Source organism: Rhineura floridana, chromosome 1 (genome assembly GCF_030035675.1).
Source record: "Rhineura floridana isolate rRhiFlo1 chromosome 1, rRhiFlo1.hap2, whole genome shotgun sequence".
Classification (NCBI taxonomy): Eukaryota; Metazoa; Chordata; class Lepidosauria; order Squamata; family Rhineuridae; genus Rhineura; species Rhineura floridana.
The window spans coordinates 183,081,566-183,225,744 of record NC_084480.1 but is presented as its reverse complement, the minus strand read 5'-3'; the positions used below and the strand labels follow the sequence as shown (position 1 = coordinate 183,225,744).

The window sequence follows — 144,179 nt, the reverse complement described above, 5'->3', positions numbered from 1 at the left end:
ATCTCTGTCCAAGGAGGGCGTCACAGTCCTAAAAACAGCTGAATGGCCATCTGCCACAACTGCAGCACAGCTTTGTTCAACAATGATACAATCACGACTCCAACTTCTGTATGGCTTTGCATCCACTGGAGGACATAAATAATTATTAAATATACCTGGAATGTTTCTGCTTTTAAAAGTCCTTGGACCCCATAGCTCAAAATGCAAGTGCAGCACAGTGGAAAATGCCTCAGCAACACACTGATTCTTATTTATCCCTTATGTTGGAGCAGAGGCAACGTCATGCTAGCAGATGAGTCTGGGAAATAATTTTGCAAATATGAAAAGTTTGACTTCGCTTACTAAATCCTAAACTTATGTGTTCTTATCCTTAAAATTCCTAATGATGAAACTATATATCTATATTGGCAGCACACCACATTTTGCTAAGTTCAAAATATGATTTATCTTAACAGTCCTAATATGAGTCAAAAACTGTCTTTATGCAGGCACATTGAGAGTGTAGACTGATTTGTGCTGGGCTGGTTGAAGTCATTATGGCAGGGTGGCTAACGTGTCCCTTCAGATGTTTGACTCCAACTCCATCAGCTCTGGCTAGCATGGCCAATAGGCAGGGATTATAGAAGTTGCCATCCAACAACATCTGATGGGCCACCCCTGCTTTAATGCAGATTGAGATGGAAAATTCAAGTGATACTTTCACATTTTAGTTATTAATATAGCAACATAATCCACTGGAAAGTTCTCCTATACGAGCCTTGTTGAAATGCATGAGAGTTGCATAAGACATAAGACATTTGTCCAGCTTTCCTTTATTTCAAATAAGGACTGTGCAGAAGAACTTCCTGGTAAGCTGTTGCCCTCAGGCAGAGGAGGCAAGTACTTCTCTTGCCCATCCCCTGGAATTGGCAATGCTGCCCTGGGCTCCTTCTGGGAGGAGGGCCAGGATATAAACGTAATAATAAATAAAATAAAAATAATAAAGAAATGGGTCAACCTGAGATGCTCTAGCTTTGGTAGGTGCCTGACAAGTGTGGTGCAGGAAGCATGCATGGATGGGAAACTGTGATACAAAATATTTTGCAAAACTTAACAGCCAGACTGGAGAAAGATTTGGAGATCTGAGCTCACCAGTGAAAAGAGGGATCCTTTAGTTGGTGTATTTGAATCTGCTTTCCTTCCTCCACCATAAGGAACAATTCCTCAGTGGAGGAGCAGTTGGTGAGTGGGCTTTTGCTTGTGCTACTAGTGCATCTCCAAGCTGAGCACTGTAAATTAAGCTTTGATGAAAATGTGGAGGAGCTGAGAAAGCTAACTGAACTTGGAAAGGAGTAACAGAGAGTGCTTTCACACATGGGGCTAATAGCGCTAGTTTTCCAGATTAAAAAGGTAGCGCTTCGTCCCATATTTAAAAAATCCCTTTCACACTACAGTACCTGCTATACCGGCATTTTGTGCAACAGTCGTTCACACAGAGCACAGTTTTTCTCCCCCCCCCAATTCGGCCTCACGTGACACTGGATGAGCTGGTTTGAGGCCTGTTCTTTCAGTGCGTGGGGGGGTTGAAAGAGGCGCGATCATGAACGCAATCAGCTGACAGGCGCAGCTGGGATCGGCTGGAAGGCACGAGGAGGGCCCTTGGTAAGGGCAGGAATGCACTGTATGCTGGGATGGCTGTCGTGAGCAGCGGCAGCTAGCGCAAAGCTCCCGCGATCTTCCGTGTCCCCGGCCTTGCTATCGGAATTTTCCCAGTATCATTTATTGTGGAATTTAGTGCAAAACTTCCACTACATTCCACCAGAATTCCGGAGCTACCCGTTATGACGTGTGAAAGCTCAAATTTTTATGTGCAAATTAACAGGAATAAATCGTCAGAATAACGGAATAAAGTGCAGTGTGAAAGCACCCAGAAGACAGACAAAGGGAATATGAGGAGGCAATGGCCAGGTCCCATGGACAACAGCACACACATAATGGGAAAGATGCATTAATCACAGGTTCTTCAACAGCTTAGATGATGATTGCTCAGCCCCATAATTTTGGCACCAATGGCTACTGGGATATGGGGGTTTGCACGCCTGCCAATTAGCATATAGAAGAAGAGAAGTGAAAAAAATTGGGGATGTGGCGAAAGAGAGAAATTAATAATACTACATTGGGAAAACATTGACAGGTGACACTGAGTATGAACAACTGCAAACTCCCTGGGATAACATGTTTGAATAGATGAGTTCTCATGGTGGAAGAAATTACTTCCACCAAGAAAACTGCATCTAGGGTAGGAAGTCTCTGAGCCTCTCAAACTTTACATGATGGAACTAACCAAGCAAAGAGCTTATTCCATTGAGGAGGTGGTGTCTGTTCATGAAAACTACTGTGAACCTATGACAAAGTGATGTGATTGCTGTCTGGTGCACTTGGACGTCCATCATTCACCACTGAACTTGCTTGCTTGTACTTTTCATTCTGTTGTATTTTATTAATCATATTAATCATATATGATTTGATTTTATTAATCACAGATGATTTGATATGATATATGATTTGATTTGATATATATACACACATGTAACTGTGATTAACAAAACAGAGGTTTTTATTGTTCTACCAAAACGTTTCGGCTTCTGCCTTCATCAGCTGCTAACATACAAATGCTGTTACCAAGGTGGCAGTTATAGAGCTTTGAGGATGGAATGCTCAGAGGGGCTTCATTTGCAGAAGCTAAGTAGTGGTGGTACTGTCCTCCACATTAAGGCCATGTGGTGCCAATGTGTCCAGAGAATATATCCAAAAGTTCTTCCTTTCAGTCAGTGCTGCTGGATCTGTTGGCATCTCTATAGCTGTTACAGAAAAGTCCAACAGACTGTGGCCCTCAGTATTGAAATGTTTTGCAACTGGTTGCTCCACTTTTTTATCAAGACTGCTGATTGGTGGTTTCTGAAGTGTGTGCATAGGTCAGTTGTACTTTTTCCTACGTACTAGATATGACATCCTGGTCTTTTGCATTCAATGACACAAATTATACTGCAGGACCTGCAGGTGATGTTCTGTTTGATGTATTATGTTCTGCCTGTCCTAGTGCTTGTAAAAGTGGCTGTCTCCCTGAGGTACACACAGGTGATACAGCGTTTGGTGTGACAAGGATGAGACCCAGGATTGCTGATAGGTGGCTTAAGCACAGCTCTCACCAACAGTCTGCGCAAATGAGGAGTCTGGTGAATGCTACAAGAGGAAGCTTGTTGATGGCTCTAGTAAGATGTTCAGAGTTTGCTAGCAATGGGTAGCTCTCCCTGATTGCTCGGTGATAGGAGATGCTGGATGGAACACCACAAATGGAATCCATTGTTCTTTGTTCTTTGACACCTCATTATGATGGAGGAGGTTTTCTCTGGACAGAATGGAGGCTTGGTGGATGTTGCAATCAATAATATGGGCAGGATATCCTCTCAGAAGAAGGTGTTCTTTAAGTTCACTGATCCTTCTCTGGTATTTATCCTCATTAATAAGTTTGATTCTCAGAGCTAAGTGATACACAATGTTTTTCTTTATATGCTTTTGACATATACATACACACACACACACACCAGACTTAATGTTTAGAATTAATATTTCTGACTTGCAAGATAATCACTAAATGATGGGAATGTGCATGGAAATGTGGCTGTGGAGATGGATTGTACAGTAACTGGTGAAGTACCACACCCAGCTCCCCTTCCCAGCTGTCTTTGTTCTATTTTTCTTTCCATTGGTTAGGGAACATTTCCCCCTCCTGAGGGCCACATTCCTTTGGGGGTAATCTGTTGGGGACTGCATGCCAATGGTGTGTGGGGCTACAGCTGACAGTGGGCATGGCCAAAACCATCACACCTCTCTTATACATATGTGCATGTGTGCATGCACACACCCATCCATCCATCCATCCATCCATCCATCCATCCATCCATCCATCCATCCATCCATCCATCCTCTCTCTCTCTCTCTGTCTCCCTGTCTCACTCACTCACTCACTCATGTCTCATCCAACCCTCCATTCACACCACACCCATACACCATCCTCTTTTGCACACACCATCCATCTAGAGTAGACACAAGCATGCACCTTCCCTCTGTTTCCTGCTTCCTTTTCTCAGCCCTTTGGGACCATTCCCTGTGCCTTCTACCTGCACCTTCATCTCAGCATCCTCCTGATGCATCTCCTCCTCCTTCCATTCAGTCCTATCCAGCTATAGCCCATCCCTGTGGTCATTTTACTGAGATGCCCACTAAATTTCTCCAAACCTTGGGAAACGCTGTTGCTTCTCGGCATGTGTGCCCTTATTCAGTGATGCTTCCAGTGAGGAGCTGGGCTGGTTCTTGCTCACCCTATTCTTGACCCTTTGCTTCTAGGAAATTGTTAGTGGGAAAAATGGATGTTGATTTGTTCTCTTACATCCTTAATGTGGATGTGATATTAGATGCATCTTAAACTAGTCCTTTTTCCTTCTGCTAATGTATTTACCCTGTTTTTGCACTCGGGTCCTGCTTGTGGGCTTCCCCCAGGCACCTGGTTGGCCAGTGTGAGAACAGGATGCTGGACTAGATGGGCCACTGGCCTGATCCAGCAGGCTCTTCTTATGTACTTAAGAGAGGCATATAGCTCATTGAAGCTCCCCCTCCCTCATGTTTTAAAAGCCTTTTAGGCTTTGCCTCCCACCCCTTAAGCTGTCCTACAAGAAAGGACAGGACAGGTGGTCCTAGAGATGTGAAGGTCCAGGGGGAAAAAATAGAAAAATTGGGGGGGAAATAGTTCCCCTCACACAAATGTTCATTTTTTTTCTGGACCTTCACATTTCTAGGTAGTCCCCACCATGGGTCCATCTCCTTGGCAGCCCACTGGCCCATCTGACAAGGATTGCCAGTCTTAGAGTTTCACCCAGTGTTTCAAAGATGTAGCCATCTCCTTAGGGGAGGGGTAGCCAATATGGTGCCCTCCCGATGCTACTGGACTACAGATCCCATCATCCCTAGCCACTGACTCTGCCGATTAAGGCTGCCAGGAGTTGGAGTCCAATAATATTATTTATTATTATTTATTTCATTTATACTTCACCTTTCTTTTCATGATAGAAACCCAAGGTGGCTTACATATGGTTTCCAGGCAGTCTCCCATCCAGGCACTGACCAGACCTGACCCTGCTTAGCTTCAGCAGGGTGCTGGTCTCATCTGCCTTCAGACACGCGCCTAGGTACAGTAGTTAGATCTCTGAATTCAGCTGAAGTGTCAAGGTTTGGGCTTAATGATGACAGTTCTCCAGCAGGAGTAAAACCAAAGGAGGTCCAGCTATCTTCTTCTAGCCTTGATGAGAGGTTTTGCTAGTAGGTCCACAATCATGACTATCAAGTTTTACCCATGAGCTGCCAGGTATAGCCACAATCTGTCCCCTGATAAAACACGAGAAGAACCTTGCTGGGGCAGGCCAGTGGCCCATCTAGTCCAGCTTCCTGTTCTTACAGTGGCTAACCCGATGCTGAGGGGAAGCCCACAAGCAGGACATGAGTGCAAGAGCCCTCTCCCCACCTGCAACTGGCATTCAGAGGCATACTATCTCCAACAGTGGAGGTAGAATATAGCCATTCTGTCTAGTAGTCATTGAGAGCCTTATCCTTCAAGTGATCCTGTTAGTTGTCCTCTGCTTCGACAAAGGGTGCTAAGTTCCCCTAGCTTTCTAGGCTTCACCCCTAGTCAACTAGGCACAACCCTTATCTCCCCCCCCCCATCATCATACATCTCAGGATCTGAGGCTCTGGAAATATGGTAAACCTGTGCCCACAGCTCAGTGCTGAAAACCTGCTTTTTTCACCAGTATTATTAAAACAATGCTTCTTAGTTAGTACTTACAATTCGATATCACATGATTTCCTTTGTGGCAAAGCTGGGGGAAGTCTCATTTTAAACCTTTTGTTTATGTAAGGGATGGGGACCTTGTGGCCCTCCAAAGGTTGTTGGGCTCCAATTCCCGTCAGCTCCAGCCAGTATGGCCAATGGTCAGGGATGATGGGAACTGTAGTCCAATAGCATCTGGAGAGCCACACGTGCCCCACCTCTAGTTTATGTGAACTGATAATTGCAGCTATATTTATCCACCCTTTCATTTGTATTCTGTTTTGCTTCTTGTGTGTAAGCCACCGTAATGAGTTTCTTATTACCTGTAGATAGGCAAACATTCTTCTTTGTCTGGGTTGCAGGTCTTTTGGTTTGTTACTAGCAGGCCTCTTAGCTTCCTGATCCCCACTCATTAAAGTGGTAGCTTATCCTCCTTCAAATGTCTCTGCACTTTGTCACCGACACTTATTTGTTCTCCAGCCATCAAAGCGTATTAAAATTAACCGCAGTCATCACATGTGAAGACAATAGCCATACTTAGACACAGAGATAGTTATACACCCTCAGCAGGAAACTTGCAATCAAATTCAAACGAAAGGTCACATTTGCAATAAGTAAAGGAGAATGTGGGTAATTGGTTATAGAATCGGCTAATACCTTGAAAGGCAGTCTGATGGGCCTGAAACCTTTTAGTTCAGGTAATTAAATGAAATTCCGTTATGGCCATCAAAAAAGTAAAGGAACAGTATGTATATTGTAAAATACTAATCTAAAAGGGAATGCAATCCAGGAGCTTCTATTGTTTTAATTTTCTCTGGAATAAATTTATAAATGAAATAAGTACAGCTTTACATTTAAGAAAGCAGAAAGCACTTTAATTCAGTTAATTAAGGACTAGTTTTAAGAAGAAAGCAAAAAAAAATGTTCAGGTTGTATACATTGATTATAAGGATTTGCTTGCCAAGCTTCTGTTTTAAGATCTTTGGAGCAAAAAATTAATTGCAAGGATGTCTAAATTTAATTTTCAGTTTTTCTTGTTTCAAGATACACAGGCACAAATATGAAAACATTTTACTCACTGGGCAAAATAAATTAGGAAGTTCTCCTGCGCAAGCCTGTTTGTGCAGCTCCCTTTTATTTCAGTGGTGCTTGCACAGGATAATTCCAAGTGGGTTATGCTTGTTAGCTGCCACATTTAACTGTGGCATAATATATATATATATATATATATATATATATATATATATATATATATATATAAAACCTAAAATATAAGTAACTCTTTTCTCCATGAACAGCAAGGACTCTTGTAGCACCTTAAAGACATAACAAATTTATTATGGCATAAGCTTTCATGGACTAGAGTTCACTTTATCGGAAGCATGGAATGTTATCCTGGGTTAGTAGGGATAAATCTATTTTTGATGGGTAATTAATGACCATATACAACAAAACTAATTAAAACTGTAACATATCTGAATGTAAATTTTGGCTGTATCTTATATCCCAGAAATCCAGAAACTGCTCCTGTTTTGTTTTTAAAAGAATCTGTTTTGTCTTTCTTTTATCTACACAGTTGTATCAGTTTTATTAAGAATATTTCATACTTTTCTAGTTTCAATTATTTCATGTGCATTGGCCTAAAACCTGGGTGCCACTTGTCTTAATCTTCCTTTACATAAAATGTAGTGTGGCTGGGCAAGCACTTTCAGATTTAGGTGACAAGGTCTGAGCTTTTTTATTACATTTGTACCCTCCCTTTCCTTCAAGGAACTTGGGATTGAATATACACGATTCCCCTCATTTTATTAGCACTGTGAGTAGGTTAGAGACAGGCTTGACATTGCCCAGGAAATGTCATGGATGAGTGGGAATTTGAACTCAGGTCTTCCCAGTCAAAGTAAACACTAGCCGCATTATCATAGAGAATTGTTACATGAGTTGGAGAGTTGTCCAGACCTAGGGGCCTACTACCCTATAGAAACTACCGGGGCCAGTACCACCATTATGGATCTCTCTTGACACAGGGGCTGGTATCATGCCAGAGACAGTGCATCTAGTCTCTGTCACGTTTAATAGCATACTTAATTTTCTGTATGAGGCATCCTCACCTTCTTTTGCCTCATGGTAAATCCACCTCTGAGTTCTACTCTAAGCTTTTGGCCTGTGTTCCTTTCTAAAAAAAGAAGTTGTCAGGAGGGCTAAGGGCCAACTTAGGAGTGCGATTGCCCATTCTGGAAGAAAGCCAACTCCATTCTGAGTGTGTGAAGTCAGTTGGTCAGTGCTGAAAGGGACTGTATATATGCTCTATTATGTTGCCTGTTTCTTTAAAAATGTTTTAGTATAGATGGTATTAAATGAGTGTGGCTAAAGGAGAAAGGTCAGTGCTATCAACAGCACCCACTCTACACCACTGCATGGACCTCATTATTAGAGTTATTTTGTTCTCAGGACAGGATTACCACCTCTTACTTTTGGGATGCTGATGCTGCAAGCTAAGGAACAGGAGCTGTATGGTTTTACATGTAACCCATTACATATTTTATGTGGAGAAGTCTCAGCAGTTTACCACAAATACAATTAAATTACACTATCAGTTGTGTGAAGGTCCTATCATATGAAAAATGTGAGGGAGACATGAAACTCAGCTGCAGTCTTGTGTGCTCTTGTGTTCAGGTCCTGCTTGCGGACTTCCCATTGGTATTTGGCCACTGTGAGAACAGGATGCTGGACTAATGGGCCATTGGCTCTTTTTATGTAGTTACATTGTTATGTTCTTAATCTGAAATCCCCCCATGTGTAGAATAGTTTCTTCTTTGTCTAGCACTGCAATCCTAATCAGCCATCCTATTGAATTCAATAGATAGGTGGGGGAGAAATTCGATTTGGTTCACATTTTATTTATTTATTTATTTATTAAACTTTTATACCGCCCCATAGCCGAAGCTCTCTGGGCTCTTTACAATAACTAAAAACAAATACAATTTAAAATACATCTTTTAAAAACAATTTAAAACACAATTTAAAATTTTTAAACAATATAGAACACTTGCTAAAATGCCTGGGAGAAGAGGAAAGTCTTGACCTGGCGCTGAAAAGATAACAGTGTTGGTGCCAGGCGCACCTCGTCAGAACAATCATTCCATAATTTGGGAGCCACCGCTGAGAAGGCCTTCTCCCTTGTTGCCATTCTCCGAGCTTCTTTCAGATTTGCACTTTCCAAAACAATATGAGAACCAAAATACAGCTATCCTTTGAAAGTCACACTTACCCAAATTTTGTGATGCAATGCTCCAACCAACCAGCCAACCAACCAACCAGCCAACCAACCAACCAACCAACCAACCAACCAACCAACCAACCAACCAACCAACCAACCAACCAAATGTTTACAAAACATTGCATATATTAGGGGACAATGTGCAGAAATATGAATATATTAGTGAAAATTATATATGAAATATATTAGGAGAAACTGTTTGCAGAAATGTGTACATTAATCAAAACTGCATACAAAAATGTGTTTAGTAGAAGAAATTCATACTAAAATGCTGAAGAATTTTCATGTGGATTTTTTTAAAATCAAAGTTTGCCACAGAAATGTGGAGAACTAAGCTGAAGATTGGAAAAATGAGAAACTGAGACAACCAAAATCGACAGATCCTTCCATCCCTACTCCCAGATAAGCAAAGTTAGGACTGCGGCCTTAAGCAGTGCATCGAACAAATATATAAATTGGAAATTAGGATCTAAAGAACAACTAATTCTGGGCAACTAATTCTGTTGACTTATTTCCCATCTCCCCATGCTTTTTGGGGGGAAATACTTTTGAAACTTTTTGAAAAGGAGAGTTTCAAAAACACTTTGTAATTTACCCTTCAAACAAATAAAAAGGCCAGAATTTCTACTGAGCATGCCCAAGATGTTGGACAGGAAGCTGCTCTTTGGATCTCTATCATAGTTTTAGAAAGTTTATTGTCCTTCTTTCTTATGTATAAATTAGATGAAAGTCTGAAATGAATTAAAATCTTAAATTACAATAGCCTATTTTGTTGGTTTAATAATGAGATTAAGCTTCTTTTGCTTTCATAATAAGTTTTGCTACTCTTTTTCTTTCACATCTTTGTTTTTATATATATGCAGTAATTTTCAGTCTTGAATCTTACTTCAGGGGCGGGGGCGTTGTATGCCCTGAGGCAGCTATAGAGGGAATTGCTGGAGATATTGGAAAGTGAACAACGCACACACACAAATGCAAACATACTTTTTCCATATTAAAAAGTACATTTTATCATAATAACTAATTATTCTTATTGCATTACTGCATATTATTACTTGCATTGGACCATAAAACCTAGACTAATAACACTAATTTGTCTTACATTATAGATTGCTCTATTAACTTTAACAAATCAGTTCACCACAGGCACTGATTGATAGGTACATTGTTCCTAGACTCGTTTCCTTCCTTATAAACAATTATCCACAGAGAATATTCTCTCTCTCTCTCTTTGTTTTACATTGGTGAAGCAGGGCTCTGCACCTAATTCCTAAAAATTTACACCGACATACATGCTTGCAATGCCTGTGTTAACATCATGTTGTTTGATGATGTGCTGTTGTAGCTGTTAGAATCCCCTCAGTGCCGCGACAAGATGGCTTAGAATGAAGCTATTTGTTTCAGTCTAGAGCTTGTTTACATATTCACCAGATCCAAGGGGGTCAAGATTTTCTGGACTGTAACATTTTAGACAGGGTGTGTGTATGTAACAGAGTTGGGGTTGGCATTGTGTGTGTATGAAGGACAAGGAAGGGGCTGGCTTGTGCAGCTGTGGCAAGCTGAGCAGGCCCTAGCCAGCTGGGGAGGACTAGCCTCAGAGGGAGGCAATGGTAAACCCCCTCTGAATACTGCTTACCATGAAAACTCTATTCATAGGGTAGCCATAAGTCGGGATCGACTTGAAGGCAGTCCATGGATTGGATGGATGTATTGGAATGGTCACTTACACATTGACAAAAAAGGGGGGGAAGAGGAAATGCATAATTAAAAAAGGATATAAGCTTGCATAGACACTGCACATATAACTCACATGTGCAGACACAAATTTAGAAATAATTACTATAATTGGAATGCATCTCACCATAGTGCTAACTGTTGATGGGCAACTTCACTGTTCTCCCTTCTAAGGTTTTTTCCCTTTAAACTGTACTTGGACCGGGCAGCCCTTCAAATAGAGGATTCCTACAAACAGAAGACTGTTCTTCAGGGGCAGCATCAAAGGGGGGGGGTCAAGGGGGCAAGTGCCCCCAACAAGGAGCTCACCCCCTACCTAGTAGATTTTGCCCACCTAAAAACATACTTTGCCCCTTTTCTGCCCCCCTTTTTTCTGGTGTCTGTCCCTCTCCCACCTGATTTTTTTCTGGTGCCATTGCTGCTGTCCTTTGACAGCCCTTCAAATATATGACTGTCCTCTGTAAAGTTGGAGCACCCCTAACCATCCTAACAGAATAAATTATCCCGATGGTCAAATCACCCACTTCCCTTGCTTCAAAAATATTTGTGGTTTCTCCCTTCACTTACAGATATTCTGCCTCTATAATTTATGTTTCAGCAAAGGAAAACAAAATCTGTGAATGTGCCATTTTCATGAAAAAAATGAGGGGAGGCTTCATTGCACAGTGAGAGCCTGTAGCATCCATCTCTATCCTCAGAATGCACAGCTATCCCCTTGAAATGAGCTGCAGAGCTGGTGTGAGAAGTACCTTTTCTCTGGCAGGTGGTAAGTTCCAGTGTAAGGAGAGAGCTTCTATTGTGCTTCTTCTCTATTTTGCCTCTGGTACTTGATGAAGCACCTTTTTTTTTGGTAAAAAAGGTAAAGGTAAAGGTGTCCCCACACTTGTAGTGCAAGTCGTTTCTGACTCTTAGGGTTTACCCCCCAGCATATGCCAGGTACTCACCACGGATGGAAGGCTGAGTGGACCTCGACCCCTTTTACCGGAGATTCGACTTCCTCCTTCCCTTGGAATCGAACTCCGGCCGTGAACAGAGCTTTGGCTGCGTTACCGCCGCTTACCACTCTGCGCCACGGAGGGTCTTTTTTGGAGGGGGGTAGAATGACACAGATTTGTCATGCTCAGTTAACATGCCTCGTGTGCATACTAACACAGCTGATAAGCATACACTGCTAATTGTGTTGCCAGGCCTGGGGAGATGGGGAGATGTTTTCTGGCTTCACAAATGTCTGTTTTTCTTTTTGCTGTAAGCTAAAGAGTATTTTATTAAACCAGCGTTAAAGGCCCTCTAGTTTAGCCATATGTGGACATAGGAAACACATGCCATGAAATTCCAGGCATGCAGATCTCCATTGTAAAAATAATGTCTAATCTAGCCTTCCCAATCCTGGGGCCTGCAGATTTCTTAGCTTATAGCTCCCATCAGCCCCAGCCACCCCTAGCTAGGGATGATGGTAGGGTTACCAACCGTACTCGTTTATGAGTACATGTATTCTTTTTGAGATGGTGCAACAGCATACTCTTACTTTTCACTTATAGAAGCCAAATGTACTCTTTTTGAAATGACAAAATAACGGTAACCCTAGATGATGGGAGTTGTAGGTCAAAATATCTGAGGGCACCAGGTTGGGGAATGCTGACCTAGCCTTTTTTTGCCATGCGTATCTGCATCCACAAATCTTCATGGCAAAATATTTCTCATCTTCCAAATGTCTTATGAAGTAGAACTCACCATGTGAGTTGGGGCCATTATACATTATGCAGTGAGTTTCTTTTGGTCCTCCCCCAACCCATCTAGCAGCTGCCATGGATGTAGGACAGGGGTGGGGAACCTGTAACCCTTCCAATGTTATTGGACACCTACCATCATCCTTGACCATTGACTATGCTGGCTAGGGCTGATGGGAGTTGGAGTCCAACAACATCCAGAAGGTCACAGGTTCCCCACCTCTGATGTAGGATGAGGAAGGAGAAACCCATTGCATGATGGCTCTTCTTAGGCAGTGAGTTCTGCATCACAATATGGCCAGATGTAGGAAACTGAGCATAAGATGCAAATCCCCATGGTGAAAACAACTGTCTCTAAGCCAGGTCTGAATTTTGACAGTGGGGAAAGATGGAAAAGACCAGGATAGCAAAGGATGCATACGAACAAGTGTAGCTACACATATTTAGGCTTCATTCTTGTTTGGGATGAGCATTAAGGATTTATGTAAAGTCATCCTAGAAGAAGAAGGTTTTGAGGAGCGATTTGAAGGAACAAAGGGTAATGCTGGGAACGAGTTTCAGCCATATAAGGAGAAATCAAGGGGGAATAAGATGATAGGCAATATTAATCTGAAATGCACCCAATTTCTTCTGTTAGACCTTGATATAAAGCAGAGGAATAAAACTGATCAAGTTTTACAGAAGGGAAAGGGAACAATGTTGATATTAAAAGACCATTGCTATATTTTAACAGGGCCCAACCCCATTGTGGAGGAAACATTTTTATTTTTCAGCATTCATTTTGTGGTTTCAGAATTGAGCTGTCAAATTATTCATTTAAATGCCAAAACCAGAGACTGCTGAGTTTTCCACATGCAATTTGTGATTCTGAGTGGAAGCCTCCTTGAACCAGAGGCTTTTGCATCTATAATTAAAAGGGAAGCGGGTTTGTCGAAAAGACCTATTTTCCGAGGATATAAACATCTTACATTATTTTTCTGGACACACGCATTCTTTCCGTTAGAAAAACTGTGCGGCTTATGAAGTTGTTGTTTTTGCTGTGATTTTATACACAATGGAAGGGTGAGGAAAAGGTCAGTAATAACTCTGCTGTTGCATTTTCGCAGGGAAGAAAAAACCCAGCGTCCTATTGATCAATAATAAAATGGGAAAAGCACAACTATTAGCTTTTAACTTGATCTTCTCTGACCTTTACCCTGCCATGTTGGTTTTGTTCTTAAATGTTATGTCCGCTGTTTCAAAGGTTTGTCCCATTTAGTCTTTTATTTAATTAACACATGATCTTCTTTACCAGCTCTAATGTTAAAACAAGAAATTCACTTTTATCCCCTTGTTGAACCATTGTCTGGTTCACACCTTACACTTCATAACAACTGTTACAAATTGTAAGTGTTATGAATGGATCACTGTGCTTCAAATGACAATGGCGGGTGGGCTGCTGCATGCCATTTATGGAAGGCAGGATGTGTATTGGAAGCCCAAACCGTTGTTTCAGACTATCTGTGGTTGTACATCAAGAGCAGCCTCTATATATCTGGTTATTATGCTCATAATATATCATTCCTTCCATAATATATCCTTCCTTCCAGTGGTGGCTGGTACCCTTTCAGCAGGGCAGAGGGGAGGGATACAAACAGTAGGCAAAGCCAGAGCCAATAGAGGTCTCCATCCTCTTCCCTGCTGAGTTCTATAAGGGCAACACTAAGGAAGGGGAAGCTGACATAGAGTTCCATCCTCTGGACTGGTTGCAAGTAAGATGACAAGCAGGGGGCTGGCTGAAGTAAGACTGAGGTTGGTGGGCAGTACTTCATTTGCCCTAATGGACCAACCTCCACTTCTTCTTTCCCAGTCTTGAATATATCCAAGATGAGGCTTGTGAATCTTGCCCTCCACTGAATTTTCTGTGTTCCCATCATTGAACCCTGAAATGGCACCCTTGTAAAAGAAGTCATTCAAAAAGTGGGGTGAATAAAATACATTGGGGGTCTTTGTAGGACTGGTTCACCACATGCAATTTTGCATCTGACTTGGGCCACCTAGCTACCATTATCATAGCAATGAAAAAGACAATTGCTTCCCCTCTCAGTGTGTCAGGTGAGTGCGATTAATATCTGTAGGACTCAGAAGGGAGGGAATTAAATGTTTTCCCTTCTGGGAATTTGTATCTACTGAGCCTTCCACGCATCATCAAAGACAGACAGTTTTATCACTGCTGAGCAAAGTTAGGCCTGGAGGAGTTATCCAAGCAATGGGATCCATGATTTGTGTGTAGAGGTGAAATTAAACAAAACAATAATTGAAATTCAGCAAATTTAAATCTTGCCATTCAGATTTTGATGTTAACCTTGAAATCTTGTAAACTGTTGCTTCTTTGATTCCTCTCTCATGAATGAAGCTACTGGAACATGTACTAAATGCTGTTTCTCATCAATTCACTATGAAATTGTTGGATGTCGAATAATCTCCAACAAATATTGAACATTTGTGGAATATCCACACATCCACAAGTGTGGATGAACCCAAATGCTTTCAACTTGGGTAGCAGAATTCTTTCCTCATCTGCAACACCCAAACCCTTGAAAACTGGTTCAAAAAGGTAGAGGGAACAGAGCACCTACAGAGGCTGCTAATGGGAGGAGGGATGGGCAACACTGCCCTTGAGGCACAAAGAAATATCTCTGCTCATAATGTGGGCATTTTGGACGCATGCCAGTATTTTAGGAACAACTTCATTTCAGCTCAATAACTGTGTATTGCCCTCACGACTGAGGTCTCTACACCTCAACTCCTGTGGCCTATTTGAGGTGGCCAGCTCTGTTACATAGCATTTCATAGAATCATAGAATAGTAGAGTTGGAAGGGGCCTATAAGGCCATCAAGTCCAACCCCTGCTCAATGCAGGAATCCAAATCAAAGCATTCCCAACAGATGGCTGTCCAGCTGCCTCTGGAATGCCTCCAGTGTTGCAGAGCCTACTACCTCTCTAGGTAATTGGTTCCATTGTCGTATGGGTCTAACAGTTAGGAAGTTTTTCCTGATGTCCAGTCGAAATCTGGCTTCCTGCAACTTGAGCCCATTATTCCATGTCCTGCACTCTGGGACGATCGAGAAGAGATCCCGGCCCAACTCTATGTGACAACCTTACATGTACTTGAAGAGTGCTATTATATCTCCCCTCAGTCTTCTCTTCTCCAGGCTAAACATGCCCAGTTCTTTCAGTCTCTCCTCATAGGGCTTTGTTTCCGGTCCCCTGATCATCCTTGTTGCCCTCCTCTGAACCTGTTCCAGTTTGTCTGCATCCTTCTTGAAGTGCGGAGACCAGAACTGGACTCAGTATTCAAGATGAGTTTGATTTGTAAGAGTTGTGTATTCTTTGAACAGCTGTGTACATGTATACTGATGGAACAACAACAATCACCAGCACAATAGTAGCTGGCTGGATTTGAGACCATAGGAAAAAAGATGAGACTTTTTTGATATTATTTGGAACACAGATATATCAGAATAGCTGTTGAAGATGCATGATTAGATAATAGTTAAGAGGTCTTTAGTGAAAGGACATTGCTAATACTGGAAGCTATATAGATCTAAACAAGATTTTTGTTGGAAAATATATAAGAGAATATTGGCTGCATATTAATAACAAATAATAGAAGTGTTGATTGCTCCTCTTTTCTGTTATGCCTTTCCAAACCTCAACAGGTCTGGTGACTGTGGGCTGCAGGATGCTGGCTTAGTCAAGCATTCTACTGGTTTGTCCTGGTAGGGCCATTTTTAGAAAAGAGGATAAAGCTCAGAGAGAGAGAGAGGCCTGAAAAATACTGCCATCAGCACACCCATTGAATGATAAGCAGGAAGAGAACAAGGGCAAAATATGGAATCCTCAAGAGGAAATAAATGAGAGTGTCAAATGTACCAGAAATCATTTTCTAAAAGAATGGATCCAAACTCAGACTATACTGGGGAAAAGAGGGTGAATTGGTACCATAGTAAGAGAGAGCAATTATTTCAAACTTTATTCAGTTGCATATCTGTCATCTGACACAAATAATATAATTAGAGCATTGCATTTAAATGTCTAGTTGGGTGATATGTGGCAGTAAACCAGCCACCATTTATGGAAGGTTCATAATATTTAACACTAACATCGAAGTAATGATCCTTATAGCTGTGGCCATTGATGTTGTTTTGTAACCCATTCTTATGCTCAGCTCAGAACAAATAGATGCTCACTAAAACTTGAATATACATTTTCTGACTCGGCTGTCACAAACTCAGCCCTCATTTCATTTCTTTAATTCATGCATACATTTTTCCTCCTCATTTTTACTGAGCCTAAAGTAACCAGTCATAAAGGATTGCATGGAGTTTCCCTTTCCTGCCATCCCACATTCATTGGTGGCTGGTTCCCATTGGGACTGGTAGGGCGGAAGGCAGAGATGCCAACAGTAGATGGAGCCAGAGCCAATGACAGGCAGAGCCAACTAATTCTAATTTTGTCCCCACACTCTTTCCTGCTGAGTTCCACATTGGCAACACATACCTTCCATATCTCCATATCTCACAAGGAGATGGAAAAGGATAATCCATCCACCAAAGAAATCCCATTTCAAAGGAATCCTTTTAAGTCATCCCGACACCTCCACTTCCCCCCCTTTCTGGTTCACATTGGATTCAATGGGATTTCAAACCCATTTAAGGCAAGCTATGAACAGGTTCAGTAACAAGCTTTGCTCCAATGAACCTCTTCCACCTTCACTCTCACGCTCCTCTGGACCCAGGATCACAAGGACAGGTGTGAGTCCTATTGCCTGATTCCCAAAGGGAGGGCTTAACCCTTGCAAGGCAACAGTCTCAGCCCTGACTTGGTGATTTCTCCCAGCTACAAAAAAGGTACCAACCCCCTTTCCCCCTCTTTGTCTCTCTTCCCCTTTTCTAGTGTGAATTTGTGTTCTGGGTAGATAGGGGCTCTCTGTTCTCTATAGGATCAGGTATGTGTTGAAAGTACCAACTGCTACCTGCATATCAGTTTTGATTCTGTAGAATATAATTCTATGCTCTCTGTTCTATTTTCCATGCAATAAACTCATCCTTTTTGTGCAACTTCTGGCATGAATTCTTTCTTGGGGTGCAGGAGGGTAAGCACTCATTTAAGATTGGCACAGGTTAAACTTCAGTACAAGATCTAATTCCTTTCACATAGTATATTGGAGGACTAATTGTAGGGTTGGCACTAGGGATGGGGTTCGCTATCTGATTCCATTCTGTTTTTCAGTTTGTCAAATGGGCTGCCAGTTCCTGTTTGCTATAAAATTGTGTTCCGCTCGTTATCACGATTCCCGTTCTCTTTTTCCCTGTTTTTTTCTGAAAAATTACATAATATTCTCTGCTATTCCTTATGCTGCTGTATATTTATATCATGTATACAGCAGCAGCAGATTACAAAAATAATTACGTAAATAATTACATAATCCTCGCCACAGTTTTTTTTAAAAAAATTACGGTGTCACTAATAGCTGCAAATGCACGGAAAGAGTGGGAGCCTGTTCGATGATGAGACAAATTGCAGATTATCCCAGAATTCGATACCAAATCTAATTTTGCGAATATTCTTTACCATCTCTAGTTGACACGCAATTTAGACCTGTGCATATCACTTAACAGTTCTGGTGGCAGAATGCAGGGCAGCAGAAGGCAGGCTTGAGACTCTTTAAAACACTACACGTATCTAATAATGTGCAGATTGGTCTTGGAGAGTCCTCTGCATCTGAACAATTTGTTCTGTTGTATTGCAGTCATTATTTTATTGAATATAAATAGAAAATGGAGCCAATCAATAGGGTGGGCTCCAGAATGAGTCGTGCTTAGAGTGGACCCACTGAAATCTTATTTAAGACTAACTTAAATACCTGAAAGACTGCCTCCTTCCCTAAAGGCCCTCTCTCAGGTGTTAACACTGGAAGAAGGGGTTCTCTTGGTAGTTCCACTATCCTCAGAGTTATTTTCTGGGGAATGTCCAGGAGAGGGCATTCTCTGTGGCAGCCCTCAAGCTGAGGAAGCCCCTGTCTACAGAGGTGCATTCGGCACCTTCACTAACTAGTTGCCATTGTATGCTGAAGACACAGCTCTTTACCCTGGTCTTTGACAGCTGAGAGAGTATCTTTAGAACCCACTCTATTCTTTTGACTGTAATTTGTTTTACAATGATTTTAATATTGCATTTTTAAATTGTTGTACCCTCATAGTGAAGGGTAGTTAAGATAATGATAATTAAGATAATGATAATTCTCATTTATTTCCATGGTCTTTTCTAATGACTGAGTCTGGGACCAACCCATTATCAGCAAATGCAGCTAATGACATAACCAGGCTAAAAGATAAGTGGAAACAATGATTATATACTCTTTTCCAATACCAAACTGTCCAATTTTTAAAGTTGAGATATATTACAAGTTTTATGTGCTGATTTTATCATATTTATTAAAACATTTATAGACCACTTACAGTAAATAGCAAGGTAGTGTCCAGGATCAAATCAATACCATAAAACACTACAAATCACAAATGCCACAGATTTCCAGAATTGCCATTCCTTAGGAATGCCCTCATATGTCTTAACCAAACGATTTGGAACTTCTTGTGCAGTCTGCATCCATCAGACTAGATGCATGCATAAAAAAGGTTAACTTTTGGTGCATGCTTAGAAACAAATTATTGTAACCCTTTGCTCTCAAACAACCCTTTCCTGGCTTTGCTTGCTGCAGCTGACTTGAACTTTTAGAAATGGGAATGTAATGTAGGGGGGGGAATCCTTTGTGCTTGGCTCTGGAACCATCAACTGGACTGGGAACCTCTGAGTTTGAAAAAGTCAGCTATGCCCAGAGCATGCAACATGTCAATGTAACCTTCAAAGAAATTCAAGATGTGTGTTAGAACATGGGTTGCCATGGCATTTATTGGGGGTCAGGAGCCAAATGCTACTCTTCAAGCCTCTCTGTTTGCCCTTGGGACTCTCCCAGATCACCCCCTTCCCTAGACACACACTCTCCTGGCCTTGCTTTGCACCCTCCTTGACGGTGGTGGGTTTTGGTTTTGGTTTTTTTGCATGGCTGGGATGGGTCCTTGAACTTTGATAATGCCCCTTGCTTCCCTGGATGAAAGACAGAAAGGAGAGCCTTTACCTGTACAAAAGTAAAAATTACATTTGTTACTCTGCCTGCTTTTGCCTCTGCTCCACCCATGACTAACATATGGCCCCGGAAGATTGCCAAGAAGGGAATGTAGACCTGAAACTGGAAAAGTTTCCCTATCCCTGATATAAGATGAGTGGTGTGGGTCAGTTCAAAGTGGAGAAGCGGGAAGCAGATTCTGAAGCCTTTCCCTGCCTGCTACTTTTTACTTTTAACTACCCAGCCATTTTTCTCTGGTGGGGCCCCAAGAGAGAAAAGAAACTGGGGGAGGGTAGGCATTTGGGGGGGGGAGTGAGAAGCATGGGGATGAGAGGAATTCAGTGCCCCTCTCCTGCTTGTCCCTTCTTTTTAGACTGCCTTCCCCCAGGGTCAGCTTCATTTTGAAGGAGGACTCAGTAAAGTGCCCTCTGGAGGACTCCTTCTGCATTTTCATTTCCCACAAAGAGCGAAGTTGTAGTTGGGAAATTAAAATGGCTACCTCCACTGCTGCCACTCAGTAAACCAACAGGTAGGGAAGGACACAGATTGTTGGGGCCCTGTCTGCTGTTGTAGGGTGCCAGGTGCTGATGTTAGGTCTGGCTTCATCCTCTGTTTTATATTAATTTGGCATGGTCTACAATCTAATATGCGGGCTGTGCAGCTGTCATACATACAGTATGTGAGACGTGCACATTTCAACAGAAGGGGAAATCCCACAAGCAAAGGATGTGAACGGGACCTGTTCCCTGTATTGAGAGTTGCTTTGTGCATTGCATTTTTGAGCTTGCACCTGAATTGTGCACACTAAAGACATAATAGCCGAGATTGAAAGATGCTTCCATTTGCTCATGAAAGGGTTGCTGATTTCTCCTTCTGACTGCAGTCACTCATGCTGCTCCAGTGGATTCCCCAACCTTCAGGAGAGGGTTTGCAACAGAGCACAAGAACCTGCAGTGAAATGGAAAGACAAACCCTTTGTGTAGGACATCATACAAAACCCTGTGTGGATTTAGGCCCAAAAGGGTTGTACTCACAGGTGGTTTTAAAACAATGACAATGTCATACTACCTTTGTTTGATTCAGATATGCACCACAGCAGGGGTGGGGAACCTCTGGCCCATGGGGCAACTCGGCTCATCAGGCCTTTCTATAAAGGCCATCGGGCCATTTTGGGGGACCTACATCCACCCACCCTACACTTGGCATCATGCATAACATCAGGTGTGGAGCAGGTAAGGGCACAGCTTCAAAGGAACAAATAGGAGCTTAAAGTGAGCAGGGCAGGCATCCAGCTGCACATTAGCTGATGTGCAGTGGAAGCATGCCTTGCTCAAGGAGGGAGCAGTGGTTTCCATTCAATGGAAACCATTTCTCCCTCCCAGTGCTGTTCTTGAGCAGGAAACTTTTAGTTCATTGTGGCTATTTTGGCATTCATCCATATGTGTCTTCAAGTCACACATGGCTTGAAGTGAGGAAGAGCACACTGCAGGAGAATTGTATGTGTACTGCAGCATCACAGGGGTCTGGATCAAGGTGAAGGAACCTTGAATCAAGGTGAAGGGGGGAGAGATGCTCTGGCTGCCATCAAGGGCTTGGTTACTGCCACCAGGAAATTGTTTTCGGAAAGTCTTGCAGGAGGAGACACACATTCTGGTTGCATAAAACAGATCATGAAGGTACCATCTCAGTTCTGGGAAGCCTGGGGGAGTGTTAATTGGTTTATACCTTGGTGTGAGGAGTAGGCCATGATTTTAAAAATCACACCAGGTGATAGATGGGGTTTTGACAGCTTCCATTACTAGGCTGATTGTTGATGGTGCATATGAATTGTAAGATTTATATGCAGAGATTTTGTTTGGATTTTTTAAGACCAATGTTTTTTTATGACTTGTGATTGAGATATCATGGAATACTGATATTACGTTAGAAATTTATTCTTATTGCTATTGAAATGCTTGTTTATTATTTGCATGTATTACTGTTTTGAGTGACATAAAACACAATTTCCTTTGTGGAAAGGCAGCATATAAATTAAATCTAACTTAAGTCTATTGTAATTCTAAAACTGACCATGCACAAAATGTATGTGAAAGTCAGTATTATGCTGACATGATCCCCCATTTTATGCAAATATATTAGTTTAGTGATGTATATTAATATTTTTGTCTTTTATTGGTTGCATCGATTTGTTTGTTCCTATTTTGATATGTTTGTCTGCATATTTAACTATTATTGATTGTTTATGGATTTTCTTAGATTCCCATTTTAATAGGCACCATTTGTGTTCTTATACAGGGCTCATCTACACAGGGTTTTACTTTGTGTCTGGTGCTACTTGCATCCCCTTTTAATTTGCATGGTTCACATGATGTTACTGGCAAATAGAGGCTATCACACAGTTTCCCCCCTGTAAATCCGTACTAACCCAATCCTCTGAGAATCCAAAAAGGGAAGGAAAAAACATCTTCACTCTATATCTCTAGGGCTTGCAGACATTTTCCTCTGATGCTTTTAGGTGGGTGTGTCAATCATTCCCTTTTCCACACCCACTCCCTCCTCCTCCCTTGGTTCATTTTATTTCCTGCAACTTACAGTTGCTCTCTCCCATTCTGCAATGCTTTTTTATGTTGCTGCCTTTATTTTCTTTCTCCCCCTAACTTGTGCACAAAGCATAACACTGATCAAACAAAGATTTGTATTTCAGCCATATTGTACCAGTGAAAATACAAATAATCGCACTTCCGGTTGTTGTTTTTTAAAATAAAACTTACTGGTAGAACACACTGAGCATGCTCGATTGCCAGGTGACGAGAGGGAGTGGGAATGTTAAATTAGAGGACGTGGCCTTTAGGAAACTGCATGGTTTAATCTTCCCCCCAAGTGTGACTAGAAAACACCATGTTTACAGCTGGGATTGAACCCTTACTTTGGAATGAATGAATGAATCTTTATTTTTGCCCCACCCTTTTTCCAAAACTGGAACTCAGGCGGCTTACAAATCAAAACTACACATAGGTAAAAAACATACAAAAATATACAATTAAAATAGAATTAAACTATTTGTAACATTAAAACCATAAAACATACACTTAAGATACTAAGACAATTTAAAACATTAAGAACAGGACCATAGAACAATACAACAGACCTTATGAGGCCCTATCTTAAACATCTTCTAGTCCAAAAGCCTGTCTGAATAAAAAAGTATTTGCCTGCCGACGGAAGGATAGCAAGGAAGAGGCCATTCGTGCTTCCCTAGGAAGAGAGTTCCAGAACCTGGGGGCAGCCACCGAGAAGGCCCTATCTCGCGTCCCCACCAATCATGCTTGCGAAGGTGTTGGGACTGAGAGAAGGGCCTCTCCTGAGGATCTCAACACCTGGGCAGGCTCATATGGGGAGATACGGTCTGACAAATAGCCTGGACCTATGCCGTATAGAGCTTTATAGGTCAAAACCAGCACTTTGAATTGTGACCAGAAACAAACTGGCAGCCAGTGGAGCTTTCGTAACACGGGGGTTGTAACCAGCCCCAGTTAGCACTCTGGCTGCAGCTCTTTGTACCAGTTTAAGTTTCCAAACAGTCTTCAAAGGCAGCCCCACGTACAGCGCGTTACAGTAATCTAAACGGGATGTAACTAAGGCATTCATCACTGTAGTCAAATCAGGTGTCTCCAGGAACGGGTGCAGCTGGCGCACCAGTCTTAGCTGGGCAAAAGCACTCCTGGCCACTGCAGAGACCTGGGCCTCCAAGTTCAAAGCTGAGTCCAGGAGCACACCCAAACTGCGAACCTGTGTCTTCAGGGGGAGTGTAACCCCATCCAGCACAGGCTGAATCCCTATTCCCTGATTTGCCTTTCAACTAACCAGGAGCACCTCTGTCTTGTCTGGATTTAATTTCAATTTGTTCGCTCTCATCCAGTCCATCACTGATGCCAGGCACTGGTTCAGGACCAGGACAGCTTCCTTGGCTTTAGGTGGAAAGGAAAAATAGAGTTGGGTGTCATCCGCATACTGATGACACCAAACCCCAAACCCCCGGACAACCTCACCCAGCGGTTTCATGTAGATGTTAAATAACATGGGGGACAAAACTGAGCCCTGAGAGACCCCATATGTCAACGGCCAAGGAGTCGAACAGGAATCCCCCAGCACCACCTTCTGGGTTCGTCCCTCCAGGAAGGAGCCGAGCCACTGCAACACAGTGCCCCCAAGTCCCATCCCGGCAAGGCAGCCCAGAAGGATACCATGGTTGATGGTATCGAAAGCCGCTGAGAGGTCCAGTAGAAGCAACAGGGACACACTCCCCCTGTCCAGCTCTCTGCGTAGGTCATCCACCAAGGTGACCAAAGCCATCTCTGTCCCGTAGCCGGGCCTGAAACCAGACTGAAATGGGTCAAGATAATCCGTTTCATCCAAGAATCTCTGGAGCTGGGCAGCCACCACACGCTCTATTACCTTACCCAGAAATGGAATGTTGGAGACTGGCCGGTGCAAACAGAAAATAAGAGGTAAAAACAGTGTCTTTAGCGTGAAGTTATGCTCCCATGTGGATAAGCCCATAGTGTCTTTCCACCCTTTTTCTTTTGCCAGCCTTGATTTCCCTGAATGATGCTATATCTGGGGAATTGTGGAAGATTAAGATGACCACCTACCACGGCTGTCACTAGATAAACTTACAGCTGGGGACACAAGCTGCTAGGGGGCCCTGCCTTTGATTGTCTTGATAATCCAACATCATATTTGAAGCTTATGGTGTGACTGTAGACCAAATAAGCCAATATAGGCTGAGAAGGTAGATTATAAATTAAGAACAGGATCCAGCTGAAATGAAGTATTTTTAAATGTGCTTTCCTTTGGTTGGAGAATATCCAAAGTAAATGAATAACTGTAATTCTTCACACAAGTATAAATTAAAGGTATGAATGTTAATTTAAAGGAGAAAACATATTCTTATTAATATGAATCATTCTTATGAGTTTACAATTATGTGATCCAGGCAAAGTTCAGCATTTTTAAAGATCTGTAGAGTTATGTACATACGCAGCTCTCTCCCATTGAAAGCAATGTACTTTAGCTCTGACTTAATCATTACTGTTGTTTCTATGCATGCAATAAATAAATGATTAAGAAATTAGCCTGGCATCATTGTGTTTGTAAAGAAAATATTGAACTGTGTGTGTGCGCGCTCTTGATTTTTTAAATGGCATGAATAATTGTATATTTATTAAATATTACAGATATGTCTAGTATCCTTTATATGTATCCTTTATACATTCTCTTATTTTAGCCATAATTAAATTTGTAAAGCATATCATCTGGCTATGGGTTTGGCTGAATTATTCCCATTTTTCTTTGTTTTTGTTTTCAAACTGAGAGACGTGGTCAAGGTTTCATAATGCCTTGAATATCAACAGCATAAAATCCCTTTATCAATCGTAAATGCATAAATGCAATCATGCATACCTTTTTGAGTTATGAGGTGGTTGCACAGTTGGCAGGCTGGCTTGATGCTTTCTTGACAGGTTAGGTTAAAGGATTAAGTCTAGTCTGTCTTCACTTTGCCCTGGTTCTGACACACTCTAAAAAAAGTTACTGACTGGCCGCGCGCTTAGCATGACCTCTACATCTCCCTGGAGTGACAACACTTTCCTTTTGGCTCTCCAAAGGTCAAAGCAGATATCTTGTTGAGCCTCCCAGATACTTTGTTATCAGTGGCTTTTCCCTTCTGGCATCTCATATTGAAATAAATGCAAAAAATTCTGGGAGAAAAATGGGCAAGATCCAGCCAAAGTTAAGCACTTTTAAATACCACTTATTTCAGTGGTTAAGAACGGAGCATGTGCTTAATGCTCCCTGTGATGCATGTCATCTGCTGAGTCCAAGACAAGTGTACAAAGAAGTTCTCTGCCAAAGCCTCCATTCCTATTTACTCGTGGCAGAAAGGATTAAAGAGTCCTTTGCCTGTGTCTTGGCTTGCGTGGGAATGTCCTCAGTGTTGCTGACGAATGAAAATTTAGATCTTGCCAGATTCAGTATATGTCTCCTGTTGAAAGTATTTGCAGAGCAGGTCTCTAGAGCAAGGATGGAGAATTGGATTCAGCTGGAGAGCTGGATCCAGAACTTGCTCACCTTCTGTGGACCATTTTGATAGGTAAGCATGGTTGCTCACCTGTTAATCACCTGACGTCATGTCTCTGATATTAGCTTGTCTCTCATCTTAGTGCTGTGGTGCTTAGCACTAATATTGGAAATAAGACATCCCTTAGCACTTAGATCAGAGGTAACAGATCTCCATGCCTGACATCATATAATGTGACTGACAGATGGGCATTGTTCCCCCAAAATTGAGAAGTCTGAAAACACACACACACACACAAACACCCCACTTGTTTTTCTCTCACACACAGTGTATCTCATTGCAGGGTACCTGGGTTTTGTTATGAGACAATTTACAGTCAAGTGAAGGCACTTCTCTGAATGAAATGCAAGTACCCTTATGGCAGCCAAGAGTGCAGATGGAGCTGGAAGTGGTGACAAGTTGGAATTCTACATTCCATCCATGACTAAAGGCAAAGCTGACCTACAGGCTTTTGAGACTGAGCATTCTGGCCTGTGTGACATTAGCCTAAACATAGATCTTACTGATCAGACATTAGCAAAGAGAGGTCATGTGCGGAACTTTGAAAATGACACAAGGTTTCAGGAGGAACTGAAGACCAACCAGTCATTTGGTTCATTGCATGCGTGTGATTAATGTGCATTTTTTTTGTTATTTATACAGCAGCCTTGTGACCTTTGGATAATTACCTTAAATTATTATTGCACAAAAGGAACTATTGAGAAGGAGGTTCCTGTCCTTGGCTAAAGTACAATATACAAGATCTCTAAAAATGGATAAAACAAGGTAGCCAAATCAAACACTTCATTAATTTCAGAGCAAGAATTAAAGAGGTGCTTCCCGTGCCTTTAATTTAATTCAGTGTAAAAATAAAAACTTTCCTTAGAAATAATAATGTATGGTCTGAAATGCAGCTATAGGGAGGGGCAACCTGCTCCCTTATTGCCATCTCCAAATGGTGCCCTTGTGACAAGAGAACTGACCAGGGAAAATCCTGAAGCTAATCTGAAGGTATTTTGATATACTGGATAGATATGAGACTAGGAAAAAAGCTAATATAGTGCCAACATATTGGTGTAATGCGGTGGAAATGTTGGGTAATAATGAAAATTGTATGCTAATTTAGGTTGGATACAGATCACATCTCCCTCCTCACCAATGGAAAATCTGATATGAGGCTCAATCAAGTTTTAAATAAAGGAAAATTAATTACAGTTACTATTTTTTAATGGGTGTAAATTAAGTCTTGCTGAACAGGTTTGATTTTGTTATAACTCCTATAAGATATACTGCTTATGTAAAGCATACGATTCTGTGCCACAAGCTGTTTTATTTTTTTAAAAAAACAGCACTTGGGAATATTAGTTCAATTTGAATACATTTCAGTTAAAAATACATTTTTTTCAGCCATTGACTACAACTTGCAAACAGAATAAAACCAACACAACCCCATGCGAAACATAACATTGACAAGTGTTGGCTGTGGCTAGCTATCTTGTTATGTTAGATATATCACAATAGATCTGGGGAGATTGCAGTGAACTGGAAGGGGAGGATTGTTGGAAGTGGGGCAAGAGCAACTCCTGTTTTGTTCTTTTGTTTGTGCTCCAGAAGGAAGATAGAGCTAGGGGCCTCCATATGGGTAGGTTTGTTTACCTTTTACCTGTGATGCTCTGACTGACTTCCTTTTGTGGCTAGACTGTGACGCCTTTAGGGAAGCTTACCTGCCCCTCCTCCTTCCTCCCTTTCCATTCCTTTGCCCTCCGGCTGTCCAGGAGAGAGGAGACTCCCTTTGTCTCTGCTCTCTCTCCGAGCATGGGGCTGACTCCTACACCTGGGAGTTATGCCTCCAACTTAGCTAGTTAGTTAGAACTAGGTTTGCCTTTTCTATCTACTATGTATTTCTCTAAATAAAGTAGCTTTTCTTATTTTACTAAGTCTCCAGTCTCAGTGATGCTGTTGCAGGGTAAAAGCCTGCTTTCTTAGGCAAACGCACGCACACGCTGGCACACTCGCATTTCAACATCTGCTGTTACTCTCTGCTGCTGTGGTGCTGCTTTTAAACAAAATTAAGCAACGCAACTACACACAGTGCAACAAGGATTAACTTCTTCGTCCCCAGCTATGAATCCCCCTGAAAATGCCCTCCCATGTCACAGTTAAGCTTGACTGCCAGGTGGAAGGGAAGGGGGTGAGGGGGGGAGGCTGTGGGCCAGTTAGAGAGGCTGTATGGGTTGCAAATGGGCTTTGGACCTGCGGTTTCCTACTCCTGTGCCACGTGATCCTTTTTGTTGCTTTGGAAACAACATGGGTTAGGATAAATTTGGTTGGGTGAGATATAACACGGCTGAGTGTATAAAATGGGTGGCTTTTAGTTGTGAATGTCTTACCTGTGGCAACAGGAAGCAAATGTTTTGTGTTATATCTGAACAGGAACAGGAAGGTGTGTTGTTCTGACTATGGCAATACCTGTTGGAACGCCTCTCCTGATACGAACCCACCCGTACACTACGGTCAAGATCAAAGGCCCTCCTCTGGGTGCCTACTCCGAGGGAAGCTCGGAGGATGGCAACAAGGGAGAGGGCCTTCTCAGTGGTGGCCTCCAAATTATGGAATTATTTCTCTGATGAGGTGCACCTGGCGCCAACACTGTTATCTTTTCGGCGCCAGGTCAAGACTTTCCTCTTCTCCCAGGCATTTTAGCATGTGTTTTAAATTGTTTTAAATTTTTAAATTGTGTTTTAAATTGTTTTTATAAGATCTGTTTTAAATTGTATTTGTTTTAATGTTTTTAGTTACTGTAAACCGCCCAGAGAGCTTCGGCTATGGGGCGGTATACAAGTATAATAAAATAAATAAATAAAATAAATGGTATTGTGAGGCTGAACCTGCCTCTTGGCTTCCTAGCTCAATAGGCTAGAATGAAGCCAGCGCCAGAGATTCTAGGGTTTTCTGAAAGCTTACCAGGAGTTCTTTCATGTAAGTATCAGTAATGGTAGACAAGCCTCCCTGGAAGACAGGTTGCCTACTTCTATCAATCTTTCATTGCAATATGTGGCTAGGAGGGGATATTGGGCTTATTCTCAATTCATGTGTACCAGCAGTAAAGCCCAAGAGGCCTGTTCACATTCTCAGTATATGGAGGGAAGGGCCATAGCTTAGTGGTAGAGCATATGTTTTGCATGCAAAAGATTCCAGTTTTAGATTTCTGGTATCTGGTTAAAAGGATTAGGTGGCAGGTATGGGGAAGGTCTGTCTGAGACTCTGGAGAGCTGGTACCAGTGAGAGTAGACCATAATAGGCCATATCAGAGGTGGGGAACCTGTAGCTCTCCAGATATTGCTGGGCTACAACTCCCATCATCCCTGACCATTGGCCATGCTAGCTGGGGCTGATGGGAGTTGGAGTCCAGCAATACTTGGGGAGCCACAGGTTTCCCGTTCCTAAGCTAGATGGACCAGTGGTCTGGCTCAGCATAAGGCAGCTTTCTATGCCCAATGTATACTCTAAAATATCCCCCAGAATCCTCTGGAATCTGCAAGGGCACCTTGACAGACAAATCAATATGGAAGGGCTTTCCTTACGGTTGAAAGCTTGAAAACCACTGAGCACTAGAAGCAAAACCACCCTGAGACATAGCAGTACATGGGCACCACAGCTGACACTGAGGGCCGAACTGACATGATGTTTGTCACATGATATGTGTGGTTTATTTTATTTAACAAATAGCCATCATGGAGGAGGGGGGCTCTGAGCTGGATCAGGACCATGGCAGGGAGGAAAGGGTTTACTACCTTCCTTCATGCCGTGGTTGCCATCTGGCTTTCCCCTGCATTGTATATTTGTTAATAAGACCATGCAAGGCCAAAGCACGTACCAAGCATCACTTCTTGCTTGAGTTTGAACTAGCGGTGCCATTTCTTATTTGTGGCAAACTTATCAGAAAGGCTGGCTACCATTGCTTTAGGAGTTTATAGAATATATCAGAGCCTGAACTTGTAACATGAGGCATGCTGTTAAAACAAGGTCAAAAACAGTATTTAATTTAAAATAATAATCAGACCCCTTTGGATTCCTACATCTTTATCAGACAATACAATTCACACTTCTTTAGGAGTAAGTCCTATTGAATCCAATGGGTTTTACTTCTGAGTAAATATACACAGGGGCTCACACTGCAGATATAGTTTACTGCAGTAGCATATGCTAACCTTAGTTATTGAAAGTTTCTATCCTTTTTTGCAAATTATATTAGTGACTGGACTATAAACAGGTCTATAAACAGAAGGATTCTGCCACCAGAAACATAAGGCACATGTTACACGGACAGCTATCTCTACACAAGTACAAATGTTTGTGTGGAAAAAAAATATACGCTTGTCTGTTGTCACAGCTCAGCTATTGTGGACTCAGGTGCACAGATTGTAAAGTCATTGAATGTAACATGTCAACAGCCCTATAGAAAAACCGGAGCCTTAGTCCGAATAAGAGTCTCCATCTCTGCCAAATAGGATCTAAATTTGTTTTCTCTTCAGCAAGACTAGGGGAGATGACTAGACTGCTCTGAGGTAAGCCTTCTTACCCTGGGTTAGCTTGGTTAACATTTTTATCATCCCTTCCTGTCAAATAGTAGGAGAATTCTGTAACACATCAGATGCACATATGTGGTTCCCAGGAACATAGGAAGCTGCCGTAGACCAAGTCAGAGCTTTGATTCACCCACCTCATTATTGTCGGCAGGGTTTGCAGGCTCAAATTTTCCCAGATGCCAAAGACTGAACCCAGGACCTTCTTCAGAACAACATGTGCTCTACCATTGAACTATGACTCTTTCCTATTATTGTGATTGTCTGTATCCACCCTTCTTTGCTGAAAAAGGCATCTTCTGTCTGTATCACAGCTGTTGTAATCTTTCTATCTCCTTTGGATTACTCTCCTGATCTGAGCTTGGAAAAGTTACTTTTTTGAACTACATCTCCCATCAGACCCAGCCAGCACCATGCTAGCTGGGGCTGATGGGAGTTGTAGTTCAAAAAAGTAACTTTTCCAAGCTCTGCTCCTGATATGGTTTACAGACAGAAAGAGTTTCAGACAGTCTGGGACAGGTAGGCAGACAAAACTGCGAGAGAATGGGGTAGTTTCCTTTCTATGATGTTGTCCAGACTGAGGGAGAGCAGCAGATCTGCGAGCTGTTCATGTTACAAGATTGGCCCTGCAGTGTTATCTGGTTCCCCAGGAGGATTATGGGTTGGTGTGCAACTGTCTTAGCACCAAGCTGTTCTATAATCAATGTTTGCCATTGGTGCTTATTTGTTCATCTAAGCTTGTTTCAGTATCCATATTTCATTCAGATTATTTAAATATGTGTGTGTGTGTGTTAACAAATGATAAGGCAACATCAGACACCTAAGTAGCACATTCTGGACTGGACTAAATTCAGAAGGATCCATGCATTTTTAATGGATTTAAATGTGACATAAAACAGAGCACAGCTGTATACTTTAATATATAGACACAGGTGCCTACATTTACAAAGCTTGCTTAGGTAGTCTGCTCATAAGGACTAAGATGACGTGACAAAGGATCTGTTAAGGTAATCACACAAGGCAAACGAAACCAGCAGAAATACATTAGTTGTTGACCGTCAGGTCTATATTCCTCAGAAGCGTGGCTAAAGTTGTCAAGAGATTCCCAAATAAAATAGGTTTGGAATCCAGTCCTAACCTCTTTTTCCATTTATTTTGAGCAAAAGAGTTAATCATTTATACTGTATATGCAGAAATTGTTAGATGTATCTGAAAACATAATGTCACTTTTTTAAAAACAGCATTTTTTTGGGAGGGAGTACAGTTTATTTTGAGCAGGGTGGCACAGTCTGCGTCTGTGTTGGAATTGCTTTTTAATATGTTTTTAAACCTTTTTTTAAAAACAATATGTTGTTAGTGCTTTTGTTTGCCGCCCTGGGCTCCTGCTGGGAGGAAGGGCGGGATATAAATCAAATAATAAATAAATAAGAAAGAAAGAAAGAAATTGAGTCCAAAATAGGGATAGATCTGTCCATTTCATTCTCTCATCTTCTCCTTTTTTCAGCCATAAATTCAGTTTTTCACATCTGCCCTATTTGTGATTTTTTTGGGGGAAAACTCCATGAAAATTATTCAATACTTTAGTGCACATTTCTTCTAATAAACATATTTTTGTATGCAATTTTGACTAATGTATGCATTTCTGCAAAGAATCTATCCTAATATAATGCATTTTCAGATGTTATTTCCACTAATGTATTCATTTTTATGCACTCCTTCCCCTAATATATGCATTTTTGTAAACATTCTTTAGTTGGAGACCTGCACTGGAAAATCTGGATATGTGCCAATTCAAAGGATGGTTGTATTTTGGTTTTCATATTGTTTCAGAAAGAGCGCATTTGATAGATTTCGCTTTAAATGTAAACTGAATCAAATTCTTTCCTGTCCCTGATCCAGAGTGAGTAGTCTGGTCAGTGAGTGCGGAAGGAGGGTAAAGGGAGATGGGCTGTCTGAAGAAGAGTCACATGCTAGATCAGGGGCTCCCAAACTGTGGTCCACAATCTTCATTCAGTCCGCGGCCAGTCTGTGGATTTGTAATTGAAGAAGGGAAGATGACACATCTATCATATTGAATATTCATATAGATTTTAATTGTATTTGATGGCTTCTTTTATTTCTTAAATTGTATTTTGTTGTATTACTCTTTGAATTCTATGGAATTACAATTGCTACAATAGGCAGAAAAATCATTAAGTGGTCTGCAAGACCCTCAGCAATTTTCAAGTAGTCCATGGGGGAAAAAAGTTTGGGAACCACTGTGCTAGATCGCAGGCTATGAGAAACATCTACATAACTGTTTACCATGTTACTGCTTTTGTCTAGAAAGCGGATCTTTTAGGATATCTTCAATAGACTTTGACCACATTGTCTTGACTGTTGAGGAACCCTTATATATCTGCCAGGGAACTCCTGAACTCTGCAGAGGATTCTGGGGAGCATCTTTAGTTCATATGAGGGATATTGTTCAGACCTGTTGGGCTTGCATGAACTGAGAGTGGACCCTAGAAATACCATAAAATTGTTACGCATATGCAGAGCAGTTCAGCTGTCTGAGCTGCAGGTGCCAGTGTGTGTATTTACCTATGAAGAAGGCTTTTATCCTGTGTTTAAATCACTGAGACTTAAGATTTAGGCCAGGTTCGCATGGGAGCTAAAATCCATATTGAATATGAAGTTTTTTCCATCAAGAGAGTTCCACGGTTCACACATGTCCATCCTCCCTACCTTCCAATTCTCTGTTTTGCTGTTTTGCATTCACACACGATCGCGTTTATTAGTATCACTGTTTCCTTGTGCCCCCCCCAAAATTTACATGTTAACTTCCTCCAGAACATCCCCGTCACTTATCAAGAAGGGGAGGGGTTTTCTGTCAATTTCACGCTAAGCTGGGAGACAGTGGGGGGGTGCAACTGACACAAAATTACTTTTTTTCTGTTGTCAGTTTCATTTCCTCTAGACAAAACCCTTTTTTGTGAACAACAAATTAAATGTTTATAGTGAGCAGTGTGTATATTTGTGTGTTTGTGTGTGCATGCGTGCGTGCACCTTCATCACCAGCAATTGTGAGATACGACGAGGGCCAAGCGGGGGCTCCTCTGCTGCCACCACCCTCCCAGGGCCGCCTCCTCCTCCTGAGGGGCTATGAGTGAAAGAAGCAGCGGCAGTGGCAGCAGCAGAACCAGCGATGCCCGCCTGCCTCAGCCCTCACCTTGTAGCACCCGTCATATGATAGCATCAGCCTCCTGGGCGAAGCCACTGTGGTAAAGGGCGCCCAACAGGGCTGGGAAGGAGGAGGGCGACCAGCACGGTGACATACATCTAAGAATAACATGCAAAAATATATGTTGAGAGAAAAGTAAAAATAGCAAGTAAACAGAGCACATTGCTGCTTTAAAGGACCGAGGGAGAGAACTTGTTTGGGAGGGAAGTGGAGGAAAGGAAGGCTAGAGCAACCGGAAGTTTGTTCATCAAAATGACATCTAGACAGTGTTGAGGATGGAGAAACGGAGGATCTAAAATGGCGAACAACTCATGCAGCCAAAAACAGCGGAGAAAAGTGACTACATGGCAGGTGGGCACTGAAGCAGGTGTGGATTCTCAAACAATTTTTGGATTTTTATCAGATTGATTTAATCTGGATTTAAAGGCAAAAGCAGCTGAATGCACTCACACTGGCAAAAACATCATGTAAACGGTCCAAATTAAAAGGGTCTGCAAATAGCACCAGATCCACACTAAACCTCTGTGTGAACGGGGCCTTAGTAAAATAAGAAAAGCTTATTTTATTTATAGAAATACATAGTAGATAGAAAAGGCATACCTAGAGCTCATCCAGGCGACCGGAAAATGTGTGACACGTGCGCTATGTGTGTTTATTATTTTTCGGTTGTCCAAATGACGTCACGCGGTGTTACGCATTTTCGCGGGTTAAATCCGCTCCTTCCAATACCGGCAAAAATGAGATTTGCTGTTTGAAATCGGGAATCTCGCTGTGCCACAAAAAAAAGCGTTTTTTCCAATGGGAAACAGTGGGGGGGGGAGGGAAAGTGAGGACTATCAGCTGACAACCCGAATAGGAAACAGTGGATTATCCCACTCCGTTTGGATAAGCCCCTAGTTGTAACTAACTGATTAAGTGTAAGACTCATTGTGCAGACTTGGATATTGCCCTCATGGTTCCAGGAGAGAGAACAAAGACAAAGTTGTCTGCTCTTTCCTCAGACAGTCAAAGAAGAAACAAACAGGAAGGACGGTCAGAAGTGAGGTCAGTTCCCTGAGAATATCAGTTCACTACAGAAGGAAGTTTGGTAGAGAAGAGGACAAGTAGAGGTAGGCAAGCCTAGCCAGCTGGAGGACCCTAACTCTATCTTCCTTCTGAAATGCAAAAAGAACCCAAACAGGAGTTGCTCTTGCCCCACTTCCAACAAAAATTTACATAAGGTTTGCCTTAAATCAGGCTTGTACAACTCATAGCAAGGCAGAGATAGTCCCACCAGTCATACATTATGGTTTTCCAGGTGTCTGGAAGTTGCTGTGTAGGCAGCAAAAACAGGAGGCTTGATCACACCCTTGGTGGGCCACATTCATACACAGCTGGTGGCCTGCATGCAGCTTGGTGAGGATGTGTCATTTCAAACTGCCAGGATAGAGTGTGCCATTTTCTAGAAGCTAAAATGATGAAACTGAGGTTATCATACTTTGGACACATAATGAGAAGACATGATTCACTAGAAAAGACAATAATGCTGGGAAAAACAAGGGAGTAGAAAAAGAGGAAGGCCAAACAAGAGATGGATTGATTCCATAAAGGAAGCCGCAGACCTGAACTTACAAGATCTGAACAGGGCGGTTCATGACAGATGCTATTGGAGGTTGCTGATTCATAGGGTAGCCATAAATCAAAATTGACTTGAAGGCACATAGCAATAACAGAGAAATTATACAAAAATGAGATGCATTTGTGCAAGAGGTTACAGAATTTCACTTTTCTCGATTCAGAATTTGGATTGCCTGGGAACAGGATTTTAATTTTTTTTAAGGTCACAGCATGCATAGGTCTGGGCATAACCTCAGACGGATTGATCCCCATTAAGCATTCTTGATGCTTCATTTCTGTCACTTCCTCATTGCTGCAATCAAGCCCTTTTCTGTAATGTTGGAACTATTGGGGAAAGGATATCTTTTTCTTCATGTTTATCGTTGTAGAACCATTGATTCCTTCCAGCTGTGTGTTTACCAGATAGTATCTACTGGCTAATAGAAATGCCTCTGAATCAATAATTTCAGAGTGTCTCTCATCATTACTTTCCCCTTCTGAAAATATTTTCTAGCAGCAGCACAGATGTTCAAACTATTGTGAATTTGGGGGTGCAATGGATTGAAATAGTTAGTTTTAAGCTGCTCTGAGTATATGGTTAAAGGGTGGCTAAATAAATAAATAAATAAATAAATAAATAGTTAGTGTGCTGATGACAATTCCTCGAGCAAATTAAGGGCACAATCTAGCCCAAGTTGTACCTTTAATTTGCTTGAGGAATTGTCATCAGCATTTTAAGCATTTTAAAGTTTACTTGATTTCGATAGGACAGCCTTTTCCAACCAGTGTGCCTCCAGATGTTGTTGGACCACAACTCCCATCAACCTCAGCTAGCATTGCCAATGGTCAGGAAGATGGGAGTTGTAGTCCAACAACATCTGGAGGCACACTGGTAGGGAAAGGCTGCAATAGGAGATAGTTATGCTTTAATTTCCCGTTAAAATAAATGGAATCTTATTAACTTTGGATGGACCATGCCCCATCTATATATGTTTGTATGTATTTGTATAAGTGTAACCTTAACCAGAGCAACCAATGATCTATACATGCTAGGACACCTTAAGGTGAAACAGGCAAACAAGCCCAGATGAAAGCAAACATTTCCTAGTTTGCAGGTCCTTCCATGGCAAGGACCTGCAACTTGATTATGATCTGGAAAATCTTAATTGTGCTTGGTTCAGGCAATGTTAAGCATGATAAAGCCTCATTAATTTCTGTGTGAATAATTTAAAGATGCACATAACTCTTAGAATAAATGGGATGTTGAAAATGCTAATGTTGGCAGGATTGTGCCCACTGTAAATTTATAAGGATGGGTTGAAGGAAGGGTTGGGGATTTCCAACAGAGAATTCTTAGCACCTCATAAAGCTACAATTCCCAGGATTCTTTGGGAGAACTCAAGACTGTTAAACCAGCTTGAAACTATATAAGTTCATATAGGCAAGTTCAGGTACCTCCTGTGTAGGACTTTAAAACTAAGCACCCACACCAGATGCCAGTGGACATTGAAGTCTACACAAATTTTTGTCATAGATTCAAAATAAATTAGGTAGTTTCAATTTCTAATCCAGTGGGTGTTTTATGACTTCTCCAGCTGCAAGTTGAATTGAAGTAGTTATAAACATAGAATCTTTCATCCCTGTTACACTATAAGCCAGGCTATCAAATGATTGAAGGTCTTGTTGATGCATCACTTGCAGTGCCGGATTTAGGCATAAGCTAAACAAGCTACAGCTTAGGGCCTCACAATCTGCAGGGGCCTCAAAAAATTTCAGAATTTTTTGGGGGGGCTTTTAAAGTTTTATGTGTACTGAATATATATCTGGTGTAATTTTTTAACAAAGGGCCTCCAAGCTTTATATAGCTTAGGGCCTCACCAAGTCTAAATCCGGCACTGATCACCTGCCTTTATATTATTAATTTTTCATGTAAATATATTAGTATATTGCCAAAACTTGAACAGAGGCACCTTTCTGAGATGTTGAAGGACAAGATAAAAAAGAAGAAAAGAAAAGGCTTGCCATTCCATGTTAGACGAAAACCTATTTTTAGTTTTTATTGTACAGTTCTAAATTTCCTTAAAATTTATATGAAAGGTGATCAATACATTAAAATAATAATTACTGTATAGCCATGCTAAAACCCATCTCTCTGTCATCTAGTTTCCTATGCACATACGGGGGTGAGGGAAGAAAATCCAAACAGTCACATTTATCATAGCTTTTTTTAAAAACAACCTTCAGTTTGCATCAAGTATTCATGGAAAGAATGTCCTGAAATGTAACATTTTCAAATTAAAATATTAACATTATTTAAGGTGCCATCGCCAAACTTTTATTTTACAACCAGGAATTTTTAAGGCAATTTGACTTTAGCTGCAAATATCCTATACCCAGTTTCTTGAGAGTATGCCCCCATTGAACTCATGAGACTTACTATGAGTAGACATGCATAGGATTGAACTGTTCATCTCTTTTGAAATCTGCACAATTAACATCAATATTTCAAAGAGAAAAATTGTAAAGACATAATCTTTGGTTCTGCTTCAGAGAAATGAGCTGGCAAAATTCCAATTGGTATCAAGTGGAGACCTATTGACCTCTGAAGTGAAATCAATAATTATTTGGCAGCTTAAGGAAATTAAATAAAGCAGTATGACTGAGAGAAAAGAAACATTCCCAGCACCCAAGATTCTCACCCTGAACCAGAGATCTGTGTGTAGCAGGCTTACTTGTTCCAACTTTGTATGGATTATTCATATTTCCTGAGCTCTGTTCGTGGTAAGCACATAACAGTAATAGGCAATAGGTTGGAGTTTGACCACTTTTTTGGAGGGGGGGAGGAGTAAGGGCAGAATTATGTGCCTGAATCAGTCCTACCTTCCCTGTCTAAAAATATTTTTGAGAAACAAGGGGCTTCTCAAGGCACCAAAGAGCAACAGTGCTTTAAACCATGGATGGGGGAAGCTGTGGCCCTCCAGATGTTGTTGAACTCCCATGATCCCCATGTAGCATGGCCAAACACATGCACAATACACAGACACAAACACAGTAATAAGTGCAAGATCAAGTTTATAGAAACAGCAGCAGTGGCACTAAAGCTGTTCCTAGACTGAGGGAGATTGTTTGAATGGTCACCGTATGCACACAAGAAAACAGATGACAGGAAGAAGGGTTTTTAGCCTACCATTCCCCCTGATAAGATATTTTGTCATGTCTGTGTTGTCATGTTTCTCTATGGGTGAGAGATATAAACCCTCACAGGCCAGTATTGTTACTTGCAATCTGTAAACCGCCCAGAGAGCTTTAGCTATGGGATGGTATATAAATGTAATAAATAAATAAATAAATAATCCAGTACAGTTTTGTCACCTTGTCTGCTGTTTCTGTAACCCAGGCCTAAATTATATCATAGTGTCTTATATACACACATATATACCCACAATTAAAATAAAGTTGTTGTGGAGGACAGTAAAGGTCTATATGATCCCTTCACACTAGTTTTGCAGCTCCGTATTAAATAATTATAAGAATGAAAACAAATTGAGTGCCGTGATTTAAATAAATCACATATTGATGTCCAACATGTTTTGTAACAACTAGTTGGATTGTACATGAGCTACCTCCCCAAAGCATTGTGAACATGTGTGTGTGTCAGAGAGAGAGAGAAGGGGGGTGCGTGGGGGACTGGGGTACACGGCTCATGCACCTTGTATCTAAAGACCTAGTTATTTCATATATAATTGTTTTTTTCCCCAGGAGATTTTGTGTGTTTTCCCCTAGATAGATGGAATTTTAAAAAAATCAAATATATTTCATGATAAGTAACCACACAACCATCAGATTAGATTGTATATGTAGTAGGGTTTATGGTTTTATATGATTTACTATTTTGGTTATATGGTTGTTGTTGTGTTTTATAATTCTATCTTGTGTATATTAGGTTTTTTATTTATAAATAAATAAAATATTGCATCTCACATTCAAATAATATTTGTATAATCTGTGCAGTTTCCACCATTCCGCTTACAGCAAACTTTGCTGTTCTGCCAAATGTCTGAAATTTTTGTTCCTGTTGGAAGTGTACATCCTGTTTTGAATGTGCCATTTTTGACAAGTGAGTTTAGATGGTGATGGTCATAATAACAATGTGATGGTGAATATATTTTAATAATTTCTATCCTGCCTTTAAAAATATTTTTCCAAAACAGCTTACAATAAAATAATCAGAAAACAGCAATTAAAAACAAACAAACAGCATCAAGCATTTTAAGCACATCAGGATGAACACAATGAAATCAGTCATCAAAAGCCTTATGGAGTAAAAGGAATTTCAAAGCCTGTTTGAAGACAGGAAGATAGGGAACTTGGTGGATGTTCCCAGGAAGGGGATTCTGCAGTGTCACTATGAAGATGGCCCTACCTTTGATACCTACTAGTATGATGTTGGCTAATAGTAGGCTGGAGAGCAGGTCCTCTGATTACTGATCTTAAGTTTGGTTAAATTCTTATGGAATTAGTATGTGCTTAGCAAATAATGCTATGCAAAGTATGCTGTCTGAATGTGAAAGTCTGGAATACAATAATCCTAGGCAAAGATAAATGATACCACCTGGTCACAACCAAGGATTCTTCTGTGGCCTTTCAAGAATAGTATCACTTGATCAGAATTTGGATCCATCAGGAAAACTCATATGCAAAAGGCAGTGGTTGAGAAGAGTGGAAGCAGGCCACTGGGAGAAGTGTTTCCTTTGCTGCTTATAAGTCTAAGATGCCCTTCATTTCAAAGGCAACATGGAATGGCTTAATACTAAAATGCAACCCCAAATATTAGGTCAAGTTGGGAACTTTTTCTCTGATCTGAGGCACCTCAGAGGAATGGGACACTTATTTACTGGGGAAGGATTCCAACACATCTTTGCTCTATGGCCTTTCAAACCTCAAGCAGACTAGTAATGTTTTTGGAGGGGATAGGCTAGTAAATGTGGAGACTTATTTGCTATTGTGCTATAGTGGATGCACACCTAGAAGAGCTGGGCTTACTCAAACCCCTACCTTGTCATGAAGTCCACAGGCCTTATTACATCTCAGTTTCTTTTACCTCACAGGGTTGTTGGGAATGTGAAAATAAATCCCCAAATATGTCCCCCATGTGCATTGCCATGAGATCCTTTGAAGAAAGACAGAACTGGTGAATACACAAAATAATACAAATGTGTATGCAGAAATTCCACTGAGATCAGTGAGATTTCTAACAATTATATTATATTTGGGATCAGGCTGTAAAAGTGCACTTCAGAGCTTGGAAAAGTTACTTTTTTGAACTACAACTCCCATCAGCCCAATCCAGTGGCCATGCTGGCTGGGGCTGATGGGAGTTGTAGTTAAAAAATGTAACTTTTCCAAGCTCTGCTCTTTATTAACTTGGATTTCTGCACTGAGCAAGGAGTTGGACTCAATGGCCTTATAGGCCGCTTCCAACTCTTCTATGATTCTTTGATATTGCTTTTGAGAATTTCTCTTCAAAACTATTTTGGTGTGTGCATGTGCGTGCGCTCTAGATATTGTCATGCTCTGATTCTAAATATATCTCTTGGAACTAAGGATTGCTTCCAACATGTACTGAACATATCTGCAGGCTTTTCTGTCTAAGTGACTTTTCTACCACACATGATTATGAATAGACCAAGCTGCTTTATACTGAATCACATTATTGGTCCATCTTCCTCAAAATTGTCTTCCCTGACAAGCCTCTTTTCCACCTTTGCTGCCTTTAAATTAAAGGTGCTGAGGATTCAACGTAGGGCCTTGTGCTGGTGAGCTGTGGCTGCAGATATAGGACAAACTTCTTCATACATCATTCCCAATTGTTTTTATACACCAGATGTGGGGAACCTTTGGCCCTCCAGATGTTGCTGAACTACAGCTCCCATCATCCCTGGCCATGCCTGCTGGGGCTGATGCGAACTATAGGTGGGCCAAAAGTTCCCTGCACTTGTTATACACAATTGTGCTGAAAAGCAGCTGCTTTATCTGCCAAATGGAGCTTTCTACTTTGTAAAACTTGGTGAAATAGACGCATGTGCATCCACACCTACATAGACTCTGTAGTCCCTTTCTTACACCATGATATCTGCAAGGGGAAAAAATCTTATGTGAAGCTGAGCTGAGGTTGGGGCTGATTCAGGTCACTTGTATGACCTAAGAATTGCCTAGGTCAGATCAGTCAGGCATCTTTATTTCCTTCTAATTTTGAGAATAAAGCCTGTGTAGGAGGAAGACTGAAGAGGCAAAGACCAGACCAGGAAGTAAGTGCCATCAGCTCCTGATATTAAACTGAAATATTGTGCACCGTTTCTTTATTCTAATATTTTATATTGCAAACTGCCTTGGACGCCTTGGCAGGAAGGTGGTATATTGAGGCAATAAACAAATAACATAACCAAACATGAATCTCCCTAGATGAGAATCAAAACCTGGAAATGGAAAGTTTCAGAGGTGCCAATATCTGGGGGTATCATCCCCGCAATTCAGTGACAGTATTAAACACTCATACATGAATGTATTTTCTATGGCAATCAATGGAATGTCCAGCAGAACATTTTTGGGGGAATTCTGAGCTCTGGTGTACCTTACTATAAAAATGTCTGCCAGGATTAAGGTTCATGAAGGGAATAGGGTTAAAGAAGTAGATTATTTGGTACACAAGTACATTTTTGTTTGCTTCTTGCTGATTATTGGCTTTCTTGAGAACAGATACTTGTAGCTAGTTATAAATGCTACTAGTCCTTTTCTCTCTGGTTAATATACACATATATTTATATTGAAATATCTGCATCCAAGCCTATATATATATATATATATGTATTTTTTGTTTGTTTGTGTGAGTGTGTGAATGAGATATTTTTAAAGCACCAGACAACACTCAGACAAATTTACTCTGGATCCTGGATAGATGCACTTAATCACCAAAATGATGTATTTATTACAGTGACTAACAAAACTGATATATGAAAGTCTTAAAGCAAAACACAAGTGGAAAGGTTTTGCTGTAAGACTTCAATATCTGTTTTGTTAGTCACTGCAACACATACATATATGTAATGATGTGAAAGAGTGAGCGACCTGCCCCACTTGCAATTTTGCACGCATGCTTGGAAGAAGAGAAAAAGAGGAACGAAGCAGGTGACATAAATCGCATGCATAATCTCAGGAGACAATCATCTGAAATCTTAATTGGCTGCCTTTTAAATATCATTTAAGGTCTCGTTTCTCCCGCTTGTCTCTCGTTGTGTCAAAGCCTATTGCTTTCCTGGACGGCTCTCTCGCCTCTTAAGTTTTTTTTTTTCTCTTAAAAAAAAGAAAAAAGGAAAGAAAGAAAGAAAGAAATAGACCCATCATCAGCCGAGGTTTGCGAGGTCGATAAAGCTTTTAGATTTGAAGATGTTTTCAGGGAACCCATTTCCTGCGGCTAAGAGTTGTTAATGGAGCTTAAGGAATTATCTTATGACTCCGACCGGGAGAGCCCTCCATCTCTCTCCCCCCCTTTTCTTGCTCCTGTTCCCTTGTCGAGACTGAAGCCACTGCTGCCGCCGCCGCCGCCGCCGCGGCTGTCACACTCTCTTAATGAAAAGTAACGCGCCGCTGATTACAGTTTTATTTGGGCCCTATGTAAAAGGACGATGTTAATTTCCCATCTCCTCCTTGGTGGTTTGGAATTTGCCACGGCCCGCTGAGTCACAGAGGCGCTCCCTTTCCAGCTCTAGAATTCTCCCTCCCGCCGCCTTGCCTTTCGGATTTCCCCCCTCTTCTCTCTCTCCCCCAATTTCCGGTGGCTTTTTCCACCGCCACCATCGCCTCCAGGTAGATCGAAAGCGGTGGTGGTGGTGGAGAGAAAGAGAAGGTTTATTTTGTATGTAACGATGTATGTATCTACGAGATGTGGAAGTTATTGATCCAGGCACGCTGGAGATTAATTTCCCTGATAGCCTGATGTCCAGCAGTGATGCAGCTTTGCTGGAAGAATCGGTGTTGTTCTGTCTCCTCCTTCTGGATAGGAACACAGACGGGCACGATCCACGAGGAAGTTCTCCTGCGCGTGCAAGCCAAGCAAATGGGCGAGAGAACACATTTCAGCGCAGCTTGCGCACGAGGCGTACCTCAGGGGATCGAGACCTTGAACTACTTACCCTTGCACTCCATTAGGCGAAACGCTACTTGGGAGAAGACCCCACCCCAGTCAGTTTCCTCCCTCCCACCTAAGATGCTTTGGGGAGGGAATGTTCTTGCGCAGATCCCACGCATTTCAGTGGGGCTTGCGCAAGAGACCTTCCTGGCGCATTCTATCCCCATTGATTTTATGTGCTTTTATGTTTTAAAAGGAAGACTTTTAAAAAAAAAGTATTGTCGCATTCTGTTTATTGGGGGAAGTCCTCATGCTCTGCTAGGCTATGCTGAGAGATTCTCGGTCCTGAATTTCCGCCCTTGAGCCATTGATATTGTTGGTGATGAGGAGGGACGGTTGTCTTCTATCTCCGGGATACAGCTGAGAGGAAATAGGATGAGCGACGCTTTTAAGTATATAGGATATGATCCATCCCAATTTAAGCACTTTGGTGTTCCGTTCATTTCAGCTGGGAGGGAGCGAGACTTTCACCCTCCTCTTGAAATTAACGGGGCTTCAGAGTGCTACATCCATTCTCCATGCATTTGGTATCATTAAACCAGGAAGCCCCCAAAGCCACTGCCAGTCTCTCTTGAATCGCCCCCTTTCAATTCCTCCCACGAAAACCAGAGAGATAAGGGATAAAAGTTGCCTAGAAATTTGGCATAAAATTATTTTGAAAATAAACTCAAACACAATATCCTGGGATGTTTGGGGAGGTCTGTCTTTTAAGACTCCTTGTTGATATCCTCTCTACTATCCCTGGCTCGAGTAGTATTGAAAAATCAAATGCTTTAATGGCTGTGGGTGGGGAATTAAATATTTAACGACAAAACTGAAACTGCAAGAGAAGGATCTCAGAACAACAAATAACTCTCACGGGGTTTATTTCAAGTTCTCGCGTGGTTTTACTTGACGCGGTCACTCGGGTACATAGAGAGGGATCATCACACAGTTTAACATGTGAGGGCCAGGGTCTTGGTCGGTCTCTCTCTCTCTCTCTCTCTCTCCCCCCTCCCCCCTTCTCCCCCACCCATTTTTAAAGGTTCCTTGTCCCGTTTGCCTTTCCACCACGGGGTGGACTTTTCTCAAACCCAGACACTCTCCCCCACGCCCTCATCCCGCCCTTATTTTGGCTGGAAAGGCGGTTTGCTTTGTCTATCCGCGGGTTTGCTCCTCTGCAGCCGGCTCGCGGCCGCTCGCCCGCTCAGACTGCATTAAAATTCCTCTTGGTCCAGCCTCTGGCTGCAAAGCCATCTCCCCAGAGACTCCACTTTTCGCTATTACTGTCAAGTACCCTTGACTCTTTATTTTTGCCCTTTTTATCTATTACAACTAATTCGAGTTCTTTTGCCCTTTTCAGCTTTAAGACGTGACTTTCCGTAAAATCGCCCCCTCCCCTCGTTTCTCTCCACACCATTTCTCCAATCCCCCCCCCGCGCGGTCGCCAGCGAGATATCCGGGTGCAAAAGCCTTTTAGAAATTGACGAGGTTTCCCCCCTCCCTTCTCTCCCCCTTTTACTGTCAAAATGAAATTTTCACTTCAAATTATCTTGGCTGATGCAACGGGTTCCTACCCCCCTTCCTTCCTTCCCCTTCTCCTCCCTCCCCTTTCCTTTCCCCAGGCCGGGGGCCTCCTGTCTCAGCCTTTTGACAGCCCCGATCAGCGGAGAGGTTCACTCATTTCGATAATATCATCCGAGAGAGCAAAAGTCAATATAATGACGGGGGAGGGGGGAATATGAGAAGGAGGGGGGGGAATTTGCAGTCCAATTACAGCCGCTTGCAATGCGAGAGAAGGGAAGGGCTGAACGGCGGCAGGCGCCGCACTCTTCTGCCCCCCTCGTCCCAGCGTCTCTCTCTGTTCGGTTCCCAGGCCCATCACCGGTCTGGCTAGAAACTCTCGGCGCCCGCCCTTTACTTGCGCCTTAAGAAACAGGGCCGCCGAAGTCCGGATCCATAAGCGTAAGCGTTAATCCCTTGTGTTTTCTTCTTCTTTCCAAACTGATACGAATCCGGCTCCTATCACTGAGGTTGTGGACCAGGCAGCTATTCTTGCGACTGGTTTCTAATCCATTGCATTGTACTCAGACGTATGAGGCCCATTGCTCTTTCGGATTCTCATTCAGAGTGGGAGATTTTTTTTTTTTTTAAGATGTCAATAGGAAGGGAGCGAGCAAGATTCACAGCAAGAGTAACAGCGCAGTTCCAATCAGTTACTCCGAAGTCAGTCCTACTCTGTTCAATGGGAGTTACTCCCAGTGAGCATAGGACCCTCTCTTGGTTATTTAAATTGCACCCTCTCTCACCACAGCAGTATACTTTAAATATATTTGTTGTGGCCGATTACATAGATAGCTCCGCCGTAACAAAGAATACACTATCAGTGCGTGAGTGTTTGCAATTTACTCTTGAATGCATACATAACTATCGCAAGGTCGAGTGGTCAGTTGCCCTTCGAGAGGGGGAAGCTAAGGGATTTGCGCCTTTGGCATGCAGAGGCCTATTTAATTGCTCAGAATCAGGTTGTTAAAGTGTGTGTAAAACCACTGTGGGTAGAAGTGAACTGGCCGAAGGGTTTTTATCTCGCATGTGGTCTATAGGAGGCCATCCTTATAGAGAATCCTCAAATATTGGTTCCAGTCCCCTCACTTAGATCTAACTAGGCAACTTGTGGATGAGATTTACATTTAATTTTAAATTATTTATATTCAAAGATATCCACTAGAGCCTGTTTTGGGGGTAAACGTCATTGCTTTTTAAGTTTTGCTTTGGAGTGAGAGAGGCGATGAAAGACGTATTTAAGAACACTCCCCTTCCCCCACTTCTTAAACCCTTCTGGATTGTGGGCACAGATTTCAGGCAAGTTCTGTTAACAGTTCTCCACTCATCCTGCAGAAAAGTTATATCCCCAGACTGCAAGGAGAGGTGAAATCTTTCAGGCTCTGCCTTCTTTCAGCTAAATGGTAAATTGCTCGAGTCTTCTCATGAATCAGGCGGGGGTGGGGGATGGAGGGGAGAAGCGCCCCCTTTCTCTTGGGTGAGCTTCTATTTAATGTCAAAACGGCAAAGCAGCCGTCTTGAAGTGCTGAAATATTCATAGAGAAACCAACGATTCTCTCTCCATACCAGCGAAGAAGCTTCAAGTTAAAACGGTAGTTTAAATCATCAAATGTCCATGTGAATCAACTGCTTCGCACACAAAAAAGGAAGGTACCGGCCTCAGTAGAAGAGATGTGGACTCTACCGGTGACTTCACATCCCAACAACTTAATTTCTAGAGCACCCCACCACCAGGATCCATCCTCAGTTTTCACGAAGTTTTAGCCTATTAACCCCTCCCTCTGTTTAAATAAATGGGCAGCCTGAGCCCCTAACCATTTAATCGCGAGCACTTGTGTAGCACTGAGGTCGTCTGGGAAACCTAATTACCCTGAATTCTCTGTTTTCTCGTGCAACGCAATCCTGTGCATGTTCACTAGGTAACAAGTATTTCTGGCTTTATTTATTTGATTTATATCCCGCACTTCTTCCCAGTAGCAGCCCAGGGCTTTAGTAAAACTTCTTTCGAAGCAAGGCTGCCTAAGATCTCTCCCTAGTTTAAATGACGGCAGCGCCCCCCTCTTTTATGTGACTTCAGGATCGCAGCGATCTTTGCCTTGGAAATTGGATCTATTTGGTTAGTGTTTAAATAGATATGCGCATGAACCCACTGCACTCACTCTTGCTCTCTCTCTCTCACACACACAGGAGGTGCCATTTAGGGAGGGGCAAGAAGTAGGGCCCCCCTTTCAGACCACATGCAATTATTCACTGAATTGTGCACTGAATGACTATTATAATATAAACAATTAATTGCTTTGTGTCCTTTTGCTTAAAAGACTATAATTTGCGTTGGTAGTATAGTTTTTTTTTTAAAAAAAAAGAATCGTGCAATAGTTTGACTGTGTGTATCCCTTAATCTTGAATACGTCCCAAAGCAAGCCTTTGACGCTTGCTGTGAATTTGGCTTCCCGATTTACGGACACCTGAACGGGCCTTTAGCCAAACTCCACAAACTCCTGCAGTAGTCTATAGGAAAAGTACAGGAGAGCAGGTATTAATTAGCTCGGATTCACTGGTAGGTAGGAGAGAGGATAGGTTGACGAAAATAATCTTCTCTTGGCTTTTTATATCCTCTATTACAAACTGAGACGGTAGGCAGATACAAATGATCCTTTTCTAAAAAAGGCATAAGATCGAAATGATTTTTCGTTTCATCTGCTGTTGATGCCTGACAGCTCCTTCCTGAACCAAGTTGGGACTTGACCTGCTTTAAAGAGGCGAATCTCGCCAGCGGCAAATCCCCCGCCGTCGATTTTAGGGACTGTGGATTGTACCGTGGTTGCACCCACTGGTACATGCTTAGATCTTTACTACCCGACCCCATGCAGGTTTGCTGGGAACTATATCCACCGCGTTTAAGGGATCGGGCTGCAGCGGTGTGTTCAGTTGGAAATGTACGCCCGAGTCCCATGATATTTACTTCCAAGAAACGCTCCACTCTACTTTCATTGATTCGGGGTTCCATAAACGTCAATGGGACTTGAAGCAGATGTTGGTCTGCACACGGGTTTGGGATCCAAAAGTCATCCTGGGCAGCACGAGATCGACTTGGCTGTCCACGAACTCTCCCCCTCCCGGACTAATTGCTCCTCCCTTTCGGTTAAGTGATGGGGAAAACGCAATGCAAACAGACCACAAATCATAGGGTACCTCTGAGAGACAGACAATTTATTTGGAGTGAACATACCTTTTCGACATAGCTTATCTGTCAAGTTCAAATTCTGTGTGTGCGCGTGTGCGGGCAATGGTGTGTCAACTCGGTGGAAGAAGTGCTATTTTTGTGGGTGATATGCTAACAATGAAACGGGGAAGAGGGAGGGGGAAAACAAAGTCCGAGGGAGTCTTTTTGGCAACTAAGACTGGCATGCCACAAATTAAAAAGGAATCAGAAAGTAAAGTAGAAGAAAAAGAATAGACGAACAACTCCCTCCCCCTCCCCGAAGAAGCTGAATTCGAATTTCGCGCCAAGGAAAACGCAGAAGGACGCCGCTATAACTAGTGGAACGTGCTGTGGCCTTAAATAACCGTGAAGACAAGGTCGCCGCCAAGTGAAAATCTTTCAACAGCAGAGGAGGAAGTCTCTCTCTCTCTCTCCCCCTTAAATCAGCAAACTGAACTTTTAAAATCCATGTTTTGTTTTTGCAATTGAAACACGTCACTTGCTTAAATTTAAACTCTCCAAGTCTCTCTCTCTCGGTCTGCCCGCTCGCCCTCAGCCGCTCTGGCCTGAGCCTTCTCCCCGTCTTGCCTTTCCCCCACCCTGTCCCAGGGAGGCGGACGGGGCTTGGTCGTTAGGAGCAGAACATTTTGCTGCTTGCTTTGGGGAACGCCAGAAAGTCTTTGCCGGAGTCCTGGGGCCCAGCCAGGCCTGCCAGCTGCCCCTTGAGCACAGCGGCGCCACCCCCCAGCGAGCGCCCCAGGGGCCCCGTCTCCAAGATGGAGCCTTTGGTGGTAGCCCAAGACACTGTGGTGTTGCTCAAGGCTTGGTTCAAAGTACTGTGCCTGAAGAGGGGGTCGTGGAACACGCCGTCCACCCAGTTCCTGAGGTTGGTGACGGGGGAATCCTTCTGGTGCCTCTCGATGACGCTCATGGCCGGAGTGGGCGTCACGGCGCTGGACGCCCCCTGCTGGCGCTTCAGCATGCACGACGGGTACTCCGCCTGGTTGAGGGAAGTGGCCGTGTGTGCCAGCGACCAAATCCTTGGCTTGCTGCCGGCTTCCAGGAGCTGCTGCTGCTGGTAACAGGGCTTGGCCTCGCAGCTGTTCCGCCGGGCACTCAGGAGCTCTGCCGCCTCGCAGCCTTCCTGGCCCGTCGTCGGGTCCTCGAGGCAGCTCTTGGCCCTGTCGAGGTTGCTTTCCAGAGTGGCGGCGGCCCCGCCCAAGGAGGGCTCCTTGCAGGGCTCGTTGGCGCACGCGTCGCTCTCCACGTGGCCGAAAGCTTGGGCCTTCAGCTCGCCCTCCGAGCCTTCGGATTCTAGCGGGTCGTAGTCGTCCAGGTCGCTGAGGCCCAACTCTTTTTCCTCCTTGCTTGAGGGCTCTGAGAAAACGGAAAAAGGCAGGGGCGTTACGCCGCTGTAGGTCCTCTGCAATTCTCATGACTTTATTATGTGTTTGAATGTACAAGGTGTCTACTTAACTTGGGAAATTCAATGCCATGAGATAAGATGGCCACGTGTTCATATTCTATCAAATCGACCTCTATATTCTGTTACATCCCCTTTAATTGTGCTTTTTTCCTGTAGCAGCTCTGCAGGATGTGCGATTATTCCGAATCCCATGTTGCAAATACCCAATGCCACCCAAGCAGAGCTGCCCTCTGAAATGTTGATTTTGTGTTCAGGCCTAGCAAAATAAGTGGCACATTTTTCTAGACCTCAAAGTGGCAGGAAAGCAAACTTTTAAGGTTTTAGATAGGTGGAGGAATGTGAAGCACAACTGTAAAGCCCAGTGGGTGCATTCCTCATTTGATTGCCACCTTCCCCTGTCAGAACAGAGTTGGCACATGTCATGTATAGATTCAAAATGTACATTAACCACTCCCTTTACTTCTAAGGACATTCTCCCTGAACGCCAGGAGTATTTGCTTTGGACTAGACTATTTGCTTAAAGGGGGTATAATAGGGACATTGGCAGCACAACGGCGGCAAGCCTAGAACCCACTTTGTTGGTTTAAGGGCAGCAAACCCACACCTTTTATCTTCTACAATTTCCCATATATATATATATATATATATGAATGTGTGGTTTTTTTCTTCTTCTTAGAATAAGGATGGGGAACAGGTGACCATTCAGATGTTGTTGGACTACAACTCCCATCATCCCTGACCATTGACTGTGTTGACTGGTGCTGATGAAAGTTGGAGTCCAAGATGTAGAAGGCACAGATTCCTTATCCCTGCCATACAGTCGCCCTGTACTGGGTGTAGGATACCATGTCCCTGTATTTCCCAGGGTTTATCTCTCATGAGTGTGGTATCTTAGTCCCAGTGGGGGGTGACAGGGACAAGACTGCCTCCAGTATACTGCAGAGACCAGAATGCTTCGGGAGATACCATTGAGTTTCTCGTTCTTCAAGCTCTCCCCTTGAGCCTCTGCCTCCTCTTCATCCTCGTAGGGTCTCTTTTCATCAGCACATTTGTTCCTGGGGGGCCAGGTCATCTTGTTCTCCTTCTTGAGCCTCCTCCTGGCGTTGGCGAACCAGGTGGAGACCTGCGTGAGAGTCATCTTGGTGATGATGGCCAACATGATCTTCTCCCCTTTGGTCGGGTAGGGGTTCTTGCGGTGCTCCTGCAGCCAGGCCTTCAGCGTGCTGGTTGTCTCCCGGGTGGCGTTTTTCCTCCTTGTCCCTCCGTCCATGGTACCATATCTATGGTTCACAAGGGCGAAGGGGGGGGGGGAGAGAAGCATGAGTGAAAATACATTGACAGCCAATCACAGGAAAGCACCAACCACTTTGATTTTGATTGACCTTTGCATATTCATATCCAGTGGTATATAGGAGTCCATGCATCAAAGGATATCCTTTCCCTCTTGTCCGCGCACATACGCCTTTCTCAACAACGCTGAATGTGTTAGTCTTACCAGGCAAACTATTCAAGTTGGTTATGCCAAACAACTAATAAGACGAAGTGCTTGATATATAATTAAGGCTGCAATCCAATACACACTTACCTGGGAGTAAATCCCATTGAACCCGATGGAGCTTACTTCTGAGCAGACATGGATTGTAGCCTAAGTCAACAGCCATGGTGATTAATGGGACCTTAATCAGTTTGGGACTGCAATCCTGTGCACGCTTCCTTGGCCACAAGGCCCACTGAACATAAGAATGCACGGTAAACCTTGGAATTTAGGCTTATCTAAATTACGGATTGAGCCTTTGGACTTGGCTCACAAATAACTTGCTCAGATAAGACCAATATATACTTAACACCTATCTAGAATATAAAAATGGAAATGGACTGCCTTCAAGTCGATTCTGATTTATGGCGACCCTATGAACAGGGTTTTCATGGTAAGTGGTATTCAGAGGGGCTTTACCATTGTCTTCATCTGAGGCTGAGAGGCAGTGACTGGCCCAAGGTCGCCCAGTGAACTTCATTTCTGTGTGGGGATTCGAACCCTGGTCTCCCAGGTTGTAGTCCAACACCTTAACCACTACACACTGGCTCTCATCTAGAATATAAACTGCCTTCAATTAAAGTAGCATAACTTGAGCTGTTTAAAAGTCTACTCTGGACCCTATACATGTTTACTCCAAAGTAAGTCCCAGTGCAGGCAGAAAGTCCAATCCTGTACATGAGTACTCGAAAGTAAGTCCCGTTGTGTTGAATGGAGCTTGATCCCAAGTAGGTGTGGGACTGCCTTTAGAGGCGTCGAGAATTCAGCTCCTGCAAAATAGGCTAGAAAAAGACTACTCTTGTGCCACGTCTCCAAGAGAATACACCAAAGTAACCTCAGGATGCAATTGTTGATAGAATTTTTTTTATTACTAGTAAATTTCTCTCCTACCCTTTCTTTCTAAAGATTTTTTTAAGAAACATACAAGATACTGGGCTATACCTGAATATTTAATGTACACCATCCAAGGAAAGGTCATCAACACTCGCTGGGCTTAAAAGGTTGAAATAGTGTAAGTGGGATTCTTGGCGTGTTTATTTTTTAAGCAATAAGTGTACCAAAGATAAAACTGTTCAACACGATGTAGGTGTGGACCAAAAAAGCCCCCAAATCTTGGGGACAGTGCTGAAAAGACACTTGTTGGGATGAGCGGAAAGTTTGGTTCACACATGCCAAATGATTAATGAAACGCCAAACTGATTTCTTGCTTGTGTGAACGGGCCATCACATATCTAACACAGCCAGAACTTCCCTATCACTTTCAAGGCAACCAGTGGGATTGGTTCATACCTTTAGTTGCCAGGTAACAATGGCTGGATCAACTCTGCAAATTAATTGTTTGATGATTGCTGCCTTAGGTGATGATTTGCATGGGTTTAACAGAGTCGTCAAAAACATAAGTGTCTGAAAGAACTGCCTGATCATCTTACAGTGCTTTTCAACAGAGTCGGCTCACACATTATGAACACTTCTGAAGTGGAGAGCAATGTGCATGCACATGTGAAGCAGCTCATGGAAACTAATAGTTAGAAATGAGGAACACAGTTCTGAGGATCGGTTGCTGTGACACAGTAGATCCTACCAGATAGATAGAAAGCTAAAGCCACTACTGTACTATTCTTATTAATTATACTATCACTTAAAAATACCCATCAGCTCATAGGTATTAAATGCTTGAAAATCCTGAGGAGAAAACACCAATATGGATTGAATTGTCGCTTATTTGACTTTGTTGCCTTCAGATGTTTATTGCTGGGCTAATCCAGACCACCCTCACTTGTCATGTGCAGAAGTGGGCTGTGTCTCGAGGAAAGCTAAGACCTGCCTGCGTAAGGAACTTCAAGAGCAGCTGCAGGAGCCATCTGAGCATTCTTCTGCATGGGAGTCATTGAAATGAACGGGAGCTAAGCAAGATCTGTCAAATCCTTTTTCACTGAGACCAGGGATGGAGACCATGTCACCCTCCAGACCAGACTTTTGTTGGAAGTAGGGCAAGAGCAACTCCTGTTTTGTTTTGTTTTGTTTATGTTCCAGAAGGGAGATAGAGTTAGGGTCCTCCAGATGGCTAGGCTTGACTACCTTTGATGCTCTGACTGACTTCCTTCCGTGGCAGACTGATATGCCCCTCCTCCTTCCACCCTTTTTCTTTTTTTCAACTGTCGGGGGGGGGGGGGGAGAGAGAGAGAGAGAGAGAGAGCTTTGTCTTTGCTCTCACTCCTGAGCCATGAGGGCAATGCCCAAGTCTGGGCTTTGTGCCTTAGAACTAGGTATGCCTTTCCTATCTGCTATGTATTTCTATAAAGTAGCTTTTCTTATTTTACTAAGTCTTAAGTCTCAGTGATCCTAATACAGAGTAAAAGCCTGCCACTTAGGTAAATGCACACACGCATCTCAGGCTGTTGACAATTGTTGGAAGTGGGGCAAGAGCAACTCCTGTTTTGTTCTTTTGTTTGTGCTCCAGAAGGAAGATAGAGCTAAGGTCCTCCAGATGGATAGGCTTGTTTACCTTTTACCTGTGATGCTCTGACTGACTTCCTTCTGTTGCTAGACTGTGACGCCTTTAGGGAAGCTTACCTGCCCCTTCTCCTTCTGCCCTTTCCCCTCCTTTGTCCTCTGACATTCTGGGAGAGAAGGGACATCCTTTTGTCTCTGTTCTCTCCAAGCATGGGGCTAACTCCTACACCTGGGTGTTATACCTCCAACTTAGTTAGTTAGTTAGAACTAGGTATGCTTTTCTATCTACTATGTATTTCTATAAATAAAGTAGCTTTTCTTATTTTACTAAGTCTCCAGTCTCAGTGATGCTGATGCAGGGTAAAAGCCTGCTTTCTTAGGCAAATGCACGCACACACTGGCACACTCGCATTTCAACATTGCTGTTACTCTGCTGCTGTGGTGCTGCTTTTAAACGAATTTAAGCAACACAATTACACACAGCGCAACAACAATCTCTACTCATTTATACAAATTTATATAAGAACTTTCCCAACCTGATGCCTTTCACATGTTTTTGGGCCACAATTCCTATCGTCCCTGGCCATTGGCCATGCTGGCTGGGGATGACGGGAGTTGGGGTGTAAAGACTGCGCTTGCTCGGGAGAACATCCCAGTGGGCTGCTCCTTTGAACTACTCTCCTGCTGTCCAATCCTAAAGCGTTACTGGACGGAGGTCCAACTGCTGCAGTCAGCTTAGTCTCTAGTAAAATAGATCGGATCAGTCTATTAATCTGTGGGACTGATCTCTGTGTAATCAATGGGGACTTGCTTCCAAAGAAATATAGCTGAGGACCTGAGAACGGGGGTGTCACCAAGATGAAGACTGGTGCTGACAGACGACTAAAATAGGTGCAAGGAAAGTTCTGCATTTGCTGCAGGCTCCTCCAAGATGAATCAGTGGAACAAGACGGTGTAAGCAAGCTCCAGATCAGTGCCAAAGAACAAATAAAGGGTTCATTTCATGCAGACAAAACACAAACATAACTTGTTCTTGGCATTTATAGAGATAAAGACCGGGTGCAATTAAGCACCATTTAAGTCCGTGGGAGTTTTGTAATTTATTTCTACTGGGAATTTGCTCCCTGTGGCTGCACTTCTGCGCTCCCTTTTAGATTGTCCATTTCCTGTTGGAGTCAACGGGATCAGCTTCAGGGCAAGTTATCGCATGCAATCTGCACCACTTGGTGTAGATTCCTCGGAACTGAATAACAACGATAAGGCTAAGTGACATGATATTTGTTGGAAGTGGGACAAGAGCAACTCCTGTTTTGTTCTTTTGTTTGTGTTCCAGAAGGGAGATAGAGTTAGGCTCCTCCAGATGGATAGGCTTGATTACCTGTGATGCTCTGACTGACTTCCTTCGGTTGAAGCTTATCTGCCCCTCCTCCTTCCGCCCTTTCTTCTCTTCTCCGACTTTCCTGTCTGGGAGAGAGGAGACACCTTTGTCTCTGCTCTCTCTCTCCTGAGCCATGAGGTCAACTCCCATGCCAGGGCGTTGCGCCTCCAACTTAATTAGAACTAGGTATGCCTTTCTATCTACTATGTATTTCTATAAATAAAGTAGCTTTTCTAATTTTACTAAGTCTCAAGTTTCAGTGATCCTGATGCAGGGTAAAAGCCTGTTTTCTTAGGTAAACGCGCACACACACGCTGGCACACTCGCATTTCAGACCGCTGTTACTCTCTGCTGTGCTGCTTAAACAAATTTAGCACCAGCAACAATATTGCACATTTCAGGCGTTCACGTACGGTATTTCAGGGCCCCTTACAAAAGCGCCGCTGTAAGGCAGGCTACCAGTATTACTCATATTGCAGACGGGGTGAGTGCGAAACCTAAAGTCACCTCCAAGAGAAACCAGAGACAGGATTTGAACCGGTAACTCTCAGCTCACAATCCTTAGCCAGGACACGAGTCCACCACTAGGGCGACCATTTTCTCGGCTGATTTTGTGAGCAACCTCTATTGAAAAGCATGGCCGTTTGCAGGACCCATGCACACCCTCCGCTTGAGGCTGAAATCAGCCAGGTGAAGAACATGTCCGCCCAAACAGGCTCCAAGTGGACGCCCTGTACGTAGAAATTAGTTCCAGGGAAATCAGTGAGACTTCCATATTTATCCTATCTGAATAATATTCATATTGTTTGCCTTTAAGCAATCTGCTCCCTTTCAGGATCCCAACCAACGCGACCTGCAAATGCCCCTTTCATCAGATGCGAGATCTGATCGTGATACAGGGAAACTGACTCCCCGGCCTTCTCCTTTCCACATCTATTATTATGCTCCTTTTATAAAGGGACCAATGTACACAGATCACGTAAGCCATCTTTGAAATGCTTCTTGATTAAGGGAGGAAAGAGAAATAACCTCTTCTCCCACCGCCACAGCCCGCCCTTGTTCTGCCTCGCAATTAATTGCTATTTGTTTCTTACCTGTCATATTGATACTGACTGAGCGTGTGATCGTAGGGATAGTAAGCAGCCGCCGCCTGGGTAATTCCCGCATGCGCAGATCCGCTCCCATCCTTCGAATCAAAGCTGTTCTGGAACATTAAAACCAAGTACGTCTACTTATCAGCGCTCCCCTCCCCCACCGGCAGTGGGCAAAGGAGACACAAATCAATGGATAGAATTCCACCCCTTATATATATATATATATATATATATATTGGGATGATCCTGGGGTTAAGCCCCTTTAGGCTGCAATCATATGCACACCCATCTGGTAGTAAGTCCCACTAAACTCAATGTGACTTACTTCCGAGTAGACAGGTCTTGTTAAAGTCCCATTAATTTCACTAGGAAAATTAAGCACTTTCATACGTTTCTTCCATTCAGGTATAATGGACTTAACAGCGCTTAATTAAAGCTGAGCAAAAAGCCTATCTCTTAACTCGACTTTATGCATGCTTACTCAGTAGTAAGTACTACTGAGGTTCATTCCCAGGCAAGTTGGTTTAGGGTTACATCCTCAGGCTTCAGTCCAATCAATGCATGTCTACTCAGAAGTAAGCTCCAATGGGTTCAATGGAACTTACTCCCAGGTAAGTGCATACTGGATTTCTGCCTTAGTCTATTTAAGTCCAGTGCTTTCCCCACAAGCCCACTGCCGTCATCCGAATACATCAAAGAATAATTATTTTATACATTCGACTCGAAGGGCAAATTACTAGCAATCTGTATGGATCAAGTATGACATAGTGAGAATGACGAAACTTTGGCACACTTCTGATGGCCCCGGAAAGACAAGCGTGAAAGCTGAAAGTGGGAGCATGGGTGTTCCCCACTTTAAAGAGGGCGCAATCTTAAGGAAGCATACTTTCGGAGAAAGACCAACGGCAATCACTGGGACTTAACTTGTGTGCCCTAGGGAAGTATACGAAGACTTAATGAGGGTGTTTCTACATTTCATATAGAATTTTAATTTAAACCTTAAAGCAAACCCCAGATCTTGCACCATTATACAGCGCAGGACTGGTTCAGTATATGACGACAACCCAGTTGTATGATGATCTCTGTGCTGTCACCTGAGCAGAAATGTCTACGACTGACTGAAGTTATTTTTCACCCCCGCTCACCTCCACCCCTTATTCATACACCCTTTGGATTACCCTGCAGGGCATACACAGGCTACATGCATTGGCATGAAAAAGTGCCTAACTAGGAATGAAGCCCCCCTCTCAGATGAGCGCGCTTAGGATCACAGCCTGACTTAGGGGCGGAGTTTCACCGTAAAGGCTGCGGCTCTCTTGAGAGCTGTCAAAGTCACTCGTCATCAGTCAGCGGGGCTTCCTTGTTGTCGAGTCAAGGCGCGGAGGGGAGGGCCGTGGTCTTAACCCTCGCTGCGCGGAAGACTTACCAAGGAATAGAAGGCCGACGCCTCTGTCCCATAGGTGACGTAGTTGCCATAGCCTTGGCTGTTTGTGTAGGGATTCCCATAGACTCCCAGGGCAGCTGCCGAACTGAGCTCGTGCCTGGCCGTGGCCAGCAGCCTGCTCTCGTACACGGGGCAATAGACGGGGGTCTGAGCGGAGGCTGCCGCCCCGGAGTCCGTGAGGGTCCTGCCGCTGGACTCACAGCAAGTTGTCAAGGAGTTGGTGGTCATCAAGAACTAGGAAGAGAAAGGACAGGGCGGTAATCCGGGAAGGGAAAACTGGAAGGCATGGCAACCAACAGGCCGACCTACTAACCAGGTCCAGCGAAGGCCATTTTTGTTTGTCCCCAAACAATGGGGTGTCCCTACAACTTCCCTGGTCGCTGATTTTCACAAACACCTCTTTTTCGCGAAGAAGAATCCTCAGCTCTAAGCGTGGAGTAAAAAAAATGAGGGAAGCTTAAGTTGACTCGCCATCACTTAGGAAGGGGAAGGCAGGGAAAGGATGAGGCCGCAATCATATCCACACTTACCTGGGAGGCACTCAGGGGGCTTACTTCTGAGTAGACCTGCAAGGGATTGCACTTGCAGTGAACTTTAAAAAATACCTTATATATCATGTTAAACCCAACTGCTTAACTGGTTTGTGGATCGGGGAGAATTTTAAAAGATCGGTTGGGGAGCGATTAAACCTAGTTCGAGTTCACATCTGTCGGGGAGAGAGAGGGAGAGAGAGAGACTTATGTTCAATGCATTCTTTCCGCGAGGTAGAACGCGTTTATTTCGAAGTCATAGGCAGCAATCCAATACTCCCAAGTAAGCTCCATTCAGTTCAATGGGAGTTATTCCCAGGTAAGTGTGTATTGGATTGCTGCCAAAGTCTTGCGAATGTTAATGCAATTTAATGCTAGATCTTTCCTGAGATCTAATTACACACTTGTTTTAACGGTAGATTCCACCATCCCCTTCTGACCCCCAGGGGAAGGTTCCGTCCTGTTCCCTCAGAAGGGAACGATCCAGAAAGCCACTGAGCCTCGATTCCAGCAGATGAAGCTCCACTGAATGCGGTGGCCTCGGACCCAAATTCCTGCTGAACGGAGTTGTGGATCAGGCTTGAACCTGGTCAGGAATGTTTGTTCTGAATTCGGCCACCATTCATCCACCCACTTACTCCAGAGTAGGCCCACTGACCAGTGGGAACTTGGAGCTGCTCCCTATCCCTTCCCTCCAAATCCGCTTCGTGGAAGTCAGATCCAGTGAGATCAATGGAATCGAGTGTAGGAATGCCTCTGATCTCTGCTAGTCTCTGCGGCACAGCAGGAGTCCGTTCTGCTGCCAAACAGGCTAACACCGCGACACCTGTGAAACTTGAGACCTTGCCCATGATGGTGCTCTCCTGAACCCTTACCCTAAATCATCTCCCCAAACTGACTCCAAATGAGCTCTGTTCCGCGTTAACCCTACAATCCCCGATCGTCTTTCCGCAGAAGTAAGCCCCACTTTATGCAATGGTACTACTCCCGCAACCAAATTGTGCTTAGGCTCGCAGCGCGAAAAGTCCCCCCCCCTTTGGTGGCCCCATCCTAACCACGTTTTGGAAGGAAATGCGTTTGATTGTAGGGAGACCCAACTTCTGCGTGGGGCTGGCGGTGACGGCTCTCAGAAGGGGTTCCCTCTCTTCGCCCAGCCCCAAGATCCTGAAACACATCAGATTCCCACAAAGACCTCTGAGAAGAGATGGGGATTTTCCGGCACATTATCACCAGGAGAAAGGAGAATGCCGCGGAAAGGGGGGGGGGAGGGGGTCGCGATCGGTGCCCGGTTGGTCTTACCTGGGGTGCAGACGAGTAGGGGTATCCGAACTGGGGGTAGGACATGGCAACGGGGGGCTTCCAGGCTCCAGGAATAGCCAGGAGAGGCGCTGGATCCGCGAGCTCCGGCGGCAGCTTCGCTGTGCCCTATTGTCCCGATGGACTGGTAACTCGAGTTTCCTAGGGGCTTAGAGGACCAAGCATAAAACCATCTTGAATTCATCTACCTGAACCTGAAACTTTTTTTTTTTAAGTGGGAAGGAGGTTTTCCCCCTCCCCAACAAAATACACACCACCGCCCCCAGGAGCGACGATCTGAAAAAAAGATGCCTAAGGAATGTGGTGCATGGAACATAAAAGCCCGGGCAATGCTCGGCGATTTCATAGAGAAAAATACATATTTTGCCCACACACAGGCGGAGCGGAGGGGGAAGAACCACCCCTAGTTCAAACACACATGTCAAATCAAACAGTATCTGACGTCAGGAAAAAACTCTACAGAGGCTGTCTCTCGCTCGCATGTTTAGGTGTGTGTATGTGCGTGCGGGCGCCTGAGGAGACAGGGTTACCGCCCCCCCCCATCAGTGAACGGTGGTCAGCACTTTTAATTAGAAATTAATAAACGAGCAGCAGTGTGCTGCTCCCTCCCTGCCCTGTAGTCATCATCAGTTCCACTTGCAAACGAGACGGATCAAGGGCACAAGCTCAAGCAGGGCTTTTAAATCAACAGCTGAAACGAGCCTACAACTAGGCACGTGGAAAAGGGACCCATTTGGCGCCCCCAAATCCCATTAACCAAAATGTACATTAAGAAATGATAAGGAACAGGCATTTGCACTGATGTCAGATGTTTTAGGAAAACTTTTTTGGGGGAGGCATGCAAATTAAAGTGGGAAGGAGGCCACAACTTTGACTAAATTGCAGCTTACTGAAGGGGGGGAAGTGATCTTTAAAATCATGCCTAATTTGATTTTTCAAATTGGAAGCTTTTATCAGTGCTTATAGCAACACCTGACATTCATACAACATTGTACAATCTTCAAATTACTCCACATACATTATCTCTTCTTACAACAGTAGTGCCAACAGTAGTTAAAAATGGGGCATGGTTACATTAACACAAATTTGCATACAATTTGCATATGCCAACTTATATGTATAGATGCAAATTTAGAAGGCAAGCCAACTAATCTCCCATCCAAACCATCCTAGAAAAATTCTTCCATTAATTTGCACCCACACCCAGATCACTCCAAATCTGCTCCTCTTTAATTCATTTACTAGTAATTAATTTCCCAATAGTCCTGCTCCCAATCAATTCAATTTCACCTCAGTTATCTTCATTCATTACTCCCAAGATAATGCTATCTTAAGTGAGTGTGGTAACCCAAATGAACACCCTTATATCCTAAATCAATGTAAATTAAGGCCACACATTCAATGTCTCCTGATTTCATTAGCCAGAAACACTCAGAGCACTGAGAAAAATGTCTGGGTTCTGTGCCCCATAGGCCCACCCCTAGCAATAGCCTGGTCAGCAATGTAGGGCTGAGTCTCAGAGAGCAGTTTGCCAAAAACTTCTTAGTAAGTTCCTAGAGGAGGGGACTTTCTGGTTCAGAGCCTAGTGCTGTACTACCTGCTGTAAGGTAGCTCTCCAGCTATCTCTTAATGGCTTTGATTGTTGCATGGAAATATACACATTTTAGGGACTACATGTGACTCATGAACAGGCATCAGGAGACTGGTCCAATATCACCAATTGCAGCCATTATTTCCTTGAATCAATATGGTAACAGCTGCCCATGTTGCCTACTCCGGCCTGCTGTCTTTCCTCTGGTCTCTTTGCTCTCACATACCCAATTAGCGCCACAAATCTCTGACAGCAAAACAATATATCACCTTTATCACCCTTGGTTCTCAATCCTGAATTTATGTTTGATAAACATACCATCTCTGTTATAAGCCACCCTGGACATTTTTCTGAGTGACAACACAGAAATAGATCCACAGATTCTATTTTTGACCGTCTATGATGGCCAAACTTTCATTCTGTTTTATCAAAACCATCCCCCTCCTCCCAATGTCCAGCTGGTATTCATTAGCTTCCCAGAATCCCAGTCCCAACCCCCCATGAGATCACAGGACAGCACTACCCTCTTTTAAAAACAAACTCTGATTTATTTATTTATTTAAAATATTTCTATCCCGCCCTTCTACCCTATAATAGGGCACTCAGGGCGGGTTGCAGTAAAATTGAGCTCGTACATAATAAAATTGTACACAATAAACATCATTTAAGCAAACTACACACAATACCTTCTTCCACTGATTTTTTTTGTAGTAACTTAGTCCTCACATGGCTAGATATTATCAGTAAAAAAAAATGGTACTGTGAACTAAATTTCATAGTAGACATAGCACATAACTCAGATGGGCAGAAGAAACTACAAACTGAATTTGGACCAGGGAGCTCCACTTGAGTAAGGACAGAAGGCAGAGTTAGGCCTGTCTTTGTCCCTCATTTTTTTGCACCTCTACATTATCTCAGGCCTCGTGACCAAGTCACATTCACAACAACCCTTCAAAACTTCAGGAATTAATTGGTAAGAATAGTTATCACTACCACCCTTGCATTGGAAGAGGGAGAAAAAGAAAATCGACCCTTTTGCCATCCTGAAAGTGTCCCTAAAGACTAAAGTGTACTAAGAGATGGCTAATTACTGAGGTCTCCATATCAATGTTTATTTCTTTTTACAACTACAAATAAAAGACTACACAAGAAAGACATTTTCTTGGAGACTCACTTAACTTTGTGTCAAAGCCTCTTGTTTGATGTTTTTATTGTGACTACTAGGTAAGTTTGTTTAATGGGAGTGGTGTTTTAAATGTTTAATGAGAATGACAGCTGGTCTCTCTCTCTCTCTCCCCCCCAAGTCACCAGTACCATCACTGGAGGAGCAATTCACATTTCATTGATATTAGTAGCAAAATGCCAATTAATTTTAATGGAACTGCAATTTCCACTACTGAATGCTGTCTAGAGCTCAAAGGCCCACCTTTGATTCTTTAAGCAAGCCAGCAATCTCTAGTTCTCAGTATGCTATCTTGAGCACTTGGGTCCTTAAAGACTTTTCTTTGGTCTTCTAAGTAAGCATGCTGGCCTAAGTTGGAAGGAGCTAAACTCTCAGTAGCATTTACTTTAACAATAAAAGAGTGGCTTGAGATAGGAATGTCTCTGCCACCAGTAAAATGACATTTACAGTAGCCTGGATCACAATGCTTTGGGTGAATGAAGGAGGTGAAAATAGGAAAGCATCTGGTACCTTAGTGAAAATGGAAATGGGCTGCCTTGGTGATCCTGTGAATAGGGTTTTCATGGTAAGCAGCATTCAGAAGTGGTTTACCACTGCCTTCCTCTGAGGCTAAGAGGCAGTGACTGGCCCAAGGTCACGCAGTGAGCTTCATGGCTATGTGGGGATTCGGACTCTGGTCTCCTAGGTCATAGTCCAACACTCTGACCACTGTAGGTTCACCATAAAGATACAAATTACATGAATATACTGCTAATAAAGTTTCCATAGAACTCCTTCCCTTTTATGAGAGTCAGTTTCTTGGGGGTTCACAAAAGCCCTATCTTAAGCATATAAACAGTGTAGGACGCTAGGCAGACTTTTGGCAGCTTGGTTGGGTTGAAGATGTGTGCAAGGTATTACCTGTCCCAGTTACAGGGCAGGCCAGGATATAAACTCAGAACAATTAACTACATTTCCTTTGAGGGAAGTTCCCCCCATTCCAATGGGATTTAGTTCCAGCATGTTTATAACTCCTCAAGGAATCATTTACTTAAAGCATTACTCTATCTAGTTCTCACCATTCATTCACGACATGAATAGAGAATTCTCACCACAAAACAGTGGGTGATATCCAGTGTTAATCATACTAAGAGTAGGTGCACAGAAACTTAAGTCCATTGACTTCAAGAGGTCTTCTCTGGGTATGAGAGCCAGTGTAGTGTAGTGGTTAAGGTGTTGGCCTATGACCTGGGAGACCAGGGTTTGAATCCCCACATAGACAGGAGGCTCACTGGGTGACCTTGGGCCAGTCACTGCCTCTCAGAGGAAGGCAATGGTAAACCTCCTCTGAATACCGCTTACCATGAAAACCCTATTCATAGGGTCGCCATAAGTCGGAATCGACTTGAAGACAGTCCATTTCCATTTTCTCTGGGTATAATCATCATTAGATATACCTAGTGTCTTAAGTAAGACTACTTCTTGGAAGTAAGCAATTTCAGGGAGACAAGTAATACTGTTTGTTCCTAAACATTTCCCAAGTGACAGGGAGACCCTAAACTCCACTAGAACATTTAGGTCTGCTTAGTCTGTGGGAAAGAAATATTACTCCAACCTCCTATCCCTCCCCCTCCCCCAGTCACCTTGATCTAAGGCTAGGCCTTTCCTGGAAAGTCCAGCGGATACAATTTTCCTCTCGACTCACTCTCTTTCTCTCTCTGTTTGTATGTACTGGTGGACCACAAGACATAGAAGAATTCAATCACTGACAATCGGAATACTCTAGCTAGAGGAACCTGGGCAAGGTAACCAGACCCAAGATAGGAGCGTTTGCCTAGGAGCGGATTGTGTGTGTGTGTGTGTTCGCGCTCTTGGAGACGACAAGAGAGGGGAAGGCAGATGTAGGAGGGGAGGGCAGATGTGGGGGGGGGGGAGGGAGGGAGGAAAGGAGTGCAGACTTGCTCGGAGAGCTGCCTGGGTTCAGACATGTGAATAGCCCTAGGGTCACACTCTAATTAATGATGATGTTCCCTTCTTCTCCCCAGCTGGAAGACTTGGTGCCTCCCAGGGACGAATCTGCCCGCTCTGACAGCTCGATTGAGGGTGATGGATGACTATCTGGAGACCGCAGTACACCTAATATAATCATATCTGCTGCGTAATTGCTATAATTTACCGAGGCAAAGCCTTGGCTGAAGAAGGAGTGAGTTAAAGGCAGCAAAGTTGCTCGGCAGAGCCTTCAAAAGAGGAGGCCACCCCCGATCCTAACTAAGCGCTTTTCTTTGGGAGTAAGACATATCAGTGAGGCTTACTCCGAAGTAAAGGTCTTCAGGTTACCGGCGCTAGAACTTCAGTGGGGTTTCGTTCTTCTCACTTGCTTCTGAGTAGAGATGCCTAGGGTTGCACTGTAAAGGTTCTTCATGTAGAACTGAGGTCGTAGCAAACATCAGTGGAAGTTACTGTCACTTAAGCATGCATAGGATTGCAGTCATATATTTAAGAGTACGTGCGAAGGGTTGTATTGAAATTTAGGAAATTAATATTTGCAGGGGGATATAGATATTTTTGGAGAGGGGGTCGGACTGTTCCTATTTGTACCTAAACGTGGGGAAACGGGTGTAGGAAACATTTCAGCTCTTGAGCGACTTCTCGGGATAAATCGATTCACAAACCCGACAAAGCCAGAACGGGGTAGGTTTAAGGGGCGTGGCATACAGGCGACCCTACTGGGGTGCGAGTCTCTCCTTTAGTCCTACTTCCACCTCAGGATCTGGATCTTAGTATCAGACCCCTGGGATCTCTCATTCGCAGACCACTTAAAGCGGCCCGACTGGGTCCTGTTGGTTGCTCAAGTAGCTGAGGGATCGCATATGACTTACAAGTAAATACGTTGCGGGAGAGGGGGAATGGAGGTAAAAGGGATCTCCCCTTTTTATTGCTTCCTGGGCAGGCTGTGAAACTGATTCATCCCCAGCCCCGCCGCCGCTGTTTTCCTCTTCTTGCAGCCTGACCACAGATGAAGGAACCAACCAACGGGGGGGGGGACCTCGGGGACCTCGGGGACCTCTTTCACCGGAACGAAAGCCGCTTCTCCCTGGGCTTCCTTATAATCGAGCAATCCGAAGTTTGCCAATACTTGATCGTTAGACTGGAGTAGCCTTTCCCAACCAGTGTGCCTCCAGATGTTGTTGGACCACAATTCCCATGTTTCCTGACCATTGACAATGCTGGCTGAGGCTGATGGGAGTTGTGGTCCAACAACATCTGGAGGCACACTGGTTGGGAAAGGCTGGACTGGATTGTCGAGGCAATCAAAGCCGCTGCCACCTTAAACCAGGCTTACTCCGAAAGCAAAACTCCACCTGAGGGAAGTTACTTCTAAGTTATCCCTCTTTAGCTGCCGTCCTAAACACGCCCCCCTTCAGGCTGCAACCCTATACCCATTTACTTGGAAATAAAGACCTATTGCCACTCAATGGGGCTTACTTCCGAGGAGACCCCTCTTAAGCCCGCAATTTGAGGGAGTAAGCCCCGTTGAATGGAGAGGGACTTTCTCTGAAGATGCGGGGAAACCCGAGAGCTGCCGGCACGCAGCACGGGGTGGGGGGAGCGTTGTTTACTGCAACGCGCAGGCGCGTCCTTCTCCGGGGGATGGGGTGGGGGCGGGGTGCTTCTTCCCTGATCTGGAGAGGAGCTCCGTGTTAAAGGTGACAATTAGGTGATTGAGGCGGACAACTGCTGTAGAACTTGTAGGGAGGGTGGGGCAGGGCTTTCCCCCCCTCTTCTTCCAACCGCAACCTTGTAAACCCATCTCTTCACACACACACCCGCCTTTCTGAAATACGCCAAGAATTCCACCGGTAGCATCGACCACCCCCTGCACCAGGTGACGTGTAAAGAGTTTCTCGCTTGCCTCTTCATCCATAGCCTTTCACTATCAAGGCCATCCTGTACTCTGCTGGTATACGAATTTCCTCCTTAAGGCCATTTAGGTGCAATCCTTATTCCCGCTCCTCGGGGAGTAGCCCTCTTTCAGCGCATCCATGCGATTTTTTTGCCATGGGCTTCCACAGACTGGGCTCCAACGCCAGGGTGCATGGCTAACTACTGCCCCTCCCCTCCGTGTTTTAACAGTAACAGCCGGATCAGTGCATATTTATTTGGAAATAAATCCCACTGGGTTCAGTGGCGCTCCCCCCCTTCGAAGTCTCCATAGGACTGCAGCTGTCAGTTGCATTCCGAAGCACACTGACTTGCCAGTCAGCCGTTGCAATCTATGAGTCTCGTTTCCGAATAAACATGCAAAAGATCAGGCTGTAATTCGACGCTCACCGACTTTTGGAGCGAGCCTACCGGACTCCGCAGGACTGATTTCAACACGCTGAAGAGTCGGCTGCACGGCCGCAAGTACACAAAGTGGGATCAGGATTCCCTGGAATATTTTTTTCCTCAATTCTTCCACTCTCTCTAGCCTTCCCCACGCCGTCACCTTATGTTTCCTCCTTCTCCCGCAAACTCCCTTTCCAAAAGCGCTATCCTATTTCCAGCCTAATAATAAATCTGCGTGGGGAAGCTGATTTTTGTGATCCACGCCCCCCCTTTCAAACAAAGGGGTCTTTCGTTGATGAAGCTGGATTTCAAAACCTCCCCTTTCGCCAACTTCTCTGAAAAGTGCTCCAAACTTTGGGGCATCAGGCAACAAGCAGACGTGCGAGACAAAACAAGGAACAGCCCCAAAGCAAAACGGAGCCGAGCGCCTCTCTTTGCAAAGGGCTCCAAGACCCATGCGCGAAGCACGCACTCACACTTCCCAAAGTCAGAAGGAATGGGTGCTATATATATATTTTAAAAGCCAACAAAAACGCAGAAGCAGAGCCGGAAGTTTTACCATGTCTTCGGGGCTTACAGCTTCGTCAATTTTCCATCCTTTCCCCTCCATGACACCCAAAGTCTCCACGTGTTTATTTATTTCCTCCCTTCCCCAAGAAAACTTAAGAGAAAGAGACGGGTGTTGGCGCAGGCCCCAGCGGGTCTGACCGCTGCTCGGACGGACGTCGGCAGGGAGGCGATCCGAACACGTTTTGAGCAGATGGAGAGACGGCCGGTTTTGTTTTGTTTTGGACAGCCCTCAGTTGCTGCGTCTTAATGGCCCAGCATTAACCTCCTCCTCGACTCCCGAATTTGCAGTTCGATTCGGATTGGAATTCTCAACCCACCGCCGCGTATTTAATGGAAGGGCGTTCAAGTCCATCTCCCCCAACGCCCCCTTGAGCGCCCAGATGGGGAGCCCAGCAAGTCCCAGTACTTGGCCGGCGGATCCCAAATGAAACGCGGGGGGCTTCCTCCTGACTGAACGTGGTTTGGATCTGGCCAGGAGGGTGTTCAGTGATCTTGAGCCTGCGACCTTGGAAGGAGCTAGTTGTGGTTCTCCCATTTACCTTGCTGTAAGATTGATTTAAAAGCGGCAAACAAGAAATTGCGGGTATCTCCCTGCCGGCGACCATACCAAACATGTCGCTGGACTTGAACTAGCCAGGGACTTGCAAGCTGGTCTAGGATCAACCATTGCATTAACTGATTCTAAATATGTGCCTGGTCAGACCTAACACAGACCAATTATTTCAGCGCATATCGCTGCGTGGAAGTTTTTTGTCCAATTTTATTCTTATGGCAAGCCTAATAATTAAGGGATCCTCCCCGCCCCCCAGCGAGTTTAATCCTGTTAACAAACAAATCAATGGGATTAATTTCCCAATGTGTTTGGGCTCTGCGAGTAAGAATATTGACCCCCGCGCATTAAACACCCCCTTTTTCTTCCTCGAGAGACTCTGGTTGCAGGGAGCTTTAAGGAAATTCACCTTCCCACAAAAGAACCAGGACCCACCAGAGTCCTTTCCAGTGCCGAAATCTGTGAAGTGTTAGCCACAAGCTGTGAAATCAGAGATTAAAAAGTGTGTCTTCAAGCATGTGCAGAGTGTCCCGCCGTCACTCCCGAATAACCTGCGATCAGACCACTTCCACGCACAACTGGGATAGCGTGTGTGTGTGTCTGTGTTGTGGGAAGAGTTTTCTGGGTCCATTTCTTCAGCTTCGGCACTTCTCATTTTAGAAATCCTATACCCACTTAGTTGGGAGTCAGCCGTGTTGAAGTCAATGGAACCTACTGTTGAGTAGACACATTCAGGATTGCACCGACGGGCGCAGAGTTTACAGCAGCGGTGACAAGCCCCCCGCCCCAGTCCAAGCAGAGGAACCTTACTCTTCCTTTCTGGGGGTGTCCTCCCCACCCACCGTTCACCGACCCCGAGCATGGGCTTCTTTCCCATGCCCACCAAACTTTCTTAACACAGCAGTATAAAGCAAAGGCACCTCGTTGCCCCAAGTCTCCTATAAGTAACCGACGAAAGGAACCCCGCAGTCCATGCATGCACGCACGCACTCTCTCCCCTTTGCTCATCCCCAGCACGGGAGTGAGGCTGGCTCTCTCTTGCCCGCTCTCAGCCCTAGGTAAACAGTGCCAAAGCGGTTTGATTGATGACCGGTACTTTCGCTCCCACAGCCAGCCTTAGGTTTTCCAGCCGGCTTACTGCAAAAGGTAGGCTTTTGGTGGGGGTGGGGAAGGGCGAAAAGGCAGCCGTGGAGAAGCACCCCGCGGGCAAGAAGGTCTCTTTCTTTTTTACCTGCAATCACGCCGGGCTGCGCCTACGATCTCCTGGCGAGAGCTTGTCCATGGCAAAGTGTGGCCGCTTCTTTTCGCCTCGATCGCAGCAGCGGCGCGCTTGGGAGAGAGCAGCAGCAGCAGCAGCAGCTATAGCAGCTCGCTAATGGAGACATTGCTCAGTGTATATAATACCTGACTGGAGTCCGTCCGACTAGTGAGTGCCTCCAGTCCCCAGGCACCACAGTCACTTCACTAACCCCCTGTACCGGAGTGACGTTCGAGTGAATAGCTGCGCTCATCGCGTGCCTTTTCCTCCTCCTGATTAACACTTTCCAACGCTGCCCTCGCTCGCTCCTGCGACTCCCCCGCTCGCAACTTTCGCTGGTGGCTGCTGTCAACGCAGGTCAGAGCTCCTCGGGTTCGAGTCTGGCTTAGGGAAAGGGGAGGGAGGGAAGCTCTCTCGTATTCCTAGTTCGAACAAAAGCGCTCTTCGTGATCGCGCCTAGTATTTATATGGCGCTTTAGAGTATTCAGAACTCCTCACAACCATCAGCAACTAACCCTTACAACAGCCCTGAAAGGTAGATCGAGACTATTATTACCCGCTGCCGATGTGGGGGAAATCCCTGAGGCTTCTCGTCATACACTAGGGAGGTCGGGATTGAGATGAGATTTGAACCTGGGGCTTCTTAGCTCGCTGCCCACTCTCTTAGCTACTGTGCTACAATTGCACATCTGCTCATGTCTATAGCACTTTCAGTGTCCAGAGCTATTTTTGACCCATTTCCATTAGCCAGGCAAAGCAAGTCACAGCTATGAAAGACGCCAATCTTACACCTATGACCCTAAAGCTAAAAGTAATCAAGAAGCCGACTCCTTCCTTCTTGTTCTATTTCTAACCAGCCTTTCACCATCAGGTCCCAGGGCAGGTTACAACAATATATCAGTTAAAAACATTTAGTCCGATGCTGCCATCCCGGGCAACTTTGTTCAGAAGTGAGTTCCACTGAGTGCAATGGGATTTGCTCCCAACATTGCATTGCAACCCTTGCAGTGTAGGCCTAGGCATTTTACTCAGAAGTAAGCCTGACAGTGTTCAGCAGAGTTTACTCCTAGATAAATCTGTACAGAAGTGCAGATTTACAGTGCAACCCTACATGTGTCTACTCAGAAGTAAGCCCCACTGGGATTTACTTCCAGGTAAATTAGTATAGGATTGCAGTCTTAATCTCTGTAATGCTGGCTATCCAGGTTTGATTTACTTCCCCGCCCTCCAATGGGTAATTAGGCCAGAGCCCTAGACTATCTGCCCCACTTCGGATTTGCCAAAGTCCCTTTTCCAGCACACTCACACTGCAGTTTTTCATCTATCCAGAAGTAAGGGTCCTGATCCCACTTATATTGGAAGTGCTTCAGCTTCAGAAGAAACAGGAGGAAGGGTGATCAGACACAGCAAAACTATACTGCTTCCAGCACTTGAAGAAAGAGGTAAGACTAAAAACAGATCCACATGGACAGGAAGAAGGGGCCCTCGTTTGACAACTCAGGACCAGAAATAGAGACTGTTCTAATGTCTTCCTTTATCTCTTGATGTTTTGGAGGATGAAAAATGAGAAACGACCCCAGAGTTCTTAATGCTATTCTTTCTTTGGGCCCTTGAAACTTAGGCTGCAATCTGAGAGGTACTGTGGCCCAGCTGATACATTCTGCAGAATTAAATGATAAAGCTTTTCCTGGGCTGTACCACTTCAGGTTGCAAGTAAAGGGATTACATGTTTGGAAAATCCCAATTTAGAAAGAAAGAACCTCTTTCCAGATTCAAAACGAGCGTGTCACGGAGAAGAATTCAGCTTAGGCTTCTTCCTCAAGCCTGCTCTTTATGTTTATTTGTGCCAGGCGGGCCAGGTGCCCTTCTACCACAGCATTCAATAATGCAATGCTTCACCTGTAGCCTGAAGTAGATCAATCAAAACAAGGTTTTGCCATGTGATTCTGCCTGCTGAATATATAAACAGGAGCTAAGTATCCGCATTGGCCAGGTAATAGTATTCACTGGTTTTAGATGGTTTGCCACAATCAGGGCCATGATTGCCAAAGCCACCTAACTGGAATGAATTCAACAGAAAGCAAGGCACCAACAGATCAAATGACCTTGTGAGCGGTTGCCTCTGGATTAATAGTACCCCTCCCTATTCTGCAGTAAGTGAATACTACTTATTTCAAGCACATTTACTTTTGAGAATTTCCAGAGGGTTAGTCTGTTACAGCACAAACAACAAAGAGTCTTGTGGCACCTTAAAGACTAACACATTTATTATGATAGCATAAGCTTTCATGGAATTCAGCCCATCAGATCTGCCCTCCATGCCTGATCTGTATATGTACCTGCAACTCAGGATAATTCTTCATGCATCTGACAAAGTGGACTGTAGTTCACAAAAGCTTATGCCATAAAAAAATACTTTTCAATAAATCTGCTTAGAACTGCTGCCTATATTTTGGAAGTAAACCGTCATATCACTGTAATCCCTGCAATCTGTTAAACCCTTTAATGTTGTTGCTAGGGTATACTTCTGAGCAGAAGTTGTTTCCTTCTTTCTTTTTTAAAAACTTTATCGACTGATCCTGAAAACATTTACTTGGAAATAAATCTTGTGGCCTTCTACAAATCTTACTTTCAAGGTTCAGATGCTTTACCTTTGATGTTGCCTGTTATGGTAAAAGGTGGAAAAAAAGAGAGAGCAAAGGCCCTGTCACTAGCAGTTATATCAGTTAGTTGGATTGGTGATATTTAAGTGCTGTAAACCCGCGAAGGCCTATCATAGACTGAAGTGTGGGCTAGAATCTTTCATTAAGAAATACACTCATTAAAAATTGTATCATTCCCCATAATGGGGACGATGAAAGATGAAGTCTGAAACGATAATAATAATTTGCATTTATATCACTCTTTAAAATATCTAAGATGCTTGAGACACATAATCTCAGTGATCCTTACAGAATTGCTTGTAAGGCCATTATTATTATTATTTCCATATTGCAATGTGAGCATGGGGTGAGGCTTCATCCCCTTTTCTGCTCAAACAATAAAGGAGCAGATACTTCATATTTCAAACTTTAATTCCTATTCCTACACTCGATCCTGTTGTTCTGCAGATTGCATTTTAGCACTGACTTTGGAGTTTTGTTATCATCTCTCTGCAAGCAAAACAAAGCCCAGAGTTTTATGTTGAATCAAATCCAGGAGTTTCATTCTGGAATCTGAAGGGGGAAAAAAAAAGGAAATTCAAAATTAGAATCTTAAACAACAACCCCAAATTTAAAATCCACACAGTTAACAAAGTTGCATTGCTACAAGGAATACCAGTTTTGTTAGCTTCTATCTTTACTGTCCAGACGGATGTATTTTTTAAAAGAAGTCAGTTTGGTACCTTATACAGAAAGGGCGAGAAAGAAGACTTCTGGAAGTGTGGCAAGAACAACTCTTATTTGGTTCTCTTTGCATTTTTTATGGGAGATAGAGAGAAGGTCTTTCGCCTATCTAGGCCATCTGTGTTACTCTACCTGTCTTCCTTCCCTTGTAAACTGATACATTCAGGGAGCTGACCTCACTTCCAAACTCTTCTTCCTTCCTTCTTCAAGGACCAGCTTGAGGGAGAGCAGACATCTTTGTCTTTGTTCCTCTTTCCTTTAGCATGGGGGCAATGACCAAGCCTGGCCATTGCACCTTCAACTTAGTTAGTTAGCTAGAACTAGAGCCTTTCCTATCAAGGATGTGTTTCTATTAACAGAGTAGTCTTTCTTATTTTACTAAGTCTAAAGTCTCAGTGATTCGAAGCTGCACAGAAATGCTGAGCAAGCCACACTCAGCTAAACTATACTAATTTTACCAATAGTCTAACAAAAATGAGCAGGTATGAGGAAGGTACAAGAAAAAAGTCTAGCCCTCCAGCAGAGCAACTGTGTTCGGAGTAAGAGTTTTGGTCCAGTGAAATCAAGCTTGTTCAGGGCATGAGGAATGAGTGCATAAGCCAGCCAACCTTCGCCAACATGGTTTGCACTACAATTCCCACCAACCCTCTGGGGCTGATTGGCAATACGTTTTGGTCAAAACAACAACAAAGTGCCTGTACTCAAATCTTGATAAAAGGGCCATGGGTGCCAGCACAAAATGGCTGCCATGGGCAACAACCACACCAAAAAAGCACTGCGGATAGGAGTTGTAGTTCAAAACATCTGGAAGGCACCAGGTTGGCAAAGGCTGGAGTAAGCCATCAGGTTTTCACTGCAACTATTTGAGCTCACCTGTGGCTTTGGCACACTGCTTCATGCTCTTCTCCAGATAGAAACATTGATCCTAATTTACAAGGACATGCAAAGGAGGTTATTTCTTTTCTTTTTCCTCACACGGAGTTCATAGCATGATGTTGCAAGGAATGAAATACATTAGAAAGCCCTTCAGAGCTTTCAGAGTGAAAAGGAAGTCTTTAGTTGGAACAATGTTGGCACTGCATATATTTAAATATTTACTGTTTACCTAGCACTGACCTGCATTTATCCAAATCTGCAGTAGTACTGAACTGTTTCAGAGTTTTACAAAATGGGAAGGGTAGTGGGGAAACAGGGACAGCTTGTTCTGGCTATTTAACTTGTGCTTTTTACATTTAATTAAAATATGGAATACATTTTGGGCAGCAGTCCTGTGGATATTTGGTGATCAGCTCCAGTGAAAGCAATGGGACTTATACCTGCCTGTGGTTAGGACTGAAGTGGTACATAGTTTTCTGAACTGGATGATACTCAAATTAATGGCACAAGGGTGGTGTGCCACTTTTTAAAAAAATTGATCAATTCACCATATTTTTCCAAATGAAAAATTGACATTATCAGAAAGAGTTGTTTCAAAACTTTTCCAGTGAGACCAGGGAACCTTTTCTTTAATGAGGCTATTAGTAAGATTTTGAGATTGCAGGTCAGATACTTCAGCTGAAGCATATCCTGGGCTGAAGGATTTGGATTTGAACTGAAAATTGATTCCATGTGCACAAGCTGGCATACATCTCAGAGCGGATCTATATTTCAAGCAAACATGTGTAATGAAAGGCTGGTAGCTTCCTACTTCACTGCAAAGCAATATGGTGAGGGGACAATTTGGAGCAGAGAAGTGGCAGAGGGAAGGTGTGCATAATGTGTGGAACCCTGTAGCTGGGAGAGCTGGGGTAGAAAGGCAGGGGGAAGATGAAGTCATCACTCCCGACTCTCTGTTTTGAATTGCTCCCTCTTGAAGTTGCATTTTCCTCAAAGAAATGACTGTCGGGGTTCTGTTATACTGTATGTGCTTGCATGTCATATGTAGTTCCACCCAAGGCCAGCCATAAGGGGAGAACAGATGGAGGCAAGAATTGTTGTATGAATGATGCAGCAAAGCTTTAAAAAGTGTTGACCATAGCTTGGGGAATGGGTGGGGAAAACAGATGGATGCTGTACAGATTTTGCTTCAGGAAGCAAAATGTCTTGGGCCAGACCACCCTCACTGCTTTGAGGAATTGCATGGCAAATGTTGTATCTTTTATCTTTTTTTTTTTCCAGAAAATCACTTCTCCATCAAAAGAAAGGCTGTTGATTGTTTTGTAAAAACAGCTCTGTATAGAATGGGTTGGATTCAATCAAAGGGCTCATCTACATGGTGGTTTACTATGTGTTCCATGCTACTCACATCTCCTTTAAATTTGCATGGTTCACATGATGTTACCAGCAAACAGAAACTATCAGACAGTTTTCCCCTTGTAAATCCATACTAATTCAATCCACTGATAATACAAAAAGGGGAGAAAAAAAGTCTCCACTTCATTTCTCTAGTGCTTTGCTCTGATGCTTTCAGGTGGGTGTGTCAAATGTTCCCCTCTCCATGCCCACTATCTCCTCCCTTCTTTCATTTTGCTTCCTGTGGGCTGACAAGCAACTTCCGGTTGCTCTCTTCCATTCTGCTGGGCTTTTTTATGTTGCTGCAAATGGTGCCTTTATTTTCTTTCCCCCCTAACCTGTGTGCAAAGGCATAACACTGCTCAAACAAAGATTTGTATTTCAGCTGTATCTTACAAACCATAAGCATGGAAAACATAGACATTCGCACTTCTGAGTTTTTTTAAAGGAATCTACTGCAACTGGTAGAACAGACTGAGCATGCTCAGTCACCTAGCAACCAGAGGGAGTAGAAATATATAATTAGAAGGTGGGGCCATAAGGAAACAGCAAGACTAATCCTTCCTAGAGGACTGCCTGCTTGTGTGAATGGGAAAAAGTGATTGGCAGCTAACACTGTGACAGTGCAAATCTATTATGAAGGTAAAAGAAGTGTATTCGCTATGAAAAAATGCTGAATAAGAGCACTCCACACTGCAACATTTTCTTGCAGGTTCTACTTGTTAATTTGGTAAGGCTGTGGTCTTCAGACTGCATGCTACTCTGGGCAACCTTGGAATTCTTTAATGAAAAGAGCAGTAATGGCAGACAAATTTTCCTGGAAGACACGTTGCCTCAAACTGCACAGATCTTCACCTTCAATGTGCAAATGTATGGGAGTGTTAAGTATTCTTTGGATGCATTCTAAGTTCACTCAGGACAACTATGAAGCCTAACTGGCTATTGGTTACTGGGAAGGGCAAGGATCTAACCTGATTCAGAGATTTCATCAGGCATTGTCAGCACACTTTCAAGCATATTGTCACAAATGATGTGGGCTAGAACTTTTGGGTATTTTTTTTGTTAATTATATACAAGTTTTTAGGATGTTGGATTCCGTACTTGTATGGAATCATAGCATATGTACCATCTTGCAGAGCTTGGAAGATTACTTTTAAAAAGTAATAAATTACAGTTACAGTTACATGGCCCAAAAAAGTAGTAATTACCGTTACAATTACAATTGCTCTGAAAGTAACTGATTACTTTACTTTTCCTCCAAAGCAATCACTACAATTACATTTCAATTACTTAAAAAAACACATACAAGGTGCTGGCCTTGGCTGCTGCACATCTAAGTAGCCTAAAACAACATTAAAAATAAACACACACATACAGAGGTAGTAGAATAATTATTTTTATTCATAAGATAGCAATGGTGGTCTCTCCGCTGGTACGGGTGGTGGGGAGGGAGACTTAGGCCACTACTCAGAAGTTTGCATGTCAAACCAAGTGCAACCCCCCCCTCACCCAGCAAGCATAATCTCTCTCACTTAACCACCTCCCAGAGTCTGCCTTGCCACCAACTAAGGGACACTCACTCAAGCAAACATTTTCCCCTGAGATGCAAAAAAGTTAAAATACTGTAAATGCAGCACAGTAGCCAGAAAGGGTGGTGGAGGTCACTTTGTGTGCCAAGTGCAAACACAGTATTCTCTCTCTCTCACACACACACGTTGTCATCATTCACCTCTACAGTTCTTTATCTCCATTCTGCTGCTGCTTCCTTCTCCTCGTTTATCCATGTTCTTGACTTCTGGATCCTTTTCCCCTCCATTCCATTCTTCAATACCACTATCCATTTTTTAAAATAATTGTTTTCTCCACTCCACCCTGTCTCACTCTCCGCCTCCTCCCCATCCACAGAGCATGAGGAAAGAGTGACACTGCACAGAAGCCCAGTTTGAGGCATATGATTTTCATCCACAAATCAGAGGAGCAGAAGACTTCCCCTGCTCCCCCCCAAAGTAATGCCCAAAAGTAATTCTGGAAACATTACAATTACTCCACAAAAGTAGTAAAATTACTCCTAGTTCTATTACAATCAGAATGTAAAGGAATTACCCACTCGTTACTCAAAAAAGTAATGAATTACAAGTAATTCGTTACTTGTAACTAGTTACTTCCAAGCTCCGCCATCTTGTCTATAGTGCCAGTGAAATAGCCTTGACTTAACCTAGTTGATTAACCTATCTTTATTAACACTCTGAAATCACCAAGATTGTGATCATATGGAGCTACTGAATCAGTTGTTCGATCTTTCCAGCCTAGTTCTGCTTGGAAGAAGTTTTCCTCAAACCTAATACCTAAAATCCTGTTTAATTGGAGATTGTGTGGATTGAACCGGGGATACTATGCACATAAGCCTTGTACTCCTTCACTGGGTGATGGGCTACATATGAAACTTTCATGGAGGAATTAGCATCTTGAAGCTCATCTGTTGCACTGAGGACTTGAGAAGACAATCTATGGAGTTCAGTGGGATCCCACCCATTGCAGACTTTAGGAGCTAGACGTAGATTTAGTTAGAGAAGACCCATTAAAATACCTTCATGTCAAAGGATCTGTTCTAAGTATGGTTGAGTATGGGGATCTAAACTAATACTATAGCCTGGGAAGAAAGAAATGCACACCAACACCTCTTGTTTAACCAAAAGCCTGTAAAAGGGCTCCTACTGGGAGGAAGGGCAGGATATAAATCTAATAAGTAAATAAATAAACTGTCTGTACTCTTATTCCTGAATAAACATGCATACGATGAGGCTGCAAACATTTATTCTATTAAAATTTTTAAAGTTTTAAGTAAGAGAATTGCTAGCACCCTCTTGCTTCTGAAGCCAGTGCAGGACGGGCTAATGCTGGGTGACTTAAAACAGCATACAGCCAGCAAAGAAGAGCCTGCAGTTATGTATGATGAAGTAGGAAGGGGGCCCAGACAGTGATCCTTGGTGTGAGGATAACAGGAATATTAGAAGCCCACAAGTGTTCCTATTTTCATTTGTGATGCCTTGGAGGGCATGCCATTCACACATAACACAGAGTCAACACTGGGTTTGCCACTCAGTGTCAACAGGATGATGTAGCCAATCAGAACTCCCAAATGGGTGGGTTCACTGGCATAACATACAGGTTTTTAAACTCTTCTTCCTTGCAGTGACATTCTGCATTTTTAGATACTTACTTAACACATATCAGGCTCGCAAATCAGGAGTGGCATAAAACAGTCAATTCTCCATAAGGACTTTCTATTGGCTTGACCCTAGTTCATTATATATAAATGGGGTTTATATCATGTGGGAGTTAAAAGGGTAGTTACAATTACCTCATAATACAATAATTAATGCAATATTTACATTTTCCTTTTAGCATTTTAAAAAGCTTTCTGTTGAACACTGACAACTATCATTGCTACAGAAGAAGAGTATGAGATATATTCATAATATATATATAATACTGACTGTAAATATACAGAGAGAGAGAGAGAGAGAGAGATGAGGGAAGCACAATTTGTTGTAACAAACATTTGTTATTCAAATGTTTTTGACATGGAGTCTAATTGTGTTTGCTTATCACAGTCATGTAAATGATATCACTGAGCTTCAGCCTAAAACTGTGCTAGGATTCTGGAAATATGTATATATATATAAAGAAAATGAGACAATTTTGCTTGGCTTGACAAGTCTTTCATATTATCTATATATGTTTTAAGTTAAACCAAAAAATAGCCAGAGGCAGACAGGAGTTTCAGCAGTGACCAGTGGAATACGGAGTGTTTTTAATTACTGTAACAATAAATCACAGAGGAATGTCCTCCAGGAGTGAAATAATTTTCTTTAAAAACCCCACATCTTGGAATATTTCTGAAATTCAATTAATTGAAAGCACCAGATAAAAGGTACACTCTTTTAATGGCTGTAAAGGAACCCCTAAGGGCTGTAAGCAAGCTCCAAGCTGAACTTCAAAGTGTGACAGAAATACTTACAGTATTATTTTAAAAAGTATTTAAATCAATGAATCAGTTAAAATTACTTATACATTTAAGAGCCTTTTCATTTTCTCTTTTTGAGCAGGAGAGACAGAATCGCTCTCTTTTCCTATGATACCAAAAGAAAAAAAGAAAAGAAAAAAAGTCTGTTGAAACCTGTAAAAGAAATTGTAATTAAAACCAGCCTTCAGTCAAAAATTGGTATTATGAATTTCCAGTTGACACATGATAAAGGGGCTAGGAAAACATAAAAGTGGCTTGATGAGACCTACATTTACAGGCATTATACTTACATTTCACAGGGTTGTGCAAATCCTTCTTTCCTGAACCACGGGAGGTGTCCTTGTTACCAGCTTCTCCTACAACATGCAAGCCCCCACCAACAATTACATTGTGCCAGTCCCCTGACCCACAGTTATGGGGTATGATTTAACTAAATGGTGCCTTCATGTTCAGGGGCAGAATGCTCTGGCTACCAATTTCTGGAGAACATAGAACGGGGAAAGGCTCTCGCCTTCCTGCCTTGCGGGTGAGCTTCCCAGAGGCATTTGGCTGGCTGCTTTTGGAAGCAGGCTGTAGAGTAGATGGCCTTTGCTCTTTTCCATTAGGGCAGTTCCTTACTTGTGAAGGTTGATGGGCTGCTTTGGGGAAACATTTTGCTGCTTCAGATGAAGGACAAGATGGCGCTCCCCATTCCATGAACAGAAGCTGGCATCTGAATCAACTTCAGCGCTGGTGATGGGACAGTGTCCTCCACCACACTTGAGGGCAGTAGGCTAGTTTTTTTGGGGGGGGCGGCAGACAAGTTACATGGCACACACAGCTCTCACCTGCAACACCTTGGCATAGCTCCCTGCTTCCCTGGTGTCTGCCACCTGAGGCAGCTGTCTTACTTTACCTAATGGCGGGGCCAGCCCTGGGGAGGCCCTGCTACGCTGGTGGGAGACGAGGCATTTAGTAACATAGGAAGCTGCCTTACACCAAGTCAGACCATTGGTCCATCTAGCTCAGAATTGCCTACATTGACTGGCAATGGCTGTTCAGGTTTCAGATAGGGGACATTCCCAGTCCTACCTGGAGATGCTGGGATTGAACCTTCTGCATGCAAAGCAGGTGCTCTTCCCATTGTTTCTCCAGTAGTATGGCTTGACCTGTTCTTTACTGGTGATGGTGGAAGCTGCAGAACTACACGTGGGCTGGGCCCCACCCTCACTTGTCTCTCCATCACCTGCAATACTTTTTACACCTTTGCAGGGAGAGTGGAAAGGTGAAGCATCCCCCACTTGCCCTACAGGGACTGCTATGGAAGCAATCTGTTTTTGTGCCATCTGCACAAGGAATTGCATTGACTCTACTTTGGCTTGGCAGGTCTCATCCTTCTGGTGTGTGAGCAGCCCATGCGAGGGCACACACTGAGCTGGAAAGGCAGTACGACCAAAGAACAGAAGCCAATTGTTGGCATGTCTGTCTGTCTTTATGGCGGTACCTGTCTTGGGGTAAGGATGGGGGACGAAAAGGAAAGCAATACCAACATTGTAGAGAGAAGGCAGAGAGAGGGGTTAAACTGAAAACTGGTGCAGAGTGAAGAATATCAGACTCAGAACCGTTGCTGGAACTTTTTTTTTTTTAATGGGGGAGGAAGCAGGGAAGAGGTCCAGTACTAAATGCGTGCCCTGGGTTTCTTTCCTTCTGCAGGCGTAATTCCATGTATATCACTCTGAGCTGTTTGATGTAAAATAGAACACAGTCACATCCACACCATACATGCAAAGCACTCTTATCCTGCTTTTAACAGTCACGGCTTCCCCCCAAAGAATCCTGGGAATTGTACTTTGTGAAGGGTGCTGGGAATTATAGGTCTGTGAGGTCAGCACCTTTAACCAAACTACCGTTCCAGGATTGTTCATGACTGTTAAAGTGGTATAGTAGAGCTTTAAATATATGGTGTGGAAGTGACCCAATAGCCACAATGAAATGATGTTGTTTGACGTAAGTCAGATCTTGAGCAAGTTACAAGCCTTCTTTCTCTCCATGTTGCTGACACTGTATTGTCACTGGTACTCCACAGTTAAACAAACAAACAAGCTTGCTCACGGCCCTGTCCAAAGCTTTGGGCCAAATATCCTCACTTCTTTGGGGCTTTTCTTTGGAAGAGAAGAACAGATTATGCTTGGCATGAATACTCGTGCCAAGCCACAGTGTGCATTTTGAATATGTTTTAATAAATTGATCATTTGATATCAGCTTAATGAATTTATATATACCCACGCACATCACTCTTCCTCCCATGGGAGCCCAGGGTGATGCGCAACATAATTAAATACAATGCCTACAAAATAAACACATCTAACAAGACATCCACAAACATAAACAAGTGCAGAGTCCGAGCTGCTACAATTTTATATCAACATTAAAGCCCAGGCACATTAGATACATCTTTAGATGACATCAGTGTGTGTATGTGTGTGTGACAATGACACTTCACAGCGAAGGAGTTCCCTGTGGCCCAGGCCTCCTCATGTTGCCTTTGCAGAGCAGGAGGGAGCCATTTTTGCAAATGTAACATAAATAAAGGCCCTAATAAGGAGGGTATAAGAACTGCAAGAGGAAGGAGAGTAATGCTGAGGCATATCATTGACTTAAAAAAGCAACTCCATGTTGGTGTGTGTGCGTTGTTGTGTGAAACAGCATACATTACGTTGGAGTTAAGTTGAGCAAGAAACTTCTTCAGAGCATGTTAAGAGTCTTTATTGAAAGACATTAAGGCCAGAGGCTTAAGAGTAAATACATGTAGAGATTCTTCAGTCACCCCCCTTCTGGTACATCTCTCTCCATAGATAAACACAAAAAACAGCCTCTCAGCTCAGAGGCATAATTCAGAAGACGACAACACACAGACTCTGTTAGAACTTTCCCAGTCGCTATCAGATGGCTACCATAGCAACGGCCTTCACTGTCCGTTCCCAGACTGGCAAAGACATAACTCCTCTTTACTTTCAAAACTTTCAGACTTGATGGAAAACTACTAGGCCTCATGCCAACAAGCCCCCCTTTTTCTCATCATGTCTGTCAATTACAAAGAAATCTCAACAATACATCTTCATACAGTAATACATTTCTACAATACCTCTTGCAATACATTTCAGTACATTGCATCATACATTTTCAGTTCAGTACAGTTCAAAATTACATCTCAGTACAGTTCAAAACTTTATTCACTCAAACTTTGGTTCAACACATGTCAAATAAAGTGTCTCAGGATCCATGTCTACAACTTTATTCATTCCAGGACTTGTTATTAATCCCACAGTAAATCTGTCAGGCGGTTTGCCTAAATTCGCTCTCGTGGAGCGTCTTAAAGGAACCAGAGCCTCGGCTCTCTCTGCCCCCCCATTTGTGCTTGTGCTTGGGACAACCTGCGCAGGAGCTTCCATTTTCTCAGCTTTTCGTTTCTTTGATCTGCGTTTTCCAGAAATGAGCTCATTCAAAGCATCTCTGAGAGGTATTTGTGTACCTTCCACTTTAATGTCAACATCTGGCTTAAATTTCTGTGATTGTGTTCGTGTTTGTGTTTGTGTGTCATTTGTTCCTGTAAGAAGGACTGTCTCCCTTTGATCCCAAGGCTTTTCTGAGACTTTAATGCTTCTGCTCAGAATTAACTGCTGTGTTTCTGGACACCAAACTCTGTAATATGCATTCTGAAATCCCAAAACAAAACCTTGCTGTGCTCTGGGCGCAAGCTTGCCCCTCCTTTTTCCCTGTGGAATGTGGATCCAGCACCTTGCCCCGAATTTTTGAATGTGTTGTATTCTAGGCTTTCTGCCAGTAAGTTTCTCATAAGGAGACATTCCAATAGCACTGTGTAACACCCTGTTGTGAATGTAATTCGCATAAAGAATTGCTTCTGCCCAGAAAGAATTCCCTAAACTGCAATCCAGCAGCATGGCTCTCGTTGCTTCCCCAAGCACCCTATTTTTTCTCTCAGCAGTTCCATTGGAAAACGGGCTGTGTGGAGCAGTGAAATTCTGGTTTATTCCCTTACTCTCCAGAAAGTCACTCAATGCTTTACTCGTAAATTCCCCACCTTGGTCCGAGCGTATAGCCCCCACCGTGACCAAGTGTTGAGTTTCGATTCTCTTAATGAACAGTTTCAGCTTCTGCTCAGCTTCACTTTTATGCTTTAACAGAAAAACATGACAAAATCTTGAAAAATCATCTACCAGTACCATGTAGAATTTCACACCTCCTCGTGAAGCATTTATTGGCCCTGCTAAATCAACATGTACTAGCTGGTAGGAAGCTGTTGTGGTTCTCTCAGCCTCCCGGTTTATTGGTGCAATAGTCATTTTAGCTTGATTACAAGAATCGCAATCCATTAACTGTCCACAATCTTTTAAACGCATGTCTTCACTGTGCAAAGGGGTTTTCCTTATCGTGTCAAGGTTTGCATGCCCCAGCCTTTGATGCTATTCATGGACGCAGCCCTGATGTACCTGTGCCTCAGCGTTTAACACAGCACACCCTGCTTGACTGCTCTTTATTACAAACTGTGAATCATTAAGGCTTCCCTGCATGCACACTTCATCTCCCCTCATTATAAAACATTGGTCTTTGTGGAACAAAATTGAATAATTACAACTCACCAGTTTGCCCACTGATAAAATATTATGAGCCAATTCCGGAACAAACAAACAGTCTGTCATTATTCCAAGCTTGTCAAATTTCACCAGACCTTTAGCTTTTACGGATTTCCGTGATCCATCAGCAAGTAAAACAAAGTCCTGCTCATCTGTAGACGTGTAAAACAGACTCCTGTCTTTAATTAATATATGGCTCGCTCCGCTGTCGACAATAAAGTTAATTTGTTCCAAGTCTTTAGACTTCTGTTTACAAACAAGGTTCACACTTCCCTGCTTCAAGCCTCCGTCCCTGGAGTTTCGCTTGGTTGGACAATCCCGCTGGAGATGTCGTCGATCTCCGCAAACAAAACAAGCCTTCAGCCTCTGTTGCTGCTCCTGTTTATTATCCTTCGGCACGGCATGTTTCACCTCTGGCCTCCTGACAGCCTCCATCGACTCGGCTCTTTTCGCCTCCTGTCTCCACTGCCATTCTTGGGTCAATTTTTCCTCAATAAACGCAACGTTCAAACCTCCGTCAGGCATGGCTTTGAAAGCCATGACCATATTATTCCAAGTCCCATCAAGTGAAGCCAGAATCAGATAGCTCTTCTGAAGTTCAGAGTGTTCGACGCCTCGGTCTGTCAACTCAGCAAACAGGCATCTGAATTCCGTGAGATGCTCACTCATGTCGCACTCACCCGTGAAGCGCATTTTATAAAGCTTCCGTGCCAAACACAATCTAGATCCCGCGGACTGTTGCACATGAATGCCTTCCAACCGGTCCCACATCTCCTTGGAGTTTGTAACATCTCTCACGTGTAGCAGTTGAGAGTCAGATAGAGCCAGAAGTATAAAAGCCTGCGCCTTCTGATCTCTACGCGTCCAAACCGCAGTCAGTACCGCCGGAGTGGGTCCATCTATTGTGTCCCATAAATCCTCTTTTATCAGCAAAGCCCTCATCCTCGGCTTCCAGCTGGCAAAATTCTTTCCATTGGCAAGCCTCCCCCAGACAGGTTTACAGTCATGTTGCTCACCTCCGTCTGGTTCAATCAATCAAGCTGCCCTCTCTGGAACTCCGTCTGCCGTTCAGACCAGCAACTTACTCCGGTGTAATGCGCTGTGGAGCGCAACCATCCTCTGCTACCACTGTTGGCGTGTGTGCATTGTTGTGTGAAACAGCATACATTACGTTGGAGTTAAGTTGAGCAAGAAACTTCTTCAGAGCATGTTAAGAGTCTTTATTGAAAGACATTAAGGCCAGAGGCTTAAGAGTAAATACATGTAGAGATTCTTCAGTCACCCCCCTTCTGGTACATCTCTCTCCATAGATAAACACAAAAAAACAGCCTCTCAGCTCAGAGGCATAATTCAGAAGACGACAACACACAGACTCTGTTAGAACTTTCCCAGTCGCTATCAGATGGCTACCATAGCAACGGCCTTCACTGTCCGTTCCCAGACTGGCAAAGACATAACTCCTCTTTACTTTCAAAACTTTCAGACTTGATGGAAAACTGCTAGGCCTCATGCCAACACTCCAGTGCCCCAAAGAGGCCATAGAGATAATCTGTGCATTATTTAGATTGACATGGTAGGCTGATGCGGTTGAAGTCTGTCTGTTTGTCTGTCTGTCTGTCCGTCCGTCCGTCTGTCTGTTTCAACCTTTTTAAGCCCGTGGGCACACAAGTTCTGTTGGTGCCATCCATCTGGTCTCTTTTCCCTGCCCTCTATCAGCCCCCCTATCTGAAACCCCTCTCTGAAACAGGAAGAGAGAAAGGGTGCACACACACAAACATTGCTTGTTAAAGGGATCAAGGCACAAGCTGGATCCAGTAAGATTGATCTGAACATTGAGAAGGACATAGAGCTGAAAGAGGAAGTGGGAAAGAGCATCATACTTCCAATGTCCTCCTTCAACTCTATGTACTTTTCAAGGGAGAAAAACATAACCACCTTCACCACCTCATCCTCATGACCAAAGGGGCAATGGGGGGGGAGTCTCAGAGGCTCCGGGGGCACCAGGGGAATACTTCAAGGGCAGCTTAGTAGTCAGGGCCACTTTGGTGACCCGTACATGTCATCTCATAGCTGTCTCCTTGAAGTGTAAGTTTTTATGTAGGATAGTGGTAAAAAAAAAAAAGACCCTTCATGCAACTTGAAGTTGTAAAATCCAGAATTCTACCACTTCAGTCTGGTCAGCTCACCCTGCACATAGTGCTGATCAACTCTTTACAAGAAATTATGAAAATGAATTGATTGCTTCATGGCATCACATTCCAACAGCCAGTTGCAGAGAGCAAGGTCTAAGTCTTTCCTCACAAACAGTTGAGGGCTCTGTGATTGAATGTTCTTCCATGCAAATGGGTGAACACTCATTTATAACCAGAAGTTCTATCGGTCCAGAAACGAGTTTGCCATCACATGTTGTTTCGAAGAACTTGGTGTAAAAGACGGATGGAAAGAACTGCAACTTGCCACCAGGAAGAAACGTGTGAACACCCACTCAGAAGCACAGACATCCCAGCACACTCCTTTGAACTAAGGGTTATTATGACACATTTTTGCTAACTCTGTGGACTACTCCCCTGTTGGAAGTGGGGCAAGAGCAACTCCTGTTTTGTTCTTTTGTTTAAGCTCCAGAGGGAAGATAGGGCTAGGGTCCTCCAGATGGACAGGCTTGTTTACCTTTTACCTGTGATGCTCTGACTGACTTCCTTCTGTCGCTAGACTGTGACGCCTTTAGGGAAGCTTACCTGCCCCTCCTCCTTCTGCCCTTTCCCCTCCTTTGTCCTCCGGCTGTCCAGGAGAGAGGAGACTCCCTTTGTCTCTGCTCTCTCTCCCACCATGGGGCTGACTCCTACACCTGGGAGTTATGCCTCCAACTTAGCTAGTTAGAACTAGGTATGCCTTTTATATCTACTATGTATTTCTCTAAACAAAGTAGCTTTTCTTATTTTACTAAGTCTCCAGTCTCAGTGATGCTGTTGCAGGGTAAAAGCCTGCTTTCTTAGGCAAACACACGCACACGCTGGCACACTCGTATTTCAACATCTGCTGTTACTCTCTGCTGCTGTGATGCTGCTTTTAAACGAAATTAAGCAACACAACTACACACAGCGCAACATCCCCATCTGCAGTGCTGGCAAAGGGCAGCACTGAGGGTCACTAAGCAATGGGAAAATTCACAGTGGATTACACTCACAAAGTCAACTGTGCTAAGGTGTCTTATGATGGCTTCTTCTCTAGAAACCAGAATAACAAAAAAGAAAGAAAAGTGATTCCCAGCAGACAGTCGAAAGGAGCAACAAAGGACTGTGACAGTGAGTGACCTATGAAGTATATGGATCACCGTGTCGCCCAACAATTTTCTGGATGGAATTGCAATGCAATGTGTACAACAAGATTATAAGAATGTACTTATAAGCAAAATATAATGCAAGTCCTGCAACAGTTCCAACTTAAAACTTGCATTTAGACTGACTGTAATGCAAGTTGTTGCCACCGCTGCAAGTACTAGTCCAGTACAGCGGCTAAGAGACTAAGCTACATCATCATCATCATAATTACTATTATTACCTCCTTCAGTAATGCTTCCAGTCTAGAAGCTAACCATCTCGTCAGTGCGAAGCTAATCTAGTTGCTCGTTTAAGCTGATGCCCTATTCAATACTTTGCCTAGTACATAGGAATATAGGAAGCTGCCTAATACTGAGTCACATAATTTGTTCAAGTTCAGTATGGTCTGCACTGACTGGTAACAGGTCTCCAAGGTTTCATGCCGGTGTCTTCCCCAGCCTGCATGGAGATACCAGGGATTGAACCTGGGACCTTTTGCAGGCAAAGCATGTGCTCTACCACTGGGCTATGGCCCTTCACAACTAGAAATGAATGATGTAGTACTGGAAACCATTGATGAATTAAAGAAGCAACCGTGGTCCAAAGATCCTGCAGTATATGAATCTCTTCCCTCCTCTTAGTGCACGGAACAGATGTGTGGCAGCATCATATGTCTGATGATGCTGGGAGAGGGATTTGTTGAGGATGTTTTATAACAGAGACTCTTTTTTTGGGTGGGGGTTAGAATATTTGAGGCAGAATCACTGCTCTTGAAGCCCCTGCAGCACTCACTTGTCTTTTGGGACTGGCCAATCCTGGTCTAAAAGTGCTACAGTTCCAGCATTCTGCCTTGAAGTGGTGACGGCAGCAGGTCCAGTTTTGCCATGCAGTGGGGTGAAGCAAACCATGATGTGGGAAGGTGGGTCGATGAATGCAGGAATTGGTGCCTGAATTATGTAGCAAGACTTTCTATTAGAGTTGGCCCTAGCGGGAGAGGGAGTTGGGCATTTGGGTGCCACTTCAGGCAGAAATATGTTTTCCTTTTTGTTGCCACTGCCAAAATCAGTAGGGTCTGGAGGGAGCAGAAAAATTTCCTGGGGAGGGTGCATCAGGCTCCCGGGCCAAGGATTAGCTACTCCTGCTCTAAACCTTTTCAGGTCTAAGAATGAAATGTGCGTCCAATTTTTTTTTGAAGCGTGTCTCAGTTTTCAGAAGTTTGGACAACATTGCTGTAGGTAGCTAATGAAGACATCAGAAGAGCTTGCTTGCCCCTAAATATTGCAAACTCCCCAGTAGTTCTGCTCATAGTTAGGCTAACTGCAATGCTCCCCCTTATTTTTTAAATGTATAAGCCTTTGACAACACACTCAAACATTTTTCAAAGAGATCTCATAACATTAACATTCTAATTAGCTATGACATGTCTGTTACCTATTAATAACGTTAAAATCCTCATTATCTTTTAAATACCTGGCCCCTATAAAGTCTTTACAATTGCACCAGCACTTGCATACTTTCATAATAGTCCAGAATCTGTGTCTCATTCATCCAACTTAAACTTATAAATGGCAACACAGAATCACAACTCTTTAATATTCTTCTGTTAATGCTGCAGTTAGTTTAATTAATTTGTTCCCATAGCTTACATAGTCATTCCTTTCTATCAGGACTTCAGTTGCATTTCCATGTTATAGCAAAAGCTGTTCAAGCTGCTACTGATAATATACTGTATATAAAAAATCTAACTTGCTTCTTCAAGAAAACAAAGAAACAAAGAAACAAACAAAGAAACAAACAAACAAACAAACAAACCCTAACAAATCTACAATGGATTTTAAGCAGTGTTATGGTATGAAGGATCTTATCCTTTGAAAATTGTTGCTGTGGTGGTTATTGTTGAAGAGGCAGATCCCACTCACCATGTTAGCATAAAGTGAGACTTCTGTTTGTAGTGTTTGAAGGAGGACCGATGTTTGAAATGTAGAATTACTCTTGCTTGGAATGGTGTGTTTTCTTCCTGCACAATCTTCCTTTCCCCCACCCTCATTTTTAAGGAAGTGTGCTGGCTTTAGAAGCTGTTGGGTTGGGTATGGTGGAAAGGGATTTGCTGGAGATAAATCTGTGTGAACGATAGTGGTTCTCTCCTCCAAAGGGTAAATGATATATTCATAGTCAGGTAGGAGAAGGAGAGGGTGGAAGAATGAATTACTGGGAGACAGTTTCCCCCTGGGAAAGACTTACACCTGTAGGTAACGCCATATCCTCAGTGCCCACCAACCTTTATTGTAAGGTATAGCTGAAGCTTCTCAATGAGGCAGAATGATGGATAACTTCATTATACGACTTATGATGCCTTTATTTCTTTGTCTTGTACCATTTCAGATTCCATTTCATCACTTAGCTCTGGCTGGCCTAAGTGATCTATTTGGTATTAGATAGAAAACCATGTTTTTAGCCCACTGAGGTTAAACAGATCTGTATCCACTTGTGAAGAGAGTATATTTTGTGTTCAAAAGTTCTGCAATTCAGAGTTGTCAATGAAGGAAACGGATTTGTGGACAATTTTATGGTTCTGGGCCTAAAGCTCATTCTTGAGAATAGGAGTTCCAGGTTTAGTCCTTTGTTGGCATCACTGGTTTTAAGATCTCAGGGCCTAACTACATGTTACATGCAGTCCTGTGTAACTTTTCTTTCACATTTTCTTAGTGAGAAAGGTCTGGTCTCTGAAATATATGGTAAATTATTAGAAATGGGCACATCAGAGTTCCTTAGGAACCAGTGGGAGATGGAATGTGGCATTGAAATAGAAGAGACAGCCAAGAATTCACTGTGGGAAAAGATGGCTTTAAAACGTGGTGGATATACCTGTGACGTCCTTCCCCACTTGTGACCAATAGTGATGTCTTACCACTGTCAGGCCCACCTTATGATGTGCAGCCCACCTCTGGTCACCCCCAGCCAGGAACGTCAGGTTTATTTTTACCTTTCACTGCACTAGCACCGATCTCAAAAGATCCCCCTGCTAGGCCACACTACCCAACACTCTGTATCCCTTATAGCCTATAGATTGTGCCTTAGTCTCTGCCGGGCTATCTCGATACCTTGTGTCTATGGGTATAGGTAATTCCCAACTCCCCCTGCAGCCTCTTGCCTCTGAAGCTTACAGCCCTGGGTTTCTCTGTGGTACTGGATACAATATCTTTTCCTCCGCTGCTGCCACCATTTGATACAATTACTTTTCAGCCTTGGTTACTCTGCCACCCCGCCTGGATTGTGTATCCCAGCTGAAAAATCAGGCTTTTAGTAAAACAAGAAATATTTATTAAGGATTAGAAATAACAAGATTACTTAAGACTTTGTTGACAAGCGTATGGTTTCATATATGTTCTCTTATGTACTTTACTTCTTAATAATTGCCTCAGAACTCCTATTTCACTCTCTCAGCAGCCACCTTATACTCTCCACACCAACCTCTCCAACACACCACCACACCACCACAAAACACCACCCGATTCAACTGTCATCCTCTCATTTATACTTCCAGCCATTCAAATGCTCAGCCAATCATCCAGCATTCTACAGCCCATGTACTCCCCCTCCTCACTCACTCCACTTACCATATGTCTTATATGATACCAGCACTTACCATATTTACATTACAAATCAGGAACATCACATTCCCCCCCCTTAAAATAACAGCGAAGTATTACTCCTGATCCAGGACTAATACACCACGTTAATTATTAATGAGTCCCTCAGGGGTAATGTGTCCTTTCATACCCACGTCTGGGTCACGTGCAGAGCTTGGAAAAGTTACTTTTTTGAACTACAACTCCCATCAGCCCCAGCCAGCATGGGTAACAAAAAAGTAACTTTTCCAAGCTCTGGTCACGTGACTGCTGTCCTGGCCACCTGCCTTGAAAGTCCATCAGCCAATACATTGTCCTTGCCTTTTATAAAAACAAAGTCCACCTGGTATTCCTGTAACGCCCAGGACCACCTCTGCCACATGGTGTTACTGTTCCTCATTGTCTAACCACAGCAATCCACGATGATCCATTACAACTGTGAATCTTCATCCCCACATGTAGGGGCGCAACTTGCTCAGTCCCCACATGACCGCTAGGCATTCTTTCTATACCGATGAATAGTTCTTCTCCCGTGATGTGAGCTTACGACTTAGATATGCCACCAGATGTCTGGTGCCTTTCCTCTCCTGCATCAAGACGACTCCAAGCACTAAGTCCGATGCATCCGTGGCCATGATAAAAGGTTGTTCAAAATCTGGTGCCACTAATACAGGCCCTTGGCACAATGTTTGCTTTAAAAAGTCAAAAGCCTTTTGACATTCATCAGTCCACAACACACGCTCAGCACACTTTTTCTTCGTTAGATCATGTAATGGGGTTGCTATTTCTCCAGAACCTTTTATTAATTTTCGATAGAAACCAGCCACACCTAAAAATGCCCTTACTTGCTTTTTAGTTAAGGGAATGGGCCAAGATTGTATTTCAACTTTGCTCCATAAGGGGGTTATTTTTCCACACCCCACCTTATGTCCTAAATAAATCACTTCATTCAAACCGCACTGGCATTTCTTGGCTTTTATGGTTAGCCCTGCCTTCTTAAGTGCCTCTAACACTGCTGTCAGGTGTTGTACATGCTCAGGCACTGACTTACTGAAAATGGCTATGCCATCTATGTAGGCCACAGCGAAATCTGACATGCCTCTTAACACAGTGTTGATAAGTCTTTGGAAAGAACTTGGTGAGTTCCTGAGCCCCATGGGTAGAGTTACGAACTCAAACAACCCATCTGGTGTACTGAAGGCAGTTTTGGCTCTGGATTGCTCTTCTAATTCCATCTGCCAAAACCCTTTACACAGATCTATTGTGGAGATAATGGTTGCTGCTCCCAATAGCTCTAGCATTGCGTCCACCCTAGGCATAGGATATACATCTGGGACAGTAATTCTGTTGATCGATCGATAATCAATACAGAACCTGATTGTTCCATCTTTTTTCGGAACCAAGACAATACTTGAGGACCAGGGACTGATGGACTCCCTGATCACCCCTAGTTCTAACATGTCTTCCACTTCCTTTCTAATCTTATTCAATAGTTTCCCATTCACATGATACAGAACAGATCTGATGGGGGCATGATTTCCAGTGTCTATTGTATGTCTGGCTACACTGGTTCTGCCAGGTTTGTTGCTGAAGAGATCCCCATATCTTTTTAAAACTCTCAAAATTTCTTCCTTGACTTCTTCCCCCACCTCCTCCGACCATTCCAACTGATTTACCCCTGCTTCAGCTTTGCTTTCCTGTACCAAGTCTGGTAAGTCGGGACCACTTCCTTCAGGGAACAAGGTAACCTGTAAAACTTTGACATCCCTGGTGTGATATGGTTTGAGCATATTCACATGCACCACCTTATACCAGCACTTACCATATTTACATTACAAATCAGGAACATCACAATACCCAGAAGCACAAATCTTCTGGTCCCTGGTTTTCCAGGAATTAGCAGAGATAATTAACTGACATATAGATCCAGACCCTCAAGTGGCACTACTGAATATTTTTTTCAAGGAATAACATAGATTTAAAAATTCTGACTAGCCACTTTCTACTGGCAGCTGGACTAACCATTGCACAATTCTGGAAAGCTGTGACAATTCTGGAAAACTTACTGGAATAACAAAATATGGAGAATTGCTTTAGTGGGAAACTTGGTAATATATTAAGAATGGCCAGGGGAGACAAGCAGTGGTGTTTGGTGGCTCCCTGTCAGTGGGCTAGTGAAATCTACTCTGGGTTTTAATATGAACTTTCAAGGTTCCACAACCTAGTTCCACAATAGGTTTAGCACCTGGACAGCTCCTTCAAATGTTGGACTAAACCCCGGAGCAGATTCCACTGCCCCTCTGGCATGGAGCCACCACTGGAAATAAGAAGTGCAAGTTTGTCTCAGGATGGCTTGATTTTGTTATGTATATCAACAAAATGAATAATCATAAACTACCACCGTTGCAGTATGCTGATCTCTGGAACTCTTAACTGTTTGTTCACACTGTAATATGAATAACACTTTCAACCATGCCAGACACTTGAAGCAGGTCAAGTAAAAACGCTAGTGAACATTAACTAATGATGTGCCCAAATGTTTCTGTAACATTGTAATTTTTTTTGGTAATTTTTGTATATGAAATTAATACAAATTATTATTACCATTATTTTTAAAAAGGAAAAATAAAACCAGTCTTGGGAGGCTGTACCCTTAGTAGAGCACCCATGGAGAAGGAGGAGAAAGAGTTGCTTAATCATTTCCCTTTAGGGCATTTCTCCCATTTGACCAGCTCTCCCAAGTGTTTCATTGATTATGTCCATGTCCTGACTGTATGCAAGCTCAGGACATTCTCTTCAGGTCAGTTGGCAACCCTAATATAGGTTAATATATAAGCTACTTACATCTCACATGGGAGGGTCAGTAGCTCAGTGGTAGAGCCCCTGCTTTGCATGTAGATGGTTCCAGGTTTAATCACTGGCACCCACAGTCCAAGGACCTCAAGGCCCAAACTAGACAAGATGCCATTCATGCTATTAGTAACTGTGTGAACGGTTTTAAAAAAAAGTCAGGTATGGAGTCCACAATCTGGATCAGGATCTGGGGGGTGGGAAGAGTTATAGGAATCTGATCCTTTCCCCCTGCTGAGGTCCTGATTTAGATTGCCCCACCTCACCTGCTCTTTGCATTGGAATAAAAGCTCCTGTTGTTGTCAAATTTGCATGTGAGTAGTGTTGGACTATGTCCTGGGATACCAGAGTTCGAAGCCCCACACAGCCATGAAGCTCACTGGGTGACCTTGGGCCAGTCACTGCCTCTCAGCCTCAGAGGAAGGCAATGGTAAACCCCCTCTGAATACTGCTGACCATGAAAACCCTATTCACAGGGTTGCCATAAGACAGGATTGACTTGAAAGCAAAAAAAGAGAGAGAGAGAGAGAGAGAGAGAAGAGCTAAGATGAAAGATGCTGATAAGAAATTTTGGCTTGAATTTTTGGGATGGAGGGTGCGTGAAAGGAAAATAACCTCCCTTGCCATATTTTTTGGGGTGGTGGTGATGGTTGTTGAGTGAGTCCAGCACCTTCCAACTCACAAGCATAGTGAGAGCAAAGGCAAAGAGGGTTATTGCTGCAGGTTTTGTGTTGTAATGGATAAACAAACAAAATAACACTCACTGGAATGTAGGCTTTCTCCCATTCACAAGTTTATATGGCAATGCTAAAAATGTGGATTTGTGTAAATTGACAAATTGAGAACTGAGGACTAGCTTACTTGAGAGACTGCCTTATCCCTTATACACTCAGTAGGTCACTGCATTCTGCAAGAGAGTTTCTCATTAAAGTCCCAGAACTATCAGAAGCCCATTCCAGAGCAGGACTTTCAGCATGGTTACCCTTGTTTTGTGGAGCAGCATCCCTGTAGAGATATGATAGGCACCCACTATCTGTACTTTCTGGAAACACATTTTTCTTTCAACACGCTTTTCTAGCTGGATGAAAGGATCTCCGCCTTAGGGGTTCACTTTATATTGTTTTCAAACCTACCTTCAGGTTTTTTGGTGCTGTTTTTAAAACTATTTAAAGCTGTTTTTATAGTATGTCTGTAAATTGCCTTGAGGCATATGTAAAAGGCAATGTAAACATCAATCAACCAATCATTATCACCATCACCACTATTACTTTGCTTTATGTTGTTCCTTTGTACTACATTTCTTTCATGAGAAGGAACATTGGACATGGATTTGGTGATAGATTTAGGTTCCCAAGCAGCAGTAAGTCTGGGGCACAATGGCTGTTAATAGGCATCAAAAATGTGTGACAGAGTGGAGGTGAGGGTGTTTGATTAAAATGCCCCCCCAAATGGCAACTTCTTGGTGAAATCACTCTGTATGAAGTTTCCCCATTCTCTGCACAACTTCAGCTTAGCTCATTGAAGTAATTATTTATATCATGTGTATACTACAACAGCCAAGACCTTTGGGTGTTTTATAGCCCATGTCCTGACACCATTATGATGTGCATTTCCTCCCACCCTTGCCCAACATCAGCCAATAGTGTGAATCAGGGGCAAGGAAATGCATATCATAATAATAAGGTAAGTTGTGCTAGACAGTACAGAAGGAGGGGAGAACTTGACACTTCTGCCCTTTGTAGCCGAAGCCAGAGTGTTTCAATTTTAGGTACCAATGTACTGCCTTCAAGTCGATTCTGACTTATGGCCACCCTATGAATACGGTTTTCATGAGGCTGAGAGGCAGTGACTAGCCCAAGGTCACCCAGTGAGTTTCATGGCTATGTGGGGATTTGAACCCTGGTCTCCCAGGTCACAGTCCAACACCTTAACCACTACACCAATGCAAATGTGTAGGAAATCCATTCTGGGTTCCATAAAGCTTCTGAAAATTCTTAGGATGGCAGCTTAAAGCATCCGAGAAGTTAAATATGTTTATTCCCTCCACTGTGCACTGTTGCGCATGTGTTAATATTGAAACTCTCCCTGTCATCAGCTTCTCCTGTCACGTCCCCCTGTTGACTCCTCTGGCATTCAGCATAGCTTCCCGGGGCCTCAACTAACTCCAGTTATTTTCTCATCTTGAAATTTGCCACCTCTTTGCCATCCTCTTTCCAAGATTAGCGACGCATATTTCTACATCTTTTTATTGCATCTCTGGGTGACCTTGATGGCAAAGCTGGCTTTAAAAACAAAATTGTTTTGATGTAGTTATTGTTGTAGTTTATTTGTGTGTTTTAATTTATATTGTTTATGCATTTCTTTATTGTTATTTGTATTATGCTGTTAGCTGCCTTAAAGACTTCATAAAGCCATGTTTGATGGGATATGAATGATAAAATAAAAAATATACTACTTAAAAAAAAGGTAAGACTACTGTAAAAATAGGTGCAAGGGTGCTTGCACACCTTGCAGGCTGTAGGGTGGGCAATACTCAAACCAAAGTGCCAATCACCCATAAACCATACATTAATGTAAGGGAAGGGGAGGTAATCTTAGGAAGCAAGCCACGGCTAACAATCTGAACTGCACAAACAGGTATTCATGGGCCAGGTATACATTAGAACCTTTCCAAAGCATATCCTTCCTAAGGGGCTCTAGGCCTGACCCATGTCTATCTCTCTTGTGACCCATCTTCTCCACTGCTTTTGTGCCATTTGGGATTCCAGTAGGAAGGATGAATTAAGGATCACTTACAAAAGGGGAATGGGGAAAGTGCCAGTCTCATGCTTAAGAGTCTCCAAAAACCTGGAATCTTCCCTGTCTTTGGGCTTCTATAGACTGAGGATTAGAGCTAGGTGTCACTGACAGCATGAGGTCACCCTAAAACAGCATCCCAGATCCAGTTCTCCCATGATCCTGCTTAGTATGTAGTGAAATTCACCACACCACAGTTTTCAGTTTCTCTCTACCCTCCTGAACAGAAGTCAGTGGCACGGAGCAGGGGCACAGCAAATTATAATGTGATGATGCCGTGTTACCCAGTGAGTTTCTCTAGGCATTATGGAAGAGCAGAGGGAGAACTAAGCACAGGGATGCCATTTTCAGTGGCAGTCTTGCGGCTTCTGTTTAGTAACATCTTGTTCTGTCATAACAACGTTGCTGTCCCAGAACATCATGTTCTTCAAGCCATAATTCAGCCAGATAGCAACAAGGCAGGATAGATTGCACAATAAAGCAAACACAATTAATTTAATCATTTACTCACTCGTATAATTCAAGGACGTCCAAGTTTCTGTGTGTAATAAACTATTCAAATTTGTGCAGTGAAATAAACTCTTAACGTTCCTCCACCACAAAATAATGAACATTTGTGATTTCTGTACAGCACCACATTTCCCCCTCTTCTTCTACTGTTGTAGTCTACTTTAAAAGAATTTCCAGTATTTCCACCTTTAATCAAATGAATCTTTCAGAGCTTTAAAAATGATTTTCTGGTGATTTTATAACTTTAACATCTCCTCTGAAATCTTTAGGGACTGTATAAAATCTAAGCAAAAGTATACCTAATCCTTTCCTATTTTTATCTCTGTTTACTGTGGCAGCACCACAGAATTTGGAATTCTAAACAACTTAATTATTTAGCAGTATATCAGAATAATACATAATAAAAAGAGACAAATCATCATGTTTTTTGCAGGAGGGAGTGCATCATACCTGAGCAAATGACCTAACTTTTCCATTAGAGATGACGCACTGCCACAGAGTTCCTCACAGTGTTCACATTCAAATGAAATGCAGATATCTTTTTTTAAACAGTTTGACAAACAGTTAAATATAAAAATGGTTCGGCAGACCTTTCCAGAAGATTTGAAAATCTGAAGTCAAACCAAATAGGATGGTTACGTTTAGCTGATGTAATGGATAGATTAAATTAGATTAACCCCATTTACCTGGGAGTAAACCCCACTGAATTCAGTAGGACCTATTTCTGAGTAGCCATAGTTGTGCTGCAAAGGTTTAGGGGAAGGCTGCTTTAAGCTGATTAATCAATGGGTCCAGTGTTAATTGTTGTGCATTAAGAGACAGTTGCTGGGGTTTAAGGCTATTTTGCGTCTTGTGTGTTACTGTAACAGGGAAACAAATGAAGATAGTAAAAAGGCCTTTCCTTTTAGCAGTGAGCAGCTTTTGTTTCTTCATTTTGTTTGGTTTATTAAGGCTGCTATCCTGTAGCCAGGCAGAAGCCGGATGAGACCCCTTAGGTATGTGAGAGGTCACCTATACCCCCAAGTCGGGTTGGCAGGTCAGAAGCATCCTGAACCCTGAGATTAGAGGAGTTGGCCCGAGTGATGTCATGGGGAGGGGCCCTAGTGATGTAATAGGGGGCGGGCCCTAGTGATGTCATTAAGCATGATACATTAAGCATCAAGACAGAAAACTCAGCATCCCACAACCAGTCAGCGTTCCTAACCAAAACTAAAAAAATCCTGGCAGCCAGTCAGCCAAGGTCACAGAAATCCCCATGCAGCACAACCTGACCGAGGGGCTGCAGTTAGTGATGAATGCTGCGGCATGATTGCTGACATGAGTGAGACCCTATAAGCACATAATACCTCTGCTCTGAAATCTGCATTGGTTGCTGATTTGCTACCAAGCCAAGTTCAAGGTGTGCTTTTTGTGTTATGGCTGCCACACAGTTCTTGTTCTACTCTTGTAAGAAATCGATCATTTAGTGTAGCAGCACCTATGCTTTGGAACTCCCTGCCTATTGACATTAGGCAGGCACCTTCAATGTACTCTTTTCGGTGCCTGCTAAAAACATTTTTGTTTCAGCAAGCCTACCCAGGCATGTAGAAGCTATTATGCTTTTCATATGTTTTTAACTCATTGTGGGTTTTATTATTTTGAATGAATACCTGTTTTTAACTGTTTTTGCCCGTAATTTTATTGTTTTAATTCTTTCTGTAAACCACTTTGAAGTTTGTTACAATGAAGTGATATATAAATGTTGTAAGTAAAATACATAAATAAATTTCAGGGTCATTGTGGGCCTTGGGTCTCTTTCCTCTTCTAGGAACAAAGGAATCTTCCTTATACTGACTCAGGCCATTTGGTACTATCTAGCTCAGTACTGATGACATGGACTAGCATTGTCTCTCCAGACTTTTAGGCAATAGTCTTTTCCAGAGATTGGATTTTAGACTTTTGCATGCAAAGCATGTTCCCTACCACTGAGCTACAGCCCTTCTCCTGTTTAAAATTATCTTTTAAAATTGCTCTTTTATATACTTAGAGCAGATCCACACCATGCATTTAAAGCACATTCAACATGCATTTGAGGCACTGAATCCCACCACAGAATAATGAGAACTGCAATTTGTTAAGGGTGGTGGGAACTATGAGAAGGAAATAATGTGCTTTAAATGCAAGTTTGATGTGCTTTACATGTATTGTGTGGATCTGCATTACTTCATAAACTTTGCCTGCATATAGATCATTTTAATTATTTTTTAAAATGGAAATCAGCTACAAAGTTTGCTTGGTGACCATGGGCTACTCACCATCTTTCAGCCTAATCTGCCCCTCAGGGTGAAAACTACAGAGGTGGACCATAACCATCCCAAGCAAGAAGGGCACACTTAAAATGGAGAGGAAACAATAATGTACAACTGTAGTGTGAAATTAGATACATATCAAGACATAGTATGAGGAAATATTTATATAAGCATGAATCTCAAAGATGTTTATTATTTACTTAACCTGTAAATATATTTATAGTGCAATCCTATGCATGTTTACTCAGAAACAAATCTAATATATTCAATCGAGCTTACTCAAACAGATAAGTGTGCACAGGACTGCAACCTCAAATGATAAGGAACTTCACTCACCCAACCCAAAATTCAGAATCATGCCACTTTCAGCTGTTTTGAAACTGTTTTATACTTGTTTTATGGTTACTGGATTTTAAATGGATTTATTTCTTGTTGTTGGAAAGATTTCATATATACACACACACTGGAGATGTAAAATGCATGCACCCTATATAACAGTTTATTGTCAAAACCAGTTGGTCATTGCAGAACTTTTTTTTAAAAAAATCAGTATTAGTTTCCTACCAAATAAAAGGATTGTCCTTTGGGTGAAGGGTGGGTAATAAATTCTAATTCTAATAATAATTCTAAGTAAGCCCTGCCTAGTTGCTTTAAAAAAAGAAGGATTGGAGGGAGAAAGAATGGTGAATGGTAAAACAACGGCCATTCAGGACTTGATCCTGGATGAGCATGCCGACCTGGCTTTTATTACTGAGACCCGGTTGGATGAAGCTGGGGGGGTTAATCTCTCTCAGCTTTGCCCACCAGGTTTCTCTGTGCAGCAGCAGGCAAGACCTGGGGGGTGGGTAGGTGGAGTCACAATGGTCTATTGGGATACTATCTCCCTGACCAGGTGGCCTACCACACAGTGTCCAGGGTGTGAGTGTGTGTATTTGAAGTTGGGTGGTCGGGACAGATTAGGGATTCTGTTGGTGTACTGCCCAACCTGCTGCTCAACAGTCTCCCTTCCTGAGCTAGCCGGGGTGGTCTCGGGGCTGATGTTGGAGTCCCCTCGGCTTGTGGTGCTGGGGGACTTCAACATCCATGCCGAGGCCGCCCTGTCGGGAGTGGCTCAGGACTTCATGGCCTCCATGACAACCATGGGTCTGTCCCAAGTAGTATCTGGCCCCACTCATGTTGCTGGCCACACCCTGGACCTTGTTTTCTGTGTGGAGAGGGATGATGGTGATCTTGGTGTGGAGGAACTTTCTGTAGTTCCTTTGTCATGGACAGATCACTACCTGGTGGGGTTTAGACTCACTGGGACTCAGAACCTCTGCAGGGGTGGGGGACCGATTAGGATGGTCCGCCCCAGGAGGCTGATGGATCCGGATGGTTTCCTGATGGCTCTTGGGGATTTTCCTGCCACCTCGGGAGGTGATTCTGTCAAAGCTCTGGTTGACATCTGGAATGGGGAAATGGCCAGGGCGGTGGACATGATCGCTCCTGAGCATCCCCTCTCACGAAGTGGAGCCAAACCAGCCCCTTGGTTTACCAAGGAGCTGGCAGTGATGAAACAAATGAGACAGAGACTAGAGCGACGTTGGCAGAAGACTCGGAGCGAGTCTGACTGAACACGGGCTAGAGCCTCCTTGAAGGCCTACTCCGTGGCAGTGCGGGCAGCAAAGAAATCATTCTTTTCTGCCACCATTGCAGGGAGCCGTCCAGTGGAGCTGTTTCGAGTGGTCATGGGTCTTTTACATTCTGGCCCCCAAGAGGGTAATATAGATCACTCAACTGCCCGCTGTCAAGAGTTTGCACAGCACTTTGCAGATAAAGTCGCTCAGATTCGTTCTGACTTAGACACTATAATTGATACAGTCTCAGGGGATGTAACTTTGGCTCCTGTCTGTCCAATAATGATGGATTCTTTTCAATTTGTACAGTCCGAGGATGTGGACAAGAACCTTGGAGAGGTGAGAGCCACCACATGTCTGCTAGACCCTTGCCCTTCCTGGCTTATAAAAAGTGCCAGAGAGGGACTGGCTGAGTGGGGGGGAGTGGTTAATGCCTCCTTACACCAAGGCAGAGTTCCAGGTTGCCTAAAGGAGGCAGTTGTAAGGCCTTTGTTAAAAAAGCCCTCCCTGGACCCCTCCATAATGGATAATTACCGGCCAGTGTCCAATATTCCATTTTTGGGTAAGGTAATAGAGCGTGTGGTGGCCTCCCAGCTCCAGGGATTCTTGGATGAAACAGATTATCTGGATTCATTTCAATCTGGTTTCAGGCCTGGTTATGAGACGGAGACGGCTTTGGTCGCCTTGGTGGACGACCTACGCAGAGAACTGGACAGGGGGAGTGTATCCCTGTTGGTTCTACTGGACCTCTCAGCAGCTTTTGATACCATCGACCATGGTATTCTTCTGGGCCGCCTTGCTGGGATGGGACTTAGGGGCACTGTTTTGCAGTGGCTCCATTCCTTCCTGGAGGGATGAACCCAGAAAGTGGTGCTGGGGGATTCCTGTTTGACCCCTTGGCCATTGACCGGTGGGGTCCCTCAGGGCTCAGTTTTATCCCCTATGCTATTTAACATCTACATGAAACCGCTGGGAGAGGTTGTCTGGGGGTTTGGGGTTCGGTGACATCAGTATGCTGCTGACACCCAACTCTGTGTCTCCTTTCCACCTAATTCCAAGGAAGCTGTCTTGGTTTTAAACCAGTGTCTGGCATCAGTGGTGGACTGGATGAGGGTGAACAAATTGAAGCTTAATCCAGACAAGACAGAGGTGCTCCTGGTCAGTTGTAAGGCGAATCAGGGAATAGGGATACAGCTTGTGCTGGATGGAGTTACACTCCCCCTGAAGACACAGGTTCACAGTTTGGGTGTGCTCCTGGACTCAGCGTTAAATTTGGAGTCCCAGGTTTCTGCAGTGGCCAGGAGTGCTTTTGCACAATTAAGATTAGTGCGCCAACTACGCCCGTTCCTTGAGCTGTCTGATCTGGCCACGGTGACACATGCCTTAGTTACATCCTGTTTAGATTACTGTAATGTGCTCTATGTGGGGCTGCCTCTGAAGACTGTTCAGAAACTTCAGTTGGTACAACGTGCTGCAGCCAGAATGCTAACTGGGGCTGGTTACAGGGACCGTACTACCCCCCTGTTAAAAAAGCTCCACTGGTTGCCAGTCTGTTTCCGGACACAATTCAAAGTGCTGGTGTTGACCTATAAAGCCCTATACGGCTTAGGTCCAGGCTATTTATCAGACCGTATCTCCCTGTATGAGCCTGCCTGGGCCCTGAGATCCTCAGGAGAGGCCCTTCTCTCAATACCCACATCTTCTCAAGTACGACTAGTGGGGACGTGTGAGAGGGCCTTCTCGGTGGCTGCCCCTAGGCTTTGGAATTCCCTTCCTAGGGAGGTAAGAATGACCCCCTCTTTGCAGTCCTTCCGCCGACAAGCAAAGGCCTTCCTATTCCATCAAGCCTTTGGAATTGAAGGCTAAGGATAGGGCGTGAAGGGTGCTGCATTGCTAATATCTATTATATCATTTTTAAACTAGTTTGAACTTTTTTAGCTATATGTGTGTATGGTTTTAATATTGGAAATAGTTTAATCTTATTTTAATGTAGACTTTGTATGTTTTTAATTATATGTATTTTTTATCTGGAAGCCGCCATGAGTTCCAGTTTTGGAAAAATGGCGGGGTATAAATAAAGATAATAATAATAATAATAATAATAATAATAATAATAATAATAATAATAATAATAATAATAATAATAAATAAAGATTTACAATACAATCCTTTGCTAGGTTCACTCAAAAGTCCCACTGATTTACAGCACAATCCTAACCATGTTTCCTCAAATGTAAGTCCTACTGAATTCAGTGGGGTTTATTCCCAGGTATGTGGGATTAGCATTGCAGTTTTATTCCCCAAAAAAGTGGGTATAGGATTAAAACTTCATATTGAGGTTTTCAAAACAGGCTATGAATTAGACAAATCAACTGCCCTCTTCAACAGCCCAGTTAAATTTAAAATCGTTTGCCTCCTTATAATTAGAAAAGTATAACATACTATACACTCACTCAACTTCTGATGTGCAGACAAACAGGAAAAAGAAACTGTTTTTAGGATTTGCAATGGGCTCTAGCTATTGCCTGGAGGTCAGCAAATCTTTTATCAATCACAATCCTGACTACACTTATTGTCTAAAAGTCCAAAACGGCAGGGTTAGGGCAGCCATCTTCTAACAGAAGTTGTGGGGTGTGTGTGACATTTTGCTGTATATCTCTTCAACCAGACCACCTAGAGGCTTAATTTTTAAAAAAATGAAAGCAGAGTCGGGAGATTGGGGTGACTCACCTGGAGACCTGGACAGTACCCCTCACAACCGGAGTCTCCAGGCAAAAACCAGAGACCAGACAACCCTACCCCCAAAGCAGCCTCTGGTTTGCCCTCAGAATGCTCCATTAGTGCAGATGCACTGTTGGTGCTGTAATGCCAGCAGTGAGGGGAAAGGACTGGGTCCCTCCCGCAAAAAAGCTAATAAATATGACAGCCCTGGAACTGATGTACTTAATTGTGCCGCCAATGCTGTCAATGGGAGTTTTTAAAATAAATAAATAAATACCTGGATAAAAGACAGGAACAAAGAAAACCTCCTGCTGGCTAGAACAAGCTGGCAGGGCATAGAAAGTTGCATCATGAATATTCTCCCCTGTGCTCCACCAACTAAGCAACTAAGCTCTGTTAGTTGCTATATCATCTCACGCTTCCTTCTATATCTCAGCAAAGTGCCCATACTGAAATTTCTGTAATATACATTTTTATTTTTTTTTAGCAAATTAGTTAAAATGCAAAAGGATTAATTACACACATTAATTGCACATACACATGGACTAGGTTGGATTTAAACAAAAACTTTTTTTTAGTTTTGTTAAAAATGCAACAATATTTTATGGCTGAATTCTTTTTCTAATACAATTTTATTGTTTGTGGTTAAGAGGGGTCATAACGAACATTACTCTCTGGAAAGCTTTCACTAGTTTTCATGGAATATGTATTTGAGCCAGGGCTCTTTTGGGTCTCAAAATTTGTTTATGAAGCCTGGGACCTAGACCTATAACATGGCAGTTAATATGAAAGAAAAGTGTTTCTGAAGTTATGTCCAAACTGCCTGCCCTTTATTGCTGAGCAAGTTCATCCAGATCATACTTATCTGGGTTAAGGGTCAAGATTTAAGAATAAGACAATGTAATTTTAAGTTCAGCCTGATTCCTGGCATACCTTCACCAGAAGATTAACCACTTCACCCATACAGCCTGCTGGGGTAGGGCCTGCTGACTGCATTACATTGTATATGATGGTGTGGGGAAGGCTTTTCTCAGTAGTGGCACCTACCCTGTGGCATTACCTCCCAGCTGAGTTCAGGAGGGCACTAACTTAGACTTTGGATGGTCTCCACCAGACATTAATGTCTGCTTAATGAAGCATTCTCCTGAACATTTATGCTGGTTCCTGGTGTTGATCTTGTGATTAAGTTTTCTGTTTTTGATTTGATTTTATTAATTGGACTTAACTGATTGGGTTTTACTGCACTTCCAGAAACAATATGTGAACCGAAATACAGGTATCCTTCAAATGTGCACTTTTGTGATGGGGTTTTCCAACCAAGAAATGTGCACAAAATGCATATGTCAGGGGCAAGTGTGCATTAAAATGCATATAGTAGTGAAAATAATTTAAAAAATGCATTATAGTGGGGAAAAGTGCTTGAAAAAATGCATCTATGAGGAGAAATGTGCAGTAAAATGCTAACAAATTTTCACGAGGATTTTTTTACAAAATAAATGCACAAACTAATGTGGAAATGCGGTGAACTGAAGTTAAGATTGGAAAAAATGAGAAACCAAAATAGATAAATTTGCCCATCCTTACCTGAGAGTGGAAGAGGTTATGGCTGCAGGGCTCTTGCTTTCCCGAAGGAGGAAGAAGAGGAAACACGTGGTAATGAGGGGACAAGTCATCAAGATAACTCCTTACATGATCCCACCTATTATTATTTTATTATTTATTATTATTATTATTGCCCACCCTTCACCAGCAGGTCCCAGGGCAGATTACAGCAGTTTAGAATATATTGTTAAAAACAATTAAAACAAGTTGCAATCACAGGAATAGTGTGCATGCAGGAAACTTGCTCCCTCTGCTAATGACACCTCTTTCTCCTGCTGGACAAGAACGCATGCGTCAAAGCAGGAGGGGTGGAGGCGGAGGCAATGATGAAATATCACCTGTAGCATAGCAGCTTTTAATGTGCTGCTGTTCTACAGTTACATGTGCATTAAAAACCATCTCAGAACACATCAAAGTGTGTCGAACCTCTTTTTGGCATACAAAGATTGTAGGATAGATCAAACCCTCAGATTCTGTAAGGTTTCAGATATGATGGCTATGTATTTATTTATTTATTATTTGATTTATATCCCACCCTCCCTCCCAGCAGGAGCCCAGGGCAGCAAACAAAAGCACTAAAGCACTTTAAAAATCATAAAAACAGACTTTAACATACATTAAAACAAAACATCTTGAAACACGTTTTTTAAAAGCTTTCAAGACATCTTTAATTTAAAAAAGGTTAAAAACATATTTTTTTAAAAAAGGTTTAAAAACATATTAAGAAGCAAGTCCAACACAGATGCAGACTGGGATAAGGTCTCAACTTAAAAGGCTTATTGAAAGAGGAAGGTCTTTAATAGGTGCTGAAAAGATAACAGAGATGGTGCCTATCTAATATTTAAGGGGAGGGTATTATTTCACAGGGCAGGTGCCACCACACTAAAGGTCCATTTCCTATGTTGTGCAGAACGGACCTCCTGATAAGATGGTATCTGCAGGAGGCCCTCACCTCCAAAGAGCAGTGATCGACTGGGTATATAAGGAATAAGACGGTCTTTCAGGTATCCTGGTCCCAAGCTTTATAGGGCTTTGTACACCAAGACTACAACCTTGAACTTGGCCCGGTAGCAAATGGGCAGCCAGTGCAATTCTTTCAGCAGCGGGGTGACATGTTGGCAATACCCTGCCCCAGTGAGCAGCCTTGCCACCGCATTTTGCACCAGCTACAGCTTCCGGACCAACCTCAAGGGCAGCCCCACATAGAGCTCATTACAGTAATCCAGCCTGGAGGTTGCCAGTGCATGGACAACAGTGGTCAGGCTATCCCTGTCCAGAAACGGCTGCAGCTTACCAGCAGAAGCTGGTCAAAGGTACTCCTTGCCAGTGAGGTCAACTGGGCTTCTAGAGACAAAGATGGATCCAGGAGCACCCCAAGACTATGGATCTGCTCTTTCAGAGGGAGTACAACCCCGCCCAAAGCAGGGTGTTTCAGAGGAAGTACAACCCCACCCAAACCCTATTGTTGTATATGTACCTAGCAAATGAACATGCATAGGTCAAATGATATAGGAGGATATCACTAAATAGGTAAGTGGATTTTTAAATGTTTGAGCAGGGACAACTGGGGGATTTGGGTGAAAGGAAGAATGATGGTACTTCAGTAAATATATTCCCAATGATAAAAATCCAGCAAAGTTTCATTAATCAAGACAATCCAGAGATGTTAGAAAGGTTACACACTGAGTGTGTATGAGGAAACTGGTTTTGCAGAGTTAATAGCTCATATGAACTTCTTGAAGCTTGAGACCAGGGCCGGTTCTAAAGGGCGGCCAGGTTGGGCTCTGGCCTGAGGGCCCCAGAGCTACAGGAGCCCTTGAGGGGCCCTCTGCTCCCCTTCTGCAATCCGCGCCCCCCCACGCCCCCCACTTACCTGTCAGCTGGCTTTTTAGCATTGCCCTTAATGAAGATGGCGGCTGCAGCTTCCCTAAGGTACTGAAGCCACTGCCACCATTTTAGTTGATGGCAGAGATGTGTGCGCGTAGCACGCACGTGTGCCATCAACACAGATGGTGGCGGAGGCTTCATTCCCCTTAGGGAAACCGCGGCCACCATCTTCATTAAGGGCAATGGTAAACACTAGACAGGTAGGGGGGCCATGGGAGGCGTGCATGCGTATGTGCACACACCCACACACCCACCGGGGGGCCAGGGCAAGCTGATGCCCAAGGGCCCCCACATGCCTGGAGTGGGCCCTGCTTGAGACTCATAAAAAAGAAGCTTAGTCCTAACAAAGGGCACAATCAGTCCTTCCCAGGGAACTGTGGGAATTATTTATTTATTTATTTATTTTATTTATTAAATTTATATACCGCCCGACTAGCAATAGCTCTCTGGGCGGTGAACATAGAAATACAAAGCATAAAAAATACAATAAATAACACAATATGATACAAAATAACACAATCTAAATCAATACAGTAACATTTTAAATTTAAATCAATTTAGATTAAAATGCTTCGGAGAATAAAAAGGTTTTAACCTGGCGCCGAAAGGAAAGCAGCGTCGGCGCCAGGTGCACTTCCTTGGGGAGACCGTTCGACAGGTCAGGGGCCACCACTGAGAAGGCCCTAGATCTTTTCATCACCCTCCGGGCATCCCTATGGGTTGGAACCCAGAGGAGGGCCTTCGTAGCTGAACGTAGTGTACAGGCGGGTTCATATCGGAAGAGGCATTCCGCAAGATATCGTGGTCCCACACCGTATAAGGCTTTATAGGTTAATACCAACACTTTGAATCTAGCCTGGAAACATATTGGCAGCCAGTGCAGGCGGGCCAGGACAGGTGTTATTTGCTCAGACCGCTTTGTTCTTGTTAGCAGTCTGACTGCTGCGTTTTTCACTAGCTGTAGTTTCCGAACTGTCTTCAGAGGTAGCCCTACGTAGAGCGCATTGCAGTAATCCAAACGCGAGGTTACCAGAGCATGTACCACTGATGCAAGGTCCTCTTTACTCAAATAGGGACGTAGCTGGGCTACCAACCAAAGTTGGTAGAACGCATTCCTTGCCACCTAGGCTACTTGAGCCTCAAGTGAAAGGGAAGAGTCTAGGAGGACTCCCAGACTACGAACCCGTTCCTTTAGGGGGAGTGTAACCCCATCCAGGACAGGGCATATATCCACCATCCGATCAGAGAACCCGTCCACCAACAGCATCTCAGTCTTATCTGGATTGAGCTTCAGTTTGTTAACTCTCATCCAGTCCATTATCGCGGCCAAGCAGCAGTTCAGCACATCGACAACCTCACCTGAAGAAGATGAAAAGGAGAAGTAGAGCTGCGTGTCATCAGCATACTGATGACAACGCACTCCAAAGCTCCTGATGACCTCACCCAACGGCTTCATGTAGATATTAAAAAGCAAGGGGGACAGAACTGACCCCTGCGGGACCCCATATTGGAGAACCCACGGTGTCGAGCAATGTTCCCCGAGCACTACCTTCTGGAGACGGCCCGCCAAGTAGGAGCGGAACCACTGCCAAGCAGTACCTCCAACTCCCAACTCCCCGAGCCTCTCCAGAAGGATACCATGGTCGATGGTATCAAAAGCCGCTGAGAGATCAAGGAGAATCAACAGAGTCACACTCCCTCTGTCTCTCTCCCGACTTAGGTCATCATACAGAGCAACCAAGGCTGTCTCGGTGCCAAAACCAGGCCTAAAACCCGATTGAAATGGATCTAGATAATCGGTTTCATCCAATAGCGCCTGGATATAGTTCTGTGAGGGTGATAGGAGGGGTGTCCTAACAATTCTGCGCCCCTTTGACAAGCTACAGTTCCTAGGAATCTTTTGGTAAACCCTGACAGCTAAAGTGTTCCAAAAGTGCTTGAAATGTGTAGTGTGGATAAGCAAAAAGAGATCTTAGATCAGTTATTTCCAAACTGAGTGCCACAAAATAACTACTGGTGGTCTCTGCAAAATGAGTGAACTAAAGATTTAAGTCTCCTATAAGCTCAAACTACTCCCTCATGGAAGAAGCTGCTGATTGTATCTCTGCATGACTTACTGATCTAGCCTTAAAAAGATTATTAAATCACTCCTAATGTAGAATCAGAGCAGAATGGCACGTCCTCAGAGTATGCATGCCTCGAAGAGTTGCTGCAGGGGTGAGACTGTGCTGGGACCATCAAGGGGCAAGGTTTTCCACCTGCTTTGCCTCCTCACCCTTGCTCTTAGTGACATTTTTGGGGGGACTGTTCTTTATCAGGAAGATGAATCCTTTGGTTTTTAGCTGTTGTTGCTTTTTAGAAATGCAAGGATTTTGTTGGCTTGAATTTTCGTAAATTATTGTTTTTATTTGTATTTGTGTTTTTCTATTTGTGTATAAGCCGCCTTGCGGGCTTTTTGGCCAAAAGGCGGCCTAGAAATAAACCATAACACAACACAACATAACATAGCTTAGCATAAGAAGGTGGATAGGACGGGCTGCTACAAAATCTAAAAGGAACCTTTTTTGGGGGGGCTATACAAGTGAAGTGCACCTTCAATTTAATTCAGAAACAAATAGTAATGTGGTGAATTTAGAAATTCTAGTGGTTCAGAAATAATTGTATTCAATTTGAACTTCTCTAAGCTATTATGGGCTGAATCGTAACACCTGATAAAGTTAGTAAGGATTCCTGGTAAACCACATTTCCCAGGGGTCCTGTTGCTAGGGATACTGATGTTCTTGGAAAACAGTGCAGCCCTCAGTGTCAGCTTTCCATGGTACAAGCCTTCTGTGTTACTGCTTCCACTACTAGTTAACTTGGTAGAAGTGGGAAAAGGCAGTCAGGAGGATAAAGGGTTTAGAAAGGTGTTTGGGCCCCATCACACTTTCAAATATGGTATCAGGAATGGGAGGAGAACCAAACTTAGGAAAGGACTTGTGGAACTCTTTCTGGATTGAGATGTGGGGGGTTGCCCATCACCAAAGAAAAAAGTGTGCTTCAGGTATCAGAAGTCTGAGAAACACTATCTTAGATAAAGGGGTAAGTGACTATGTTTCTTCCTAAGAATGTAAATGTACTGCCTTCAAGTCAATTCCAACTTATGGCAACCCTATGAATAGGGTATTCATGAGGCTGGGAGGCAGTGACTGGCCCAAGGTCACCCAGTGAGCTTCATGGCTATGTGGGGATTGAAACCCTGGTCTCCCAGGTCATAGTCCAAGACCTTAACCACTACGTCACACTGGCTCTCTCTTCTTAAAGAACTCAGGGGGAAAAAAAGCCCTTCACAAACACAATTTACACTGTTCTGAACATTAATGTTCAATAGCATGAAATTATATACAGCTATAGCAGAAGGCAAAAAAATGGAAAGGAAATCTAGACCCCTTAATCAATATTTGTCCCTGTACATATTTTTTCATGGTTCAGTGGTTTTTTTCCTTTCTTCTCTTCAACATTCAAGCATTCTGTAGTATTAAAAAGAGGTGAATGATGATAACAAAACCTAAATCCCAGTGGGGTCTGGAATAAACCTCCCTACTCAATGTGTTTCTTTAGTGTAGTAAAATGGCATTCAGGTAGCCTGTTGGTATTTTGTCCTAATTATTTCGATATACTCACGCAGGCCCCTCTACGTAGAGCATACACCGAGCTGAGATTCCAGGTAATGCCCTCAGCGTATTTGCAGGGCAGATACCTTGGAATTCCACATGATCGATTATGCATAGCTGGATGTAGAGTACCTGAAGATTTGGTACATTATATGTTAGTCTGCCCAATGTTTTCTCTCCCAAGAGAAATTTTTTTAAACCCATTGCTCGTCTTGACGAAAGGCCTCAATAGGTCTCAAAAAGTGATTTTCTTACTATCCTCTGTACAACCCTATATTGTATTATCTACAGCCAAGTTTGCTTTGGCAGCAAAGAAACTCAGAGCCAGATATGTTAATAACTGTAGCTATATTTATTAGCAACAAAAACTGAGTGTTTTATTATAGATTTATATACACATATGATTTGCGCTTTTGTAACAGCCTTTGGCTATATACATTTTATCAATAAACCTAAACCTAAACCTATTTTGCTTTGAATATAATTTTGTTGTTATTAAAGTGTGTGCCAGAAAAGACTTGCCCCTGTAGGACTAATTCACAGAAAAGGCTGCTCACTCTCTCTCTGCACCATCTCAGAGCTTGGAAAAGTTACGTTTTTGAACTACAACTCCCATCAGCCCAATCCAGTGGCCATGCTGGCTGGGGCTGATGGGAGTTGTAGTTTAAAAAAAGTAACTTTTCCAAGCTCTGCACCATTCTATTCTCTTCTGGTCTTCCTCCAAGGGGTGTGGGTTATTTTGCCCCACCTTTGCGCTGGGGTTGATTGGAATGTTTGGATGTTCCCAGTATAGAAACCCTCTTCAGAGGAGCCCTCCACACATACACACGGAGGGGAGAGCCAAGAGTGGGATCATGTCCCAACTTCTCCACACCTGCTGGCTCCAACCCTTGACCTTCTTGTCAAATGTCTGAAGGGGGAGGTCATGCACATACAGCTAGGGATGGCTGAATCTGTCAATTTTGTTTTCTCTCGTTTTCTCATTTTTCCAGTCTTAAGTTTGCTTCTCAGCATTTCCACATCAGTTTACAGTTTTTTTTAAAAAAAATCCTCATGAAGATGCATCAGCATTTTATTGAAAATTTCTCCTTATACTCATTTTTGTATGCAATTTTGCTGAATACACACATTTTGTATGCAATTTTGCCCAATATGCACATTTTTGTGAAGCAATTTCCCCTCATATAATGTATTTTTGTATGCTAGTTTCACTTATATATGCACTTTTATGCATACTTTACCCTGGTGTGTGTATTTCTGTACACATTACTTGGCTGGAGAAGTGCATTGCAAAATTCAGAGAAGTGTGAATTTTGAAGAATGGCTGTGCTTTGTTTGCATATTGTTTTGAAAGGTATGAATTCAGTTGAGGAAGTTTGCCTTTAAATGCAAAAAGAACAGAAGTTTGTTCACCCCCATCCCCATATGCATCTGCAAGGTCACATATACACTCCTCCATAAGATCAGGAGCTCTGTGCAATTTGAGCTTTCGAACAACTGTATGTGCGTATTCTCCCCTCCAGATCTTCTACTAAATTTGAAAAGTTCAGGAAGCCCAAGGGGGCAAACATGGCCCCACTCTGTCTTCCATTTGTCCGCTGCATGTATGGAGGGCTCTTCTGAAAAGAACCAGAGATGCAACAGAATTATTGGCCTCAGAGAAGCCCAACCCTATGTGTTTTTGTGTAAGGGATTGTTCTGTGTTTGCATCTTTGAAAGATGTGCGTGAAAAAAACTGACTAGCCTAAGAGAGCCCTGTTTCGGTTTCCCCTTCCTCTTGGCAATGTGGATATGCATGCAGGCAGCTCAAGGGAGCATCACAAGGAATGGGAGATCTGTGCATGCCTCCAATATACCAATTCAGCTCTCCTTCCATGTGCCATGGGCTCTGTTGGGATCTTCCTTCTATACTATGTCGGAATTTATCTCTATTGAGATGCGTAGCAAAGTTGCGTAGCGCTGCGGAACAGAGAGTATTGAGCGAGCTGTGTGTGTGTGTTTGAATCTTTGCTAAGATTCTACCTTCCCTGCAAATTAGTCAGACAGAGACTTTAAGCTGTAAAATAAGAAACAACTACTTTATTCTGGAAGTACATGCTTGATAGGAAAGAGTTCTATATCTAGCTTAACTAGCTATGCTGGAGTGACGAGCACTGGTCCCAGTACTTGCCCTCATCCTGGTTGAGAGGAGAGACAAAGAGAAGATGTCTGCTCCCCTCTCGAGAGAAAGAGAACACAGAGACAGGCGGGAAGGAATTGAGATCAAACATCCTGTTGCTTATCAGTCTAGCAGGAAGGGAAGAGACGGCAGGATCTAAGGGATAGGGATAGCCTCAACCAGCAAGAGGTCTAGCTCTCTAGCTACCCTTATTAACCCCATGCAGCCTCAACCCACCAAGTTGGAGTTGAACCTCATACATTGCAACATACTAGACATTGGGTTGAGCCCAGAATATGTTAGTTGCATGTAGGTCCCATTGAAATTTATCTGAAAAAAATTATCTGAAATTTATCTGTGACTTAAATGAAGTCCCATTGATTTAGTGGGGGCTAAGTTCTTTCAGAATGTCTAGCCCATTGGATATTCTCTAATAAATTGTTTCTAGATTTCCAGTTAGCCTATATTCTGTAGATAGAACTATTCTTAATATTGCTTTCCAGAAGGTCTTGATTTTTGGACAACTCCATTATATATATGCATGTGTTCTCTCCATCACACATTTGCTCAAACATTTCCTTTTTAAAAAACATAAAAAAATCAGTGGAATATAATATTGTCTAGAAATTATATTGGAACAGGATTCTCTCTATTTAAACAGATACAGAAATTGTCCAAATAATGTTCTGGTTGTCCTCAGGCATAGAATCCCCTAGCTCACTTCCCCACTCTTTTTGATAAGTAATATCCTGAGTTTTTAATGTCTATTAATATTTCATATATCTTCTGCAAATTTTAAAAGGCCTTTGCCTAGAAGCAAGTAGACCTTTTTTCCTCTGAAACAATCATAAACTGGCATCGCTGGTGATAAACTGATGTGGTTGGTGCCCAGGGATCACAGAGCCTCTTTTTAATGGCAGACACTTTATGTGTTTAGATATTCAATGGCAAACATTATATATTTTCCTCAGTCACCATAATAGTTGGAGGTTTAGGGTAAGACTTATCTCCTAGGTCAGTGTGGTGGTGACTCATCACTTTCCATCTTTTTCTGTGAAGGTGTACAGTTGATTCAAGTGGAGGCCTTCACCAATTCATTAGGCACATACTATAAGCACAATGCTGTAGTTTCATTAATTTCAAATGGGTTTGTGCCAGAGAACAATCCTTACTCTTTTCAGTGACCTTCACCATTGGAGGCAATATGCCTCTAAATGCCAGTTGTTGGGAAACACAAGTGGGGAGAGTGCTGTTGTGCTCATGTTGGTGTTAACCTTTAAAGCCCTATACGGTGTCGGCCCAGTGTATCTAAAGGAGAGCCTCCAGCATCACCAAATATGCCGCCTGATGAGATCTGCCTCTCAAGACCTTCTCTCGGTCCCACCAGTTAAGATAGCTAGGCTGGTGCGGACCAGAGAGAGGGCATTTTCAGTTGTGGCCCCCACCCTCTGGAATTCTCTACCATATGATCTTCGCCATGCCCCCTCCCTGGTAAGTTTTCGCCAAGGACTAAAAACTTGGTTGTTTCAGCGGGCATGCAGAACTCCAAGATAGTTTTAGCTTACAGTGTATAGATGTAGGTTGGTGGATTATAACGGTATTATATGTTAAAATTGTATTATATGTTGTATCTTAATTTTAATTATGTATGCCGCCTAGAGTGGCCGTTCATTCGGCCAGATAGGTGGCCTAAAAATAAATTTTATTATTATTATTATTATTATTATTATTATTATTATTATTATTATTATATGTCCTTCTTGAAAGCTTCCCATAGGCATCTGGCTGGCCACTGTGAGAACAGGAGGCTGGACTAGATGGACTTTTGGCCTCATCCATCTGGGCTCTTCTTACATTCTTATAACATTAATGAGCTATTGGGATTTTATTCTATGATGTTGGTTTCTGTGATCTGTTATCAAGTCTTATGTGTTTTAGATGAATGGGGAAATGATGGAGTTACATGTGAAAATGGTAGGGTTGAATTTGTTAACCGACCATGCGGATGGAGCTGAAGTGGTTATCGTGGAAAAAATTCATGGACAAATATCTCCTGTGTATAAAAAATTGTTGAATTAGATTGGTCACTCAGCTTAAGCCAGAATATCATATGACATATATCATACAACAACATAACATGCCGTAATCCTGTGCCAGTGCATTATGGTGCAAGGAGTAACTTGCACCACCCCTAGCGGACGCATGAACAGATGAAGGGGAAAGCAAAGAGTTGTTCTAGAAGTTATGAAGAGTAAGGCGACAGAGCAATTGGCTGTGTCACTTCAGAGTGCAAGTGGTGGTGGTAGGAGAGTTTCATGTTCAAATGTTGCCCCATATGCAGTTTTGGCTGCTGGTGCTGCACGGGTGGAATTGTGTGGTTCTTCTGGCTTCCCAACTCCACTCATTGCTTGCTGGTTCCTGACATGGAGAGGTGGAGGGGCAAGATAGTGGAGAGCTTGGTATGGGTTAGTGCAGTGGCTGAGCCAATACAACACTCCTGATGCTGCACTTGTACTGCTGCCTTACCCCCTCCCTCTTGGTAACCAGCAGTGACATGTGGTGTTGGGAAGCCAGGAATGCAAGGCAGCCCCACCCATGTAGCCCTGCTGGCTGCTACTGCCCACATTAAACAACAAAAACACTCCCATGTGCTATGTAGCAAACCAGCAACAGCAGTGGCTATATTCAGAACAGGCGTGTCTCTCTGCTGTGCTGCTCGAACACCTACAGAGAGTGATGGGAAAACACTAAAATATGATTCCTCCCCCATAGTCTGAAACAACACATTCCACAGTTCTACCCCCTTATTCTGTGTCATGCTTAGCAGTGTCTCCTCCTGATGGAAGAAAATACTTTGCACAGTGGTGTTTCCTCCCATCCTCCCAAGTGGCCTTCTGGTGTTCCAGCAATGAAATAATGCTGGGGGCGGATGGGAGTTGTCCAAGATTAATATCAGAGCATGCCATTTTGGGTGCTTCCAGATTGTCAGGGTTTTGCAGGAGGGATTCAAGTGCATACCAGAACATCAGGTTTGCGCAATTAAAGTGGATTAAAGGGCTCTGTCACCCAAGCACAACAAATCCATTTTACAAAAATAAATGGACTTTTTATGGTCTGGAAAGTGACAGGGAAATGCACTGAAAAGTGTGGAATGCATGAACAGACATGTAAGAAGGAACTGGTTTTTGTTCCATTCTGTATTCATTGCATGCAGCACTGTTTCCATTTCACTGCAGTGTCTTCTGTCAAAAACAACATTATTTGTGTTGCTCTCCACTGTGGCAAAATTACTTAACTCATGTCATTTACATAATTAATTGCATAAATTATGTACATTACATTGCCTTAATTAAGCTATTCCACCCCATTCATTTTATACAAAAGGAAACACAATGCAAATAGGGGAAAAGCATAATCAGTTATGTATTATATGTGGTCTAAAAGCAATAACAGCACTTGCTGGAAAGATTTCCAGTTTGGACACTGGACAAATAAGCAAATATTGGTAATTTCCTTCCCATTTCTGTTTTTGTCAGAATTCTTCGACATCCCTATGCATAAATGACTAATTGGAAAAGGTGTAAACATCCTGCAAGCAAATCAGGATAAATGCTTATTGTCATATAACCACCCTACAAACAAATTGGAACAAATGCTTTATAAAGACTGGATATAATGTAACCTCTGTGTAAGCAGATCAGGATGAATGCTCAATAAATAGGTCACGGTTGAAGATGATGCAAACAGGGGGTTGTGGAAGGAAGGAAAAATCAAGTGCATCAGTGCAAAGTCAAGCACATAGGTGATTGACTGAACTGATGTTAAAGGTAAAGGTAAAGGTGTCCCCGCACTTAAAGTGCGAGTCGTTTCCGACTCTTAGGGTGACGTCTTGCGACGTTTACTAGGCAGACCGTATATATGGGGTGGGATTGCCAGTTCCTTCCCCGGCCTTTCTTTACCCCCCAGCGTATGCCGGGTACTCATTTTACCGACCACGGATGGATGGAAGGCTGAGTGGACCTCAACCCCTTTTACTGGAGATTCGACTTCCTCCTTCTGTTGGAATCGAACTCCGGCCGTGAGCAGAGCTTTGGCTGCATTACCACCGCTTACCATTCTGCGCCACGGAGGGTCATGTTAAGACTGGAATAAAATAGAATTGCACTGAGGCTAGGCCAAGCCAGGATGGAAGACAGAAAAGTTTAGACAAACTATTACAGAATGATAGCAGAACAACATGTTAGAGTGACAGGAGATTCTGAGCACAAAAAAGTTACAATGACAGGGTTTTTCGAGGGCTCCTAACAGTTCACTGAAGATGCAGTGGCAACCAGTTCCATCCATGCAAGAAGCAGTGTTTAAAAATAACACCTCTCTTGAACTGAACATCATCCTGGAAGAATAAAGTTTTGTGCCGATGAAAGGAGAAGTTCAGTGATACACAGCGACTGTTCACAGTGAGGCTGACAGGAATTTGTACTTCTGTCTAGATGCTGCTTAATTCACTATTTCCCAGTCTCCTGATAGCTGAAGTTCACTTTTTCCTTGGATTAAAATTGGAGGCAATTGGAGGTCTCTTTTAAGAGTGTGGAAGATTAAGGGTCACTCAGTCTCAGAGGACCATCCCATGGGTTTCTACATGGGCATTTTGTCTATTTACCTTTTTTGGGGGGGTAATGTGTGTAAGTCTTAAGGCAGCTAAGAAAAATCATGTAATAAAAAAAAACAATAACAAATAAGATTAAACGGTAAGAAGGGGTTGGTGATGCTCTTGAAGATGCTGGGGATTGACTCTGCAATCTTTTGCATGCAATGCATGTGTTCTCCTATTGAATTATGCCCTTTCCCCAAATATTTTGGCCATGGAGGGATTTGAAGTAGCAAATGTCTGGGTAATGTGTTAGCTGTTGCTTTGCAGGCTGCATGACAAGTTTCCAGTCACCCCAGTGCAGACAAGGATTGTGTTCTGTGTTTTCTTGCAGGTCTCACTACACAGTAATAGTAGGCTGATTATTGTTAGCAAATTCACACAAGCAGGTAACTCTTGGGGCCATGAAAGACCTGACAGATATATGTGGTGTAAATGAGTTATTATTTTCAGGAATGATTTTATATAGTAGCATTGGAAAGAGTGGGGGGAGGAGGGAGGAGAATCTTCCATTGTTTTCCTTATTTTGGCAATGCAAAACGCAGAACACACAAGATAAGGTGACAAGTATATGTCTGATTTGAAGAAAGCTAGTTCACGTTACAACGTCCATTCATGGACGTCATATATATGTAAGAGAATTTCCCACTGTTGGTTTACAATGTCATGTTGGGAACAAATTGCCAGAGGACCTCACCTGCTTTTTAAAGTGGAGTTAACAAAAAAAAATTGAAAGATAAAACCAAAAACACACACACAGCCTTCCACATTAAACTCACATTGTACCTGTAATTTTGATCCTTTTGGGTTAAAGGAATGTTCAAATGCTTTCGCAGAATTTTTCTTTTTTGATTGAAAGAATTTGTAATTGGATTTCCAAACATGCTGCTTTCATCTTGGGCAGTACAATATGCACTTTGATAATAACATGCCTATGTCATTAGAAAGAAATCCATTTATGGGTCTAGGCATAAAATGAGATACAGAAGGAGACAATAAAATGCTTTCTAACATAATGTACCTTATTTTTCATTGTATTCCATGCCTGCATTATGAATAAGTAATTTTATAAGTGCATCACTGATCAGTGGCTGCTGTCTGTGAGCTGTCAGTGCTCCTTTGCCACCAAAACCATTCTCGCTATCACATGAATATCTAATGAACTTTATGCACCTTTATTACAGGTCAGAATCAGGGGCTAGAAGTTGCTGAGGCCATTTAACAGCAACGCAGAAACTTCATGGATTTTAAAGTTGTCTGAATTAGAAAAAATGGAAACAGTCAAGACCAAAAAGAGGGAAAATGTGAACATACAGTATACAAATTGTTGTATTTTCCTACTTTCCTGAATTGTTCCTTATTTTCATGTAAGTTATTCATTGTAATCTTTTGCCTTTTAAATGTTCTATCAGTTCTATCAGTTGTTCTCAGCTTTAGAGTTTTTGTCATATGTTTTTAATATGTTCTTTTCCAAAGAATAGTAATGTAAGGGTAGGAGCAAGCCGAGGCCATCTGATTTAGAAGTACCCAACATGGTGCTCTCCGGATGTTTTGAATTACAACTCCCATCATCGCTGGTTATTGATCATGCTGGCTGGGTCTGATGGGAGCTGTAGTCCATTATACCTGCATCACACTGGTTACCCCTAATCTAGCTGCACCCTCTTTTCTTTAGCAGTCACTATCTGCTGCAGTTCAGCCCATCAGTACCTTATGTTTGAAGATCTGCTCAGGGACTGGTTCAACATCTCTGGCCTGTTAGAGGACTTTCTTTCTTTCTTTCTTTCTTTCTTTCTTTCTTTCTTTCTTTCTTTCTTTCTTTCTTATTAATTAATCAACCCAGTAGCCCTTCTTCCTGGGTCTCTGGATGTCTTTCTTTGGGCAAGGCACCAAAGAATCATGAAAATGAAATGGAGGACAAGGGTGGGAAGTTCTGTATGAGTGCCTCTCAGCATGCTAGGAAGGTATAATATCTTCTCTGTACTGATATCGGAACATCAGGGTCTTTGCTGACTACTTTTCCCTTGTATGTTGCCATTTGTAGTATGACACACTATCAAGTCTTTGCCATATGGGTAGATTTTGGGCTGGGTCTTCAGAAGGGCCCTCCCTAAAATCCTAATGACACTCAATTATATCTGTCCTTTTCCTCAAATGCCAGTGAGCCAGAATGATAGTTTGGAAGCAGTACTGGCCTGGATGAGGGCTAATGCACTGAAACTCAATTCTGGTAAGACAGATGTTGATGGTGGATAGCCCAATTTGTTCAAGAATTGGTTTTCAGCCAGCTCCAAAGGATCAGGTTTGTAATTTTAGGATACTCATTGTCCCATGGCTGCTGATTGATTCCAGGTTGTTGCAATGGCAAGGAGTGCATTTTCCAGTTATGCTTGGTACAACGGCTATGAACAAGGAGTTCGCTGCTGCTGGTGACTTGTATTAGGGAGTAAGCCTCATTGGACATTATTATTATCATTATTGTTATTGCCTGTCTTACCTTATTAAAACTTGCTGAGGGGGAATGTCTGAGTGAATCCAGGGTGTGGTCCCAGCCACTCTGAAAGAGGTGATGATCTGACTGCTCCTGAAAAAGTCCACCCTGGATCCACTGAGAAGATGATTGAGAGGGTTGTGGCACAGCAATTGCAAGTACTCTTGCATGAAACAGGTTATGGGACTGAATTGGCCTTAGTTGCCATGATGGATGACCTTTATTGGAAGAAGGATGGTGAAGTTCGTCCCTATTATTCTTGCTTGATTTCTTGGCAGCTTTTGATATCATTGACCATGGTATCCTTCTGAGATGACTTGGTGAGATGGGTATTGGAGGCACTGTTTTACAGTTGTTCTGATCCTACCTCCTCGGTTGTTTTCAGAGAATAGCATTGGGTGACTGTCGTTTGGCTCCCTGGCAGTTGTGCTGTGGGGTGCTGCAGGATACCGTCTTGTCCCCAGTGACATCTATATGAAGCCCTTGGGAGCGATCATCATGAGATTTGGGGTGAGGTATTAGAAGTATGCTGATGATACTCAGCTCTATTTCTCTGTAATATCTGAATCAGGAGAGGCCATGCAATTCCTGGACCAGTGACTTGGTGGTGGGCTAGATGTGGGCCAATAAACTGAGTCTGAATCCTATCAAGATGGAGGCATTCTGGGTTGGTGGTTCCCGATTTCAGATAATTGGTCAGATAATTGCCTACTTTGGATGGGGTCATACTCCCTCTAAAAGAGCAGGTTTGTAGTCTGGAGGTGATCCTGGATCCATCTTTGTCACTAGAGGCCCAGGTGACCTCAGTGGGTAGGAGTACCTTTTACCAGCTTTGGCTGGTAAGACAACTGTGATTGTTTCTGGACCGGAATAGCCCAACCATTGTTGTACATGAGCTGGTAACCTCCAGGTTGGATTACTGTAATGCCCTTTATGTGGGGTTGCCCTTGAGATTGGTCTGGAAGCTGAAGCTGGTGCAAATGTGACAGCTCAACTGCTCACTGGAGCATAGTATCACCAACATGTTACCTGTTGCTGAAAGAATTGCACTGGTTGCCCATTAGCTACTGGGCCAAGTTCAAGGTTCTAGTTTTGGTGTACAAAGACCTATGCAGCTTGGGATCAGGATACCTGAAAAGTTGTCTTATCCCTTATATACCCAGTTGATCACTGTGCTCTGCGGGTGGGGGCCTCCTGTAGACACCATCTTATCAGGAGGTCCATTCTGCACAACGTTGGAAGCTGACTTTTAGTGTGGCGGCATCTACCCTTTGGAATTCCCTCCCCTTAAATATTAGACAGACATCATCCCTGTGATCTTTTCAGCATGTACTGAATACCTTCCTTTTTCAACAAGCCTTTTAAGTGGAGACCTTATCCCAGTCTGCATCTGTGTTGGAATTACTTTTTAGATGTTTTTAAAGCTTTTTTAAAAAAAAAGTTTCAAAAGATGTTTTGTTTTAATATGTTTTAAAGTCTTTTGTTTTTAAGATGTTTAGAATATTTTTAGTGTTTTTGTTTGCTGCTCTGGGCTCCCATTATTACCTGCCCTTCACCAGTAGGTCCCAGTGACAAGGTTGGATTCAGGAGCACCCCAAGGTTACAGACTTCATCCTTCCGGGGGAGTGCAACCCTAACCAGGACAGGCTCTCTCTCCACCTCTTGATCTCAGAACACATGGGAATTATTTCCAAGTAAACATGTATACAGTTCTCCTAAATGTGATTTTTGCTGGCATACTCATTTATTTATGTATTATTTATGTTAGTATTTATATTCCACTTGATTAGCTGAGCACTAGGCTCTCCATGGGGGTTTTCAACATAAATTAAACCACTATTGCTTTGGAAGGTGGAGGACTCACCTTTATTGGAGATCTTTAAGCAGCAGTTGGATAGCCATCTCTCAGGTCTGCTGTAGTAGTGGATTTCCTGCATCGGCAGGGGATTGGACTAGATGACCTTTGAGGTCCCTTCCAAATCAATGATACTATATAGTACAACAAATTAATACACCCACCATTAAAAACTTAAAAACTTAACACAGCAGAACAGCTAGCAATAGCAAAACAATTATGGGAGCAGGCAAGAATTGGCCAGGCACACTTTTGTAGGGAGGGAGTTCCAAGAATGGGTGCCACAGATAAGAATGCCCTGGCTATGATATTGCTATCATAGCCTGAGAAGAGAGGAGACACACAGCTGTCTTCTTCGGCAAGCTCCTTCACACAATCTGGTTCCATATAGAATATTTTAAGCCCTGCACAGTAATCTAAGTGTGGTCACACCATAGATCTGTACAGAGGCATTTTGATATTGGCAGTTTAATTGTTGAACCCTTCTTAAAGATTCCACACATGGGATTAGCCTTTTTCACAGCAGCCACACACTGGGTCAACATTTTCATTGAGCTGTTCACAGTGACCCCTACATCACCTTCCTGGTCAGTCACTGCCAACTCAGATACCATCAGTGTATACTGTATGTAGTTAGAATTTTTTGCCTGGATGTGCATCTCTTTATGCTTACTTAGAAGGGAGTAGAAAAAGAGAAAGACCAAACAAGAAATGGATTGATTCCATAAAGGGAGCCACAGACCTGAACTTACAAGATCTGAACAGGGTGGTTCATGACAGGTGCTATTGGAGGTCACTGATTCATAGGGTCGCCATAAGTTGAAATCGACTTGAAAGCATATAACAACAAAAACATTGAACCACATTTGCCATTTTATTCCCCATTCACCCAATTTGGAGTGGTCCTTTTGGAGCCATCCTTTTTGAGCTCTTTTTGTTTTTGTTTGTCATCAGCAAACTTGTCCACCTCGCTGCTCACCCATAACTCCAGCTCATTTATGATCAAGGTAAAAATATTGTACTGGAATCAGGAGGACCCTGTCACTGTTGTGTTTCTGTTTGAGAGAAACAATAAAGTTCTTGTCTAGTTTCCTGACTGGTGTGTTCTCTAATCCAGGGATGGGCAACCTGTGGCCCTAGGCCTAATTTCATGCAAGTAGGGACAGCCTGGAGGCAGATAAGGATGGGAGGAGAACAGATGGGGGTGGGCAGAATGGGCGGAGTGACGGACAAATGAGGGGGGAGGTGAACCATCTGCAACTGATCAGTTCAGAGCTCTGGAAAAAGCAATCTGTCCCTCCTTGGCAGCTGGGGTAAGAAGGAGAGGAAGAGAGGGGGAAGGTTAGAAAGAGAGTGTGTGAGAAAAAAAAGACATAGTAGAAAAAGAGAAAAGAGGGTGGCCTTTCACCTTTTCTCTGGCTTTACCCACAGTTGGCATGTGACCCACCACCCACCATTGGCATGTGACCCTCCTCCAACAGATTACCCCTGCAGGAATATGACCCATAATAGTGGGTTACCTTTGCTGTAAGCCTTTCATGACATTAATGTAAACGGCTTTTCATTTCTTGGATCTCTCTTGGAAAGGCTGATACTTCATTTATGTCTCCTTTCCTTTGCCTCTCCAGTGCTTGGAATACATGATGAACTGAGAACTGAGCCCTTCCATCTTAACACTTACCATTCTGCAGCACATAGCTTTGTTTAAAGCTTTCCCCCATTCCTTCTTGCCTAGTTTGCTGGACTTAGCAATGATAAAGCTGCTCTCTCCGCACGGGGAATTTAATGTCAAAGGTGAAGTTCTTCCAAGGTTAATGCTGATTGGATAGGAACCACTGAAGCTTTGTTCTTGACTGCTTTATTCACAGAGGAATACTGCTAAGAAGCGTCCACAGGCAGTGGCGTTATAGCAAGGAGATCCATTTGAAAGCCTGGTTATACTACCGCCAATCACCTCTTCTTGTGGTAGGGAATTCCACAGATCATATACTGGATAATGGACATTACTTTCTAGGTCTTTTAAGCCCACTGCAAGTTCATGTCATTGGCTGCCCGTAATGCTTGAATTATGTAAAGCAGCAAATTATTATTAAGATTCATATTTGAGCTAAAACAAGGGTTTAAATAGTACTATTTGAAAGGAGGCGTTAGCTGAGGGAAATCTGAAGATTGGTTAAGGAGTTATATTAAAAATGAATTTGAAGATAAACATAGCAACAGCCCATTTGGAATCAATATTGACATTTTAGGGGACAGCATGTCAAAAGTCAAACTTAAATGATCCTTCCTAGGCAGGAAAAAAAAACCCCACTTGCTTTTTGAAACAGAAATATTTTGAAAGCAAGGGGAAGCCAACAAAACTAGTAAATAAAAGAGATAAGATTATTCCTCCTATCATGAAAGGTAAAAGTAATGGAGGAGAAGATGGTTAAAATATCTGCAGGAAATAAAATGGCTTTTTCACTTTGTCAAAGAAAGTTTATGAGACTCACCTAGATCCTACAACCAAAAAGTGTTTCTGGATAATTTAAATATTGTATGCAGGTTAAGGAGAAATGTTGAATTCTCTCCCCACCCAAACTCTCACCCACACAAAATACTTTGCTTTAAATGTTCATAAAAGCAATTTCCTAGTGGGTCACAGCTGGGTGCAGTAGGGACTGCCCCCCTGAGTAATTTATATGGCAATTACAATACCATAGCAAAATCTGTCTTTGTAGTGCCAGGTCTGTAAAAGTGAAGCCAACACCCCACAAAAATCAAATGAAGGATTTTTAGTGGGGAAGTGGATGTTTTCTATCCAGCATAGGATTAGCTTAATCCTTTTTTTAAAATCCCCTTCCCATTTCTGTCATGGTACCTGGTTCCATAACTTCATGTGATAAAATAAGTGTTATCCATATATGAGTGAACATAGTGTTTTGTTCCTTCATCTGGGACCTGCTCCTATTACTAGGGGACGTTTTCCTTTTACTGGAAGTGGTTAAGAAAAATCTCAGCAGGCTTTGGTACAATTATTGTAGCCTGTGGTTTCCATCTACTGCACTTCTAGCTTTGCAGTTTCTCAGCCGGTGGGAATTTGGCAACCTGCTTGGAAAGGAGTTCAGGCCAATCAGGCATCAAAAATCTGCCTCCTAGATGGCACTGACAAAGTCTGAAAGCTGCCCTGTGCCTTTTCACATGGTGTGCTCATCAGGGACAGCAGTACCAGGATTGGGAGATGGTGTCCAAAAATAAACACCTTTCAGGACTTTCACCATAAGGGCTTTATCCTGAATCTCTCATTTTCTTGTTTCTCTTCTGGAAACGGAGTACCAGTTTCTTCTTCCTTCAGCTGCAGCATCTCTGTTAGGATTAGATATATGCAGCAATCAGGAAGAATGCAATGGGATTATGAATTCCCAGCACACAGGAGCACACACAGACACGCACAACATCTTTTTGTTTTGTGTGGATTAAAAATACAGATTATCAGCTGTGACAGAAATACTTCGAAAAGAATTTAAATTCAGCGTTCAATAAATTGTGCAGGATGAAAAATCACAGGTCTTCCACATCTTCTCAGATCAAGCATAACAGGACTTAGCAGACAGATAATGGATTGTAATGTAAAATAAGTTCACTTAAGAAAGTTCATAGAAGGAAAGTTTTCCACCCCTCTGTGACTCACAAAAAAATTCTCTGGATGGACAGGGGGCCTCCAGAATAATGTGAGTTGAGGCACTAGGGGTTGCTTGGGTGGTGATAGTGGGGAGAGAATGAAGCAACTGGAAACTTTTATTCTGTGAGCTTCTTTAAGTTAATTTATGTCCAGATCCAAGCACATATGCTCACAATCACCGTCAGCCCTAAGCCATAGGCAGCCAAGCATGCCATAAGCTTAGTAAGATTTCCAGTAGATTTGGGAGGAGAGTTAAGGCTGAGAACTAGTGAAGATCCCACACGTGGGCCTCAGCGGATCTTAGTTCTAGAGGATCAGTCTGACGCCAGGGTCATTACAGGTCAGAGTCTGAAATGAATACTCTATCTACAGGAGGTGGGGAGAGTAGAAGCAGAAGGTAGAAAAGAGGACATGGATGTTGGAAGACTGGAAGGAGCTACCAGAGGATAAACAGGTAGGCAAACAAACAAGTAGAAATGCCATGAGCAGGACTGAGGAGTCTATGCCCCTCCAGATGTAGCTGAACTACAACTCCCATAGCCCTGGCTATTGGCCATGCTTGCTGGGGCTGATAAGAGTTGTAGTTCAGCAACATCTGGTGGGCCAAAGGTTCCCCAGATCTGACCTACAGAGAGAGACTAGGGAGTCCCACATGCAAGGCCAGATTTTGGGCAAAGGTTCAAGCCTGACGTGGGGGCATTTATTTAATAAATGATGATGAATATAAGTGATGATGATGATAACAGTCAGGCCAAGTCAGGTGAACCAGTGGGCTGGGAAGAAAATACTGCCCCTTTCCCCTCCATTCTCCAGTCTTGAGAGTTCAGCACGAGGTACACCAGTATGCAGATGAGAAGACTCCAAGTTTGAGTCTCGGGAGGTCCTCCTGATATTAATTCACTACTCTTCAGGACGGAGTGTGGTAAAAGTATGTGACTTCCCCATCACTACCACAGAATCCCTCAAAAGAGCCATGAAATCCTTGAACTGAAACGGAATTAATTCAGCTGCGTAAATCAGGAAACTGTCATTTTTTTAAATTCAAAGGATCAGTTGCCAAAATATGACTATTTATTCTGAATGTGATGAATGCACCTTTTCATGTTCTTTAGGTAGAAGATATCTTAAAATGGCATGGTATTGCTCACAATTTTTAAAAACTAAATGGTTGAGGCTCATTCATTTCCCCCCCCCCATAAAACATTGCTAATATTCTATAACAGCCTTCCCCAAACTGGGGCCATCCCGATGTTTTGGCTGACATTGGCCATGCTTGGCTGGGGCTGATGGGAGTTGTAGACCAAAACATCTGGAGGGCACCAGGTCAGGAAAGGCTGTTCTATAATATATATCAGGCTTGATCAGTAATGTTCCATTAGCATTGAACAGAACCTAAAACAATTGAACAATGGAGAAGCAAACTGTAATCCACTCACAATATTATAAATGAAACAATACTGCCCAATTTTTTTTTCTTGGTAAAGAAAAAAGAAATCAAGATATCTGTCAAGCCTCTTTATACAGAATAGGTAACCCTGGGTCACAGGCAGCGCTAATAAAAAAAGAATGACAACCCATTTCTTTTAATGACAAGCTGACATATTTATTTTTATTATTCCACAAAGAACTCACTAGACCCATCTGTCATGGAAAAGCCTCCTTCTTACTCTTCAGGAAATTTTCTCACTTGGAGAATTTTGGTTTTGCAGAGAGGTACTCAGCCTCCTTGAAATATCAACCTTTATGGGAGAAAACAAAATCTTTTAAAGGCTTTTGTTTTCAAAGCTAAGCTGCAGCATTAATACAGATCAATGCTTGCTGGACCACAGGAGTATATAGATCAGCAGCCTTCAAACTGTGTTATAGACAACACGGGCGGGGGGGGGGCTTGGAAGCTTGAGGGAGTTCCCCAGTGAGAAGATCAGCAATAGCAGACAACAGAAAGCTTTCCACCACCACTGGTGGTATCTTCTGTAATGCATAGGTGCAGAAGAGTAGGTGTCTTTTAGGGCAGGAATCGGCGGGGGGGGGAGGTCAGATGTTGTTAGACTACAGTTCATATAAACTTTGATCAATTGGCTATGCTGGCTGCGGCTGATGGGAGCTGGAATCCAATAATATCTGTTTGGGCCACATGCTCTCCAGCTCTGTTCTGAGATATACACCCAGGTTGACTGAGAGGTCCACAAGCCCCTGGCCAGCATCCTGCATTAAGTAAGCATGTGCCCTAGAACAAGTTATGCTCAAGGGATCTATTTTTTGTTGTTGTTGGTGAATTCTTAAATGAACTAATCTGATCTGCAGCTTTCAGACTAATGTGCAGATTGGAATGTAGCTATCCTTCAGATTTCTCACCTCTCTGAATGTTGCGATGCAGTTGTCTGCTCAAAAATGTATCAAGCTGCACTTAAAATGCGATGTTTAAAAAAGATAAAATACATTTTGAAATGCATGATTGAGAGAAACTACGTTCACAAATATGTATTTTGTGTGACTTCTTTTTAAAAGTCACAGATTAACAGAGAGAAATGGTTTTATGAATGAACACATGGGAAAGTGGCACAGAGACTGGAAACAGACTAAGTCTAGAAGAACGTTTTCCAGAAAAAGAGAAAAAGGGTAAGGATTTCTTGATGTAAAAGGATTCTCTGGAAATAGAAAAATTGAAAACTGCTGGTATATATACAGTTTTTAAGGTCTCTTGTGAGTGTTCTTACAAGAAACAATATCTCAATGTGTATAAAATATCTAAGTAAATAAGTGATTTCCTTGTAGGCCAAGAAGCCTCCTATAGCATTTAGAAAGCAGCATAAAAATTCTTAGCCCTGACAGCCTTTCTATAAAATGACTTCATTTTCCTCTGTCTTGAACAAGGACAGAAGATTTTGAAATGTATTTCACCCCCACCCCAAATTACTTTTTTTTGCCAAACAGAAATTTCTTCTCACTTTGTAAAATGTAACTGTCACACCGATAGAGAATGACCTTTTGTAAATGTTGAAGCAATCACAGATGGGAAGTAAAAAAGCGACAACTTTGTAAGAAAGACACCTGGCAACTGTCTGTGCCCAAACTTCTGGCTTTCTTTTTGTAAAGGATTTGGGTGGACAATCTGTGGTAATGAAATGACTATTAAATCAGTGAAGCATAAGTTAAGCATTTGGCCACACACAACGCTTAACATGTACAAATGTAAATATATACACATTTGTACACATTTGTTCAACTTCTCCAATGCTGTTGATATTATCTCATTTTAAACTATATCTTAACCATGTATTTGTATTTGTATTTGTATGCACAGTATGTATAGTAATGTTTTTTTATACTTTATGGTTGATTGGGTCTATGACTGTAACCAAATAAAATGAAAATGAAAATATAGGGCATGATCTAGCTCAGCTTTGTCAACATGGTGCCCTCCAGATGTTTTGGATTACAACTCCCATCAACCCTGGCCATTGGCTGGGGCTGGTGATAGTTGTAGTCCAAAATATCTGGAGGGCACTAGGTTGGAGAGAGCTGATTTGGCCTTTGACTCAAGCATATAGGTGCTGATGCATGTCCATATTCTTGCCTGCACACCAGACCTGGAATCTGAAGGGGAAGAGGCAGATCCCTAACAGCAGTTCCGTCTGGTCTCCTATATGTTGTGATCAATGACCAGGAGGGAGGATGTTGGAGCTATTTAGTCTGGCATGTCCTGGCCATTCTGGATGCAGACATCGCAGGACTAGGGGGAGGGAGTGGCACCATTCTAATTGACTCATTTCCTCTTCCTTCCCAACTTTTCAGCCCTAGAGGTGCCATTTTTAGTACATTTTTCAGATCACAAATGATTATGCCTCAGGTGCACAAACAAAAGAAAGTTGCTTATCCTTAACAAAATGCAAAGGTTCAGTAAAGAAAAGTTAAGGATAGATAATAGATGACTATGAGAATTTTAATATTTCAAACTATAAAAAGCATTTTTCCCCCTTTTGAGACACTAACCAATACTATTTGTATTTTTATGTTAGATTTCATGCACTTGGTCACTGAGGAAGACAGGTTGTTGAAACACATCTGCCTGGCCAAAACACCAAAGGAAAACTTTTTAAAATATGTATTTGTCTTATCAACTGGTGATATAAGTGCCTTTGGAACAAGTATTTAAAGTTTGCTTTTATTATTAAAATCCTCATATTTATCTATTATCTATCTTTAACTCTTTTTTCTGAACCTGTGCTTCAGGTGCCCCTTACATTTCTGGTTATTAAGAGGTAACACAGTAACAATAAAATACTCCTAAAATGCACTCCTTTTAAAACTTCAAACATGACTCTGTCAAATATATGTATAGTCCTTTGCGGCGAATTTGTCCCCAACCTGAAATTTCTGTGGTTTCCAAAGAAGTGAAATTGTGTCCCTGCATGGCTCAGTAAGTACAACAGCTGTGATTGGGAATTTGGAGCACTTGGATATGCTGTCCTAGTAGGACCCCCAATACAACCTCAGTATGGCTGGACCTTCTGCATGGTCTCACTGGGAGCAACTGCGTGCATATGCACGCATGCACACACACACAGATAGGTCTCTTCTCACCTTGCTTTCTACAAGCACTAACAAGAGGCTAGATTTTGTCCATTGAATGCGGTAGCCTTTGAGTAGCTAAACTTCCCACTAATGTAAATGACAATCAGAATACCATATGAATATTATATATACAAACTTAGATAAGTTAGTTTGCTTTTGCTAATTTTATTATGGGAGATGTGACTGTTGTCTGTTGACTGTAGCTCCCCCACCCCTGGTAAACAGAGGAGTTTTGCAGTCTGATCCACAATCCATGAGTGCTCAGAATTTAAGTGAGCTCCATTCTGGAAAGTTGAATGTGTTTATACCCCATTGAATCAAATTTAGTCTGAGTTTGTGTGCTTAAGATCAATTGATTTCAGTGCGTGTGAAGAACTTCGCCATTTGTTCTCAGTGGGGTCCCATGCATTTAGTTCTAATAATTCTGACTTAATTGATTCCAGATATGGCTGATTGTCTAGTCAAGTTGCCATCAATGAAAAGAACTAAATGTATAGACTGTTAAAAACCAATTTCAGGGGAGAAACATAGAAAAGTCACTCTCAAAGGCTCCAGATCTTTCGGGTTGTGTTGTGCAATGAAATTAATATACAAATCACTTAGAAAATAGCTGTTAACATTTCAGAGAAGTTCAGCTTACCGTGAAGGTAGGTTGTATTACACACAATTAAGAGGAATCATGCTGATTTTGAAAAAAAATATTCTGAACATTTCCCTCTCTCAATTCTCTGAAATGTTGTCATGATGGGCACAATAGGAGCTGCTCAGGCAAAGAATTTACCTTTCTGGTAGGGGCTATACATATGGAGTCAAAAATGGAAGATCTTAAGTTCTGCTTTCTGCATGAGTAGATTGACACTGTACGCTGCTGTGTGTGGGTAAATGGATCTCCATGTGTGGCTCTGGACCCAGCAGGTGGGAGCTTCATGTGAATGGGTGAGGCTGATTGCATGGGTCTTACCCAATCAGCAACCTGCTGGGTAGAAAGACACTGACTGAGTGGGAAACACCCATGCAATTGGTCTTGGCCATCTGATTATTAAGAGGTAACATAATAATAATAAAATACTCCTAAAATGCAGCTGTCGGCCGTGTGGAGCTTCATAGGGAGGGAGTCTCATATATAAATGCATGTGGTCATGTCCACCAGTGCAACATAATCTACAGCATCCTCTGACAAAGACGAGCCTTCCCATTCATCTCTTGATGCAGCTAGGAATGTATATCCACATTCACAAGTGTCTCTTTGAGTGGCTTCCATGCATGCAGTTGTAGAGTTGCATGCAATGACTTTTTGAGCGTAATTATATTTGGATGAAGGCAAACGTTTTTTGAAAAAAACATTTTTCAAGATAGAGATGCTACATTGCTTTGCCCTGGCACGGTAGCTGGAGATGTGTTCCTAACATTGGGTATGACCAACCCATTCGAAGACACAGAAAGTCTAGTGTGAAGCTTCACTTATTTTCCTCACACATTTCATTTTAAAAGCAAGTCGATTCATGCCCTTTTATTTAAACTACGTTTGTGTGGAATGTCATAAATCCCAAAATAACGTTTTTTAATTTTAACATGAAAATATCAAGTTCCATTATTGATTTAGGGTACATTTATACCATGGACATAAACTGGTTTCATTTGCAGTCATTCTGTCTTCCCAGGGAATCCTGGGAACTGGTTCTGTGAAGGGGGAGAGACTAAGGACTTCGAGAATTGTCAACACCCTCACCAAATTACAATTCCCACAATTCTCTCAGACTGTGAAATGAGTAAAAAGCCAATATAAGTTTGTCATGTAGATATTATTTTCATTTCTTATGCTGCATCCATTCACACATTACATACTTTTGGGCATAATCTAACCAAACACTTGCACTTTTAAACCTCATGGATTTCAACAAGAGAGATTTACAGAGCAATCCTAACTATAGGAAGCTGGCGTAATTTTGGCTGGTGTAAGTTACCACTATTCCAAAGTCAGGTCAAGAGCCTCAGCAATATGTAACGAGGTGTGTGTGTGTGTGTGTGTGTGTGTGAGGATGAATAATGGGCTCCTACTGGGAGGAAGGGTGGGATATAAATCTAATTAAATAAATAAATGAATGAATAATAGGGGGGTTAAAAGTACATGTGTTCCTATTTTCATCTGTGCAGTCTAGAAGGTCTTTTCCATATTATATTTTTAAAAAATATCTGCATGAAAATTCATATTCAAATATGCATTTTATCACATAATGAATGTTTAAGCACACATTTTAAATTAATTTTGATGCATATTTCAGTCGGAGGACTATATTGCAAAATGCCCTCTTATGGTTCTTTAATGGGAGTGAACAGCCCTCAAAATAGAGGACTATCTTTTGCAAAGTAGGCCACATGGCCACCTGGCAGATGGGAGGGGTGGGATTAAATACCTTCTTGCCAATTGCTAGCATAGCTTTTCACACATGAGCCTGTCCCTCCCACATATGGTTTCTATGTTTTTATGACTCTGGACTGTCTTGGGACTAGGGTTGCCAGGTCAGAAGCATCCCAAAACCTGAGCTTTTAGGGGCGGCCCCGAGTGATGTCACGGGGCGGGCCCGAGTGATGTCATGGGGCGGGCCCAAGTAATGTCATTAAGCATGATACATTAAGCATCAATCACAGTTGCTTGGAGTGTACAATTAAAAAAAAATCTGACTGGAAATTAAGCTAGACATCTTAGCTAAATGATGGAGCCTGGGTAGGGAACATTTAATCTAGCCTACTTGCTTTCGGCAAGAAGGGTTTAAGTGCCTTCAGGCCAGGCCAGTCACAAGAAGGCCACTGTAGGAAGAAAGGAGCCTAGTGTTGTGGAGATGTTAGATGGGAGCATTCGGGAGTAAAGATGGATGCTCCTGAAGGCTGCAATTCTAAACACACGTACTAAGGGACTAAGCCCCCATAGAACTCAACAGGACTTACTTCTCAGTAGATATAGTTTGGATTGCGCTGTTGGTAAAGCTTGACTAGGGATCCTCTGCAACGGCATCCATATCCAAGCAGGGTTGGCAACCCCCTGCCTGGAATGCCCTGCCCTTATCTTTTAATGTGGCTGCTCCAAACTTCTTTACAGATTTCACTTCAGAAAGAGGTCTGAGAAATGAGTAAGAGTAAGAAGATTCTCTACCCTTTCTGTCTGCGTAGGTGCCCTCATCCTTCCCCTGCGCCCAGCAGAAACTCTGGGCCAGGTGGAACGCAGTGGCAACTCATAGAGGATACCCTCCCCTTTCATGGGGTGTATGATTTGTCCTGGCCCAGAACAGATTTTGGGGTGGGCACCCCCAATTACTTATTTTTCCTGTATGTCTTTTTCTGCTTTGATTTTGTATAGATGCCCTGTTCTGTGCCCTGCGCCCAGCAGAAGCTCTGGGCCAGGCGGGATGCAGTGGCATCTCGTAGAGGACACCCTCCTCTTTCCTGGGGTATATGATTTGTCCTGTCCCAGAGCAGAGTTTGTGGTGGGCACCCCCAGTTACTTATTTTTTATGATTTTATGACATCATTATGTATTTATGATAATATCAGAAGCCTGCTGATTTTGATTGCATAAATGTACTGTTATTCTTGACGGGGAGAGTCCCCCGATCACAATGATATATCATACAGGGTACCCCAACATATATTTTGGGGTTCAGAGACATGTTAAGTTTGGTTTGAAGTTGCTGTAGTTGTCAACACTTCTTTTTTAGTGTTTTGAACTTTCAAGCAAATAAGGAACTGGTAACTAGGAACCAACTTCAGTGTCGCATCACTTAAATAGATTAAACAGTTGTGGGGGTCCCCCGGCTGACGTTTTGGTGTATATCTCGGGAACCAGACCACCTAGAAACGTAATTTTTTTAAATTGAAGCTGAGAGTCCAGAGATTAAGGGGTGCTAGCTGGAGAGCCGGAGGCCCCCCAAAAACCAGAGACTCCAGCCGAAAACCGGAGATCTGGTAACTCTACTTGGGACAGAGCTGGGGGTGGGGTGGGGACTGGCAACCAAGCACTTCCTATAACATGAGAAATGGGCCTTTTAAAAAATGAAAAGAATAGAAGGCAGGGACCTTTTTGTCCCATTCTTGCTATAGAAGTGCAGAACTGTAATTACAACATTAGAATATTGTAATGTTGGCTCACCAGTGCCAACCAAATACATTTTGCTGCCTGAAGTGGAGAATGAATGGGGTATCCCCCCTCCCAAAAAAACCCTTAAAAAATCTTGCTACCATTATTAGACACCAAATCTTGTCTTTGTCTCTTCCTCCCATGGTGCTTTCTGAACAGGGATGCTTGAGGATTCCCCCCCCCCCAAAAAAAAATTCCTTCATGCTGATCTGCACCTAATGTCCAGATCGGAACATAGCCATGCACCAGATTTTGCAGTTCTCTGAATGTTTCAGCAGGTTTCAAGGATCAAAATAAATACCTACTCTGAGAGAAAATGCACACATAAATCTGTAGTCAGTCAAATTTATTTGCTAAGGAAAAATTTGCCATGATGAGAATACCAACAAAAGCAAGCTGAAATACACATTTTAGCATAGGTGACCCCACCCCACCCCACCCCATCGGACCTCATTTTGCATGATAAATGTTAGTCCTTTGGGCTGCAGGTAAGGAGCAAATAAACCTTATGTGTAATATATTTATCACTATCAACCAATAACTTGCAGGTTTCCTCTCTCCTGGTGAAAAAAGAAACTGTCTCAAGAATCTCTTTGAAGAACCTATCCCTAGGGGAACTGTTGAGGGAACAATATAAACAGAGTGAACAATATCTTCTATATATCTCTAGCCACAAATGTATAAACAACAGTTTACAGATATTGCAGCGCACACCCCCTCTAACTATGTTTTGACAGAAAACACACAAACAAGCTCCTCCCTCAGCACTGTCCGGTCTGCGCTTTAAGATCTATTGCTGAGGCCTTTCTTTTCATTCTATCACCGATTTATGTTTATTGTTTGTTTTGTGTTTATTGTTTTTTATTTGAATGTAACCTGTCCTTAGAGCTTATGAAATGAAGGGCTGGATGTATCTTTTATAAAGATGGGGGCAGTGAGTGGGTGGGAAGGGCTGGATGAATCTTTTAGTGTCTTGGCCTCCTGTGGGAGTGAATTCCATAGTTTATGCACTGTGTTTAACTAGTTTAACCACGCACTGTGTAGTAGGAACAGCTGGATGTCTCAGGCTATGGTCTGAAAGCACATGAGGCCACCACCTTGCTGAAGCCACATTTCTGTAGCATTCTGCATTAAAAAAAAAAATCCTCATGAAAATTCTCCACCATTTTAGTTCGAATGTCTCCAAATAAACACATTTTGTAGGCAGTGTTGACAAAGGCACACATTTTTGCAAGCCATTTCTCATCATTTCATGCCTTTTTGCAGGTTATTTTCACTCAGGTGTTCATTCTTATGCACGCTTTCCTCTAACACATGCATTGTTGTAACTGTTGTTTAGTTGGCGACATGCATCCCAAAATTCCAATAAATGCGAATTTTGAAGGATGCCTGTGTTTCGGTTCTCATATTGTTTCAGAAATTGCAAATTTGATAAATTCTGCTGGAAATGCGGATTAAATCAAAATTCTCACCCATCACTAATGGCAGAGCTGGCCCTCTAAGTCACGCAGGGCAAGCGGTAGCTAGACATTTCTATAGGATTTACAGGCATTTGGCTGGAAGAGGCTTAAATCATGAATTTGGTCACTTGGCTTAGAGCCATCCAGAAGTCCTAAGAGTTCAGAGGAATATCTGCTGATGAACTGCATTTATGCTTAGTGTCTGATTTCTGATCATCCTTGCTGACTCTCTGCCAGGATATTCTGCTTGATATAACTGTGCCTTGAGAGCTACCTGAGCACTCCGTACATTCATTTGCCCTTCTCAAGATGAAGGCATTGATCTTCTTGCACATTATTCATTACACCCCAAAGGGTTAACAGGATGTTCTTGCATGTACTTAGCTGCACAACATTGCTGTGGGATGCAGAGCAGTGTTGCCCGATGGAGCAGATAACATTTGTTTTATGACCCCAAGAAAATTTAAGATGAAGAGAGGACTTGTTTGGAAAGAGTTGAAGAACAAGAACAAACACCAGAACCAGCACGTTTGGGACAAAAAGGAACAGCCATTGGGGCCAGGCCTTCCAACTAGGCAACAGCTAAAACAATTTTGCTCCCCAGCATTCTCCTCTGCAATTCTTGATGTTGAGCCTTCATCAGATGTTGTCTGAATAATTGAATACTTGCAAAAATGTTTCAGTTATCTATATGAGAGTCGATATTTGAACTCAAATATTTGATACAACAGTATTTAAGGAGTGACATGCAATAGCAATTAAAATTTTGAAGTATGTCTTGATTTAGTTGATGGCTAACATGCAGTGGCATTTCTTATATGATTCCATCTGATTATTGACATGCACTGTTATTTGGTACCGGGCTGTTTTTAATCACTGGAATGGATGGTATTTAGTATGTGACAGTATCTTATAGGTGTATTTAATATGGAGGCTTTTGATGAATGATATGCAATGGATTGACGATATCTGAAAGCTAAGAGGTAATCAATGGATGCCTGCAGGGCTAAATTACTTTATTTTAGAGGGGTTTTTTAAAATGCAAACAAGAATTTTGGTAAATTTCAAATAAACAGTAATATTCATTTTTTATTTAGACTAGACTGGTAAATGTCTATAACACATCAAAAGAGAGGCATCACAAGGAGTAGTTTATTGATCAACTATAAATCTCAATCTCAATGTGTTTTGAGCTGGGAATAGAAAAAAATGGACTTATCTGATATCTATAAGATTGACTCCAAAAGAAGCAATCCATTGATTCTTAGCTCCCTTTTTCTTTTGTTAGTTTCTGATAAATGTATCAGCATATGTAGAAGACAATCCTATTTCTGTGAAAATCAGTGAGCAATGGATCAAAGCTTCATACTTGAGATTAAGTTAGCTAGTAACAGCTTGTGTATGTGTCGGTTTCCCCATTGATAGTTCATGCATTACATTACCTTATTCTGTTGTAGTTTATTTTTTCATTTTTGGATCTTTCTCAGGATCTCAGAGCAGCAGTGTTGTGGCTGAGACTAGTCCCCAGGGTTCTGCTGGGTTCAAATAACAACAGCCCCTAACCCCCAAATAAATCCTAAGAGTACCTAGCACCAGATGTCAGTCACTTAAGCACATAGCTGTCTTAATACTTTACATCACATTTACCAAAATACATCATGCTGGCCAACCCTACATGGCAACACTGAGTTTTGCAATTAATGGGCTTGTGTTCATCCCTTGATGCTAATACTGATTAGATGTCTTTACCAAGAAGGCTTGTATCATGGACTTGGACGGCCACTTAATTTTCTCCAAGATCAAAGATCTGGGTACTGGTTTTCCCCCCAACTGCTACTGTCTCTTCTCACGCACCACTATATATTCGAACCCATCAAAGAATTTCTAGCACAACTAATTTGAATTCTTCCTCTTCAGGGGGAGATAATAGTAGGAATAGTATATGTCGTCTTAATCAAATACTTAAGAATTTTATAAACCCAACTTGGAACACATTTTTTGAACAACCAAAAAGACGACTGTACATGTGGACATCACCAAATGGTCAATATAGGAATCAAATTGATTATATAATTGGTAGCAGAAGATGGAGAATTTCCATACTTTCTGCAAAAACAAGACCAGGACCAGACTGTGGTACGGATCATGAACTGGTCATATTGAAAATCAGAGTAAAGCTAAAGAACAACAAAGCAATCATGATGCCAAAATACAGTTTAAATAACATCCCAGAAGAATATAAAGATCAAATAAGGAACAGATTTGAGGCTTTAACCTTAGTTGACAGAGAACCAGAAGAACTATGGAGTGAAGTCAGAGACATTATCAGAGAAGAATGCAAAAAGACAATACCTCTAGTTCAGCGGCATCGCTAGAGGGAGTGCGGGGGGGGTGCGGACCTCTGGTGCGCTCCCTCCCAGGGGCATGGATGAGGTGGCTGGGCTTGTGCATGTGCGCATGTGTGCACTCAAGGCCAGCCACCCTATCCATGCCCCTGGGAGGGCGCGCACCAGAGGGGCACCCAGCCGGAGAAGGCCTGGGAACACTGGTGTGCCTCCCTCGCCCCGCCGACACTGCTCCCGGTCTCGCCCGCCCACCTGCCTCCAAGGAGGAGCAGCTTTGCCGGGCAATGGTGTGGGGCAGGGCGGCTCTGGGTGTCACCCCCCTCATGGTGGCACCCGGGTGCGGGCCGCACACTCCGCACCCCAGTAGTGACGCCCCTGTTCTAGTTAAAAAGAGAGAAAGACCTCAATGGATGACTAAACAAACTCTTAAAATGGTTAAAGAGAGAAGGAAAGCAAAAGGAGTTAGAAACATGGTTAGAACCCTAAATGCAACAATACAACAACTAGTACACAGGGACAAAGAGAATGATTACAATGGTTATTGTATAGTAATAGAGGAGGACAACTAAAAGGGTAGAACAAGAGCCCTATCACAAAAGATTAGAGAACTTAAAGGGAAATTTAAACCAAGGGTAGGGATGTTGAATAATCAACAGGGGAACACACTCAGTGACTGAGATGAAATAAAAGGAATATGGAAGCAATACACTGAAGAACTCTATAAAAGAGATGCAAGGATGACAGATTAATTCAAGGAAGAACCGTATGATGAAGAACCAGAAATTTTAGAATGTGAGGTGAAAGCTGCTCTTAAAATACTTGGACAAAACAATTCACCAGGAACAGATGGCATACCAATAGAGCTGCTACAAGCTACTGAGACTGAATCTGTTCAAATTTTGACAAAAAATTGCCAGCAAATATGGAAAACTAAACACTGGCCCACAGACTGGAAGCGTTTAATATACATCCCAATTCCAAAGAAAGGGGATACCAGGGAATGCAGTAATTATCGAACTATTGCCTTAATATCCCATGCAAGTAAAGTAATGCTCAAGATTCTACAACAAAAGCTCTTACCATATATGGAGCGAGAAATGCCAGACATCCAAGCTGGATTTAGAAAGGGAAGAGGCACCAGAGATCATATGGCAAACATACGCTGGATAATGGAACGGACCAAGGGATTTCAGAAGGAAATTGTATAGATCATGAAAAACAATGGAATGCTTTAAAAGAAATGGGGGTGCCACAGCATCTGATTGTCCTGATGCTCAACCTATACTCTGGACAAGAGGCTACTGTAAGGACAGAATATGGAGAAACTGTTTGGTTCCCCATCAGAAAGGGTGTGAGACAGGAGTGTATTTTATTACCCTACTTGTTTAATCTATACGTAGAACATATCATAAGGAAAGTGGAATTGGACCAAGATGAAAGAGGTGTGAAAATTGGAGGGAGAAATATAAATAATTTAAGTTATGCAGATGATACCATACTCTTAGCAGAAACCAGTAATGATTTGAAATGAAAGCTGATGAAAGTTAAAGAGGAAAGCACAAAAGCAGGACTACAGCTGAACGTCAAGAAGACTAAAGTAATGACAACAGAAGATTTATGTAACTTTAGTTGACAAAGAGGACATTGAACTTGTCAAGGATTATCAATACTTGGCACAGTCATTAACCAAAATGGAGACAATAGTCAAGGAATCAGAAGAAGACTAGGACTGGCGAGGGCAGTTTTGAGAGAACTAGAAATGGTCCTCAAATGCAAAGGTGTATCACTGAGCACTAAAGTCAGGATCATTCAGACCATGGTATTCCCAATCTCTATGTATGGATGTGAAAGCTGGACAGTGAAAAAACCAGATAAGAGAAAAATCAACTCATTTGAAATGTGGTGGTGGAGGAGAGCTTTGTGCATACCATGGACTGCGAAAAAGACCAATAATTGGGTGTTAGAACAAATTAAACCAGAACTATCACTAGAAGCCAAAATGATGAAACTGAGGTTATCATACTTGGTACTCATAATGAGAAGACATGATTCACTAGAAAAGACAATAATGCTGGGAAAAACAGCAGGGAGTAGAAAAAGAGGAAGGCCAAACAAGAGATGGAATGATTCCATAAAGGAAGCCCCAGACCTGACCTTACAAGATCTGAATAGGGTGGTTCACGACAGATGCTATTGGAAGTCGCTGATTCATAGGGTCACCATAAGTCGTGATCAACTTGAAGGCACACAACAACAAGAACAACAACTTGGATAGAAAGAAAAATAAAATAAAATAGGGTTTAGTTATAGCTTGTATCGAAATCCCTGTTTCCCCATAACAAGATTTTGTAAAAAAAATCCCAGTGATCTGCTTCCAACGTAGTTGATTATTTCAAATCATTATGGGTTGTGTCCAACTAAGTTTTACTTAAAGTAGACCTATTGAAACAGTGAACGTATGTTAGTCATGTCTATTACTTTCAGTCGGTCTACTCTGAGTAGCACTAACACTGGAAACAACCCAATATGAGCTTCAGCCTTCTTTATCTCAATATCTTCTGATCATGCATACCTCTTCTATCTGCTCATTCTGTTTCCAGTTTTCTGTTCATTCTTGAGCCCTTCTGTCTGACTTTCCTCCCATTCCTGTGGAGTCTTCACCAACCCTCTGTTTTACCAACCTCTCTCAGGCCTCCCTTCTTCCTTTGGCTTGTTTGGCCCTTGAATGAGGCAGCAGGCTAGTTTAGTGGAGACAGGCCAGGCCATGGAGCATACGCAACTCTGCCCTCCAACAGAGGGAATTAGCTGGGAGCATAGGAGAAAAAACTAGGAGGCTGCCACCATTGCCTCTCAGCATCTGTAGCCTGAGGCAGTCACCTCACTTTGTCTAATGGTAGAGCCGGCCCTGCTTACTCATTTCCTTCTGTCTGCCTTACTTCTCTGTAGGATTTGAACAACTCAGCCACCGGCAGCCGGAGGCCTTCTGCTTGCTCTGCTTCTCTAGGATATCAGAACATCTTTCCCAATCACTGTCAGAAGCTTAATCATTTCTACCAAGTCTCTTACTTACACTGAGGTTATCTAAGTTCTTCTGAACTAAGCCTTTCAGTGCTGCTGAGGAACTGCTTGTCCAGAATTAGCCAGAAGTGGAATTAAAATGGGGCTATACTACCCAGTAATGCCTTCCCCCATGAACAAGATCCTTTTATTATATTTTTTCACAGTCCAGTTCAGCAACATTAATGGGAAGAGCAATCCTACATGGAGGAAGCTGGCATAAGTTACACCGGATCCACAAAGTACACTCTTGGAAACAGAATAGCAGCTGAGTGAGCCGAGCCGAGTGGAGAGAAAATAAAAGTAGCAAAACACAGTGTCAGATCAGCCGGTGTTACCATGGGAACCATAGCCATCCGTTGTTGAGCACAGAGGAGAGTTCCCAAGTCCCCTTATTGCCTATGTACATACAGAGAGCCTATCCACAGATATGCCAGCATAGGTATGCAAACAAACACTGAGCAGGGCACATGCAGCACCCATAACAACAACCACCTTGGCAGCCTGTCAGGATCCCACTCATGCCCCACACACAAAGCATGGCTACCACACGCACCGCCAATCACACAACTACATGCGCAGGCAGCGTGACACAGCACAACCAGGTAAACGAACACATGTGGAGCCCACAATCACACTTTGTGACTCACATTGCACTTACATTGCACACCCTACAAGAAACCCGAGCACACCCCCAGGACACCCCCACCTCCCAAAGAACTGGCTGCACACGCGAGGGAGATGCAAAAGGATAGTTTATTGAAAGCAACCTACAAGATACACATGGTTACAGCCTAGCAGAGACAGCGGGTGGGCAGGAAACACCACACCAAACATATCACATCATGCCCCCAGGGGTGACTGCAGTGTGGACAGCTCCAGGGATGGGTAGCTGGAATCTCCCCTCTCCTCCCCCTTGCCTTCTCCCTCCCTAGTGGAAGCATGATTGTGACTGCCCTGACCCTTCTGCTCCTGTGCCCCGCTCTGGTCCATGGTCATCCCCAGTACACCCACTGCTTGGAGCAGGGTGCGTGGGAGGGGGGCAGCACCTGGATTCCCACAGCTGCTGCATTTCATGTCCTGGGGCATCTGGAGGACTCTCTGGTGGAGGGCCCCCAACTGGCCATGGATGGCACCTCATCCACTGCACTCTGAATACCCTGCATAGATGTTGCCATCACCCACAGTTGCGCTGCCACCTCTCCAATGCCGTTGCAGAGGATGCATATCATGATGGCTGAGGTGGTACCGATGTCCTGCCGGAGGAGCCCTGCGCCATGGTGCCCAGCCACTACCTGACCAACATGAATTTTCTGGATCTCCTTTGTACGTCCTGTACCAAGAAAAACAAAAACCAAATACATCTTTGAAAACAGCATAATATATCAGTTCAGGCTAATTTTTATGCTGTTTCTAGATAGATAGATAGATAGATAGATAGATAGATAGATAGATAGATAGATAGATAGATAGATAGATAGATAGATAGTAAGTAAAGTAAGTAAGTAAAGTAAGTAAGTAAGTAAGTACAGGACATACAAAGGAGGTCCAGGAAATTCATGGTGGTCCTAAATTTTCTGCAAGTACTGTATGCTACTACTGCACACTAATATTAATGATGTTTGAAGAACAAGTGTTTCACAAAAATGAAAGAAAAGGTAAAATATGCAAATTTCTTCTGGTGTTCTAAGTGTACAGGCAAATTAATTCACAATGAAGTATTCAATAATGAGATATGAGATTTTACTCTGAACAGTGCTAGTGCCTCTCTATTCTTCTACTTCAGCAGAATCCCCATTAGCATTTTGTTCTTCTAATAGTGGTTGAGCATCCAATGACAGGCTTCCAATTTCTCCCTCATCACTACATGATGATTTTGAAACAAAGTCTAGGCTGAATAAACTTGCCTGACCTTTCTTTTGCTTGGCCCTCCAGAGGTCTGGATCCATGGGATTTTGCCCCCTTCCCCCCTCTCATCAGGCCTGCATGCCATCTGAATTCACTGTTATGCATAAAAATTGATGTGGTTTCTGAGCATAGAAAAAGAAAATAATTAGTAACACCATTGCCTTATAGATGCACCCATGACATAAATGAATCTTTGTTGCTTGGGGCTTAGGTAACAGAATGCATGGTAACTTCAATTCTTGCAATGGTCACATATAAACAGGAGTACCGTAGCAAATCATTCTTGTGAATGACATCATTGGATTCTGCATATACAACTCTAAGGGTTCCCCCCCCCCCAAAAAATTGCACTGTTTGAGCTGGTGTTTTAGGGTGTGTTCATTAAAAAGGGCATTTGATCTTCCCTTGTGCTTTTTTGTGACGTGTATCAAAAGTTTTAATGTAGGACAAAGCTCAGAAGAGAAATGGAACAAATTGCACCCAATGTTTATTAGCTTTCAGAGCAAATTTAACACAAATCTAATTTATGCTTTGTGAAGATGCCTTTGGAACATGAATAATATTAAAAAGCATGTTCACTTTGGGAAGCTCAGAGTATAATGGACCTGCTTCCTAGCTATCAACTTTAGAATAATTTTCCATAGAAGAATATCCTTTGCATGCCCAGCTGACATACTTTGCTTACACTTGGTTGGTGCCTGGGGCCTTTGGCTGATAATTATAGGGTTGTTCTTGTTTCTGACAGTCTCTAATCTAATCCTGAAATTTAACTGCGATGAGGTTTCTATTACCAATTACCACCCCTGTCATTTTTTCCATCTCAAGGCTCTTCATCTCAAACATTCTTGTTGGTACACCAACTTTTCTCCCAACTTGAACACTATGGACACAATTCACCAAGAATTAGCTGTGGTGAAGGCTTAAGCTACATGTGATGCATGAGATCCGTGATTGGATCACCTGATGTACCCTAAAGGCCAACGTGGGCACTGGAGCTTTGGATTGAAGGGATATGTGGGATTTAACCCTTTCTCCCATGCAGATTCACCAAGTGCCTGTTTGTTTTTCTCTCATGACTAAGAGCAGCTTGAAGGGAGGGAGCAGAGAGGGAATTTGCATTGGGAAAATCAGAATGGGGGGTGGGAAGTATGGTTGGAGTTCGCTTGTTGGAATCTCTTTTCACCACTGTCCTCCTCTTTCAGGATCAAGTGCTCACAAGGAAGTCTGCAACTAAATACTCAAAAAAATTAATATACATCTCAATACAATATAAAACACAGTGGCAAAAAACAGCAGTCAACATAAAGTCATTCAAGGGAAGACTAAATTAAACAAATGAGTCTTTAGGGTCTACTTAAAACAGCCCAAGAAGGGGCTTGATATTTAGGGAGGGAATTTTATTGATTGGGGGCTATCAGCGAAACAGTTCTGGTGCTGGTTGCTGTTAACTTCCCTAATGGTGGACCAGAAAATAGGGCTTCTAAGGCCAACCTTGTGTTGTAGCCTTGATTCAAACTGGAGTATGATGGAGATGAGAAGAGTAGATGAGCACGTGCCCATCTGTCCATGATGGGAAGGGACCAACGACAATGGAATGGGGCTTAGTCATGCCCAGCTTCAGTTCCCTTGATTTCAGTGTGGCTTGGTCTCTAGTAAATTTGGTGGAATTGTGCCCTATGTGTTTCACAGCAGTTCAGACTCTGCTCTGAGGAATGCTGGAGTTCCACAGAACACACCAGGGCTTTTTCAGTAAGAAAAACAAGTGTTCCTGATGGACAACCTTCCCTGAAAAAAGCATGTATGCAATTATTAATATTTTTCTGCACCATCAGTTGGTTCA

The 144,179-nt window shown here is 42.9% G+C and overlaps 1 protein-coding gene and 1 long non-coding RNA gene across 2 annotated transcripts; one reads left to right on the top strand and one right to left on the bottom strand.

The window, feature by feature from the left end:
* Window positions 1–47,874: 47,874 nt before the first annotated feature.
* On the bottom strand, window positions 47,875–72,025 carry IRX4 (iroquois homeobox 4). Its single transcript, XM_061588505.1, is given in 7 exon segments — window positions 47,875–49,602; window positions 50,618–50,931; window positions 56,112–56,221; window positions 57,538–57,789; window positions 59,385–59,440; window positions 59,443–59,550; window positions 71,992–72,025. Coding segments are annotated over 7 exon segments (1,605 nt in total). The 5' UTR covers window positions 72,011–72,025; the 3' UTR covers window positions 47,875–48,856.
* LOC133365979 (uncharacterized) lies at window positions 65,904–129,000 on the top strand. The gene is made up of 6 exons (XR_009758338.1): window positions 65,904–69,219; window positions 70,192–70,304; window positions 123,070–123,166; window positions 125,235–125,316; window positions 127,371–127,481; window positions 128,882–129,000. It is a non-coding gene; the product is annotated as an uncharacterized LOC133365979 (long non-coding RNA).
* Window positions 129,001–144,179: the final 15,179 nt, after the last annotated feature.